General features: G+C 41.3%; 1 protein-coding gene, 1 non-coding gene and 1 pseudogene across 4 annotated transcripts; 2 read left to right on the forward strand and 1 right to left on the reverse strand.

Annotated features, from left to right (window-relative positions):
- Positions 1 to 2,200: 2,200 nt before the first annotated feature.
- LOC116623203 lies at positions 2,201 to 40,119 on the reverse strand (annotated as a pseudogene).
- On the forward strand, positions 24,847 to 24,947 carry LOC116623482. Its single transcript, XR_004297720.1, has one exon. It is a non-coding gene; the product is annotated as a U6 spliceosomal RNA (small nuclear RNA).
- A 12,939-nt stretch (positions 40,120 to 53,058) lies between the features above and the next one.
- On the forward strand, positions 53,059 to 112,204 carry LSM14A (LSM14A mRNA processing body assembly factor). 3 transcript variants are annotated; one of them, XM_032390446.1, is made up of 11 exons: positions 53,059 to 53,367; positions 81,777 to 81,940; positions 85,277 to 85,406; positions 93,791 to 93,913; positions 99,215 to 99,391; positions 99,676 to 99,741; positions 102,809 to 102,991; positions 103,094 to 103,265; positions 104,310 to 104,541; positions 109,274 to 109,332; positions 110,266 to 112,204. In XM_032390446.1, exons 1-10 carry the CDS (start codon positions 53,247 to 53,249, stop codon positions 109,295 to 109,297), a joined length of 1,392 nt encoding a protein of 463 aa, XP_032246337.1. In that variant the 5' UTR covers positions 53,059 to 53,246; the 3' UTR covers positions 109,298 to 109,332; positions 110,266 to 112,204. The 3 variants fall into 3 exon arrangements, with proteins under 3 accessions (XP_032246337.1, XP_032246338.1, XP_032246339.1); XM_032390447.1 differs by lacking the exon at positions 109,274 to 109,332; XM_032390448.1 differs by lacking the exon at positions 99,215 to 99,391.
- Positions 112,205 to 136,148: the final 23,944 nt, after the last annotated feature.

A 136,148-nucleotide genomic window follows, 5' to 3' on the forward strand; every position in this document is an offset into this window, starting at 1 on the left:
CTGGCTGAGTGGGGAGCCCCATGCAGGGCTTGATCTCACAACTCTGAAATCATGACTTGAACCAAAATCAAGAGCCCATGCTCAACTGACCGAGTCACCCAGGCACCCCTACAACAAAAACTCTTTAGCAAGCTGGGAACAGAAAATAAATACGAATATCCTATTGCAAAGGTCTTCAGCAACAAAGATACATGCATCCTCATTTCTATTCAACAATGTACTAGAGATATTAGCAGAGTAAAACATGTAAGATAAATAAGAGGAATAAAGGATGGAAGAGAAAAGTCAAAATTATCGTTAATCATGTGATAAAATTGTCTAGATAGTAAGCCTAAATTATTATAATAAGAATTCAGCAAAGATGTGCTTTATATAAAATAAATACACAAAAAGCAATTTCATCCCTATATGGCTATGCTAGGCAGACATTTTCTCTTAAAAATATCACTTTACAGGGGCACCTGGGTGGCTCAGTCGGTTAAGCGGTTACCTTCGGCTCAGTCATGATCTCAGGATTCTGGGATGGAGCCCTACCTTGGGCTCCTGGCTCAGCAGGGAGCCTACTTCTCCCTCTCCCCTCTGCTAGTGCTCTCTTTATCTCTCTCTCTCTCAATGAATAAAATCTTTAAAAATATATATCACTTTATAATAACAATAAAAATATAGATAAATACATCTCACAAAATACATGCAAGTCTTCCATGGAGAAAAGTATAAGATGTCATTGAGAGACTTAAAGAAAACTGGAAAATGTATGCCATATTCATGAAAGGGAATACTTAATACCATAACCAAAATCAAACTAATCCTCCAATCTACTATGTAAGTGCAATGCAACTATACATTAAAATCCCAAAAGGGATTTTCATGGAACTTGATAAGCTGATCCTAAAATTTTATATGGAACAGTAAAGGCTAAGAATAGCCAAGAAATTACTGAAAAAGAGCAAGAACATCTAGGTATCAAAGACTTATAGTCAAACTATAATAATTAAGACATTGTGTTATTGAAGCAGTAGACCAATGGAATACACAAAAAGAACATACATAAATGCATAAAAAGAACACAAGACTTAGGAGCACCTGGGTGGCTCAGTTGGTTAAGCCTCTGCCTTCAGCTCAAGTCCTGATCTCAGGGTCCTGGGCTCAAGCCCAGCGTCAAGCTCCCTGCTCAGTGGGGAGTCTGCTTCTCCCTCTCCCTCTGCCCCTCCCCCCACTTGTGCACCCTCTCTCTCTCTCTGTCTCTCTCAAATAAATAAATAAATTTTTGAAAAAAAGAACACAAGACTTAAACATATGTGTGAATTTGACAAATGACAGAAAGGGCACTAAAAATATCAGTGGAGAACAGAAGCTCTTTTTTTTCAACTTCAAATCACATTTTATTATTGGAAAAGTCATTTACATTTTTAGGATTGCTGTCAAATAACAATTTATTTTTTAAAAATCTCAAAATATGTTCTAGTATGTTCAGTAGCAAAGATCTACCAGTGTTACACATACTAAGAAAATCATCAGTCATCATCAGGGAAATACAAACCAAAACCATGATGAGATACCACTTCACACCTGTCAGAATGGCTAAAATTAACAAGTCAGGAAACAACAGATGTTGGCGGGGATGCGGAGAAAGGGGAACCCTCCTACACTGTTGGTGGGAATGCAAGCTGGTGCAGCCACTCTGGAAAACAGTATGGAGGTTCCTCAAAAAGTTAAAAAGGATACAAAAATACTGATTTGAAGGGGCACATGCACCCAAGTGTTTATAGCTGCATTATCAACAATAGGCAAATTATGGAAAGACCCCAAATGTCCATCAGTTAATGAATGGATAAAGAAGATGTGGTATATATATATTTATATACATACATACAATGGAATGTTACTCAGCCATCGAAAAGAATGAAATCTTGCCATTTGCAACAGCATGGATGGAGCTAGAGGGTATTATGCTAAGCAAAATAAAGTCAGCCATATGTAAGCTATGAATTACGAAATTCTACTCCTGAAACCAATATTACACTATATGTTAGCTAACGAGAATTTAAATAAAAATTTGAAACAAAAAAGAAAACCTATATTACGTTTCTAGTTGGACTGATTAAAATCTACATGCCTGTAAAGTCAGTGGTTTTGCCTAATGGGGCTCTTATGGATCAAGTACACATATAAAAAACAAGTTTGAAAACTTCAAAGAATTTTAAGACAGAATTAATTTTTCACAATTTTCCGAAGTCAGTCATCGTGTTTCTTTAGCTTATGGTCTTCAGGATGTACCTGCTTCCACTCATTGATGGAAAAAATACGGTTAAGATCATATTTGCCATCCTACAAAGCTCAAGTGGATACCTCCACTACTTTGTGAGATATTCATCTGAGAACTTGACAATGGTTTTTGCTTGAAGATTGTAGAGACCAAAGAGGTTTAAGAAGTTCTGACACATCTCTGCAGTCTGGGGTTCTTGCTACCTCAGCCGAAGGATACTTACTTCTCCAGAAACTCCCAAAGCACAGGCATTGACATTTTGCCTGAGGTCTGATTGAGAATTACAGTAGCAATGAGGAGCTTCCGTGGAGCGTGGAAAAGGGTCTCTTGGACAAAATTAAAAGGTGACCAAGGAGGTGTCCACTTCTTAAAGGCTTTGCGTCATGGTGGGGGGCTAAGAACTTCTCTGTTATATTTGCTGGAAGAACATAGGCTTGTTTTCCTTTTTTCTGTTTCTGTCCGTGGAACGGTATCTTCTTGACATATTCTCAGAGAACTAGTCTTTCTCAGTTTGCGAGCAGTTGTTGTCCATTTCAGAGCCACATTTTCAAATGTCAGTATGCAAATGTTCCTTCCTTCCCCCAGTTTCTACTTTTGTTTATATTTCCCCAGCTTCTAAAAAGGTTTCCTCACACTTCTCGTTGTGCTTCTTCACTTGAACATAATTTGTTTACGATGCCAGAAGTTATTTGTTCAAAACAAAAATTTGATCCTGAACTCAATGATTTTTTTTTTCACAAGTCTCTTTTCTTCATTGGTTACATCGAGGGGCTTGTTGCTTGCTCCAGCATCAGAAATGGAGATAAAACTTTTTTTATCAAGCTGACTTCCTGTACAAGGTTCACTTTCAGCATCTGCCTTATTAAACTCAGATTCTCTTCTCCTATTACTTTGAGCAGAATCTGGAAGACCCTTCCGGCACCCTGTTTTAGTTTTCTTCATTGGAATTCCTTTCAAAATAGCCCCCTTTCCTTTGGACCTTCTAACCTTTCCGGAGTCAACATCATTAACACCTTCATCTTCTTTATTTTTTTTTTTTTAAAGATTTTATTTATTTATTTGACAGAGAGAGACACAGCGAGAGAGGGAACACAAGCAGGGGGAGTGGGAGAGGGAGAAGCAGGCTTCCCGCTGAGCAGGGAGCCTGATGCGGGGCTCGATCCCAGGACCCTGGGATCATGACCTGAGCCGAAGGCAGACGCTTAACGACTGAGCCACCCAGGCGCCCCTACCTTCATCTTCTTTAAAGTTAGCTAATCCCCTGCTCTTTTGCCATTCCAAACTACCACTTGGGAGGGGAGAGGCATCCTTTTCCCACCAGCTTCGTGTCCTGAGGTTCCAGCTTGAATTGTTACTTTGATTTTGCATTTGGGATGTCAGAGGTGCTACGCTGCAGTCTTTATATGTGGACCTGATGCCCCTTTTAGAAGGTTTAGAAACAATAAAATCAAAATCTTCTGGTGTAAGACAAGTCTCTCCATTTTTGTGAAGGTAATTAGCAAGTGCACTTTGGGATCTGAACTTTAGTCCTCGTGGACTAATCAAATATATATCCTATCTTCCTGCTGTTTTCCCCGATCACCTTTGCTTCACAATGCATGGGACAGACTCGTGGCTTTCTGTCGTGGTAGTACCACCAATCTGAGCAGAAGCAATGGATTCTTGCCGCACAGGATTCCACTCGCTGCTGCTTTTTATCCCCATTTGTTTCTCATCCCCTTCCACTCTTTCCAATGCCAGAGCAACATCTTCCTCACAGAGGTCACAAGGTTGGTCTGGGGCTAAGCACCCACTGGAGGTGACCAAGGGGGCAGCCTCACAGTCCCCCAGGCTCAGACCCACCCTTCCAGCCGTGCCCTTCAAATGGGTTCCGGGGGCAGCAATGGGACCGAGAAGGTGCGATGCCTTAGGAGCGGAGCAGAACAAGATGCGAAAACTTCCTCAGCTCAGGGCACTAGGCTGAAACCAAAAGTCAAGGCAGAGAGAGTCTGTCAGACTCCACAGCTGCTTTCCGGCCACCCCCTCAGCCACAGCTGCCATCACATAGCTCAGCCAATCAAATCCCACAGAAGCTCTTTAATAAACAGTGTTAGGATCACTGATCACCTACACAGAAAATCATGAAAAGTTTATCCCTACCTCAGATCACAGAAAATTGATTTTGCAGGTGAATTGAAGTTCTGAATGTGAAAAGCAAGACTTTAAATTTTTAGAAGGAAATATAGGAAAATAGTTTCATGACCTCAAGATAATTTTCTTTAACAAGAGGGGGAAAGCCACAAACCATCAAGAAAAGACGGCTATGTGTGATTACATTAGAATTTAAAGTTCTATATAACAGAAGTACCATCAACAAACTGAAAAGACAGACTCAGAGTGAGGGTTTTCTGCAACACATACAACTAACAAAGAAATAATAGCCTAGCTATATAAAGAATTCCTACAAATCAATAAGAAAAGAGGGGCGCCTGGCTGGCTCAGTTGGTACAGCATGGAACTCCTGGCCTCAGGGTTGTGAATTCGAGCACCACATTGGGTGGAGAGACTACTTAAAAATAAAATATTTAAAAAAAAAAAGAAAAACAATTGCAATAGGCAAAGAACAATAGTGTTCACACTCAATAATTACCTAACAACATTAGAAACGTGGAGGGATGACAACAGAGCAGGCTTATGACAGCACAAATAGGAAGGAGGGGTAAATTCTCATTCACCAAAGAAAAAGATAGTGCCTGAAACTGAAAAATCAAGAGATAGCAATGCAAGTATGGTATTTAAAAATATCAGCTAAAAGAACTGAGAGTGTTTGACTGGGGGAGGGGAAGTATCGAAATGAGATAAAGGGAGAGGTGGCAGATGATGCTGTTTTCTACAATGAACCTCACAGAATTATTAACTTTGAATAAAAATTGTAAAGAATGAAACCCAGGAAAGAAAGGAACCCAGAAAAAAAAAAAGATACCTCATGGGGCAGAAAAAAAAAAAAAAAAAACTTTTAAATTACAACTAATGTTTTCAGAGAGAAAAGATATTTCATCCATGAAACAAGAGTAGGAATTATAGAAAAAGGACACTCAAAAAATATATAAGAAGGGCACATGGGTGGTGCAGTCGGTTAAGCATCTGACTCTTGGTTTCAGCTCAGTTCGTGACCTCAGGGTCATGAGATCGAGCACCATAGGGAGCCCCACGGTGAGTCTGCTAGAGATTCTCTCTCTCCCTCTGCCCCTCTCCCCACACACTCACTCTCTCTCTCAAATAAATAAATCTTTTTTAAAAAAATAGGAAAATCTCCAGGAAATCAACAATTCGAAGACTTCATAGAAAAGAATTTAAAAAGTTAAGTCAAGAAAACTTTCCAGAAGGGAAGAGAGAGAAAGAGAAATAACATGTCTCAAACTGATCTCTTTATCTTAATCTCAGAACTGCTTATCCCATCATCTTCCCCATATCTGTAAATGGCAGGTTCATTCTTCCAGTGGCTCAGGTCAGACATCTTGTAGTCAGGCTTGACTTTTTTATTTCTCCAACACCCTACCTCCAATCCTTCAGAGAAAAATCTGTTGGTGTCACCTCAAAATATATCAAGATTCTGACCACTTACCATCTTCACTGGTCCATCCTGGTTATAAGGATTCATCATCTTGTTGGTTTAGTACAACAGTGTCCAGACCAACCTCTTTGCTTTAGGCTGTGCACTCCCACCGCCTATTTGCAATACAGCACTCAGAATTATTTTAAAATAGAAGTCGGGATGCCTGGCTGGCTCAGTCGGTTAAGCGTCTGACTCTCGATCTCAGCTCAGGTCTCAATCTCAAGGTGGTGAGTTTGAGCCCTGCACTGGGATCCACACTGGGCATGGAGCCTACTTAAAAAAAATTTTTTTAATTAAAAAATAAAATAAAAACCAAATCAGGTCACTCTTGTGTTCAAAACGTACCAGTGATTTCCTATCTTAGAGTCAAAGTCTTTACAGTGGTCTGCAAGACCCTACAGAATCTGGCTCCCTCCTATCTTTCTGACTCATCTGTTACTCTCTTTTTCTTACATCAGAACGGACACTGGGCTTCACAAATAAACAAGGTCGTACTGTGCACTGCCAAAGGGGCTGAAAGATCACTAACCAAATTGCTAAAGGGCTTGCTTCATCCCTGCTCATCCCTATGAGCGCTGACATTGCATGGTGTGCAAAGTTAAAAAAAAAAAAAATGTTTTTTCCCCCCTCAAGCATAATTTCTAGGCAATATCTTGTTGGAACCCTAGGGTCCCACAACCCCCAGTCAACCCCCTGGATTTAGTCCTCCTGTTTTGCTTTCTTTGGACTCATCAATGTCTTAATTATTTTTCTCCTGTATTATCTTTAAAAACATTCTTAGAGTAATCTTTCCATGGGCATTAATGTATGGATGCTTACTTAAAAATAGTTGTTGCAGACTTCTTTAAATTAGTGCTTTTACCACTTTTGAAACAATACAAGAAACTTATCTCTGCCTCTTGCCTTTTTCTGCTTTTTTTTAAAAGATTTTTTATTTATTATTTGAGAGAAAGAGCACAAGCCGAAGGGAGGAACAGAGGGAGAGAGAGAAGCAGACTCCCCACAGAGCACAGAGCCCACCTCAGGGCTCCCTCCTGGGATCATGACCCAAGGGGAAGGCAGGTGCTTAACCAACTGAGTCATCCAGGCACCCCCTACTCTTGCCTTTTTTTCTATACATTGTTGTCATATGTTCTACTTCTATATATAGTACAAATTTTATAAAACATTATCATTATTGTTTTCTAAATAAGAAATATTCCTTTCTATTTCTCACATATTTTTTTCTTTCTGGTGCTTTTCATTCCTTCCTGCAGTGTGTGCTTCTGTCTGAGGCCGTTTTCCTTTAGCCTGAGGAAATCCCCTTTATTTCACTTCTTTGAAGGATATTTTTACTGGATATATAATTATAGGTTGGGTTTTCTCCAGCACTTCAAAGATGTTATCCATTCTCTTGGTCTTCCTCGGTTTCTGTTGAAAACCCAGCAGTCCTCCCAGGGACTTCTGCCTAATGGCTCACTAGCCTGACCCATGTCAAATGGTCACCCCAGGCTTCAAGGCTGAGAATCCTAGTATTTCCTTATTTCCAGCCTCTATTGTAGAGCAAGGTAGGGAGAAGGGAGTTGGACTCGGTGTCATAGGAAGTAAATGGAAATATATGAGTGCTGCATTGGTGGTATCAGAAGAGATGTATTCAAAAGACATTGTCTGGGAATGATCTATAATATAAGGTAGCTGTTGGAATGTGGAGGGAAAATGAAAGGATAACCCTAAGGTGTGTAGACTGAGTAACTGAAAGAATAATGATAAAATTCACGGAAATGTGAACATCCAGAATACCTTGTTTTGGGGAAAAGAGGAGTTTGGGTAAAACCTGATGAGTTTGAGAGATTGACAGGCATAGACGTGCTACTGATTTTTCATGTAGATATTGTATCCAGCCATCTTACTAGCTCTGATGGTTGGATTTTTCAGTTAATGGTCATGGATTTTTTAGGTCAAACAATCGTAGTATCTGCAAATGATGACAGCTTTTGTTTTCATGTCCATATTTTTATACTAAAAAAAAATCTCAGGCATTGCCTCTCCACAGCATGGTGATAAGTCATTCTGATGCTGCATCTTTTTATATGTTATTTTTTTCCTTTCTATAACCTGTTATGATTTTCTCTTTATCCCTGGAAGTCTAAAATTTCATGACTTGGTGTGAGTCTTTTTTTTTTTTTTAATTATCCATTGAGAGAAGTGCTGAGATGGGTCATTTTAACTTAGAGATTTTGGTTTCCTGAATTAGCTAATTATATCTCTCCTCAGCTTTCTCTGATTTCAGTTTCTGGAACTCCTCTCATTTGAATGTTAAACCTCATGAACTGATTTTCACTCTGAGTCTCTGTGTTCCCTCTTTCTCTCTGTCTCTCCTCCCCACCCCCACCCCCCACCCCCCGTCACCCCTGGTTAAGGGTTCCCTTGTTAATGGCAATGTAGGAAGATCTTGAACTCACCTCCTCCGTGGATACACCAAATCTATACCTATTTATAGAGTAATTCCTCCTAAAAAAGAACCAAGGGCTGGCTGAAAGTGACATCCAAATGGAGATTTCCAGGAGGCAGTTGAATAGGTTTAGGGGAGGAATCTGGGCTAAAGATACATATTTAGAGAACAAAGTGTAGATGTTACTTAAAGTCTGGAACAGAGAACAGATCATCTAATAAAGATTTCTACCTGGCAGGGCGCCTGGGTGGCTCAGTGGGTTAAGCGTCTGCCTTGGGCTCAGGTTGTGATCCCTGGGATCGAGCCCCGCATCGGGCTCCCTGCTCAGCAAGGAGCCTGCTTCCCCTTCTCTTTCTGCCTGCCTCTCTGACTGCTTGTGATCTCTGTCAAATAAATAAATAAAATCTTAAAAAAAAAAATTTCTACCTGGCATTTCTCTGCATATAAAAGGGTTACAGGGAGTGCCTGGGTAGCTCAGTTGGTTAAGTATCTGCCTCTTGATTTCAGTTCAGGCCATGATCTCAGGGTCATGGGATCGAGCCCTGCATTGGGTACCATGCTCAGCACGGAGTCTGCTTGAGATTCTCTCTCTTCATCTCCCTCTGCCCTTCTGCCCCTCCCCCACTCACATGCTCTAAATAAATAAATAAATAAATAAATAAATAAAATCTTCAAAAAAAAAAAAGGTTATGGTGAACCAAGATGTGGCAGCCCAGGGCGCCCTTGCTGATCCCAGGGTGACAAAACAAGGGGTTATTTCCTGTGTAGGCCCTGATGTGAGAAAGTTTCAGAAGTGGAAATGTAAGGAATGGGAATACAGAGAAGAGACCCAAAGACTGAGTCCTGGTGTACCCAAAATTTAAAGCTTGGGGCAATGAGGAAAAGCCAGCAAAGGAAAATGCAGAAGAGTGAACAGTGATGAAGGAAGTGAGCCAAGACAGCGTGTTCTCTGAAGCCAAGGGTTTATAGTGTTTGAAGAAGGAAGGAATGACTGTGTCAGATGCTGCGGGCTGGTCAAGCAAGATGAGGTCTGAGAAATGAGCACTGGATTTAACAACACAGGGTCATTGGTGACCTTGGCAAGAGCCACTTCAGCAGAGGGGAGTGGAGGGGCTGAAAGCCTGTGTGCATTCAAGGAAGAACAGGACAACTCTCTCAAGGAGTTTTGCTCTAAAGGGAGGAGAGAAGTAAGTCATCACTAGGGAAGGATACAGGGTAAAGAAGTTTGTTTTGTTTTGTTTTTCATCTTACAATGGGTGATATTATAGCATATGTATATGCTGATGGGAATGATCCAGTAGATAGGGAAAAGTTGAAGATACAGAACAGGGAAAAACTGCTGGAGCCAGATGCTTGAGAAGGTAAAGGAAGATGGCAGCCAAAGTTACAGGAGGGAAGGCAAAGTACACACAGAGGGACGCAGTCCCTGTGTAGACGAGGTGTAGACAGGGTGATGGGAAGTCCACAGGTTCTCTCCCACTGTTGGAAGTGGAATGAGAGAGAAGGGATATGAGGTTTCAGAAAGAGGAGAAGTTGTTAAATTGTCATCTAGGTGAAATCCACTGCCTTCTTCTCTCAACTTTGAATCCAGAGAAACCGAGCTATTTTAAGGACCTGCTGCTCTCGGTACACTATCTGATGAAAAGGGTTCTTATGTGTTTATATTTCATACCTAATCTTTACCATGAGATAACAGAAGTGATGAACATTCCTTACATAAAGTAAGGTCACTGTAGTCCCCACGGTCTCTGCTCTCAACTGCATAGTTTAAGAGCTACTTATACTGAAATCATCCTTATACACGTCAAACCCATTACTTTAAGAAGCTAGCCTCTTCTAAGGAGATGAGCCTAATAATCTGTATGAATGAAACCATGTCCCAGTTTCTCTATAAAGTATGTAAAGAGCAGAACTATGATTTAATGCCATGTGTGTTTTAAATACCATACCTTAAAATGCATCATGTTCACATAAACGACTATATGGCAGCCTGGAAATTCAAGAGCAAATAATACAGCTTTCAGCATCAGTCGAAAATCTTCATTTCCTCCACGCCAGCCCTGTTTCTACAGCCCATTCGTATAGGATGTATGAATAGCTTCCATAAATATGATGCTTCTGAGTGGATTTTCTCCACCCTGGTTGGTGTTGGGGTTAGGGGACCAAGACACTCTAAGAGCCAAGGAAAGGTATGTATCCTGCTCCCCCTCCCCCACCACAGACACACACTAAGATTGTAAGTAAATATACTGCAGACAGAAGCTGCTCTAGACCAACAACCAAGATCCCAGAACTTGGATCCCATCCCTCACTACACCCACACACACACACACACACACACACACACACACACACACACACCCCAAGGAGCAAGGGCTTGATCAGCTACAGTGAGGATCTGGTCTGGACCAGGCTGTGATGTGACCTTCAGTTCTGTTTCTAACCAGCTCACGTGGCTCAGTGTGATGACTGCTTTGGGCCTAACAATATTAATTTCCACTCTGCAGGGGTGCTGAGACACAAAAAACTCGATGAATGTTAATTATTATTATTATTACTTAACTTCTCTAAGCCTGTTTCCTAATCTTTACAAATGCAATGGCTCCTAATACCAGCGCCCCTTTCCCTGAAGGGCTGCAGTAAGGATCCTGTGAAATCACATACACCAAGTATGGGCAAATTACAAGATGTTCATAGGAGCAAGAGAGGCTGCAGGAGACATGAAAGGGTGGGAGTGATAAGATCATTTATTGAGGGCACCTGGGTGGCTCAGTTGGTTAAGCATCTGCCTTCAGCTCAGGTCATGATCTCAGGGTCCTGGGATCAAGCCCCGCTCCTCAGGGAGTCTGCTTCTCCCTCTGCCCCTCCTCCCACTCGTTCTCTCAAGCTCTCTCTCTCTCTCTCAAATAACTAAATAAAATCTTTAAGGGGCACCTGGGTGGCTCAGTCATTAAGCGTCTGCCTTCGGCTCAGGTCATGATCCTAGGGTCCTGGGATCCAGCCCTGGGCCGGGCTCCCTGCTCCATGGGAAGCCTGCTTCTCCCTCTCCCACTCCCCTTGCTTGTGTTCCCTCTCTCGCTGTCTCTCTCTCTGTCAAAAAATAAATAAATTTTTTTAAAAAAATAAATAACAATAAATAAATAAAATCTTTTTTTAAAAAAGATCATTTATTGATACAAAGAAAAATGTTTCTATTTTGGAGAAGTATGCTTTCTCAAAAAAGAGTCTGGACCGAAAAAAAAAAAAAAGGACTAACCAAAAAGTAAATAAGAGGAAAGTCAGAGAAAGCCCGCCTTTGCACGTGGTGACAAGGCATAAGTTCCCCTGTCCAGTTTATTTCTCATAGATTATTCCAAAGAATAATCTCCTCAGATGGCTCAAAGCCAAAACTGGTGTTTCTCCAAGTATGGACCCAAGGACCACCTCATTTCCGCACCCTTGATGAAGTTGTTCAAAATACAAATGCCTGGGGGGCGCCTGGGGGGCGCCTGGGGGGCTCAGTTGGTTAAGCGACTGCCTTCGGCTCAGGTCATGATCCCAAGGTCCTGGGATCGAGCCCTGCATCGGACTCTCTGCTCAGTGGGAAGCCTGCTTCTCCCTCTCCCACTCCCCCTGCTTGTGTTCCCTCTCTCGCCGTCTCTCTCTCTCTGTCAATTAAATAAATAAATAAAATCTTTAAAAAAAAAAATAGAAATGCCTGGGACATTCCACCAAGGATTCTGATCTTTAGATCTGGATTTGAATCCAGAAACTTACATTTTAATAAGCTTCCCAGGTGATTCTGACACCACCAAGTACTAAGGACCACCACTGCAGCCAGTCCCAGGGGGCAGCCCACTGATCTTGAGCTTGTGCCTACAGAGAAGACTCCTAGTACTAGCTTCATGCTGAGCTGAGCCGCCCGCTCACCCCCAGCACACCATAGGCTGGTGTCTGCAGTGGTCTGTGTCTCCCCTCGAAGCCACTGGTTGTAAAAACGGAAAGCTGGCTTTGCAGGAATATAATTCTTATTAAATGATTATACCACGAGCAAGAATGCCGAAAATCCTGATATGAAACACTGTTAGGAATAAGATGAATGGGAGAATCTGCCACGCATTTGCATTTTTGGTCAGAAACAGAGAAGTATACAAGGTGTACCAAATGTTTTAAAAGTGTACAAATCTTTTGAGCCAGCAATTCAACTTCCAAGAAAACCATGCTTAGGAAATACAGAGATGTGTGCAAAGCTGTATGTACAAAGATATTCACCACACCCTATATATAATAAAAAATCATTTAAACAACTCATCTGAAAATTGTAAACTGGCTAGAAAAATAATGGAACCATAAAATAAAATGCTATCTAACTACTACTACTAACTACTCTTAGAACCCATATTCTAAAAAAAATATTTATTGGGGCACCTGGGTGGCTCAGTCGGTTAAGCCTTGACTCAGATCGTGATCCCAGGGTCCTGAGATTGAGTCCCACATCGGGCTCCCTGCTCTGCAGGGAGCCTGCTTCTCCCTCTGCCTCTGCCTCTCTCTCACTGTCTCTCATGAATAAATAAATAAAATCTTTAAAAAAATTAAATTAAAAAATAAAAAATATTTATTGACAAGGAAAAATGTTCATGATACATCGTTAAGTAAATAGCTGGTTACAAAATAACATTAGTATTATATGTAACAAATATACCCTATTTGCTTTATGTATGTATTTATATATTTACATATATATTAACGCAAACACTTATTTACCAAACATGGGAGGGAGTTGGAAGGATACTGGTTAAACTATTAAGAATCCTTCCACCCACCCCTGATTACAGATGACAAAATCTACTAATCGATGCTAAAACTAGTGGACAAAGGTTTAAAGACAAATAAGATTTGCATAGTCTCAAAGATATTGATTAACACAAAGGGAAGATAGTAACTTTATGGTGGAGAAACCCAGAAGATACCACAATAACCAAGTGATCACAGTTAACAAAGCCAGTAGAAAGATACGTCAAGATCATGAACCCTTGGATATGATGTGCTAAGAAAAGCACATTTCTCTGGTATTCTTGCCAACGGTACATAATATAATTGCAATCATCTAGGAACACCTAACAAACACAAATCAAGTTATATTCTACAAAATAACCAGACAGTACTCTTCAAAAGCGTCAAGGTCAAGAAAGACTGGGGAACCATCACAGACTGAATGAGATTAAGGAGACACAATGATTAAAAGCACTGTTTCATTCTAGATGGGATCCTGGAACAGAAAAAGGACACTAGTGGAAACATGGGTGAAATTCAAGTAAAGACTGTAGTTTAGCTGGTAGTACTGTGTCAGTGTTAATGTCCTGATTTTGATCATTATCCTATAATAAATAAAATGTTAACATTAGGAGAAACTGGGTGAAGGATAGACGGGGAACTCTCTGTACTCCTGTATTCGTTTTCTATTGCTGCAGAACAAATTGCCACAAAATTAGCAGCTTAAAACACCACCCATTTATTATCTCACAGTTCCACAGGTCAGAAGTCCGGAGCAGCACGGCTAGATTCTCTGCTCAGGGTCTCACCAAGCTAAAATTCAGGTATCCATGGAGATCATCGTTCTCACCTGGGACTCGGGTCCACTCCCAAGCTCACTCAGATTGTCGGCAGGATTCAATTCCTTGCAGTTACAGAAGGATATTCCATTTCCTTGCTGCCTGTCAGCCAGGGGCCATCCTTATCTCCTAGAAGCCTCCCTCTGGTCCTTGCAGGGGGGCCCCCCCCTCCATCTCACAGCTAGCCAAAGTGGGTTGAGTCCCCATGCTTCGAATCTCTCTGACTTCAGTCAGAGAAAGCTCTCTGCTTTTAAGGGCTCTGATTAGATTGGACCCACCTGGATAAATAGGGCTAATCTCTCCTTACCTACATCTGCAAAGCCTCCAGGGCCATCACCATAACATCTTCAGAGGATTCTGAGAGTAGGGCATGGATATTTTGGGAGGGACCGTTTTCCTACAACTATATTTGCAATTTACCTCCAAGGCGAAAAGTAGTTCAAAATTAAAAATCAAAAAGAATGATAATCTTTTGATGTTGATACTTGGGGAAATTTGTTTTTCACTCTAAGTCTTCTGAGTGGAGTTTATATTTCTGTAGTCATAAAGGGGATTTCTCTGTTGTCTTGAGAATATATATAAATACATGCTTCAAAAATAATGTGACAAGTGAGACTGTATAAGAAGATCACGGGGCGCCTGGGTGGCTCAGTCGGTTAAGCATCTGCCTTCGGCTCAGGTCATGATTCCAGGGTCCTAGGATCGAGTCCAGCATCGGGCTCCCTGCTCAGTGGGGATCTGCTTCTCCCTCTCCCTCTTCTGCTCTCCCTGCTCATGCTCTTTCTCTCTCTCTCTTTCAAATAAAATATTAAAAAAAAAAAAAAAGATCTTGCAATTCCTTGGGATGCCTGGGTGACTCAGTCAGTGAAGCATCTGCCTTCAGCTCAGGTCATGATCCCGGGGTCCTGGGATAGAGTCCCGCATGGGGCTCCCTGCTCAACGGGGAGCCTGCTTCTCCCTTTGCCTGCTCTCCCTGCTTGTGGTCTCTCTCTCTCTTTCTGACAGATAAATAAATAAAACCTTAAAAAAAAGTAAGGAGAAGATCCTGCGTACTCCTTCACAACCGGACTGGCCCAAGAACAGCAAACAAAAATGCCGCCTGCGAACAACCTCCCTCCTTCTCAGGCAAACACTGCTTGGAATTCAAAGAGAATTCTAAAACTAGCTTTTCCTGTCAAGTCAGTCACTTTGTGACAACGTCTTACCTGTCACAGAGATTCCCCTCCATATGTTTTCTCAAGATACCTTGTCACTGGAGATGTCGAAGGCCCTTGAATTGTTTTCGTAATAAGTCAAAATGTTTGAGTAGGTTGTTATAAACAAGCCTAGAAATGTCGTTTTCAGGGAGCCTTGCATCAATTTAGACATTGTTATTCGTTGAATAATGACAGCATCATGCTGTCTTCCTAAAATTCCAACATAGAGTAATGAGACCAATTACTGGGTAAACTCAGCCCTGAGGAGGCCAAGAGAGTGGATCTTCGCAGTTGTCCCAAGGTGGAGGATTTGGAGAAATGGTAGATGTTGTACAAAGGCTGCTGACAATGCAGGGCTCAATCAGGAGCCTCAAAGTATGAAGGGTGTCCTGAGAAAATGATAGGGTTCATTTTTTCCCCAAAAAAGTGGGGGAAGCATGGATTTAAAGTATTTTTCAGGGACGCCTGGCTGGCTCAGGCTGTAGAGCATGTGACTCTCAATCTCAGGGTCATGAGTTCAAGCCCCACATTGGGTGCAGAGATCACTTAAAAAATAAAAATAAAATATAAAGTATTTTCCAAATACAAAGCAATTGCCCGCCCTTCAATAATTCTTCAAGGCATTAACTCTTATTCATTTAATAAATATTTCTTGGTCATTGTTTCAGCACGGGAGATACAATGGTATAGAGCTCGCAGCCTAGTGGGAGAGACAGACATTAAACTAATAACTGCTCAAATAATTACAAAACCATGACAAATGCTCCAAAGGAAAAGTTCAGGGTTCAACAAGAATGTGAGTCTGAAGGATCAGAAGAAAAGGATGCTCTGAAGATGTAAAGTTCTTTTTAATTAAACTTCTTATTTTAAGATAATTATAGATTTACACGCAGTTGTAAAAAAATAATAGAACTTTTTTTTAACATTCAGTTTTGAGCGTTCTTTATATATTCTAAATACCAGTGCTTTGTTGGATGTGTGGGTTGCAGAGATTTTTTTTTCCCCAGTCTGTAGCTTGTCTTGTCATCCTCTTCACATGAGCTTTAGCAGAGCAAATGTTTTTAACTTTGTGAAGTCCAATTTATCAATTTTTCCTTCTATGGATCGTGCTTCTGGTATCGAGTCTAAGAACTTTCTGCCTAGTTCCAGACCCTAAAGATTTTCTCCCATGGCTTTTTCCTAAAAGCTTTTTAGTTTTGCGTTTCCCATTTTGATTATGGGTCAAGAATCATTTTTTGCCAATGGACATCTAATTGCTCCAACACTCTTTGTTGAAAAGCTATATTTCCTGTATTGAATTTCTTTTGCACTTTTGTCAAAAATAAGTTGAGTATATGGGCGCCTGGGTGGCTCAGCTGGTTAAGCGACTGCCTTCGGCTCAGGTCATGATCCTGGAGTCCCGGGATCGGGTCCCGCATCGGGCTCCCTGCTCAGCAGGGAGTCTGCTTCTCCCTCTGACCCTCCCCCCTCTCATGCTCTCTCTATCTCATTCTCTCTCTCAAATAAATAAATAAAATCTTTAAAAAAAAAAAAGACCTCTGTAAAAAAATAAATAAATAAGTTGAGTATATTTGTTTGGGTCTATTTCTGGGTTGTCCATTCTTACCCATTGACCTATGTGTCCATCCCTCATCCAATGCCACATTGTCTTGATTACTTTGGCTATATAGTAGGCCTTCATATTTGGGTTAGAGTGATTCCTTCATTATTCTTCTTTTTAAAAATCGTTTTAGCTATGCTAGAGCTTGTGACTTCCCATGTAAATTTTAGAATAAGCTTACCTACATCTATAAAAAAAACTTTGCTGGGATTTTAATAGGAATAGAATTAACCCTACAGATCATTCTGGGGAGAAATGACATTTCTACTATGTTTACAGGTCAAGCCCTCACCTGAGCAATCCCCCCACTCAAACTCCACACCATCTTCATCCACCACTCCTGCAGAGCACAGAAGAAAATGGACCGCACAGGAAATATCCAGCTCTCATGTTCTGGCTCCTGAGGAAAACAAACTGCCCAGATACTGTACAAAGACTGTCAAGGGGTCGCCTCACTGAGTCACCTCAAGAGCACAGAGGCAGGCCTACACATGCACAGAGCTGCCCAAGCATGAGCAGGCTGAATGAAAACAACATGCAATATGCAAACACACTCCCAGGAACTTCGCCTACAAAACTAACTCTGAAGAAAACTAACTCAAGGAACAGAGGGACCCCTGCCCACACTGCTTCTCATGATAGCAAGTCAAAAAGAACATGCATTCAATAAAGCCCAAGGACACGATGAAAATAACAGAATGGTGTGAAAAGAAAGATTGTAGGGGTGCCTGGGTGGCTCCAGCGGTTAAGCATCTGACTCTTGATTTCAGCTCAGGTCAGGATCTCAGGGGGGTGAGATTGAGCCCCGAGTGGGGCTCTACAATGAGTGTAGAGCCTGCTTAAGATTCTCTCTCTCCCTCTCTGAGCCCCTCCCCCGCCACTGCTTGTGCACACACGCTCGGAGGAAGGAAGGAAGGAAGGAAGGAAGGAAGGAAGGAAGGAAGGAAGGAAGAAACGAAGAAACAAAGAAACAAAGAAAAGACTGAAACATTACAGAACAAGTCAATGCAACAGACATGGCAACAAACCAGACCACAGCCCATGATCAAATTTATGACAGACATGGAAAAAAGGGTTTACAGGAATGGCAGTGAACAAAGACTCAACAGTAAAAGAAATTAAAGCAATGAGAGTGAAATTTATGACTATGGAGGTCAGGGGACAGGATGATTGGTGTCCCCGCTGTGAAAACCCAGCAAATGGAAAGGCAGTTTTCAAAGAAAACACACAAGATAATTTCCCTGAATTTGGGAGGGAAAGTCTGCATATTGAAAGGGCATACCACATAACAAGAAATTTGACATAAGAAGCTTAATATCCTACTAAAGCCATTGAACTTCAACCCTAAGGACTTCTTCGGGTACCAAGAAGAAGATTCAAGATGGCCTCAGACTTTCCCACAACAGCACACAGAGCCAAAAGATAACACAGAAATGCCCTCCAAGCGCTGAAGGAAAGAATGTGTGCACATGTGTGTATGTATGTCTGATATGGTGCCTATTTAATGTTAATGGTGGGATTTGGAAAGGGTTATATATTTTTAAAATTTTATCATTGCAGTTCTGTGCATTATTTGAACTCTCTAGAATGAATAAATATTGTCATCAAACTAAAAAGTTCTGGGGTGCCTAGGTGGCTCAGTCAGTTAAGCGACCGACTCTTGGTTTCAACTCAGGTCATGATCTCAGGGTTATGAAATTGAGCCCCCTGTCGGACTCCATGCTGTGCGTGGAGCCTGCTTAAGATTCTCTCTCTCTTTGGGGCGCCTGGGTGGCTCAGTCATTAAGCGTCTGCCTTCGGTTCAGGTCATGATTCCAGCGTCCTGGGATAGAGCCCCACATCAGGCTCCCTGCTTGGTGGGAAGTCTGCTTCTCCCTCTGCCCGCAGCTCCCCCTGTTTGTACTCTCTCTCTTTCTCTCTGTCAAATAAATAAAATCTTTAAAAAAAAAATTCTCTCTCCCTTTGCCCCTCCCCCCGACGCCTTCATGTGCTCGCATGCTCTCTCTCTCCCTCTCTCTCTAAAAAAACAAAAACACGGCCTCCCTGCTCAGTGGAGAGCCTGCTTCTCCCTCTCCCTCTGTTGTTCCCCCTGCTTGTGCTCCCTTGCTCTCTCTCTCTCTCACTCTCTCTCTGTCAAATAAATAAAAATCTTAAAAAAAAAAAAAAAGATAAAACAACAACAACAAAAACCCACCACTTTTCCAAACTAAAAAGGTTCTGGGGCCCAATTTCCATGTAAGTGGGAGTGGGGTTCCTTCACAGCACCAATTTTCGGGACACGAGCAGGGTGTCCCACAATTCAACTCAATTCTGACACTCTCTACCTGGAGTTGGCACCAGATTACATAGGTTAAGGGCTCAGTCCTACAAGACTGCCCCCCCAAATACCCCACCCCCAATTTCAGACAGCAGTTGCAAGCCCAGTTTGTCTCCTGGGCTTCTGACCAAGAGGTTATAGATTAGAGGCTCCAATGACCCCTGCCTGGTCATTGGAGCCTCTCATGGATTAATATGTTAGGGCAGCTCACAAAACTCAGAGAAACATTTTACTTACTAGATTACCGGTTTATTATAAAAGTATATAACTCAGAAACAGCCAGATGGAAGAGATGCATAGGGCAAGGTACGGGGAAAGGGCACAGAGCTTCCAGGACCTCTCCAGGCATGTCACCTTCCCCAAATCTCCACGTGCTCATCAACACTGAAGCTCTCTGAACTCCATTCCTCAGAGAAACATAGTTTTTATGGAGGCTTCATTATATAAGCATGATTGATTAAATCAGTGGTCATTGGCGACTGATTCAACCTTCAGCCCCTCTCCCTTCCCCCAAAGGTCTGGGTGTGGAACTGAAAGTTCCAACCCTTTAATTACATGATGGGTTCTCCTGGCAACCAGCCCTCATCCTTAGGTGCTTTCTAAAAGTCATTTTATTAACATAATATAAGAAAAACCCTTAAGCTCCTACCACTTAGGAAATTCCGAGGGTTGAGGGAACTGTAAGCCAGGACCCACAGAGAAAAACCAGATATATGAGTAATATACATCTGATTATCTGAATGACAAAATATATATTTCTTTTTTTTTCCAAAATATCTATTTCTTATAAATCACAATATCACAGGGTGCCTAGGTGGCTCAGTCAGTTAAGCATCTGCCTTCGGCTCAGGTCATGATCCCAGGGTTCTGGGATTGAGCCCCACACCGGGCTCCCTGCTCAGCGGGGAGCCTGCTTCTCCCTCTCCCTCTGCCGCTCCCCCTGCTTGTGCTCTCACTCTCTCTCTCAAATAAATAAATAAATCTTTAAAAATAAATAAATAAGTAAATAAATCACAATATCACATAAACTGACGGTGATTTTTCTTAAAAATCTATTTAAAGCAGATATGAAAAGATGTTAGCAGTGCCTAGTCCTGAGTGGTAGGAATGTGGATGATCGTTGTTTTCTTCTTTGACTTTGCTGTGCATTTTCAATTTCCAAAAATTAACAAGTAGATACATAAGAGTAGAGGAAAGAATGTTCCTAGCAAAAGAAATGGCATGAATGCAGAACCTAGGGGCAGAAGGAGATGGGCATTGCTCCTGATGGTGTGGAACAGGAAGTCCTACAACGTGAGGTGGAGGGGTAGAGAACCACCACCAGAGCTTGCTGACCACTCTGGACACCTGCAGTGTCATGTATAAGCTTGCCCTGGATTGAAATTTAATCCACTCCAAACACTTCACTTTCCATCCTCAGCCACAACTAAAAATATTTTTTGAATACTTAAAAATGGACAATGTTCAGAGTTGTCTGCATACCACCATGGCCAAAGCAGTGCACCTTGCGGACAACTCTATATTCAGTCCCCTACAGCACCTTCTGTCCTAGAATAGACTTGCCAGTATTCTAGAATAGTTGAGTGAGAGGGTTAAACCAAAGATATTAAATATGCCACATAGTTAAAATAATGATCAGTCAACTCCAACAAGTTACAAATGAAAAATTAGCTGTGCCCTAGATGTTAACCCCTGTTGAGTGTTTCAGAAAGTTTCTCCAGAAACGTCATTCCCAATGTCAGCAAAGACAGGAGTCAAACATATAAAACTGGGGGGCAGCACTTACCTGCCACAAAGGGAAGTCACACTGCTGTCATCTTTCAAACATCAAAAATAATCGGGATCCAAAAGTGAAAATTCTAGGAGTTCATACAAACAATTTCGTTTATAAATTTCAAACAGTGTTAAAATTAATTCATCCTTTTCTTTTTACTATTCAGTGTGCCTAAACTAAGTATGAGTTCGTGAGCTCTTAACAGTAATGCTTGCTTAGGGGCGCCTGGGTGACTCAGTCCATTAAGGGGCTGCCTTCAGCTCAGGTCATAATCCCAGGGTCCTGGGATCGAGTCCCGCGTCCGGCTCCCTGCTCAGCGGGGAGTCTGCTTCTCCCTCTCCCTCTGCCCTTCCCCTGCTTGTACTCACTCTCTCGCTCTGAACAAATAAATAAATAAAATCTTTAAAAAAAAAAAAAAAGGCTCACAACAGAATGAGGTCAATCACTAAGGACCATTAATGCCAGGATGAGAAGTCTGAAACCTATCTTACAGGCAATGAGAGCCACCTCAAGTTTCAATGGAGGGCTTTCCCATGATCAGTGTGGTATTTTAGGAAGATTATTCTGGCATGGTAGGAGACTGAAAGAAGAGAGGAAGCTGCCACAATTCCACTCAGCCTCCCTGTCAGGGAGCTTTCCAGTTTTTACATCTGCTTTGAGAATAGTTACCCGTCTACAACAGTTTCTGGATGAGTATCTCCAGGATGTTCACTGCAGCACGTACTTTGTTCATTTGGAAGAGATCACAGATAACCGAATAGCAGGCTGACATATTCAAGCTCTGTGTCTCAATGAGCTTAAAGAAGACAAGTCTTTACTCAGCCCACACCCCCTGCATAAGCAGGAGATGCCCCCCACTCTGCTCACTCCTCCCTTACCTCCAGACAAAACACCTGCATCACCAGCTCACCTCATTTTGTTCCCATCAAGTCCGTTTATTAATATTCTTATGAGATCTGTGAGTACAACGTAAAGATCCTGATGCTGGTCCTTACGCTCTCTTGTACCTGACATCAGTGCTCACTCTAAGACCTGGAGCCTTCAGATCCTGGTGCTTTGCCTTTCTTTGGCTGTAAAGGCAATGGCCACATCTTTACAGCTGAGACAAAGACCAATTTTTTGCATCCTGGGTCTCTACTCTTTACCTGTAGGGCTTCATCCTCTGTGACAGATGTTGTTGCCATGTGAGCACAGTGAGTTGCTTCTACTCTTCAAAGCACTGCAAATATGGGGGCAAGTCTGTGTATTCTGCAAAATGGCATCTTGAGAAAGAAGCCTAAAATGCACCCACTCCCTTTCTGTGCTTGGCAAAAACATAACCACCAGCATAAAACTAGGATATTGAGCCTCTAACAGTTCAGTCTCAGACTTACCTTTATTTTATTAAACACTTTAAAGGATATACAGTTAATGATATAACTTCCCACTCAAATATTATCACTCTCCTAATACCTCCAAATCAAATCCTTCAAAAGGAAAGAAATGAATACTTTGTGGGTGTCTTGGGTACCAGGCCCTCCTCTGAGCAGTTTCCCTACATGATTCATTTCATCTTCAAAACAACCCTTTTAGGTGTGTACTACCCCCATTTTACAGATGAGGAAACTAAGGTTGAAGAAGGTTAAGTCACTCGGCCAAGGTAAGAGAGAATGTAAGCAGTGGACCCAAGATTCAACTTCGCCCCATCTTCATTGTACTAGCCGGCCCGCCTCACCTTCACATGCCTTCCAGGCTCTGAACAGTGTAGCCCCACACTGCCTCCCCAACCAAGGACACATTTTCACAGCTCTTATTTTGTTACCGACACATCAAAGTTGTTTCTCCGACCTAATTTTATTATTTCAAAAAAAATAACGTCCTAGAAAACCAACTGACAATAGTTGCTAAGGCTGAATACACACATATTTTACAACCCAGCCATTCTACTCATGGGTAAATACCAACAGAAACATGCAGGTATCTTTAAATTTTTTTTATTTGAGTAGAGTTGACACAGTACGTTGCATTCGTTTCGGGCATACAACAGAGTGAGTCACCTTCTCTAAACATGATTGCTGTGCTCATCACAAATGTAACGACCATCTGTCACGGAAGGGATAAATATTTACACAAGGAAAATATAAATAGCAATAAGAATGGGCAATCTGCAACACCACACACATATGAATCTCACCAATGTAATGCTGAGCGAGAGGAGATGGACACAAAAAAGGACATACTCTGTGGTTTCATTTACATGAAGTTCAAAAGCAGGCAAAATTTTACCTAGCATAGAAGGAGTTAGGATAGCAGTCCCCCAGGTGCAGGGGAACAGATGTGACGGGGGGGGGGGGGGGGGGCACATGTCGGGCCTGATATGCGAGCACAAGTCAAGGTCCTGGCACCAAAGGGTCAGAATCACTTGAGTTCTTCAAAGCCACGCCCTCACCGTGGAGGGTGGGGGGGAAAGCCAGTTTTACTCATCAAGAATGTTCTTGATAGGAAAAAAAAAAGAAGAAGAATGTTCTTTATTTTATGTTCTTTTTTTTTTACTTTATTTATTTATTTGAGAGAGAGAACAAGTGGGGGGAGGGGCAGACAGAGAGGGAAAAGCAGACGCCCTGCTGAGCAGGGACCAGGCCCAAGACTGAATGGTCACAATAGCCAAACTCCACAGAAGGATAAATTCCCGATGAAGGCAAGTCTCCTGCGCCGAGGTCAGAGCCCAGTGGGGAAAAAATGGAATGAATTATCTGGACTGATGGTCCTGAAAATCTTGAATACCCAGATTCCCCTGAGCCCTCTGGCCTACAGAAGTAGCCCAGTCCTTCCCATTAAGAGCTAACCTCTCATTCCCCCTTGCTTGGAGATGATGCAGAGGCCGCTCCCCCACGAGACAATGTTCACCCACCCACCCCCATCTCTGCAGGGGGTGTGCATCCTCAGGACCTGTCCTTCCCAGCCACCAGGATTTTAATCTCCAAATGGTGATCTAATCTTAAAATTAGTATTGAGTCACAATATAACCCATTGAGCCTGATAAGGAAGGAAAGGGACTATAGCCCAAAGAAGCTAGCATGTGCCAGCAAAAGCCAGGAGAGCACTGGTAAGATTGGGTTCTAGAGTGTTTGATCAAGAGGACTGGAACATAAGTTGAAGAAGGGAGAGTCCATCCACCTGCAAGCACCTTCCCAAGATACAGGATTTAAAACTGCATTAAGAATATTAGTTGGCAGGGTGCCTGGGTGGCTCAGTCGGTTAAGCGTCTGCCTTTGGCTCAGGGCATGATCCCAGGGTCCTGGGATCCAGTCCTGCATCGGGCTCCGTGCTCAGCAGGGCGTCTGCTTCTCCTTCTGCCCCTCTCCCACCGCCCATGCGCACCCACTCACTCGCTCGCTCTCACGTGCGCGCGCTCTCTCTCTCTCTCGCAAAAATAAATAAATAAAATCTTTTTAAAAAGAATATTAATTGGCAGGGCACCTAGGTGGCTCAGTCAGTTAAGTATCCAACTCTCAATTTTGGCTCAAGTCATGATCTCAGGGTCGTGAGATTGAGCCCCATGTCAGGCTCCACACTCAGCAGGGGGTCTGCTTGAGATTCTCTCTCCCTCTTTCTCTGCCCTTCCCCACCCACGCTCTAAAAAATATTAATAAAAATCTTTAAAAAAAAAGAGGTGGGGGGAAGGGATAATTGGGTGATGGGCTTTAAGGAGGGCACTTGATGTAATGAGCACTGGGTGTTATATGCAACTGATGAATCACCAAATTCTATCTCTGAAACTAATAAAAAAAATAGTCATTCTTAAAAAAAGGAATATTAATTGGCAAGCTATAGTTTGGGATTAATATTCTCAGTACATACATGATCGGACAAAAGATTTGTATCTAGAATACATAAAGAGCTTCTACAACTTCATAATAAGCGGACAACCCAATTTTTTTAAAGGGCCTGAGTGGACAATTAACAAAAGACAACTGAATGACCAGCGAGCACATGAAAATGGTCTCAGCATCATACATCATCAGCAGAATGCAAATTAACCACAAGGAGATACCTCTACCCCCCTTTAGGATAGTTCATATGAAAAAGACTGACATGTTCACTTCAGCAGCACATATACTAAAACTGGAACAATACAAAGATTAACATGGCCCCTGTGCAGGGATGACATGCAAAAAGACTGACATCACCAAGTGTTGGTGAAGATAAGAAGCAACTGGAACTCTGATATTTTGCTGGTAGAGTGTACAACCGCACAAACACTTTGAAGAACTCTTAAGCAGGTTGTTGATTTAAATTCAGCAATCCTACTCCTAGGTATTTATCCAATGGAAATAAAAATGTACATCCACAAAAAGCCTTGTACAAGAATGTTCATAGGAGTTTTATTTATATTAGTGACAACATTGAAAATAGCCCAGGTGTCCATTGGCACAGAGATCAACTGTGGCAGAATCATGTAAAAGAACTGTACACTTGGTGCGCCTGGGTGGCTCAGTCGTTAAGTGTTTGCCTTTGGCTCAGATCATGATCCCAGGGTCCTGGGATCAAGCCCTGCATCGGGCTCCCTGCTCCGCGGGAAGCCTGCTTCTCCCTCTCCCACTCCCCCTGCTTGTGTTCCCTCTCTCGCTGTCTCTCTCTCTGTCAAATAAATAAATAAAATCTTAAAAAAAATAAAGAACTGTACACTTGAGATCTATGCATTTCACTATATATAAATTATACCCTGATTAGTGTAAATAATCAAACCCCATTCTTCTTTCCAAACCTTTTCCTCCTATTTTTTAAAAGATTTTATTTATTTATTTGTCAGAGAGTGAGAGGGAGCACAAGCAGGCGGAGGGGCAGAGGCAGAGGGAGAAGCAGACTCCCCACTGAGCAAGGAGTCCAATGCGGGACTCTATCTCAGGACGCTGGGATCATGACCTGGGCCGAAGGCAGACGCTTAACCAACTGAGACACCCAGGCGCCCCTCCTCCTATTTTTTATCTTAGTTAGCACATCACCATTTATTTCATAGTCTTCAAGCTCAACTCGTTCTAGACTTCTCTCTTCCTCTTCCTGCCACCTTCATCTACTCTATTACCAAACCCTTTAGAGTTAACTCTGACTCTCAGATATGTCCCCTTATTTCATTACTAATGACCCAGGCTTAGTTCACACCCCTGGATTAATGAAATAGACTATAATAACTGGACTTAGACTTTCCTAATTAATTCTCTACAATGCTGGGGTGCCTGAGTGGCTCAGTTGGTTAAGTGTCTGCCTTCAGCTTAGGTCATGATTCTGGAGTTCCATGATTGAGCTCCGCGTCAGGCTCCCTGCTCAGCCAGGATTCTGCTTCTCCCTCTCCCTCCGGCCTTCCCACCACTCTCTCTCTCTCTCAAATAAATAAAAAGATCTTTAAAAAAAAAATTTCTCTACAATGCCCTCTGGCCTCCCACCATTCTCTCTCTCTCAAATAAATAAAATCTTTAAAAAATTTTCTCTACAATGCCAACAGAGTGATCTTCCTAAAATTCATAATTTATTATATCACTCCCTCATTAAACATTCTTCAGCAGATTTACGCTACCTGTAAAAGAACATCTAAACTCCTAGCAGAACAACAAACCAAGTGCTACCTGGTCTCCAGTCTACACGCCCAAGTAATGTAATGTCCCAAGTCACCTAGCCCCCAAGTAGAGGCCTGGCAATTCTCGTTTTCTATCTGGTGAACTATGCGTTCATGTTTCCAGTTCATGTGGGATATCTTGGATTTCATAATCATCTCCATCCTGTAACAAAAGCTCATCCTCCCGACTCCCTGCCTCAGGGAGAGGAGTCTCCATCTCCAGCCAAGACTCAAAGTGTGGAGGGACCAGCTGGTCCCTTCCCTCCTTTCCCACATCAGGTGCAAAAGTCCTGCCCATTCAGCCTCAACAGCACCCATTGCTGCTAACTAGCTGCCTTTTTTTTTTTAGAGAGAGAGAATGAGAGCATGCGAGCATGCAAAGTGGGGAGCAGCCCAAATCAAGAGTCAGATGCTCAGCTGACTGAGCCACCCAGGCACCCTATAGCTGCCTTTTCTTTCTTCTTATTCATTCATTCATTCATTCATTCATTCATTCATTCATTCATTTATTTATTTATTTGACAGAGAGCAGGAGAGTTTTATGTATTTATTTATTTGACAGAGAGAGTACAGGAGAGCACAAGCAGTGGGAGTGGCAGAGGGAGAGGGAGAAGCAGGCCTCCGCACCGAGCAGGGAGCCTGATGTGGGGCTTGATCCCAGGACTCTGGGATCATGACTTGAGCTGAAGGCAGTCACTTAACCAACTGAGCCACCCAGGAGCCCCTAGCTGCCTTTTTCTAATGTCAAGGCCATATCTCCTCTCTTTAAGATTACAGCTGTTCTCTCTCTCTTTCTCTCTCTCTCTTTTTACAGCTGTTGTCTCTTACTTAGCCAGTTTACTCTACTTCAAATGCAACTTGGAGGATTTATATCCAACGCATTGACATCACACATGGCTCAGATTTTCAGTATCCCAGAAATTTCCACTTTCCCTGGGGATCACCATAGCTATTGCTTTAACTGGAGTTTTGTATCACAAACTTCAAAAAGATTAGCTATAACATGAGGACTCTTGGTGATCAAATCAATTGTCGATTTTCATGATTCACTTGATCTCAAAGTTAAGATTAGAGGCCGGCCTAACATCAAAACAAAGGCTTTTTTTCACCTCATTGAGTATGTTTGAGCAAAAATGGAGCTGCTTTTGTTGGGATGCTATCTATAAAAGAAATGTCCAGAGTGTGGCAGGTTATGAGATGCCTTATAACAAAGATATTTTTCTAATAGCCAATGCGCTGGATTAAAGGTGGCCATAAACTGACAGTGCTCCCATTAGCGGTGTCACTGCCTCTCAGATTTGGGCAGGTTCTATAACTGCGTTGACCAGCAGAATCCTGCAAGAGTGACGTCATGCCAGTTTCAGGCCCAGACCTTAAGAAACAAGCAGCTTCCTTTTCTTGTGTCTTGAAACAGTCTGTCTCGGAGTCCTCAGCCACCATGTGAGAATTCCAACTACCCTAAGGCCACCGTACTGGAGACACATATAGGGACGTCCTGAAGCTGCATGAATAGAGAGACATGCCTAGCCAGCCCCCAGTTGGGGTCTCAGACATCGAGAAGCATAAATGATTCCTCTGCACTGTGTTCTGTCTGAATTCCTGTCCCACAAAACTACGAGGAAATAACAAACTGATTGCTGTTTTAACTCATTTAGCTGTGGGGTAATTTGTTACCCAGAAATTGATAACTAATACAATACGAACCTGATAAAATTAGAAGCTTTAAACAGAATTCTCCATTCTACAGAAATATATTGCTAATGAAAATAATCTGATTATTATTTTCAGATAGCTTTATGACATTATAAAGCAAATCTATTAGATATGAAACAAAGATAAGAGTGGAAAGTTTGTATGTGGTTTTTAAAAAGAGACAATTAGAGGTGAATATTGGAATACTAACATATTTTGCTCTTCAGAAAGCATATCCAGAAGAACATGTCAAATTCCACTTCCAGATGATTCTTAAGTTTACACTTGGACAGACTCTTTTTCAAAACAAAGCATTCTGTTCATTTATTTATCCAATGAATATTTATTGGATACCTACCATGTGTCAGGTTCCATTCTGAATGCTAAAGATAGTGATGCATAAAACTGACAGTTCCTGTCCTCTGAGAGCTTACAATGAGTGGTAAAATATAAAAAGAGAAAACCAGTAAGCCACAGTTAGGCTCAAGAATAGGAAAATCATCTCAGTGGACAAGGTACAGAGATATACACAGCGGTGGCAAGAGGGCAGCCCCAGGCTTACTGGGGCCGAGGGATGGGTCCCAGCCCTGGCAAACAGGACCTCAATTACTATGGGATAAAGGACTCTTGCTTTCTGTAAGACTATAGTCCCAAGCCAAACTCAGAGTCTTGAGGCTCTTCCTCTTAAAAAGAAGCTGAAAAATCCCTAAAACTACATATAGTGTATATATATATATATATATATATATATATATATATATATATAATACATTGTATGTTAACTGATTTGAATTCAAATATAATTAATTAATTAATTAAAATAAAAGAAGCTGAAAAAGACAGCCACCAAGTGGGGCTAACTGCCCTGACTTCACAGAAGGCTATGGGTCTGCGGAGGTGAAGAACAGAGGATTCGAGCCTAGTTGGATTCAAGATTCCCAAATGTGATCACAGAACAAAGGCAACCAAGTATAGTAAGAAGATCTGGTTCTGGGCTGGGGGCAGACAGAGAAAATGTGATGTCAACTATTAAAACCAGAAAACGACCAGACAAGAAGGAAAGAGAAAACTCATCTGCAAAACTGTACATCTATTTATGAGAAACAGATACCACTGAAATTAAACATAACCAGAACCTCTAAAGTCTACTTAACATGATTTGTCTACATAGAAGAAAGCCATACCACTATTTTGTAAGGGAAATCTGTGCTTTCATTTGTCATCTATTGAGAGTTTTTATTATTGTTCCCAAGTGTTTAACGATTGCTATAGTGGGAAAACAAAAATTAGCAGCCTGCCAAGCACTTATGAGTCATGGCTGCTTATGAGTCTATTCCCCCTGACTAGCAGCCACTGTGCAGCATGGGAAAAGGACTGTGGGGCCCGCCCCAAATGAGGATGGCTCTCCTCTCTAAGGGGAGCCACTGGAACTCTAAAGAATGGACCAAAATTACCATAAAACTGCAGCTGTTCTCACACACAGATTCAACTACTTGAAAACAAAAATGAAACGAGTTTTTTGAGTCATAAATAAGTTTTTCATAACTTGATTGTGAGTAAAATAATTTCCTAACTGATGCCTTTTAAGTTCGGGGATGAATGGAGCACATCAGATTACCCTGGGTAACTTCTGCCTCCTTTATTAGTGAGGCAAATTAGTATCCAGGATCCAGCCATTTTATTCTTTAAAAAAAAAAAAAAAAGCAATTGAAGTAAGTATCTACCCACAGTTTGACAAGAATGTGGCCAGGAGGCAATATCAAATAGTCAAGAACACCACAAACTCTGAAGCCAGAATAATGAGATTCGGATCTTGACTCTTCCAGATAATAGGTGTGAAATCTCTGGGAGGCAACTTTGCTTCTCTGTGCCTCACTTTCTTCAAGCACTCACATACTATATTGGCACGCACCTACTACAGTTAAGGGGGTCTTCACAAATGAAACTGAGTAGCAGAACAATATTTTGATAAGAATATATTGTATTTTGATTTGCATCACGAAAAACTACAAACACATACCTTTCTGGTGCCTATCTAATAGAGCTGCCCCTAAGAACACTTTCATTTCTAGATGGGGCTGGGGACTTTGCTGTTTTTATTTTTAAATAGGTTATCTTTCATACACTCGGGAAGGAAGAACTGTATTTTCACCGAAAACTCCCCACCCAGGAAGAAGCAAACCACTCAGATGCAGCATCTTTTTTGCAGTAATGTTCCTGAGCATCTCCTGGGTGGTTGTCCCACTCCCGACAGGACTCGGGGACTCTGTCCTAAGTGAGCAGAGGGACGGGGGAAGATCATCCCACTCGGCACCCGCAACTTCCCTCCTTCCCTTCAGGCAGACCAGTGGGCGCAAATATAACGCCGGGCGCGCAATCGCAGCAACTCACTCACCTGCCGGCGGGAAGCAGCTCGGAGGTGGTCAGCAGCACCTCCCCAGGGCGTCCTGAGCCAGAAGGCGGGGCGAGGGGTGTGGCCGCGGCCGGGGCGGGGCTAGGGGGCCGAGTCACACCCACCGGACCTCGGGGCCGGCCCTCCCCCGCCCGCCTCACTGCGCCTGCGCCCGAAGACGCGGGGCAGGCTGGGAGGTAGCGCTGGACTGGTGCCCGGTGCGCCGGCCCGGTGCCTGGCGCACGGGCGAGCTACTTGTTGCGCTGCTTCAGCGTTAGCTTCGGCTTCGGCTCCTGCGCCCGCCTTCTCAGCCTCCCAGCCTTCCCAGTCCCCAACCCCCAGTCAAGAGAATGAACATAACCGTCACCCCCAAAAGTTTCCTTCTGCCCATTTGTAATCCCTCCTCCCAGGCACAGTCTACCATGACCACTCCTTACAAAACCATAGATCTGCTTTCAGTCACCATAGATTAGTTTGCGCTTTATGGAATTGTATGTAAGTGGAGTCATATACTATGGGCTTTGGAGAGCGTTCGAAATCAGGCTTAATTATTTTTAGATTCACCCATGTTGCTGAGTGTATCAATAGTCCATTCCTTTATAAGGATATAGCGCCATTTGTTTATCTAGTCACACATTGTTGGACTTTTGGGTTGTTTCCAGTTTCTGGCTACAATAAACAAAACTATCAACATCGATGTGCAAGTCTTTGTACGGATATATGCTTTTATTTAGATTAATCCCTACAGGTGAAATGACTGTCATTATGATGGGGTACGTCTAACATTTTAAGAAAACTGCCAAATTGTTTTTCAAAGTGGTTGTTCCATTTTACATTCCCACCAACAGTGAATGAGAGTTCTAGATTCTCCATATTCTCACCAAAACTTGTGAGACATTCCAAAAGATGTGTAGTGATATCTCCTTGTAGGTTTAATTTGCATTTATCTAAATGACTAATGAAATTCAACATCCTTTCATAAGCTTATTTGCCATCCAAGAGGCAATTCAAGTCTTTTGCCCATTTTTAAAAATTGGGTTCCTCATTCTATTACTAATCAGTGTTGCAAGTTCTTTACATAATGTAGGTATGTCTTTTCAAACATGTGATTTGTGAATATTTTCTTCCAGTCTATGGCTGGTACTTTCATTCTCTTGAAAGCATGTTTCAAAACAGACATTCTTAATTTTGATAAAGTTTAACACATTTTTATTTGTGTTTTTGTGTCAAATCTAAGAGATCTTTGCTAACCCAAGGTCCCAAAGATTTTGTCTGTTTTTTCTCTACAAGTTTCATAGTTCTAAATTTTAAACTTATGATCATGATCTATGCTACATTAATTTTTATATATAGTGCAAGAGATGGGTTGAAGTTAATTTTTTTGCATATAGCTATCCAATTTTTTCAACCACTTGCTGAAAAAATTATCCTTTCTCCACTGAATTGCCTTTGCCAATTAGCTAAAAATCAATTGATTATATAAAGGTGGGTTTATTTATGGAATCTATTCTGTTCATTGATTTATCTATCATGACATTGATACCACATGGTCTTAATTACCATAGCTTTATAATAGGTCTTGAAATCAGATAATTTAAATCTTCCCACTTTGTTCTTTTTTCTCAAAGTGGTCTTAGTTATATCCTTTACATTTCTAAATGAATTTTAGAGTCAGTTTGTCGATTTCAACAACAACAACAACAACAACAAAAGCCGGCTGGGATTTTGATTGGAATTGCAAAGGATCTGTAGATCAATCTACATCAGACCTTAAAAATATTCAGTCTTCCAATCTATGAATATGGTATACATCTCTATTTACACAGGTATTCTGTAATTTCTCTCAGAAATGTTTGTAGTTTTCAGTGCACAGGCCTTGCACATCTTTTGTCAGATTTATCTCTAAGTTTTCATACTTTCAATGGAATTATAAATGGTATTATTTTTACATTTTTAATAGTTTATTGCTAATATATAGACATACAAATGATTCTTGTATGCTGATCTTGTATCCTGAAAACTTACAAAAACTTACTCGCTTATTAGTTTGAGTAGCTTTTTATACATGCCAGAACATTTTCTATACAGACAATCATACAATCAATGAATAAAGACCATTTCCTTCTTCCTTTCTAATCGAGATGACTTTTACTTCTTTTTCTCACCTTATTGCACTAGCTAGACTCTCCAGTACCATTTAATGGGGAATGGATTGTCTTTTCAATAAATATGGCTGGGTCAGTTGAATATTTATATGAGAAAGCACGAACCTTGACCCCTACCTCACACCAGACACAAAAATTAATTTGAGAAGCATGTGAAAGGTAAGACAATAATAGTATTAAAGAAAACATAAGAGATCATGTTAATGGGTAAGGGCAGCCAAAGATTTCCTTAATGGGACACAAATAGCAGTAACCATAGAAGATTACTACATTAATTCAATTTAATGTATAAATTAAATAAGCTTAACTTATATATTAATTAAGTTAATGAAACTTCTACTCATCAAAAGACACCATTAAGAAAGTGAAAAAGGGGCACTTGTGTGGCTGAGTTGGTTAAATGTCCAACTCTTGGTTTCAACTCAGGTCATGATCTCGTGGTCATGGGATCGACCCCCATGTCAGGCTCTGGGCTCAGCATGGAGTCTGCTTCAAGATTTCTCTCCCTCTCCCTCTCCCTCTCTCTCTCTCTCTCTCTAATAAATAAATAAGTAAATAAAATCTTAAAAAAAAAGAAGTGAAAAAGTAAGTGACAGACCAGCAGGATATGTTTGCAAAACATATATCTGACAAGGACTCCTATAAATTAATAAGAAAATATCTGGATTAATTTTAAGGAAGGGGAGGGACAGAAGACTTGCACTGACCTTCACAAAAGAGAATGTCCCAATGGCCAATAAGCAGATGAAAAGGCATTCAACATCATTAGTCATCAAGGAAATGCAAATTAAAACCACAATTGATTTTCCACTATAAACCAGCACTCTCGACCCCCACCATGGTGCAACCAGTTTGGAAAATTGGCAGCATTTACTAAAGCTAAACATACATGGGGCACCTGGGTGGCTCAGTTGGTTAAGTGTCTGACTCTTGATCTCAGCTCAGATCTCAGGGTCGTGAGTTCAAGCCCTGCATTGGGCTCCCCTCTGGGCATGGAGCCTACTTAAAAAAAAAAAAAAGTAAACATACATATTTATCCTATGACCTAGCAGTTCCATTTCTGAGCATATGCCTGATACAAATGAGTGCTTATGTCTACGGAAATACATGTAGATGAGTGTTCATAGAAGCTTTATTTGTAATGACCAAAAACTAGAAGCAACCCCAATTCCATCAACAATAGAATGAGTGACTGTATTTTGTTATATTCATGTAATGAAATACTCTTGTATGGAATGGAGTACTGCAATAATGAAAAAGAACAAACTATATCTGCACGCAAGCACATGGATGAATATCACAAATGTAATGCTGACCAAAACTAGCCAGCCACGAAAGGTTACACCTGTATGATTCTACTCACATAAAGTTCATAAAGAGGCAAAACTGCCCCATGGTTATTTTTGATGGGGGCGTTGATAACAACTGGGACAGAGGACAAGCAAACCTCTTGGGGTACTAGAAATGATCTATATCTTTATCTGTGCGGTGGCAAAGCAGAAACATACACATGTAAAAATATACTGTGCTCTACACATAAGATTTATGTGTTTTACATAAGTTAAATCAACATAAAAGAAAACTAAAGTATCTGTTTCTGAACGTAATTATTCAATTCTATTGATATGGATGGCTATTTCTGGGCCAAAGTTGTACTCTTAGTCACTATAATTTCTAGTAGGTTTGATGTCTACAAAATAAGTCCAACTCTTTTTCTTTCAAAAATCTCTTGCACATGTATGCTTCCTGGTGAATTTTGGATCAATTTTTCAAATTCCTTAGAAAAATTCTATTGGGATTTTTATTGGACTTATGCCACATTTGTAGTTTAATTGGAGACCATTTATATCTCTACAATATTGACTCTTTTCATCCAATCAACCTGGTTCATTTTTTCAGGAATTTCAGTCAAGTTTTAAGGTATTCTTCATGCAGGGCTTGAATATTTTTTGTATATTATTATGTATATTATGTCTATTAAGTAATTATGGTTTCTGTTGCTATTATGAAAAATATTTATCCTATTACATTATGTAATCATTGCTGGTACATTAAAAGACTTTTTAAAAAATATATCTGGCCACTTTGCTGAACGTCTTTATTCATTTTCATTGAACAAAGTACTATAGTTTTTCATATGACTCTTTTAACTTCTAGGTGTAGGTAAAGTATTAAACCCTTTTCTCCATTGTATGAGAGTCTGACTTTTGGTTAATTTCCTATGTTTTCATAATAAAAAAATAGAAAAAATTTTTTTTCTATGTTTTCCTGGAAACAGATAAAGATGGTATATGTCAACTACGTTACTAGGCAACATGGCTTATGATAAAAATGACCCCTGGTTTGTAACTCTTCTCTGGACTGGGAGTCACCGTAGCCTTGGGTTCCTTTTCTAACCTGCAAGTCCCTTGTGGGGACCCTGGAAGCCATGCCTTTGCAGTTGTTTCCAGAGATCCTTGTTTGCTGGAGAGGGGGGGCGCATGAAATCAGGGCAACTTGTGCACCTGCCCTGTGGAGATCTTGTCTTCTTGCACCTGAGCCATCGGCTGAGTGAACTGCTCCAAAGATTCCTGCTGTGGGGATTAGCTGACAGTGACTTGCTGGCCTGTGTGGCTCCTGTCCTATGTCTTCTGAATAGGCCAGTGTCGTGTGTGGCTTCCAGTAGCCTTATGAGTGTGCATATTAGGTTGAATCTAAGAAGACCTTCCCATGGCATTGCAGAGTGATGGCAGCAGTAGGGCAGAAGGAAATGCTAACATGAGGCATTGAATGTCTGGGTGGAAGAGTACTTTTACCCATTCCCTGATATAGAAAACTTGGAGGCACGGGGACAGATGCAGGTTGGAGAAAAAACAAATTCATCCTGAGAGAAGAAACTGCTTGCTCATGGTCCATGGAAGGGACCTGGCCAGAAGCCCAGCTGGGCTACATGGATGTCTAACCGGGTGGGTGGTGGAGGGGGGCTGCGCAGACAAGAGAATGAACTCGAAGACCCCATACTTGTGGTGGGACTGCCAACCCCATTCAAGCTTTAATCTACGTGGAGGAATGTTTGAGAGCACCCAAGCGAGCCAAGGGCAAAGGCGGACACATGGCCGTGTGGTGGCCAGCAGGTGCAAGCAGGGCTACAGTGACAACAAGGTTTGGGGCCACCAGTAAAAGGTTAAAGAAAGCTCTCTGGATGTGGAAACGGAAACCCCAGGCCAACACCGGAGTCTGACAAAAGCGCTGTGCTTCGGTGGGTTTAGTGCAACACCGGAGCCTGACCAGTGTCCTCTGCTGCCATCTAGTGAAAGTTGATGGGAATGCAAACATTTTCTAAAACGCCAGACGCAAGATTTTTAAAGCAGTAATTGGTTATTTTAAAGGCCAAAGACGTACTTTCAGGATGGATAAAACCCTTGATTTACACAGCATATGGGGGGTGGGGGATTACTTTTCTAAAAAGCTTAAATTTCACTGTAGTATATTCGGTTTGTTAAAAACGATCCTGTATGGGGCTCCTGGGTGGCTCAGTGGGTTAAGCCTCTGCCTTCCGCTTAGGTCATGATCCCAGAGTCCTGGGATCCAGCCCCGCATAGGCTCCCTGCTCAGCGGGGAGCCTGCTTCTCCCTCTTCCCCTCCTCCTGCTCCTGCTTGCTCTCTCTCTCTGACAAAAAAAAAAAAAATCATGCAATATCATTTGATGTAAAATTCCTAGGATTCCCAGAACAAAAAGGGTATTGTAGGAACTATAAAGACAGATGGCCAAAGACCATTCCAGTTGCATAGGGTATGGAGGGGACCTCCTTATTCTACTGGTAATATAAATTCTGGTGATCGAAAGACGTGCTAACTTGTCCTTTTCTTTGTTAAAAGTTTTCAACAGGGGCGCCTGGGTGACTCAGTGAGTTGAGCGTCTGACTCTTAGCTCAGCTCAGGTCTTGCTCTCAGGGTTGTGAGTTCAAGCCCCATGTTGGGCTCCACGCCGAGCATGAAGCCTACTTTATTTTTTTTATTTTTTTTTTTTTTTGAAGCCTACTTTAAAAAAAAAAAAAAAATTTGCTCAACAAGTCATGGGGGGTAGACTACTGGCAAAGGTTTAACAAAACGCTTCTGCATGAGAATCTAATCCTAGGTTTATTTCCCTGAGAGTATATGTCAACTACGTTGCTAGGCAACATTGCTAACAGTAAAAAGATCATTGGTAAATGATCTGGACTGAAAGATAATTACCTAATGGGAAAACCACTGTTTGGGGTTTCCTGAGTGTAGAACTCTTGTAATTGGGCACGTCTCTTGCAGAGACCCTGGAAGCTATGCCTCTAGAATTGTGAGTTTACCTCCCGTGAGGCATGGGCATTTAAATCAGAGCAGCTCTCGTAAAGGCCAGATGTGGATCTTGCCTCCTTGCACCCACAGAGTATCCTGTGGCAAAGCACACTCGCTGCAAGAGCCCCCGGAGCTGCCCTGCTGACTGCTGTGGTTCTTGCCCTCTATCCTTCTACTGGCTGAGTGTGGCCCGCGGTCATCTTGCGAGCCTGAACAAGCCTAAGAACGCCCCTGATGGGCCTTGCATGGGTAATTACATCCGCCGCCAAAAGGAGTTTTTTTCTTCTCCTTTCCATAACTACACTCATTTCCTTTTCATTTGTAATTTGTTATAATTTGTTGAATTATAGTGAATATAATGGTGGGGGAAAGGGGTTCAGTGAGTGAAGATGAGAGAGGGAAGGCCTTTTCCCCTCATTTTATTTTTTCACTTTTTATTATGAAATAATTTTGAACTTACAGAAAAGTTGCAAAAAGAACATAAAGAACTCCTAAAGGGGTGCCTGGCTGTCCCCGTCAGAAGAGCATACAACTCTAAATCTCTAGGTCATGAGTTTGAGCCCATCAGAAGTAGAGATTACTTAAATAAATAAGACTTTAATGGGGGCGCCTGGGTGGCTCAGTCGGTCAAGCGTCTGTCTTTAGCTTGGATCGTGATCCCAGGGTCCTGGGATCGAGCCCCACGTTGGGCTCCCTGCTTGGTAGGGGGCCTGCTTCTCCCTCTCCCTCTGCCACTCCCCCTTGCTTGTGCTTGCGCACTCTCTCTCTCTCTCTCTCTGTCAAATAAATAAAATCTTTTTTAAAAAAAGACCTAGAAAGATTTCACAGATTCACTGTTAATATTTTGCCATATTTGCTGTATTTTATTTTTATTTTCTCTCTACATTTAGTGTTATTATTATTATTATTTGAGAATAAGTTAGAGCTGTCTTATCCCTTTACTCTTAAATATTTTATTGTGAATTTCCTAAAAACAAGACACCTACTTGCATAATCTCAGTATAATTCTCAGAGTGGGAATTAACATTAATATAACACTATTACCTAATTGACAGACCTATGAAAATTTCACCAATTATCCCAATATTGTACTTTATAGCGTATTTTTTCCTGGTCTTAGATCCAATCTTTTAGTTGTCACATTGCTTTTGGTTGTCTTGTCTCTTTATTCTTCTTTAGTTGGGAAGAGCTCCTTAGCCCTTTTTTGTCTCCCATAGCATGGGAAGTTTGAAGAGTACAGGGCTTGTTTTGGCAGAATGCCTATCCGTTTGGATTTGTCTGATGTTCCCTTATGGTCAGATTCAGGTTTGGGGCCCCACACTTTAGGGAGCTCCACTCTGACCCTCCTCGAGTTCTATCTCCCAAGTCTAGAGCCGAAGAGGCAAGCCCATGAGAGCCTGCCTACTCCCTCTTCTAGACTGAATGTCAGCAAACCTTTTCTTTAAAGGAACAGAGAATAAATAAATACTTTAGGCTTTGCAGGCCCTAAGATCTCTACTGTAACTACTCAACTGTACCATTGTAGCAAAAAAGCAGCCATAGGGGCGCCTGGGTGGCTCAGTCGTTAAGCGTCTGCCTTCGGCTCAGGTCATGACCCCAGGGTCCTGGGATCGAGCCCCGCATCGGGCTCCCTGCTCAGCGGGAAGCCTGCTTCTCCCTCACCCACTCCTCTGCTTGTGTTCCCTCTGTCGCTTCTCTCTGTCAAATAAATAAAATCTTAAAAAAAAAAAAAAGAAAGCAGCCATAGATAATATGCAAATGAATGAGTGTGGGTGGGACTCAAATAACATTTTATTTACAAAAACAGGCTGAGGGGGGCACCTGGGTGGCTCAGCTGTTTAAGGGTCCAACTATTGGTTTCAGCTCAGGTCATGATCTCAGAGTTATGAGACTGAGCCCCCGCTAAGGGCTCTGCGCTTAACAGAGTCTGCTTGAGATTCTTTCCCTTTCCCTCTGTCCCGCCCCCTGCTTTAGTGTGCTCACTCTCTCTCTCTCTTCTCTCTCTCTCTAAAATAAATAAATAAATCTAAAAAAAACAAACAGGCAGTGGGGGCACCTGGGTGGCTCAGTTGGTTAAGCAACCAACTATTGATCTCAGCTCAGGTCTTGATCTCAGGGTTGTGAGTTCAAGCTGCGCATTGGGCTCCATGCTGGGTGTGGAGACTACTTAAAAAAAAAAAAAAAAGCAGGCAGAGAGCCTAGATTTGGCCCAGGAGTATGGTTTACTGAGCCCTAATCTAATCCATGCCCTGGCCACCCAGAGCTCCAACATGCCATACCCAAACAGACTCATGCCCACTACCAGGCTTAGTCTGTGTGGGCCTCTCTTCCCCAAGTCCGCCGTCCTAAGGGTGTGCGCTTCCCTAGCCTCGAGTGTGACCAAAAGGTGGCAGTTTTGAGGAATACGAACAGATTAGAACACACAGTTGCATGTGAAGGGGAGGCCTTCCCTGTGTGGGAAAGGACTGAGAGCGGGAAGAGATGCGGGAATGGACTACGGTGGGGGGTGGCTGTCCCCACTTCACCATGTTCCAGTGTGGGACTCCAAGGAATCTGAGAATTTTACTTTTGAAACTGGCCTTGGTTTTGAACCAGCTTGGTTTGAAGGTATAGTTTATTCAGAGAAAAAGAACATATTTTACTTAACCATTTATTACTTGAACTGTAACTTTTAAACATTTAGATATATGGGACATGGTCTCCATTTATATTTTGCCTTTGCCCCATAATGCAAGGGGCAGCCTGTGCAAAAGTAAGAACAATTCTCAGAACGACCTCAGCCAGGCCGAACGGGTCCCCACGGATGCTCACCTGCAAAGGGAATCTGCAGGTGGCACCAATCTCCTTGCCCCTGGGAAAGCCTGCAATGATCTGTAGGCAATGCTGCTCAGCCTCCTTTGCCTTCAGCCACAGGCTCCAGGCTCAGTGCTCATATTCTCAACAACAGAACGGTGAGGACTCCACACTGGCCAGTCCCTCACTGTTCCTGTCATATACTTCTGGAGTTTCTTTTCTTTCCAGTTAATTTCTTTGAACCTCTTGGTATTTGATAGTACGTCTTGTGGCAGATGTAAGACCTCTGAGAGTTTTTTTGTCTCCCTCTCTCGTTCATTTAACATACGGCCACCACCACCGTGACCACCACTGCCGCCACCATGACCACCACCACCATGATGACCATGACTGCCACCACCATGACCACCACCACCACTACGATGACCATGACCACCACCACCACCACCACCACCACCACGACCACCACCACCATGATGACCATGACTGCCACCACCATGACCACCACCACCACTACAATGACCATGACCACCACCACCACCACCACAACCACCATGACCACCACCATGACCACCACCACCTTAACTACCACCACTGTCTCTGCTCAGCACAGAGCCTTTAAAGCACATTTCCCTCACCTAGAACACTCCAAAGCCAGAAGATATTGTAGGGAATTGCCTTCTTCCTGACACTAGAGCATACTCACGTCCAAGACACTTTGGGATTCCAACTAACTACATAAATAAACACCAATATGTGCCCAGATCTTGTAAGTGGTGAAGTGTATCTGGAAAGATGACTGGTTCTTTAAAACATTACCCCATGAAATACCTCTAATTTTTAATATTTTTGTAGAGGTGGGGCGCCTGGGTGGCTCAGTTGGTTAAGCGACTGCCTTCGGCTCAGGTCATGATCCTGGAGTCCCGGGATCGAGTCCCGCATCAGGCTCCCTGCTCAGCAGGGAGTCTGCTTCTCCCTCTGACCCTCCTCCCTCTCATGCTCTCTGTCTCTCATTGTCTCTCTCACAAATAAATAAAATCTTAAAAAAAAAAAAAAAATTTTGTAGAGGTAAGTGATGTGCATTGGTCTAAATATCATCATTTTCAATAAAGTAATACTTTCGGCAAGGCATCCAATAACATGTAAATTTAAGAATTACTGCTATGTAATTTACATAATGACTAGAATATAGTAACATATAATTTGCTGTTATATAATTTACTGTTCTTTTCATTATTTTGCTCAATTTTTTTACTTTTGTTCTAAAATTGTTTTCTATAAACTCTGAAAGTTGTTCTATTGTAATTTGTTTCTTTTTATGATGCTTTGAATCTCCAGGAGAAGGCCATTTTATGAAAGTGTTTTGCAGTACTATATTGATGAGTTACTCTATCATTTTTATTTGCCAATAGTTACACCTATACTTATCATAATTTACTTATTTATATCTTCAATAACTCAGGTCACTGTCAGAACACATAAGATATGAGGTAGAGCAAAAATGAATTTTGCATACAAAGATACAGAGCTGTATCAGTTACCAAGTGAATGACTTTCTCTTCTAGCTGCGGTAGACAGAACTGAGGTTTGGAATGAGAAGCTGTGAGTGCTGGTCTTGGCTCAGCCATTAACCGCCTGAGGTCAAAACCACCACCCTGCCTGGCGCTCAGTTTTCTTCCCACTGTAAAGAGAGGAGCATGATCACACTGGCTTTCCGCTCTGCAATGCAGGTCATAGGAAGATCAAATGATAAAATGCTTTACTACTGGTACGTTCGTGGGCTGGTTGTTATCATTTCGTGGCATGCCAAAGCTGTCCGTGGGATCGTGATCCCTAATGCTGTGGTCGCATTGCTTTTCTTTGACAGATGTTATCAGAACAAATAGCAGTCCTCTCTCTCTTTATTGGAATCCTACCTTGGGAATGAGTGCCTTCTTAAATTGTGTGTGTTGGGTGCCTGCCTTGCTCCACCTTAGCCGTGGCCCTAGTGCCCTGGGAGAGATGCTTACAAAGCTTGCAGATACAGAATAAACCATTGGAGTTGTTTCCTGGCCTATGGTGCTCTGGTTACTGAAGCTCCATCACAGAGGGGTTGGCCTTCTGCATTCCTCTGTATTGAGCTAACCATGGACCTAGAAGTCATTAGATTTTAACTTGTGGCTGCCCACAGATTAAATCTCCCCTCTCTGCAAACTTTACATCTATGCATACACTTTAGGGAAAAAAATCACAAGAGCAGCTATGAAGCTGTATTGTAGATTCTCTTTTGTTTTTTGGTGGGTTTTTTTTTTGGCAGGGGAGAGCATGCAAGCAGGCAGGAGTGGGAGGGAGGGGCAGAGGGAAAGGGAGAGAGAGAATCTTAAGCAGGCTCCATGCCCAGAGTGGGACCCGTCACAGGGCTCGATCTCATGACCCTGAGATCATGACTTGAGCCGAAATCCAGAGTCAGAGCCTTAACTGACTGAGCCACCCAGGTGCCCCTGTAGATTCTCTTTTGAATCTTGGACCTGGGGTTGATGTATCTCACCAAGTTGGGGAATCTTGAACACTGGTATTTGTTCTTTTTTTCTTTTAATAATTTTTTTAAAGATTTTTTATTTATTTATTTGACAGAGAGAGACACAGCGAGAGAGGGAACACAAGCAGGGGGAGTGGGAGAGGGAGAAGCAGGCTTCCTGCGGAGCAGGGAGCCCGATGCAGGGCTCGATTCCAGGACCCTGGGATCATGACCTGAGCTGAAGGCAGACGCTTAACGACTGAGCCACCCAGGCGCTCCTTGAACACTGGTATTTGGAATATATTTTCTCCCCCGTTCTTTTTTTCGTCTCCTTTTGGGACTCCAAAGGCACATATAATAGACCCTTTGATATTGTCCCAAAGGTCACTGAGATTCTATTCATCTTCTTCAATCATTTTTTCCCTATATTTCATTTGAGTAATTTCTACTGACATGTCTTCCAGTTGACTCTCTGGCATTCAGCAGTTCCAAGTCTGCTCAATTAGGCCATCCAAGGGATGTTTTTGATTTCTGATCACTCTCAACCCTGGGCTTACTTGTAAGTCACGATCCTTTTGGTTTTCAATAGAAAGATGTAGGACTTCACTGAGCCCCTCCTACCTGTCAGGACTTGAACTTCAAACTAGTATAGACATTTCTGCCTAAAATTCTAGCCAAAACTTTCAGCTGGGTTCCCTGAGGTCTTGCCATGTGCATGTTCCCCCTAGGAGTCAGCCAGAGATTACAGGGAATTTATATGCACATTTTGTAGTTTCTCCTTATGACTCTCTTTTTCTGGGCAGCCCCCCTTCAATTCCCAGCTGTTTTGGCAGCCCTAAAATCTAAGCTCCCTCTCTTCAGCTAATAAGACCTCCACTTGATATTTTAACTCTACTGGACCACGTCACATGTGTTCCTGAGAACTGGAAGTGCCCTCCGAGGAAAAGCCTAATAAATTGGAGCTAACCCTGTTTCCTTCCCTTCTTACAAGACTCATGTTCCCTTCAATTCCTGCCCACTTTAGGTTATTTTTCAGTGCCTTCAAGCAATAGCATTAAAAAATGTGGGGTTTTTTTTGGGGGGGGGCGCCCGGGTGGCTCAGTTGATTAAGCATCTGCCTTCAGCTCAGGTCATGATCTCGGGGTCCTGGGATCGAGCCCCATAGCAGGCTCCTTGCTCAGCGGGGAGTCTGCTTCTCCCTCTGCCTCTGCTCCACCCCCTTCATGCTCGCTCTCTTTCCCTCTCTCCTCTCAAATAAATAAACAAAATCTTTAAAAAAATGTTTTTTGTCCAGGGCTAGTAATTGTTATCAACAGGTAAGTGGGTCCAATACAAGATACTGTCATTTCCACAATTAAAACCCCACCTTCCATAGCATTTTATTTATTTTTTATTTTTTTAAAGGATTTATTTATTTATTTGAGAGAAAGAGAGAGAGAGAACCCAAGCGGGGAGAGGAGCAGAGGGAGAGAGAGTCCTCAAGCAGACTCCCCGCTGAGTGCAGAGCCCGACGCAGGACTCAATCCCAGGACCCTCAAAACATGACCTGAGCCGAAACCAAGAGTCAGACGCTTAACCAACTGAGCCACCCAGGCGCCCCTCCATAGCATTTTAAAGGAGCTACTTTTTCTCTGACACTTAATTGTAATAAACTCATACGCAGTGAAGATAGAAATCTTAACTATTTCCTTTCTTTAAAAAAAGTTTTTATTGTGGTACGATATCCATAACATAAAATTGATCAATTTCACCATTTTAAGTGTGCAATTTAGCAGCATTAAGGGTATTGACACTGTTGTACAACCATCACCACCACCTCCAGAACTTTTTCCATCTTCCCAAACTGAAAACTCTGTACCCATTAAATAAATACTCCCCACTATCCCCTGCTCCAGCCCCTGGTAACAACCATGCTACTTTCTGTCTCTATGAATTTGACTACTTTAGGTACCTCATACAAGTGGAATCATACGTTATTTGTCCTTTTGTTGGAATATCCCCTTTTCAAAATGAGTGAACTCCTGGTTAAAGATGACTGGATTTTTGTTTTGTTTTGTTTTGTTTTGTTTTTAATTTTTTATTGTTATGTTAATCCCCATACATTACATCATTAGTTTTAGATGTAGTGTTCCATGATTCATTGTTTGTGCATAACACCCAGTGCTCCATGCAGAACGTGCCCTGCTCAATACCCATCACCAGGCTAACCCATCCTCCCACCCCTTGTTTTGTTTTTTGTTTTTTAAGATGGCTGTTTAGGGACGCCTGGGTAGCTCAGTCGGTTGAGCGTCTGACTTCAGCTCAGGTCATGATATCAGGGTCCTGGGATCAAGTCCAGCATCGGGCTCCTTGCTCAGCGAGGAACCTGCTTCTCCCTCTGCCTACCGCTCCCCCTGCTTGTGCTCACTCTTTCTCTCTCTCTCTCTCTCTCTGGCAAATAAGTAAATAAAATCTTTTTTTAAAAAAAGATGGCTATTTAATCCCACCTTTTTATCTCCATGCCCTCCCAATACCCTACTAAAATAATAGTAAAGGAGGTAAAAGGTGCAAATCCACAACAAGAGATGGGAATTTCAATAGAAATCAAGAAATAAGACATTTCAGCAGAGTTATTAAAGATGTAAAATAGAGGATGGACACAAAGAACAAATATTGTATGATTCCCCTTATATGAGGTACCTGGAGTAGTCAAATCATAGTCACAGAAGATAGAATGGTGGTTGCCAGGGGCTGTGGGGAGGGGTGAACAGGGAGGCATTGTTTAACAGGTACAGAGTTTCAGTTTGAGTAGATGGAAAAGGTCTGGAGGTGGATGGTGGTGAGGGTTGCACAACACGGTGAATGTAGTTAATGCCACTGAGCCATATTCTTAAAGATGGTGAAAACGGTAAATTGTATTTATGTTTATTTTACCCTATGTATACACAAAAATAGAGAATGGAGGTAACCACTAAAGCCAAGTACAGAAGGCCAAAGACTGGAATGCACATGGTGGGGGGGAGGGAAACGGCAGTCAAGCAGGGAGCGAATCATCCCCGGGACCCCCAAGTGGCTTGTGTCATATAAATACCCAGTACTACAAAGGGTAGGCATAAGACAAGGGCTGAGCCTTACCCTCTCCCCACCACTCTGAACAAACAGCCATGTGATGGCTTGACATGGCACCCCACGCCCAGGAAAATGGCAGAGGTTCTTCTCTAAAAAAGAATTGAACATCCCCGAACTCCCACAGTCTTGTTTTCAGAGGTCTGCCAGTTAAATGTCTAAGAGAGCGGCTTCCCACCTGATGACCCTAAGTGAAGTCCTTCAGTCTGAGTCCACTGCAAGCACAGAGGCCCCATCACAGAGAGGATTTACGATCGGGTTCTCCTACGTGCTCCAGTAGTCACAAGAGCTGGATGAAAGCCTCCAAAATGAAGACTCACTCGAAGACAGCACACAAAACGTACACCCAAGAGGTGAGGGGCATCCTCATACAATGGAACTGTCAATAAAGCAAAGGCTGCACATAGAACAAGACACCACCCGGACATTAGGGGCTCACCTAACAATGCATGCAGCCTCGGTCCCGCACGACAGAAATAAAGACAACTCGGGAATGGAAAAGAAGTTTAAAATACCTCTAAGTACTACCCCCATGAGAGAAACCTTCATTTAACATAACTAGAAATTAAGATAATGTCTAAAATGGATGAATGAAGACCTGGTGATGTAAGCATATTATTTAGAGAAACCACCAAGAGAAACAGCCGAATGAGTTAAAAGGGGTTGGCCTCCATAGGACCACGGTGGGGGAGAGGTAGGCTGGGAATAATTGCTATCCAATATAAGCCCTTCTGCATGATTTGATGGTTTAACCTTATGCATGTATTAGCAGCACTTTGATTTTTTTTTTAATTTTTTTTTTTAAAGAAAATGCCTGGAAGGTTTTGGTTTTATTTTTTTGTTGTTTTTGTTTTTTTTTTTCTCGTGTAGCGTTGTTTCATTCTGGAATTTTCCAATTAAGCTTTTGGCTAAACACATACATATGATAATGATAATTATTCAGGAATCGGGAGGTTTGTAAAAACGTTGTGTGCCATTAGAGTAATCAAGCTCAGTTCTAACACATCTTGGCTTTTCAGGATAATTAGACCACACTGGAGGCCCAGATGGGGTGAATGAGAAAGCCATGGGTGTCTGCCACATAGTAACAAGAAAACATCACCCAGAACTACTCAACTGGCAATTGAAATTTGCATGTTAACTTAGTACACAACAAGAAATGAATAAAAAATGCCTGGATTTGAGGCAAAACATTTCACTTTAAAAACCAAACATAGAACATAGGTGTGATAACGAAGCTCCTACACAACTCATTTTAAGCCTTGAAGCATTAAAATAGAATCTGTAGGGCTCCTGGGTGGCTCAGTTGGTTAAGCGACTGCCTTCGGCTCAGGTCATGATCCTGGAATCCCGGGATCGAGTCCCGCATCGGGCTCCCTGCTCAGCAGGGAGTCTGCTTCTCTCTTTGGCCGTCCTCCCTCTCGTGATCTCTGTCTCTCATTCTCTCTCTCTCAAATAAATAAATAAATAAAATATTTTTTAAAAATTAAAAAAATAGCATCTGTAAAGCTAGAAGTGGTTCCTCCATATCTCCTATTTTTTAAAAAGGTCACCTTCTACTGTGAGCATCTTTCTTGAAAATTCACAAAACACCAAAAAATCGTGTGTCTATTAATTCACCCGACAGAGATGTTCTGCATGTCTGCACAAGTTCCTGAGTTGGTACTAAGAATGCAGAGGCGACAAGGCATATACAGTCCCTGCTGTCAGCACAACTTACCGACCCGGGTAGAAAATGGATACAGAACTAGGCAATTCACCTCAACGTGATTAGCTCAACGGCAGAATTAGCACAGGTTGGATAGGATCGTATGGACCGAGCAACTGTCTCAGACAGCCGCTCTCGGGACAGCAGTGAGAAGGCCCTGGGACTGGATATCTAGACGAGGAGCCTCAGGGAAAAGACTTCAGAGGGAGAAGAATCCCAGAGAAGTCTAATGTGGCTTCCCGAACCGAGGGACGAAGGCTGGAGGGTAGAGACAATGAAAGAGGACTTTAACTGCCTCCAATTTTGACCTCAAACTTTCTAGTTGGGTTCTTCTTTCCAGCCTGAACCCTTGGCTCAGGTGGAAGACCCTGTGGGCAAAGCATCCCGTGCTGGGAACCAAAACTACCCCCTCAAGCAATAATGACTGTCCTGAGCCAGTAGACCCTGCCCAGGACTGTCTTTAAGATAGTGATCCATTTGAGTTTCACTGCCTACCTGCTCACACCCACCCACCTTCGTCCCACATTTTCCTAATAAACCTGGAAGTATTTTCTGCACTTTGGAGATAATCTTTGAGACCCTAGTCTACTGTCTTCCCCGAGGTTGGCCTCACTGAAGTAAAGTCCTTTCTCGTTTCCCCACCACCCATTTCGTGCCTTTGGATTTCGTCAGTGGTGAGTGGCCAAACCTGGTCTGTTTGAGACACCACCACCCCCCCACCCGCCCACCAGGGATTGTGCACCACCCCAACTGACTACAAGAGCAGACAGTCGAGGGGTTAGAGGTAAGACAGGAGAATTAAGCAGGAGCCAGTTCACACAACAGACCCTAGGTTATTCTAAGGTCATAGAGCTGCAAGGAGTCATTGAAGGTTTTTTGGGATAGGACTTGAGGACCAGGTCTGGCATCATAAGATTTACATTTTAAATTTTTTTTTTTTTTTTTAAAGATTTTCTTTATTTATTTACAGAGAGAGACACAGCGAGAGAGGGAACACAAGCAGGGGGAGTGGGAGAGGGAGAAGCAGGCTTCCCGCTGAGCAGGGAGCCCGATGCGGGGCTCGATCCCAGGACCCTGGGATCCTGACCTGAGCCGAAGGCAAACGCTTAACAACTGAGCCACCCAGGCGCCCCATAAGATTTACATTTTAGAAAGATTTTCCTTGGATAAATTCATTAGAAACTAGTTTCTATTATTTTGCTTACTTTCCAGTCACACACACTTCTTACCCATTTCTGTTGTTTGTTGTTAAGGTCATTGGACAGATATTTGAGTAGTGGTAAGATTAATAATATAACTAAGGGAGCCTCAGTGGCTCAGTCGGGTAAGAGTCTGACTCTTGATCTTGGTTCAGGTCATGATCTCAGGGTCGTGAGGTCGAGCCCTGCCTCAGGCTCCTCGTTGGGCATGGAGTCCACTGGAGATTCTCTCTCTCAAAATAAATAAATAAAAATATTTTTTAAAAAAGATTAATGTAACTAATTACAGAGTGCTATTAAGTTTACAAAGCACTTTACTGTATGCACTCTCATGGTAGGTACTTAGGAGGCAAATGGTATAGACTGAGATTTCCAGGTATCACCACTCTTCCACCTTGTGTCCACGGAAGATACTGATAACCAATCATGGCACAAAGTCCTGATGGTTTCAGACACATCCTCAGAATTGTCAACACGAATCTCCTGGCAGGCAGTGCCATCTACTTGAGTTGTCCTCTGATGAAAAATTCGATCTGCCATCCTAGAATGAGGTAAAGCACATCCATTATAGAAGCATACGGATGAGGTTGAAATTCATGATTTCCCATCTTAGTGTTGGATCTAAGTTACTTGATATCCCTGAGCCTCAGTTTCCTCATTTAAAAATAAGAAGGGCACCTGGGTGGCTCAGTTGGTTGAGCGGCCAACTCTTGATTTCAGCTCAGGTCATGATCTCAGGGTAGTGAGCTGGAGCCCTGACTCAAGCTCAGGGCTCAGCAGGGAGTCTGCTTGAGGATTCTCTCTCTCCCTCTCCTTCTGCCCCTCCCCCCTCTCAATCTCAATAAATAAATCTTTTTTAAAAATTAGAAATAAAAACATGTTATTCAGAGCTACTATTAATTAAAAGGCAGCAAATAGGGGCACCTGGGTAGCTCAGTCAGTCAAGCGCCTGACTTTGGCTCCGGTCATGATCTCAGGATTGATCCCTGAGTTGGGGGGGGGGGGTCCCTGCTCAGCGGGGAGTCTGCTTGTTCCTCTGCCTCTCCCCCTGCTCGTGCTCTCTCATGATCTCTCGCTCTCTCTCAAATGAATAAAATCTTTTTAAAAGATTTTATCTTTTAAAAGATAAAAATAAAAGGCAGCAAACAATGAAATTGTATCATCTGTGCATTTACTTATGGAAATTCAATGATGATGCTCTGAAAAGAGAGAGGGAGAGGGACAGAAATCAGTCACAATTCCACATAATGTACTGGCACCGCAGACCAAACATGGGACCATCAATTAGTCTCAGTTTTAATGTGTATCTCATAGAATGAGCATCTCACTGCACAGAGAGTGGTTCTTTGAAGGGACATATTTTCCAAAAACATAAGCCTTAAATGCAAGCCAACAATGTCATGTTACTTAACTGAAAGGCTAGCAGTCTATCCCAACTCTAGAAGAAAAACTGACTGGGAGGGCCTCTCTAAGGATAAAATGGACATATGCCTAATGGATATATATAACCAAAAAAAATCTCCCAAATTCCACTTCCAATTAGATTGAAAAGGTCACAGCAGACAATCACTTCCCCTGTAATAATGGGGGGGAGGGAATGGGTAAAGTACAATATGTTTCTTTTTACAGATATCACAAAGTAGTCTAAAGGAACTAAATTCTGGAGAAGGGGGACAAGACTTCATAGATGAGAAGAGATTAGTGGCTACCGGGGGCATTTACCACATCTGGGCATGGGCAGGCAAATAACGGGGCCTGCCACAGTCAGAGGGCTCTGCTTGGCGAAGAAGAAACTACTAATACTTTAAACATCTCTATGGGGTAAAGCAACAGATAAGAATAGATGAAAATTCAAAACACAGACCTAGTCTTCCTCTTTGGTTAAATGGGTGGCAGTGCAGAAGGCTGGGGCCTGAACTGAAAGACATCATCATTTCCTGATGCTTGGGTCCAGGTCCTACTAGAAGGGGAGGCCTGTAGGACACACAAATCATATCTTGCCCTAAAGGCATTTGAAGCCCAGGTGAACTTGTTATACTGTGATTTATAATACATATTTGGTCTTCATCCTGTTTCTGGAACAGAGCTCCTAAAACACTTGGAATTTCCTAAGTAATGATAGTGATAAAGGTGTCTTCTTGTATGTAAATGAGGTAACTTCTAGAAAGCGCCTAAGAATGGAGGCTGGTTGCCAGTGCAGTGGACCTGGTAATTACAGGGTTAGACCTCTCAGTGCCACCCTCCCATTCTCTACCCCCCACTCCGTTGCCTCCAGGGAGGCAAGAGAGTCTGGAGATTGAATCAATGGCCAATGGCCAATGAGTTAACCAACCATGTCTGCGTAATGAAGCTTCCATAATAACCCAAAAGGATGGGGTTTTGAGAGTTTCCAGGTTGGTGAAGATGCAGAGACGCAGGGAGGGCGGCATGCCTAGAGAGGGCATGAAAGCTCCAGGCCCCTTTTCATATACCTTGCCCTGTGCATCTCTTCTGTCTGGCTATTCCTGGGTTATATCCTTTTATGATAAACCAGTGATCTAGTAAGTAAAATGTTTCTCTAGTTCTGTGAGTCACTCCAGCAAATGAATTGAACCCAAGAAAGGGGGTTGTGGGAACCTCTGATTAATAGCCAGTTGGTCAGAAGTATGGTAACAACCTGGACTTGTGACTGAGTCTGAAGTCCAAGGGGGCTGGGGGGTCGTTGGAACCCCCAATCTGTAGCTGGTTGGTTGGAAGCACAGGTGATAACCTGGACTTGTGATTGGCATCTGAAAGGGGGGCAGTCTTGTAGGACTGAGACCTCAACCTGTGGGATCTGATGCTATCTCTATGTAGATAGTGTTAGAATTGAGTTGAATTGTAGGACACCCCAGCTGGTGTCCAAGAATCGCTTGTTGTTATGGAACTCCCTATATGCACATTGGAATTGGGATCTTGTGGCTCTTAAGCAGGGGAGCAACATGGGATTTGGGTTTTTGGAAGCCATGGTAAATGAAACATGTCACAGTTCTCAACTGTTTCCTAGCACACAAGGTGGAGATTCATATACATAATATACTATGGGCTATCACACTGATCAGCTACAATTATGCATGGTTCCTGGTGCCATAGGGTGCGGGAAACCATGAGTTGCAAGACATTAACTAGAAGCAACAAGATTGGTGATCCATGGGGTGTAGCTAGAGGAGTACTCTTGGTTTCAGTATTGGATACCTGGTTCAGTCCTGGGGCCAGTGATGCGAATGAGGAGCATGGATAAAGGGCAGGTTTATTTGGGGAAAGGAAGGGTACAGATGCAGATAATTTTGAACATGTTGGGTTGGAAGTGCCTGTGAGACACACCCCAAACAACTGCATCTAGAAAGTACATAGTTTGTGTGACATGGGAGTCAGGAGATCCGGAAGGAAGATGTAAATCTGGGAATCATCAGCTTTGAGATGGAAAAGGATGAGCTCAGGAAGCATGAGAAGCTAAGCTAAGTTCCAGGCCTGGAAGGGAAAGGAATGAACATGAGTAAGAGCTCAATTCCCTGTCAGGAAGCCGGTACTGAAGCAGGTTATCTCATAGCCTTCCTTTGAAGCCATTGTGCACCAGGCTCAACACAACCTCTAGTCTTCTTTCCTGCTTCCTGCTCTCCGCGTTGCCGCGCTTCTGGGTGAAGAAAGGGCGGCTAAAACAGAATGGTGAAATGAGGCAACAAGGGGCTAAATCATACATGTTTTTATAAGCCTAAGTAGAGAGTCTGGCTTTCACTCTGTGTGACAAAGGATCACTGGGGAGAGGAGTATTGAGTAGAGGAAGGATGTGATTTGACTTAGATTTTGGCAAGATCCCTCTGGCTGCTGTGTGGAGAATTAACTACTTGGGGCAAGAACAGAGGTAGAGGGACCTTTTAGGAGGCAATTGCAGTAACCCTGGGCAGGGTAAGTGGGGTTTGTTGTAGAGGGGTAGCGATGGAGATGGTGAGAAGTGATCAGATTCAGTTTACATTTTATAGATGGAAAGGACAGGATTTGCAATCAGAACAGATTTCGGGGTGAGAGAGAAGTCAAGGATGACTCCAAGGATGAGCAGTTGAATAAATGGTACCAGTTACCTCAGTGGTGAATAGTGGGCAAAGGTTAATTTTAGAGGGAAAATAGGGAGCATTGCTTTGAAGACACTAAGTTATTTAGATGCCGATTAGACATCCAACTAGAGAGGCTGAGGAGACTATGGCTTATATGAATCCAGAGTTCACAGAATTGATCAAAGCAGCAGACAAATGCTTGGGAGTGGTCTGTGTAGAGTGGCACTGAAAGCCACGGGTCTAGATGAGACCATCTCAAAAGTGTTGGACAGAGTCCCAGCTCCAGCAGCTGCGAAGGGGAGTAGAGGAGGGGGTTGGTTGGGTTATGGGATGCTGTAATGGGGTCTTGAGAGCTTCAAGAGGGGCACAGTAGCCTCAAAGGGGAAAGGACCGGGTCTTAAAAGGCCTCACCAGGAGCTCACAGGCGGATGGGCCACTTTCGAGGCTGAGAGATCCGCATTAGCAGACACGGGACGCAAGACAAAATACGACGGGTCTGGAAATGGCGGAGGCCGCAGGTGAGGTCAAGAGGGCCGCGCGCGCTTCCACTCCAGCCCACCGTGTCCTGGCGACACAAGGTACTTCGCCTCTCCCTGAATCGCCTCTCAAGCGGCGCGACCACCGCCGCCCTGAACTAGGCCAAGCAGCACCGACGAGACTACTGTGACCGCCGGGGAAAGCTGAGCCGCCCGCAGCCGGCCGAGTCTCGCGAGAGCGCGGCCTCGCCAGCCCAGCATGCCCCGCGCCGCCGCCGCTGCTGCCGCCGCCGCCGCCGCGCCGCGGCTTGAGGGCGGGAGGCTGGGGGAGGGTAGCGGAGCCGGCGCCGCCGCCATGTTGGGTCTGAGGCGGCTGCTGTAGGCGCCGACGGAGCGAGCGGGCTTGCGGAGCGGCGACAGCGGCGTGGGATCTGCCTCTCTGCGAGCGGCCCGGAGCGGCGGCGGCGGCGGCGCCATGAGCGGGGGCACCCCTTACATCGGCAGCAAGATCAGCCTTATCTCCAAGGCGGAGATCCGCTACGAGGGCATCCTCTACACCATCGACACCGAGAACTCCACCGTAGCCCTCGCCAAAGGTACGCCGGGGCGGGCCTCGGGGTGGGGTGCTGCGCCCGGCTCTCGGCCCGCGGCCTCCTCGCTCCCTCCTTGCCCCCGCCGTGGTCCTCCCGGAGGCCGCTCCCTTCCCTCCCTCCGGGCCCGGGCGTCGCGGGCCGGGCCGCGGCCTCCCCTGGGCTTCCTGGCTTCTACCCCGAAGGTCCGCGCCTTCAATCCGGGAACTACAGGACCGAGAGCGGGGCGGGCGGGGCGGCCCTGAAGTCCGAGAACGGGCCGGAGAACACGGAGAGACGTGTCTTCCAACTCCGAAATTCGGGGGTTCTGTCGTCTTGCCACAAAACAAAGCCTGAGTATTCAAAGAATTTTTCCGCCTAGCTCGAGTTTAGTGATTTGTTGATTCTAAGGCACCTATTTTCTCACGTTCTTAATTTCGATTCGTTACGGTATTCATCAGGTGAACTGTTAAGTAATGTGCCAAAACTTTGGGTTTGCTCAGCGACGCAGACGGTCTCCAAATGCCACCGGGTACCATCGAGCAGATCGCATCCCACTTGTCTCCTACGTGGTATTTACCTGTTAAACCGGAATCCTTCTCAAAGGCTGTTGTGCAACCATCTCTTTAAAAACGCTTGCGCTTCTCGCATCGACCCTGTTTCTGGAAAGCCGGTGGGGAGGAGGGGTCAAGCTTGATCCAGGACCCTTGTTCCGAAGGCAGATCTGAGGAGTCGGTGGGCGCTGACCGGTCCCTGTGGAGGCTCCCTGGGATGGCGAGTTCTGGGCGTTGAGGAGGAAAGTGTCGTACGCGTAGTATTTCATTAAGCGTCGCACAGTCTGAGTGGGTTTTGTTTCCGTTCACACGTGCTGTGCCTTCGCTCCGCCAGAAAACCAGGAAGAAGATAAACTTTAGCTCCTGCTCTTAAAACAAATCTCACAAGTTTGAAATACTTAGGAGAGGGTGGCGAGATAACGAAGGTAGCTTCCAGTACATCTAGTAGAGTTATGGGATGAATACCGGCGTAGAGACAGAGGTTCAGGGCTAGGAAGAAATTTTCTAAATCTAAAAAGAAGAAAAATTTAATCTATAACTAGTAGGAGAGTCGTTTCACAGTATCACACAAGTATTTAGTGACATTTTTGGGGTCCTTTTTATTTTTTTTTAAGATTTTATTTATTTTTATTTATTTGACAAAGAGATAGCACAAGCGGGGGGGAGCGGCAGGCAGGCAGAGGGAGGGGGGTAGACTCTGCTGAGCTAGGAGCCCCATGCGGGGCTCGATCCCAGCATCCTGGGATCATAACCTGAGCCGAAGGCAGACGCTTAACCGACTGAGCCACCCAGGCGCCCCTTGGGGTCCTTTTTAATGACACTCGTGTTGGGACAAATTTTATACCCGAGTAAGGAGTCTTAATTTTATTATTATTTTTTTAAAATCTTCGCTTCTTTTCCACTCCCACCCCATGGATATTTAGCTGTATAGTGTCTTAGTTTTTAAGGCTTTATGAAATTATTAAAAATCTTTGAATATATCATTTTATACAAGAAAACAAAAAGTCTATATTGTTAATGAGCCACATTTAAAAAAAATCCTTTTCAGCTTTTAGAGTCAATAAACTGCAATTTTATTAGTCTGTAATAGTTCAGTTCATATGCCAATTTGTTCCTTGTATCATGACTTGATAAATACAGCAATGAAAATATTTTTTTAAATCATTGAATGTATATCCGTACTTATGGCTTTGATAATTAATCCCACATACATAATATATGCTTTCCTTAAGCAGTAGGAGCTATTTAATATGTAACAGAGGTTTGGGAATCCAATTGTATTTGCAAAAACTGAAGTTACAAATTTTGGTAGCTTATTCTACTTAGCAATATCTAATCTAAAACCCCTACATGGCTATCCAGTCAACACTGGGCACTTCAAATTTCAGAATTAGAAGTGGGGTGTTTGGTCTTAAAATTTTAGAATTTATATGACTTGTGAAGTAATTTGATATCTGATATTCCACCTTTTTCAAAATTTGGAGGAAGAATGGCACTCTAACAGATTAAAGCCAAAGTTTGTTTATGGAGTTTAGAATACAATATGTATTTGCATTTAGAGATCCCTGTTATCTTTGTGAACTATCAATTGAGTTAATCTCTTCAAATGACATTCTTAGAATTCTCTTTTGGAAGTTAATTTTTTTCCCCTCTGGGAAGAGTTTTTTTCCCCCCTTTTATTGTGAAATACCCCACATGTTGAAAAGATACATAGATAAGAATGAAATATTTTTAAACAGAGATCCTTGTAACTACCACCCTGGGCAAGACAGACATTGCCAGCATCCCAGAATCCTCCCACTCCCTGCATCTTCCCATCACCACTACTACCCACTTAAGCTGGATATAAACATTATTTAACATTTATAGTCTTATCACTTAAGTTTACATCCCTAAATAATAGAGTTTACATTTGTCCTTTTTTGAACTCTATATAAATGGAATCATCTTGTATATATTTGATTTTGTTTTGTTGTGGCATAGTATTTCATCAGGAATATAACAAGTTTATTCTGCATTTGTTTTTAATATTCTACAGTTAATGTTTAAGTTGTTTACAGTTTTTGCTATCGTGAACAGTGCCTTTATGAACATTTGTGTTTAAGTGCACTGATGCCTGTTTGTGTACTTTTCTTGAGGGTGTATATTTGAATTGAAGGATCGTGGGGAAGGTGTGTATTAGGTAATGCCAAGCAGTTTCGTTGTTGTTTACTAGTTTTTATTTCAGTTATTAGTATATGAGAGTTCTAGTTCCACATCCCTTACCAACAATAATACTTAGTACCAGATATTTTAATTCCAGTCTGGTGAGTGTGATTGTACCTGGCTTTAAACTTCCTGATTACTAATGAGCTGAACACTTTTTCATATCCTAGTCATTTGGATTTCACCTTTCATGAAATGCCTTTGAAATCTTTTGCCCATTTTACTACTGAAATATGGGTCTTTTTCTAGAGTTCAATATTCTGAGTACGAATCCTTTGCTGGGTATATCTGTTGCAAACATCTTTTCCCATTTAATGGTTTCTTTTGGTGAACAGAAGTTCATTTTAATGTAGGCATGTTTATTACTCTTTTATTTATGGCTAGTGTTTCTTTTTTTTTTTTAAAGGAATTTTCCCGTACCCCAAGGTCATGAAGATACTTTGATTACTTTTTCAGAACTTTTTTGTTTCCCTTTTCACTTAAATTTAGTAAGGGATTCACTTGGTTTACATGATCCAGATTAAAACTTAGGTCTTTGCTTGGATGTTACTTAAAATTTAAATTCATGTGGAACTATAAAATGCTCTTAAAATTTTGGATTAGTTATATTTGATATGGCATATAGTTATGGTGACCATATGGCCTGGTTTACCCTGGTGGAAGGTCCTTGTTTGTGCCTGTTGTTGTGGCACAATTATTAAAACATCCCTTTTCGGGTGCTTGGGTGGCTCAGTCGTTAAGCGTCTGCCTTCAGCTCAGGTCATGATCCCGGGGTCCTGGGATCGAGTCCTGCGTCAGGGAACCCGCTTCTCCCTCTCCTTCCTGCTTGTGCTCTCTCTTGCTATCTCTGTCTCTCTCTCTCTCAAATAAATAAAACCTTTTTTTTAAAATAAAAAAAACCTTAAAAAAACAAAAATAAAGCATCCCTTTTCTCTCTTGAAAATGTTCCAGTTTGGGTAATAAATTGTATGATCACACTAAATATAATCAAAAGCCCAGTCCCGGAGGTAGTAACTAACTGGGTGATGTCCTTTATTTTCTGCTAGAGATTTCACAGACTAGCTCTAGCTCTGTAAAGGTAACATTGAAGTAAGTTTGATGGACTTTGATACACAGAATCTTCTATATGAATGTGAAGGAGTCTTAAAGGCAACCTAGTAAGAGACTGATGTCAGTCTATTAAGTATGTTAATAGATCATTTGGTCTGTAGTTTGTCTCTTGGAGTCTTTGTCACAGCTCTGAGTTTATTTTCTTCCTAACACTGATTATGACCTGCATGTAATCTTCTTTGCTTATTTGCAGGTGTTTATTGTCACCTTCCCTCCCCCCGTAGAGTCTGAGCTCCTGGGAGAACGAATGTTTATTTAATGAATAAATGGAAATGATTTAACATTTTAGTTTTAGTTTATTAATCTTGTAGAAATCTCTTGGGGGAATCTCCAAATAGTACTTTCCATGTTCACAATTGTATATCTCTTTAAAATTGAAATGCTTAAGATATGTTGCCCCCCACCCTGCCCCCAATAGTGAGAGATTTTGGAGAACAGAAATGCAGGAGGATAAAATCTTACAACAAAACTGACATTGTTAGGGAGATGGAGTTTTTACCTTATGACTCAAGCTCAGTTATAATTTTCATTTAAAATTTAAGGGAAGAATTAGTTCAGGATATTTGAGGGAATTGGAAGTGGTGGCATGCATGAATAGTTTGTAGAATATTTCCGATTACTGTATATTCAAACCTATGTCTGTGAATATGATGCCCAAGCACATACTAGAGCCTGGATACCAAGAGATTGCCCATAGAATGGAAGTTTCACGAATGCAGAGTTTTTGTCTCATTCACTGCTCTATCCTTGGTGCCTAGAACAGTGCCTTGACATAGCAAGCCCCTGGTAAATATTTGAATAAATGAAAGGATAGTTGTAGTTATCGAAGATTTCTAATTATGGGAATTTCAAAGTTGGAGAAAGTACATATTTCCCATAAGTGTTATGTTTGTAGATTTCTACAATATTTAAATAAAATGGGCTAAAATGAGTGAAATTCTTATGTAATATATATTAAGTTAGCTATACCGGGATAATTCACCACTCAAATGAAAACCAGGTTGCCACTGCATTAGGAAAAGAGACTTTGTGAAGAAGAATGATTAATGAGCCAGCTGCTTTTAAAATGATTTGTCCTTAAAATCAAGGCATTCGTAGAGGACTATCAAAGCTGGTCATGGATTATTTACTTAAGTCAGCTGCTAAGTCCTGCCCATTGGTATATCTTAGCCACTTCTTGATTGTTAATTAGCCACATACTCATAAACTCCATTGAGTGAGTAGGAGAGCTTTGTAGGATGAATGAAATTCCTGTGAAGTGCTTTATTGGTTTTTTGTGTTCTCACATGAGTTGGGGACCTAATCTAGCAATTCACAAAATCACTACCTAGAATGTCAAAGATCTGGTAACACTTCAAGCTGTAGTTTCTTTTGGTTGCCCTGTTTAGTGAGGTTGCCAGAACTTGGAGCCTTGGAAACAGTTTATTGTTGCTATACAGTCCACAGAAATATTTAGTAATTTGGGGAGTCTGAAGTCAGTGCCAGAAACTAACTACATTTTCCAGTGGAGTAAGATAAGCTGTGGCTTTCTGAATCAGAAGTAGAGAAAACAGCATAAAGCCTGAAGAAAATAATAATAGAAGGAAGGAAATAGGAAGAGTAAAGAAATTTTATCTGTGCTTGACACACAGCAAGAGTTTTATAGTGTTTATAACTCAGTGTCAAAGTAATAATACCAGTAACTGCAGATGGTTTAAGTTGAGTTTACTACTCCATGGTAGAAGATGCCCTCTACAGGAACAATTTACCTTTTTATTTCTCTATGCTTTACATTAAGAGAGAGGCACATGTGTGCACGTGGGGGAGGGACAGAGGGAGGGGGGAGAGAGAATCTTAAGCTGGCTCTAAGCTCCTGGAGCCCGACCACAGGGCTTGATCTCACAACCCTGCGATCATGACCTGAGTGGAAATCAAGAGTCCAACAATTAACTGACTGAGCCACCCAGGCACCCCTGAAGTAGTACTTTAATTAGCCATATTAAAATCTAGATATCATTGAAGTTAAGTTTTTTAATGTTTAAAGTGTGAGTTAGTTTGTAAAATATTTCATTCACGGGGATGTTATTCTAGTTTTGTTTTTTTGGTTTTTTTTAAGATTTATTTATTTATTTGGGGTGGGGGGCAGAGGGAGAGGGAGAATGAGAGAGAATAGAATCTCACACAGACTCCCTGCGGGGCTCGATCTCAACCCTGAGATCATGACTTGAGCAGAAATCAAGAGTCCAGCGCTTAACCGACTGAGCCACCCAGGTACCCCTCTTATTCTAGTTTTGTGGGGTGTTTATTTCTCAAAGAAAATGTGGCCCAAAAGGCCAGTTGGAATGCTTAGTAGCTCTTTGGCCTTGGACACGTTATTTAACCCCTAGTTTTAAGTTGTTTTTTTTTAAGTTTTTTTTTTTTTTTAATTTATTTATTTGACAGAGAGAGACACAGCAAGAGAGGGAACACAAGCAGGGGGAGCGGGAGAGGAAGAAGCAGGCTTCCCGCCAAGCAGGGAGCCCAATGCGGGGCTCAGTCCCAGGACCGTGGGATCATGACCTGAGCCGAAGGCAGACACTTAACGACTGAGCCACCCAGGCATCCCTTAACTTGTTCTTTTAACTACAGATAATAGTGCCCATCATTCAGTCATTCTGAGAATTAAATGAGGTAGTATCAGAAGTGACTAGTTTATTGTAGGTGCTTAATAGAGAGTAACTCAGGGCGCCTGGGTGGCTCAGTTGGTTAAGCGACTGCCTTCAGCTCAGGTCATGATCCTGGAGTCCCAGGATCGAGTCCCGCATCAGGCTCTCTGCTCAGCAGGGAGTCTGCTTCTCCCTCTGACCCTCCCCCCTCTCGTGCTCTCTCTCTCTCAAATAAATAAAATCTTAAAAAAAAAAAAAAATAGAGAGTAACTCATTGTTTTTTCCAGCCGCCATCTCCATCTCTGTCTCTCTAGACCTGAACTCTGTAAGTCATTCAGACCTACTGTAATCTACAGTCTGTTGAACTTACTACCTTTCACTGTTCCACATCCCCCTCCTGGCTTTACTCCCCTCTTTATCCTGTTTAAATTCCATGAGCAGTTACAATCAGTACTTACCATAACCCCTCTGCACTTCTGCTTTCTTGTACAAGCTTAGAGAAACCACAGTCCTGATTATATCAACACAGACATGCTGACCAGTTTTACTCTAAATTTACCTTCACTAACCTCATCAGTCATGGTTACTTTCCTGCAGTCATACTGTATTTCCATAGTCTACTCATTCCATTTTTTTGCATGAATCTTTCATTCCTTCTGTTTTCCTCCTCCAGTACCTCCTACCCATCTTCACTTTCAACCTGTGGACCTTGCTTCCTATTTAATTGAGGAAAGAATAGCAAGCAGAAGAGAATTTTGATTAACTCATCCCACAACCCCACATATACCCACTTACTCAGATCTGTGCTCCACACCTCTACTTTTTCACTGGTCAGTGTAGACAAAGTGTTCTTTCTTCTCTATCAGACCACCCTTCCCCTTATGCAGTAGACTTCATCCCCTCTTGATTCGAGGTCGTTGCTTTAGCAATTCTCTGCTCTGTCCTGTAAATTCAATTTTTCCTTCTCTACGAGATCTTTCCTGTCTATGTGGAAATATGATGCTAACTCACCCATCTTAAGAACAAGCAACAAGAAAACACTACTATTTTTTTTTAAACACTACTACTCTTAACTGTTTCTTCTATCACCCCATTTCTATCCTTCCCTTTACACCCAAACTCCTTGAAGGAACTGTCCACACCACTTACTTATATTATTTTTTGAACCCAGTTTATTTAGGTTTTTATTTGCACAGATGACAGACTTCTTACCAAGATCACCAAAGACTTCCGTGTTGCTAAATCCAGTGGTTGGTTCTTATCCTCAGTCTGCTTGACCAGTCACCAATATATGGCACAGTTGGGCTGTTCTCCTTGAAATACTTCATTCATCTGACATTATCCTGGTTTTCTCTCATACCTCATTGGTTGTGTCTCAGTCTCTTTTGTTGATTCTTCAACTCTTAAACCTCCAAATGTTGGCAAGCTCAAGGTCTCATTCTCTGTTTCTGTGTGTGTGTGTCTTTCACTTTAAAAATTTATTTTACCGGGGCGCCTGCGTGGCTCAGTCGTTAAGCGTCTGCCTTCGGCTCAGGTCATGATCCCAGGGTCCTGGGATCGAGTCCCACATCGGGCTCCCTGCTCAGCGGGAAGCCTGCTTCTCCCTCTCCCACTCCCCCTGCTTGTGTTCCCTCTCTCACTGTGTCTCTCTCTGTCAAATAAATAAATAAAATCTTTAAAAAAAAATAAAAATAAAAATAAAAATTTATTTTACCATCTGCACTTTTCTCTTGATAATCTCGTGCAGTTCCTGGCTTTGAATACTCTCTGGACATTATTGACTCCTATCTCCAGCCTGGACTTGTATACCCAACTGCCTCCTTAACACCACCACCTGGAGAAATGTCCAGTAGGTATCCACATACCTGTTTCTCCATCTAATTGAATGACAGTTCATCCTTTTAGTTGGTACGTCCAAAAACCTTTGAATCATCCTTAATTCTTCTGTTCTTCTCACACTTCATATGCATTTCTAGTACTATCACCTCTATTTTGAAAATACATCCAAAATTTGACCTCTTACTGCCTCTACTGCTCTACTTTGGTTTATTATCTCTCACCAGACTTCAGAGACACTCAAGCACTCGTATTTCAATGTTGGCCTCTTATTTGATTCTCTTCTCACCCCCAGTTGTGTTTTGAGTGCATCTTTACCATTTAAAAAAAAAAAAACTACATGGAATGTGTGGGTGGCAAGTTTTTTTAGTGAGCCTGTGTTTTTCTTAATTACTTGGCTGATTATATCATTCTAAATTCAGAATTTTTTTTTTTTTTAAGATTTATTTATTTGAGAGAGCGCCTGCGAGGGGTGGGGGCGAGAGGGAGAGTATCCTCAAGCAGATTCCCTGCTGGGCAGGGAGCCTGGCGCAGGGCTTGATCCCAGGACCCATGAGATCATGACCTGAGCTGAAACCGAGTTGGAAGCTTAACCAGCTGAGCCACTCAGGCACCCCAAGAATCTTTTTCTATAAAACTTTGAAGGTGTTGGTTTGTTGTATTCTAACATTCTGGCGTTGCTGATGCCAATCTGATTCTTAGTCACTTTTCTCTCCAGAAGCTTTATTCTTGGAGTTCAGAAATGTTACCACACTGATTGCTGAGTGGTTCTCTGTGGACCTTATAAATCCAAAGATTCCAAGTATCTTTAACCTAATAAATTCTCTGTCTGCCTTAGATTAGTTTCTGTTCCTCCGTTCTTCACCCATGTTTGTTTTGAATTCCTCTTGAAAGCAATATTGTGTGTGTGTGTATATATATATATATTTTTTTTTTTTTTCTGTTATTTTCATCTATGTCTCTTGGTTTTATAGTCTGGGAGACTAAAATATAAAACCAACTACAAGGGGCGCCTGGGTGGCTCAGTCGTTAAGCTTCTGCCTTCGGCTCAGGTCATGATCCCAGGGTTCTGGGATCGAGCCCCGCATCGGGCTCCCTGCTCGGTGGGAAGCCTGCTTCTCCCTCTCCCACTCCCCCTGCTTGTGTTCCCTCTCTTGCTGTGTCTTTCTGTCAAATAAATAAAATCTTTAAAAAATAAAAAACCAACTACAAGAAAGAAATCACAACTGAAAGCAGCTTAAAGAGTAAAGATTAAATTTAGACTGCAGGTTGGACAAGCTTTTACTTGCTGTTGATAAATCCTACTAAAACTATATGCAAGGGACTTTTTTGTTGTTTTAGGCATAAAACCATAAAGGACAAGGTAGATTTGGAAAGGAATTTGAAAAGCAAATGGATGAATTTAAATGACTTAGAAGAGTTGAGAAAGCTACAACCTAAGTAGATAGTGGGTTAAGCCAAGAACTAACCTGATTTACACCCAGACTCCTAAAAGGCTCAGCAATTGGCATCACCAGTTGCAATGGAAACTAGAAGACTATGAAGTAATGAGGACTGAAGATGGGAGTTCAAAACTGGAAGATTAACTCAAAATTTGTTTTAATGGTGGTCAGATTTCCAATCCCCTTTTGCATTTCACACAACTGGATAGCTATTCTTCTCCAAAACTGGGACTCTCTGGAGAGGGTAAAATAGAGTTTCTGGGAAAACGTGGGCACTGTTAAGAACAGAGGTACTTCCACACTAAAAACAGCTTGGAGCAAATGGGGCATAGAAGCAGCTTGCATCTGCCTGGTGCTTATTATTTAATAAGCTATTCATTCAGGAGAATTACTGAGCACCTACTGTGGCTACATGCTAGACAGTATGCTAGGTGCTAGGAAACAAAAGAGCATTAGAGACAAGATTCTTGAGAACATAGCATTTAAGATGCAGCCTGACAGATAATTACAGTTAGCCACATGAAGAGGATATCTAGGAGTAAGTGTCTGGTCCCAGGCCACAGAGAGTTTGCAGTCTTATCAGGGAACAGCTAGAGCCCAAACTTTTATCCTGACCCATAACACCTTGCAGCTCACACTTAACTCTCATTCAGGTCCTCAGGTCAGTCAAGTTCCTTCAGATTTGAGGCCTTTACACAAGGTGCCTTTGAATTGGAGTTCTCTTCCCCTACTCCTTATATGGCTGTGGTTGAAGAAATGAACAGTGCAACAGATTAAGAAGTCACAGTGGAAAGAAAAAAACTAAGAGCTCTGGAAGGCTTAAGTGACAGTGAAAATGTGTCAAATAACAAGCTCAGGCACTCTCCCCTCCCCTTTTATTTTGCTTCCACTGCTAAATTTATCTTAATATATTCAGTTTGTCATTTGAATGACAAATGACAAGTCTCAATTTTCTTGGTGGATTTAGGGAGCCATTGAAAGTTTTTTAGCCAATAAGGTAACATGTCAGAGTCTAGCTTTAGGAAGTTTATGCTATAGCATTGTGAAAAAACTGATTGGGGGTGAGGGGAGAGGCTGACAATAGTGATGTCAGTTGGGAGTATTTTAAGAGTTTAGGAAAGAGGAAATACAGGCCTAAACTAGTTAGGAGAGGGAAGAACAGATATATGAGAAATTAGGAAAGTGGGTTGGCCTTAAAAACGTTGACTGGGCAAGGAACAGGGAAGAAATGAGTGATGGTACATATAGTGGTTCCTATCAACTGAAATTGAGAATGGATCAGGAGGGAATTAGGTTTATTTTTCCGTCTGCTTGAGCATCATCACCCCTGCAAAGCCTTCTCTGATTCCCGTAAGTCAAGAAATGCTAGATGTACCTTCTGTGTTCTCTTTTTGTCTTCTATTTTCTTCTTGTGCTTCATGCCTGTCTTACTATGTTTCACAACTAGACATCAGCATCTTTCCCCCTTGTGTTCATTGTACATAGCAAATTAACTATTTGTTGAACACATAAAGCATTATTGTTTCTGAAAATTTACCTGGTCTGAAAATGTGTAGTTGAACAGCTTGATATTTAATAGAAAAAGACAGTGTGATAAATGAAGACAGTATTAAAGATATTTTATTCTCTCAGATTAATAATGATGAGTGTAATTCAATTTTCTTTTGCCATCCTGTGCTTTATAGAAATGTTTCAGGATCTTTCTTATCTACAGTTTCAAAAGGGTCCTTGTAAATATGTTTAGCATTATTACTGCTGTTTTGTTGTTACTGTCTCACCATCTTAATTTTTGAATTGCTTTTTGGTTGTACAATTCTCTCTTCATGCCACTCTTCCTAAATTCTTATTCTCACAAGTCATTATTCCCTTATGCTTAGCCTGACATTCTCATGGTTGAGAAAAATACGTCAGGTAAATCTGCAAATATTAGTAATTCAAGGGGAAGAATCTTGCATGGGGAAAGCAAGTGAAGTTGCAAATGAAAGGAGCTAATGAACTGAGCAAGGTCTCAAATCTGTAATTGTGGGAGATGACTTTAGGTTAAAAGAAATATAAGGGTCCTTCCTCCTCTGAGTGCAAGCAAGAGGGAAGAAAATGAGTGAAGATGATGAAATCTATTAATGAAAAGGACAAGGTGGTTTGGGATCTTTTTAGACAAACCAGAGGTTACTTTAACCTTTAGAGTCAAAGTAATAAGGAGTTGGTTTTAAGAATGTTTGGAAGGTGAGGGGCACCTGGGTGGCTCAGTCAGTTAAACATCAGACTCTTGATTTTAGCTCAGGTCATGATCTCAGTTATGAAATCAAGCCCTGCATTGAGCTCCACACTAGGTGTGGAACCTGCTTAAGATTCTCTCCCTCCCTCTGCCTCTACCCCCTCTCTAAAAAAATAAAATAAAAATATTTAAGAATGTTTGAACAAGGGCGCCTGGGTGGCTCAGTCAGTTAAGTGTCTGCCTTCGGCTTAGGTCATGATCCGGGAGTCCCAGGATCAAGTCCCACACTGGGCTCCCGGCTCAGCAGAGAGCCTGCTTCTCCCTCTGCCCCTTACCCTGCTCATGCTCTCTCTCAAATAAATAAATCTTCAGGAAAAAAAAAGAATGTTTGAATGGTGAGAGGAAAGTCACCTGCATTGTGAACTCGAGGTGGAGGTGGTTTTTTGTCTTCGGATTGCCAGTGGTTGGTGTGTGATAAGTGCTGAGGAGATTGAGAATATTGCAGAGAGAAGGTTGCTAGAGATGTCTGTTGGGGTGACAGGTCTGTAATTGGGTAAAGGAAAAGGTGATAGAGGCCAGAGACAGATGTTTTCACTCAGTGCAGTAATGTTCCCTAACAGAAAGTAGTGTGGGTGAGGGTGAAGAAGGGGCCAAAGAGGAGAGTGCAGGTGTATAGAAAGTGAAGCTTGTGGAAGACTGATGAATCACAGACCTGTACCTCTGAAACAATACATTATATGTTTAAAAAAAAAAAAAAAAAGATAGTAGGAAGGGAAAAATGGAAGGGGAAATCGGAGAGGGAGACGAACCATGAGAGACTGTGGACTCTGAGAAACAAACTGAGGGTTCTAGAGGGGAGGGGGTGGGGGATGGGTTAGCCTGGTGATGGGTATTAAAGAGGGCACGGATTGAATGGAACACTGGGTGTTATATACAAACAATGAATCATGGAACACTGCATCAAAAACTAATGATGGGGGCGCCTGGGTGGCTCAGTTGATTAGGCAACTGCCTTCAGCTCAGGTCATGATCCTGGAGTCCCGGGATCGAGTCCCGCATCGGGCTCCCTGCTCGGCAGGGAGTCTGCTTCTCCCTCTGACCCTCCCCCCTCTCATGTGCTCTCTCTCAAATAAATAAATAAAATCTTTAAAAAAAAAAAAAAAACTAATGATGATTAACATAACATACAATATGGTGATTAACATAACATAATAAAATAAAATTTTAAAAAAAGAATTCCATTTTGATATATCTATTCTGTTTTTGAGCATCTCTTTGTATAACTTTATGAATGATTGTGGTATTAAATAGATATAACTTATCACAAAAAAAAGAAAGAAAGAAAGTGAAGCTTTGTGGAGGCAGTTTTTGATGTGATACACAAGCAGTCCTGTGTCCCTCCCAAGTAAAAAATCAGGAGGGTGCTTACTACCATCCTCCCATCAGGGTCTGTGCAAGGGTACTACATTGTAGAAGAGAGAGCTTTATAAAGCTACACTTTGTATTTAAATAATTAAACCATATGTAACAGCATATTCCAAATATGCAGTATCTCAGATTTTTTCAACGATAGTGTATGATACTAGTTGTGCAACAAGAACTGTACTTATGGATAAATATAAGAAAGAGAAGAAAAATGCCAAGTGCAACTTTTCACTTTTTTTCCCCCTGGTTCGATGCTTTTGCATATATTCTGTTTTTTAAGTAATGCTGTTTTTCTATTTTCCCATCCTATTGATATCCAGTTGTTCTTTCTTTTTGATGTAGTCATTCTCCCATTTTATTCTAAGTAGGAGTATTGTATAATTTAATTCAGTTCCCTTGATATTAAACAATGTTCAGTAATTTTGGAAATTGCTTACTTAATAGCTTTTTCCACTGTGGAATTTGTTCAAGAAATATGCAAATGTGAGCAATATGTAAGATACAGTGTTAGATGTGAGGGAGTTGCAAAGATTATTTAGATACAGATTTTTCTCCTGAAAAAAAATTTTTTTTTAAGATTTATTCATTTGAGAGAAAGCAAGTGGCAGGAGGGGCAGAGGGACAGGGAGAGAATCCTCAAGCAGACTCCCAGCCGAGCTCGGAGCCCGACACGGGGCTTGATCCCACAACGCATGAGATCATGACCTGAACTGAAACCAAAAGTCAGATGCTCAACCAGCTGAGCCACCCAGGCGCCCCTCTCCTGAAGATCTTTAAATTCTAGGATGGGGCAGGTATAGACACTGTGACAGAATGCTGTGTCATTTTTAGAGGAAGAATGTCTTCTACCTGGAAGTATTACTGATAGAGTTGTGTGATGGTTGATTTTGTGTCATCTTGGCTGGGCCAAGTGCCCAGATATTTGGTCAAATATTCTGGATGTTTCTGTGAAGATGGTTTTTGAATGAGATGAATTTTTAAATCAGTAGACTTTAAGTAGATTACTCTCCATGATGTGAGTGGGTCTCATCCAATCATGTGAAGGCCTTAATAGAGCAAAGAATGACTTCCTCTGAGCAAGAAGGAATTTTGCCAGCAGACCACCTCTGGACTCAGGCTTCAGCTCTTCCCTGGGTCTCCATCCTGCCAGCCTACTCTGCAGATTTTGGATTTTCACATTAGCCAGTTCCTTAAAGTAAATCTGTGGGGGGGGGGTGTGTTTCCCTGGAGAAAGTTGATGAATACAAGTAGCATATAAGCTGAAATTTAGGGTGTGTTGAATGTGGGGAGAAGCTATGGTAGAGGACAGAGAACCTGCTCTGGCTATAGAGAATAATGAACTTTGTTAGAACTTAAGTTTGTATAAGTGGGATGGGACTAGGTCTTACAAGTGATGCTTGACCAAAGTTTTAACTTTAAGGCTACATCAAAAATCTTATTCTAGGGGTGCCTGGGTGGCGCAGTCGCTTCAGTGTCCAACTCTTAGTTTCAGCTCAGGTTGTGGTCTTGGGGTCGTGAGATTGAGCCCAGCATCGGGCTCTGTGCTTGGTGCGGAGTCTGCTTGGGATTCTCTGCCCCTCCCACTCTGCTCACTCGCTCTCTCTCTCTCACTCTCTCAAATAAATAAATCTTTTTTAAAAAAACTCTTATTCTAGATTTACATTTGAATTTAGGCTTAGATTTCTAACTTACTTTGGGCATTTCTTGAATAATTCAGCCTTTCATTTATTGCTCTCTCATTTTGGTATTCAACAGACTTGTTTTTCTTCCTTACCAATCAGTATTAGAGCCTAATTTACAATTTTTAGTTTGTGTCCAAAAGTGAAGTCTTTTGGAAAATACTAATGATGTCATTTTGGGCATACTGACTGTATTTAACTATGTATATGTTTGTCATGTTGAAACTTATAAAGGTTTGGTATTTTATAATGGAGATACTGTATTAGGAAGTTGGTCATTACAGCTCTTCCCTCCATCCATGTAGTATGACTGTATGTTCAGGTATTAATATACTGGTAACTAGGTTTGATATTAGTGTGATGTTTGAACTTGATCTATTAGAAAGAGTTTTTTTTTAGATAAATGATTTTGCCAGAACCTTGACCCTTTTTATGTATTTTTTTAAAAGACAATCATGGGATGCATATCTCAGTAAATTGCAGTCAGAAATAAGGAATTGATTATATTCTTTCAGACTAATAGAGAAAAGTTTTTCCCTATTTCCCACTCCCTTTTTTTAAACATGGGCCTAAAACTTGGGCTTTTCTAGTTGGAGAATAAAAAAAACTAGGATACTTAACTAAAACATAGCACCATGATGAAGTTTAGAATAGAGAGGACAACCACTCCTAGTTCCAACATCTAACCCTGCTATTATTATTATTTTGTGTATTCTCTTTGAGGCTATATTTGTGTGTGGGAAGGGGAGGATTATTGAGATGAAATTCATATAACACAACATTATAAAGTAATATGATTCAGTGGCTTTTAGTGTAGTCACAGTGTTGTGCAACCACCACCTCACTTCAGTTTTCAAAATTTTTTCATCACCTTAGAAGAATACCCCTACCCATTAAGTAATTGTTCCCCATTTCCCTTTTCCCCCAGTAACCATTTATCTACTTTCTGTCTCTATGGCTTTTCCCCTTCTGGATGTATGTAAAACAGACCATACAATATGTGATCTGACTTTCACTTAGCATAATGCTTTGGAGTTTCTTTCTAGTTATAACGTGTCTCACCATTTCATTCCTTTTTTATGGCTGGATAATATTCTACATATGTGTGTCTAAATATAAAAAACACAATTTGTTTATCCATCCATCTGTTGATGGGCATTGGGCATTTGGCTCTTTTTTTTTTTTTTTTAAGATTTTTTATTTATTTGACAGAGACACAGCGAGAGAGAGAACACAAGCAGAGGGAGTGGGAGAGGGAGAAACAGGCTTCCCGCCAAGCAGGGAGCCCGACATGGGGCTCCATCCCAGGACCCTGGGATCATGACCTGAGCCAAAGGCAGACGCTCAACGACTCAACCACCCAGGCACCCCTGGGCATTTGGCTTTTATGAATAATACTGCTTTAAACATTCATGTGCAAGTTTCTGTGTGGACATAGGTTTTTACACATATGAGTGAAATTGCTGAGTAATATATATGGTAATTCTACGTTTAATTTTTTGAGGAACCACCAAGCTATGTTTTCCACAGCAACCGTACCATTTTACATTTCCCTTTGCAATGTCAGGGATGCCTATTTCTCTATATCCTTGCCAATATGTGTTATTTTGTTTTATTATTTTTTATACATTTGTGTTTTTTTATTAAAATTCAATTAATATATAATGTATTACTGGTTTCAGAAGTAGAGGTCTATTTTGTTTTATTATTAAAGCCCTTCTAGTAGTTTGTTTTTGTTGGTTTTTTTATGTTATGTTAGTCACCATACATAACATCATTAGTTTTTGATGTAGTGTTCCATGATTCATTGTTTGCGTATCACACCCAGTGCTCCATTCAATGCCGTCCTTAATACCTATCACCGGCTAACCCATCCCCCCACCCCCCTCCCCTCTAGAACCCTCAGTTTGTTTTTCAGAGTCCATAGTCTCTCGTGGTTCGTCTCGCTCTCCAATTCCCCCCCCCGCTTCATTTTTCCCTTCCTACTATCTTCTTTTTTTTTTCTTTTTTTTTTCTTTTTTTTTAACATATAATGTATTATTTGTTTCAGAGGTACAGGTCTGTGATTTGTCAGTCTTACACAATTCACAGCGCTCACCATAGCACATACCCTCCCCAATGTCCATCACCCAGCCACACTATCCCTCCCACCCCCACTACTCCAGCAACCCTCAGTTTGTTTCCTGAGATTAAGAATTCCTCATATCAGTGAGATCATATGATACTTGTCTTTCTCTGATTGACTTATTTCGCTTAGCATGATACCCTCTAGTTCCATCCACATTGTTGCAAATGGCAAGATTTCATGGGGTTTTTTTGATGCCTGCATAATATTCCATTGTATATATACACTGCATCTTCTTTATCCATTCATCTGTTGATGGACATCTTGGCTCTTTCCATAGTTTGGCTATTGTGGACATTGCTGCTCTGCCCCTCTAGTAGTTTCGAAGTGGCATTTCATGATAGTTTTGATTTGTATTAACATAATGACCAAGGAGGGGCGCCTGGGTGGCTCAGTCGTTAAGCATCTGTCTTCGGCTCAGGTCATGATCCCAGGGTCCTGGGATCGAGCCCCGCATTGGGCTCCCTCCTCCGTGGGGAGCCTGCTTCTCCCTCTCCCACTACCTATGTTCCCTCTTGCTGTGTCTCTCTCTGTCAAATAAATAAATCTTTAAAAAAAACAACAACAACATAATGATCAAGGATATTAAGCCTCTTTTCACAAGCTTGTGGACTGCTTGTCTATCTTTTTTTTGAGAAATATCTTTTCAAGTTTTTGCCCATTTTTAATTAGGTGCTTTGTCTTTTTGTTGTTGAGTTGTTGGGGGTTTTTTGTTTATTTTTTTTTTTTAAGATTTTATTTATTTATTTGTCAGAGAGAGAGAGCAAGCAGCAGGCAGAGGGAGAAGCAGGCTCCCTGCTTAGCAAGGAGCCTGATGCAGGACTCGATCCCAGGACCCTGGGGTCATGATGTGAGTCAAAGCCAGACACTTAGCCAACTGAGCTACCCAGGCATCCCTGTTGTTTAGTTGTTAGGAGTTCTTTATATATTCTAGATATTAAGCCCTTTTATATGACTGGCAAATATTTCTCACATTTCATAGCTTGTCTTTTACCATTCTCAATATTGTTCTTTGATGCACAAAATGTTTTGATTTTTGTGAACTCCAGTTTATTTTTTCTTTTGTTGCTCTGCTTTCAGTGTCAAATCTAAGAATCCATTGTCAAATCTGAGCTCATAAAGATTTACTCCTATGTTCTCTTAATAGTTTTATAGTTTTGGCTTATATGTAGGTTGTTGACCCACTAAAAGAAAAACTGTGTGGGATGCCTGGGTGGCTTAGTTGGTTGAGTGTCAGATTCTTGGTTTCTGCTCGGATCATGATCTCGGGATCGTGGATGGAATTGAGCCCCATATTGGGCTCTGCACATAGTGCAGAGTCTGCTTGGGATTCTTTCCCTCTTCCTCTCCCCCTGGTGCACGTGTGTGTGTGCTCTCGCTCGCTCTCTCCCTGTCAAATAAATAAATAAATATTTTAAAAAGAAAAAAAAAAACCTGTGCTTTTTCCTCTACTCGCAAGTTTACTCAATAGTCTGGCCACCACATGTTCAGTCATCACATCAACCAATTCTCCCAGCTCCCTAGACACCAACTGGGTATCCTACAATTTAATTCAGTTCTGACACTATCTACGTGAAGTTAGTGTCAGATCTCACAGGTTAAGGGCTCGGTCCCATGAGACAACCCACACCAGCCTACTTCACACACCAGTCTCAAGTTGCAAATTATCAACTGTACTTCTGCGCAAGTGGCTAAAAATTGAGGCTTCCCACGACCCCCTCCTTGGTTTGATCATTTGCCAGAAAGGCTCACAGAACTCAGGAAAACAGCTTACTTACTGAATTACCAGTTTATTATAAGAGGGTACAACTCAGGAACACCCAAATGGAAGAGATACATAGGGCAAGATATGTGGGAAGGAGTGCAGTGATCCTGTCTTCTCTGGGCAAGTCATCCTCCCAGCACCTCCACATGTTCAACAACCCAGCAGCTCTCTAAACCCCATAGTTTAGGGGTTTTTACAGAGGCTTCGTCACATGGGTGGCATGATCAACTCCATCTCCAGCCCCTCTCCCCTCCCCAGAGGATGGTCTTTCTGGTGACCAGCCCCTTTTCTGAAGCTATCCAGGAGCCCACCAAGAGTCTTCTCATTAGAACAAAATATGCTCTTATCGCCCAGGAAATTCCAAGAGATTTAGGAGCTCTGCATTAGGAACCAGGGTCAAAGACCAAATATTAGAACAAAAGATGCTCTTAGTACCTTTATTTCTTAGGAAGTTATAAAGGTTTTAAAAGCTCTGGCCAGGAGCTGGAGACAAAGACCAAATATATATTATTATATCACAACATCACATCTGCTTTGAGTTAGTTTTTGTTTTGGAATAGGTAGAGTTCCAATTGCATTCTTCTGTATATTGTCATCCAGTTGTCCCAAAACCATGTTTTGAAGACCCTTCTTTCCCCTGTTGAATATTCTTTGACCCTTATCTAAAATCATTGGCCAGGGGCGCCTGGGTGGCTCAGTCAGTTAAATGTCTGCCTTCGGCTCAGGCCATGGTCCCAGGGTCCTGGGATCGAGCCCCACATCGGGCTCCCTGCTCAGCGGGAAGCCTGCTTCTCCCTCTCCCACTCCCCCTGCTTGTGTTCCCTCTCTTGCTGTCTCTCTCTCTGTCAAATAAATAAATAAAATCTTTTAAAAAGACATTAAAAATAAAATCAATTGGCCATAGATGTTCGGCTTTATTTCTAGACCATTCCATTCCATAAATCCTTATGCTAGTACACACTGACTACTGTAACTTTGTAGTAAGTTTTGAAATTGGGAAGTACAAGTCTTCCACCTTTTTCATGAATTTGAAGTTCGGTTTTTCCAGTTTGGGGGTGGTGGATTGTAATTTTGATAGGGATTGCACTGAATCGGTAGCTCACTCTGGGAAGCATTGTAATCCTTTTTTTTTTTTTTTTTTTTTTGAGAGAGAGAGAGAATGCACACGCAGAGGCAGAGGGGGAGAAGGGAGAAAGAGATGCACACTCCCCACCAAGTGTGGAGGCTGATGTGGGGCCTGGTCCCAGGACCCTGAGGTCATGACTGAGCCAAAGTCAGCCACTTAACCGACTGAGCCACCCAGGCACCCCGGAGCATTGTAATCTTAATATGAAGTCTTCCAGTTCATCAACATGGGATGACTTTCCATTTATTTAGCTGCTCTTTAATTTGTTTCAGTAGTCTTTTATAATTGTCAGCATACAAGTCTTTCACCTCCTTGGTTAAATTTTTCTTAGATGTTTTATTCATTTGGATGGTACTGTAAGTGAAATTGTTTTCTTCTTTTTGATTGATCATTGTTGTATATACAAACAGCTGATTTTTGTGTGTTGATACTGCAGCTGTAACTTTGCTGAATTCATTTATTAACTCTAGTTTTGTTTAGTTTTTTTTATGGATTCGGTATAGGTAGAATTCCCATATATGGAATCATGTCATCTGCCAAAAGAGAGTTTTACTTCTTCTCTCCAATTTGGATGCCTTTTATTTATCTTTCTTGGTAATTATATTGGCTAGGACTTCTAGTACATTGAATAGCAGTGGTGAAAGTGGACATCCTTATTTTGTTTCTGATCTAAGGGGAAAGTTTTCAATCTTTTACCATTAAATATGATGTTAGCTATTGGTTTTTTATATATGCCATTTATCCTGTTGAGGTAATTTCCTCCTATTCCTTATTTACTAAGTGTTTTTATCATGAAAGGGTGTTAAATTTTGTCAAATGCTTTTTCTGCATCTATTGAAATGATCATGTCAGGTATTTTGCCCCCTTAGTCTATTAATGTGGTATGTATTACATTGGATTTTTTTTTATGTTGAATCACCTTGCTTTCTTAGGATGAAATCCCCATTGGTCATGATATGTAATCCTTTTAAGATACTCTTGGATTCTGTTTGCTATTATTTTGTTGAGGACTTACGTATTTGTGTTCATAAGAGATACTGGTCTATAGTTTTCTTATGGTATCTTTGTCTGACTTTGGTGTCAGAGTAATGTTGGCCTCAAAGAATATATTAGGACGTATTCCCTTTTCTTCTCTTTTTTGGAGGCGTTTGAGTAGGGTTGGTGTTTTTTTTTTTAATGTTTGCTAAAATTTACCAATGAAACCATCTGGTCCTAGTTCTTTGTTTGGAGGCTTTTGATTACTGGTCAGTCTCTTTACTTGTAGATCTGTTGAGATTTTCTGTTTCTTCTTGAGTCATTTTGGTAATTTGATGTTTCTAGGGATTTTTCTATTTTTTTTTTTTTTTTAAAGATTTTATTTATTTATTTGACAGAGAGAGAGAGAGCGAGAGCAGGAACACAAGCAGGGGGAGTGGGAGAGGGAGAAGCAGGCTTCCCGCGGAGCAGGGAGCCCGATACGGGGCTCGATCCCAGGACCCTGGGATCATGACCTGAGCCGAAGGCAGACGCTTAACGACTGAGCCACCCAGGCGCCCCTAGGGATTTTTCTATTTTATCTAGATTTTCTAATTTGTTGGTATTTGTTTGTAGTTTCTTTCTTACGAGCCTTTTAAATTCAGTGAGGTTGGTAGTAATGACCTTGCTTTCATTTCTGATTTTAGTGATTTGCATTTTCTCACCTTTTTCCCTTAGTCATTCTAGCTAAAGGTTTATCAGTTTTGTTTGTCTTTTCAAAGAACCTACTTTTGGTTTTGTGGATTCTGTTTTTCTGTTCTCTATGTTGTTAATCTCTGCTCCAGACTCTTCTTTCCTTCTGCTGGATTTGGGTTTAGTTTGCTCTTATTCTATGTTTAAGGTGCAAAGTTGATTTGAAATTTTTTGTAAGACTTATTTATTTGAGAGAGAGCACAAGCGGAGGGAGAGAATCTTCAAGTAGACTCCCTGCTGAGCGTGGAGCCTGACATGGGGCTCAATTCCACAACCCGTGAGATCATGACCTAAGTTGAAACCAGGAGTCCCAATTCTCAACCGACTGGGCCATCCAGGCACCCTGAGATTTTTTTTTTAATGTGATTATAGCTATAAATTTCTCTCTTGAGTATGGCATTCTTTACATCCCATAGTTTTGGCACGTTGTGTTTTCTTTTTTATTTGTCTCAATTTTTCTTAATTTCCCTAGTGATTTCTTCTTGGACTCATTGGTTGTTTAAGAGTGTGTTAATTTCCAGGTCCAGTTTCCTTTTATTATTCATTTCCAGTTTTATTCCATTGTGGTCAGAGAAGATACTTTGTAAAATTTCAGGTTTTTTTTCAATTTATTGAGAATTGAATTTAGCCTAACATGTGGTCTGTCCTGAAGAATGTTCCATGTGCAATTGAGAATAATGTATATTCTGCTGTTGTTGAGGGGGGGAAGGATAATCTGTTGCTTTTAAAAACTTTCAGGACACTGCTGGGGAGGTGCTTTGGCTCTTGAGGATTGAAACAACAGTCCCTCTGTGAATTACCAGGTAGTTCAAATCATACAACCCTGATTTTTGTGGGATATGCTTCCTGTTGCCCACCTAGGACTAGCAAAGCTGCACCAGGATTATGAGCCACCACCCCCATATCTGCCTTTGTGGAGATGGGAGTTAATGAATAGTAACAGCTAGCCACTATGCAAAATGCCAGAATTTACCACAAGTTAACAGCCTTACTTCATCAAGTACTCCCATGGATGCTACAAGTGTGTGATTAGACTCCATAGTTCCAAAGTGGTTTATTCAGACTTCACGTGCCAGGTCAGTAGTTGTTTCGGTGTTGGGACTGATTCCTGGATCTTCCTACTTTGCCATCTTTCATGTCAGTCATCTCTGTGTTTTTATTTTAGGTAGTTGTAATCTTTTGAAAATTACAGCTTTAGGGACACCTGGGTGGCTCAGTCGTTGGGTGTCTGCCTTCGGCTCAGGTCATGATCCCAGGGTCCTGGGATCGAGCCCCACATTGGGCTCCCTGCTCGGCAGGAAGCCTGCTCCTCCCTCTCCCACTCCCCCTGCTTGTGTTCCCTCTCTTCACTGTGTCTGTCAAATAAATAAAATCTTTAAAAAAAAAGAAAATTACAGTTTTGTAATCTGCCCCATATAACATGTTTAATGTTACTATATATATTCACCTGATTTTTAAATTTTTTTAAAGATTTTATTGATTTATTTGAGAGAGAGAGCGAGCAAGCATGAGAGGGAGGAGAAGCGAGGGAGAGAGAAAAGCAGACTCCCCACTGAATGCAGAGCTGGAAGCGGGGCTCAATCCCAGGACCCCGAGATCATGACCTGAGCCAAAGGCAGACACTTAACTGACTGAGCCAGCCAGGTGCTCCTTAATTCTCTTTTTTAAGTAGGGGCTTAAAAGCCCCCAACATGGGGCTTGAACTCACAACCCTGAGATTGGGAGTTGCATGCTCCTCCAACTAAGCCAGCCAGGCGCCCCTATATCTACTTAATTTTTTGATATCACAAATAGTATACCTATTCTGAAAAATAAAAAAAGACCAGTTGTAGAATTCTAAGTAAGAAATTGCATCCAATAAATCATATTCTTTTGGTGAGTTTGAGTCTCAAGACTGTTGCCTTTCTTTTAAGTTCCTTTTCACCGTTACTTGTCTGGTAACTTCCAAACTGGTCTTCTTCCATTTTCATTTTGTTTCCCACCATCACAGAAGGACAGATACTGTAGAATGGTGGTTGCCAGGGCCTGGGGGGGTGGAAATGAAGAATCATGGTTCTGTGGGTATAAAGTTTCAATTAAACAAGATAATAAAGTTCTATATCTCTACAACATTTTGCTATATAAATACTGTACTGTATTGCTTTAAAAATTTTTAAGACGTGTTCTTACCATGATTTTTTAAAAATTAAAATGATAGCATTAACAAAAGTGCTGGTAGTGAATTATATCTAATAAAGTTGTTTGTCAGCTTCAAAGAAAAAATTGAAAGCCTGATGGAAGAAGATACAAGAATTGAGGCTTGTTGCTGGAGACAGGGAAAGAGTGCATCAAGATCAGGGAGAACCGTGCAATAAGTACTTTTAAGACTAATTATGTAGCCGAATTGAGCCAAGAGGAAACTTGGGGTGAGTGGATATCATATACTAGTTTTCCATGGTTTGCTGTGTTTAGCTTTTGTTACCTCCAAGTGCAAAAATTAAATAACAAGAAAAATTGGGGATGAACCAATGTGATTTCTCACTGTACTGACAGTTCCTTTACTTAATTTGCACATAAGCTAATTAATGTGTTGAAATGTGTTGTAGCTGAACAGTAGTGGTGATTTTCTACCTTTTCTGTGCTCACCATGCCTTTCTTTCCACTCTCAGTGCCCAGGTTGTTTGTATTATCTTCCAGTCATGTGTGTCCTTCCGATCTCTGTTAATTTGTTCTTTATAATGGTACAAGAATTGTCTATTGGAAATATTATATCTGATCAAACCAGTCTCCATCATTAGAGCATGTTTTTCATACTCTTCGTGTGTGTAATTCATTCTCCATGGTCTCTGTTTTCATACTTTTTCATTTTCCTCTTTTGCTGTATGATACAGGTTTTCTTCACAGCACATTTTGGAAAATATGCCCTTAGTTTTAAAGTCTAATGTTGGTTACCTTTAGGACCTCAAATAACCTTTTTTTTGAGAGAGAGAGAGCCAGAGAGAGCACAAGCAGGGGGAGCGGCAGACAGAGAGAGAAGCAGGCTCCCTGTGTGGGACTCGATCCCGGGACCCTGGGATCATGACCTGAGCCAAAGGCAGACGCTTAACTGACTGAGCCACCCAAGCGCCCCTCAAATAACCAAATGTTAAGCCTACATATATTTATCAACTTCCCAAAAAATTTTATCAAGTGACTCTCTGCTATAACAGATGAGAGTATCAATTTATGTATTTCCTTTTGTGTTTTCCTCTATTTCCACTCATCTTTGTCTTCCAATATTTGTTAGACTACTATGTGATAAACCATCCTGACTTCTGTCAGTATGTAAGTTAGTAGCTTTTTTCAGAACTATTAAACTTACATTCTGTTCTAAGACCATAGTAAGTTGTCATACACATTTATGTGCTTAAATGAATTTATTCTTCATCTCTTATTTAAATTCAATTAATTAACATATAGTTTATTATTAGTTTCAGAGATAAAGTTTAGTGATTCATCAGTTGCATATAACACCCAGTGCTCATTACATCAAGTGCCCTCCTTAATGCTCATCACCCAGTTACACCATCCCTCCACCCATCTCCCTCCAGCAACCCTCAGTTTGTTCTGTAGAATTAAGAGTCTCTTGTGGTTTGTCTCCCTCTCTGATGTCATCTTATTTTATTTTTTCTTCCCTTTCCCTATGATCCTCTGTTTTGTTTATTAAATTCCACATATGAGTGAAATCATATAATTGTCTTTCTCTGACCTATTTCACTTAGCATAATACCCTCTAGTTCCATCCACATTGTTGCAAATGTATTCATCATCTTTTATATTTTGTTTGATACCACTGTTTCTATGAGTTCTTTAATTTGATATAGCAAAGGATAATTCTCTATAGCTTATAGTGAACTAAATCTTTTTCTGGAAATACAGCAAAACCTTTTGATCAAATTTAGGTCTTCATGTCAGGAAATTTCTGTTACATCTTTATATTTTCTCTTATTCTCTTGTCTGGATCTGCATAACAATCATCTTCAACCATTTTATTTCTGTACTTTTTCTTTACATCTTACTTCCTTTTTCTCAGAATTGTTCTCTATTAATGACTTGGTTTTACTGCTTTGACTGTTGTGTTGTTGATATAGTTATTCTGCTGTTACATTTGTCTTGTCTGTTCTTCTCTTTCCTTAACTCTGTATGCTACCTTTTATTTTCAGTGTCATTTTGATCATAAGAATTTTATTTTTCTCAAGAAGGTAAAGCAATTCTTTTTGAAATTTTCTTCTATTTCCTGTGACAAATATTAATCCTGAATGGATTTTTCATCTGTCTAGTGAACACATGGGTATACTTTGAATGGTTTCGTTAGGCCTTGGAAAACCTAATGGAGCTTGTCGGTGGTTTTTGTACAAGGAGGACTTTGAGAGGGCGCCTGGATGGCTCAGTCAGTTAAGCGTCTGCCTTTGGTTCAGGTCATGATCCCAGGGTCCTGGGATCGAGTCCCACATCGGGCTCCCTGCTCAGTGGGGAGCCTGCTTCTCCCTCTCCCTCTGCCCCTCCCCCCTCCCACTTATGCTCTCTCTCGCGCTCTGTTCTCTCTCTCTTTCTCTCTCAAATAAATAAATAATCTTTTAAGGAAAAAAAAAGGAGGACTTTGACTTTTCCTCCCTCTGCTTCAAGATGAACTAGTGTATTACTAATGAGGCCTGAGGCTGTATACATGGTGTACTGGTGATGATGCTGCTGCCGCTGAGTAGGGGTGATACTGATTTGTATGTAATTCTCTTAATCCTGATTTTTCTAGCTCTTTATTCTTCCTTTAAGATAAAGGACAAAATATAGAACCTTGTCACTTACTCCTGCTGTTATAAAGTACTCTTTGGCCACTAGGGGAGGAGGAACTTCAACTAGGGTATTCCACATCTTTTCCCTTACCACATCCATGCTCCTGTCCCCATCTACTAATGTGGAGGTACCAGTGAGCATTTCTCAGGTCATGCTGCATATGGATTCTCGGATTGGTCTTCCAGTTTGGACTAACTCATTCAGTATTGGAGTGATACGTTTTAATAAAATTTCATGCTATAAATGTGAGATCTCCTAGTTTAGGGATATTTTAACTCTTTTTGGCTATTTAGTTTTAGGGAAGGATATCCTCCTGCAAGCCTACATCTATGCAACCATCTTTTCTGGAAGTATCATAAGTAATAGAAAGACTTTTTAGGAGGGAGGCATTATTTAAAATGAAATGATATTCATATTTAATCTAACCCTGGATCAGTTCTACAGAAAAATGCATACATTCAAAACGTTGCACAGTCTTAAGGGGTTTACTCCCTCTAGGACATTGTTAAATAGATAATACATGATCTCTCAAACTTCTTATTTGAAACTTCTGTATGGATGCAGACATTTTCACAAGTCTAAGATAGTGAACCTGAAACTTTAGTATTCATAAGAAACTTGAGGAATTGGTTTAAAATGCAGATTTATAGACCCACTCCTCAGAACGTCTTGATTCAGTGTATTTGAATAGGATCCCAGAAATCTTTTTAGCCAGGGGCGCCTGAGTGGCTCAGTCGGTTAAGCGTCTGCCTTCGGCTCAGGTCATGATCCTGGAGTCTCGGGATTGAGCCCCGCATCGGGCTCCCTGCTCAGTGGGAAGCCTGCTTCTCCGTCTCCCACTCCCCCTGCTTGTGTTCCCTCTCGCTATCTCTCTCTCTGTCGAATAAATAAATAAAACCTTTAAAAAAAAAAAAATCTTTTTAGCCAGCTTACCCTGGTATAGGTGGTCCACAGTTTAACTTTGAGTAATGCTATCTTAAGTGTTGAAATAATCCGATTTAATTATGAGATAGGTATTTTAGGTAACTAGGGCCTTTCAGGCTGTCCCCTGGGACTGAATACCTGACAGCTGCTTGGCTTGGCTTCTAGAGGACCTACCACTCACTGAGATAGATGTTCCCTTCATTGTCTTCTCTTAATCCAAAAGCTTAATTTCCCAAACTTTGGGATTTTGTGGACGGAGAAATCTTCACTTGCCATTCCACCCCCCAACAAGAAATCTCACATAGGTTTGCCAATTTTTTATTTTGCTGAATGATATTAAAAATAAATCAACAATGAAAGAGGACATTTTTAACACCTTCTCTCACCACAACCACCAAAGATATAAATAAATAAAAATGTAGGAAGAACATGACCTCATAATACAGATTGTCTTTTAAATTGAGTACATTTAGGGGCGCCTGGGTGGCTCAGTCGTTAAGCGTCTGCCTTCGGCTCAGGTCATGATCCCAGGGTCCTGGGATCGAGCCCCACATCGGGCTCCCTGCTCAGCGGGAAGCCTGCTTCTCCCTCTCCCACTCCCCCTACTTGTGTTCCCTCTCTGGCTGTCTCTCTCTCTGTCAAATAAATAAAACCTTTAAAAAAAAAAATCTTTAAATTGAGTACATTTAGCTCTTTTAGCTCTAGGCAGAACCCACTCTATTTTCCTCTTTTTTTAAACAAAATTTCTTGAGCTACAGATTAATGAATATTTTCTCACAGATGACATTTAAGAACTGCTGTTTATTGGTATTTGGAAGAGTGCATTTCTAAGAGGCACTACGTGAATATGATGAGTAACATATCTCTCATATCCTCTGTTTTCTCACCAGTTCGGTCCTTTGGTACAGAAGACAGACCAACAGATCGTCCAATACCACCTCGAGATGAAGTCTTTGAATACATCATATTCCGTGGGAGTGATATTAAAGACCTCACTGTTTGTGAGCCACCAAAACCACAATGTTCTTTGCCTCAGGACCCAGCTATCGTTCAGGTATCTGATAGTAAATTTGTCTTGGAGTGCAAGAAAACTTCAAGTACATGGCTAGTCTTGGCTTTTACCTCTCTTCTATTTTGGTTTTGGGGTGTTTTTGTTTGTTTTTCCTCAATTGAATGTTCGTGTGCTTATCATTTCCTAGTTACCTAGACCTAAAATACCTGGATAATGTTTTCATCTAGGTTTTTTTTCTTTAGATCATAAGTTGGGACTAAATAAAGTAAGAAATTTGGGGTGCCTGGGTGGCTCAGTCGTTAAGCATCTGCCTTTGGCTCAGGTCATGATCCCAGGGTCCTGAGATGGAGCCCTGCATCAGGCTCCCTGCTCAGCGGGGAGCCTGCTTCTCCCTCTCCCACTCCCCCTGCTTGTGTTCCTGCTCTCGCTCTTTCTCTCTCTCTATCAAATAAATAAACAAAATAATTTTAAAAATAAAGTAAGAAATAGCAGAGGGATTTATTTTTATCATAAAATATTTTCTAATTTTAGCAAGTTAAAATAGCTTACATTTATTGAGGTCTAACTGTATGAGAAGCACTATTCAAACTACTGCACATACAGTAAGTCAATCCTCACAATACTCTCTGAACTTGGTACTATAATTATAGTATAACTATATAATTCTCCTTTTTTTACAAGTGAGTAAATTAAGATAGAGCCACAATTTGGACAGAACCAGATAGTCTGGTTCTGGAATCCAGGATCCATGTCACTTGCTATGTTATTCACATTTGGTTCATATTACAAACCAGGGTGGTAATGGCTACTCTTAGGTGAGATTATTAGGTTCAATGAAAAAAAGTAATAAATCATATTGGTATCATACATATATATAACATAATACGCATGCAGTATTGTATAATACAGCACAAACATAAAGGGATTTTAACACACATAGGTATATTACTCGATTCTCTAAATAAGGTATAAAACGTGATGGCTGGGTGGCTCAGCCTGTTCAGCATCTGCCTTTGGCTCAGGTCATGATCCCAGGGTCCTGGGATCTAATCCCACATCGGGCTCCCTGCTCAGCGGGGAGCCTGCTTCTCTCTGCCTGCTCTGCCTGCCGCTCCCCCTGCTTGTGCTCTCTCTCTGACAGATAAATAAAATCTTAAAATAAAGAAATAAAATAAGGTATGAAAAAAGAAGACCCTAAGGATTCTCAGTAAAAGAAATAAAAAATTTATATTTTATTAAAAACAGAAATACATGATTTCTAAAAGATTATAAGTTATGAATTAAGGAGGATATTTATTACAGTGCTTGTTTACATGATAATTGGAAGTATATAGAAACTGCCTGAATTTTAGTTATAACAGCAGAGGAAGCAGATTGATGTAGGAGTGTTTTCATTTTAGGGCATAGCTGATTAAAAGCTTATGGCCCCCATGATTTTCCTCTTGGATCCATTTTCTTCTCAACCCTTTTTCTTGTCAGTCTTTGGTCATTTGCACTAAAATATGCTTGTTGATTTTTTTTTTTAAAGTACTGTAATACTTTTAGATTTTTTTAAATTAATTTTGTTTTATGCTGTGATGAAATCTTAGTTTTCCACAAAACAGATTCTTAGAATATATATTATCTTGCATAAGATTTGTCTTACTTCCAATATTAAAATACCTAATGAACTCTTCTAAAGAAAATAAGTGGTATATAAAATTATATTAAAAAAAAGATTTTTTTAAAATCTTTTTTAAATAGAAAAAAAAAGAAGGGTGCCTGGCTGGTTCATTTGGTGGGGTGTGTAACTCTTGAGCTCAGGGTTATGGGTTTGAGCCCCATGTTGGGCATAGAAATTACTTAAAATCTTTTTTTTTTTTCTCAAGATTTTATTTATTTAAGAAAGCACGAGCACAGGTGGGGAGGAGGGGCAGAGGGAGAGGAAGAAGCAGACTCCCTGCTGAGCAGGGAGCCTGATGTCGGGACTCATTCCCAGGATCCTGGGATCATGACCTGAACCGAAGACCGACACTTAACTGACTGAGCCACCCAGGCGCCCTAAAAATAAAATCTTGTAAAAAATGGAAAAAAAAGAGAAAGTACCTTTTAATATTTATTTAATATATTTATCTTTCCTGAATATGTTTTTTAATAAGAAATAATTAAATTTATTCTTATAAATTGGAGAAATTCTCTCCTCTTCCCCCCCCCTTGTTAAGTCTAACTTTTAAGGAAATACGTCTGAAGGAATCCTGAGAAAATGTGAATTTTCTTAAATGGAGGGAGAAGAGACACGTTTTAATAGAGATGGCCTACACCAAAGAGTGGTATTATCTGACTCTCTCTTGTATAGATTTTCTGATAATTCTCCAGGGAAATAGTTATTTAAGTTATCAGCTTTATGGAGTCCGAAGAACCAAGAAAACAGAAGTCAAACTGGTGTTGAATAACTTCTTCCAGTCACCATAAATTTTGACTTTTGACCTTTTGATTCATACATCCAAAAGTATTTATTGAACACCTGCCATGTGCCTGATACTAGCAGTGAACACACAGACAAGGTCCTACCATCAATGAGCTTATATCCTTTTGGTAATTAGTACACTTCATATTTGTATTATGAGATATTTTATATGAAGATAAATGAATATATAATATGCATATATACGTTCTATAATATATATTAGGTTTAGTAAGTTGAAATTTTTGTAAAATGTTGTTTAACTTAATGAAAAATATATTTTAAAAATGTAAATGGTCATGGGGCACCTGGGTGGCTCAGTTGGTTAAGCATCTGACTCTTGATCTCAGCTCAGGTCTTGATCTCAGAGTTGTGAGTTCGAGCCTCACATTGGATTCCATGCTGGACATGGAGCCTACTTTAAAAGATAAATAAAAAATAAAAATGTAAATGGTCTCGTGTGGGATAGTTTGTTTCTGCATCTCTGTCCTGTAAATTTAATAGTGTACTTCAGATGATTGAAATATGAGCAAAATCACAAGTGAGATACCTTATTTTTGTCAGCACCAGACTAAAACTCAGTATAACCAAATGTAATTTTTCCCATATTCTTTCTTAAAACAAAGTTACTTTACTTATTCAAGTAACTTTTCTTTCAGTCTTTCCTAAACTTGCTATAAAACTCTTAACTCTACTTAACTATAGAAAAATATATTTATAAGTCACATCAAGTATAATTGGCACATATACAAATATTGAAATCAGGAGGTTGTTAAACTGTTCTGATATTAAGTGCATGTTGTAAGTTATTATAATTGCTTTTGTATCTAATAGTTATAATTTAAAACCTTCTTTAAAAATGTAAATATTCGAATTTTTTTCGTTATATACATGTTGTATAGAGCCTGGAAAAATAACCCATGATCTTTCTTCAGTCTTCACTAGGCTCATCTACTTCTTCATTCCAGTCAGTGGGTTCCTATGGACCTTTTGGCAGGATGTCGACATACAGTCAGTTCAGTCCAAGTTCATTAGTCGGGCAGCAGTTTGGTGCTGTCGGTGTTGGTATGTTGTGCTTTTTTCTTTTTCTTTTTTTTTTTTCTTAAATTTACCTGTCTTTACCATAAATTTACAGACATGTTGTTTGGTGTTCCTTTTGTAACCTATTAATTTAAAGGTTTTATTTAACGTCCTTAATAACTAGTGGTTCTATAAAGGTCATCTCTCAGAATAGTCACTTTTTTTTTTAAATCTAGATCTGTTCAATTGCCAAATATCATTGAATGTTATTTTAAATTTACATAAGATATCTCCATTTAAAATAAGCATTTTTTTCCGGAGTACCTGGCTGGCTCAGTTGGAAGAGCATGTAACTCTTAATCTCGGGGTCATGAGTTCGAGCCCCACATTGGGTGTAGAGATTACGAGAAAAATAATCTAAAAAAACCATAAAATAAGCATTTTTTTCCAACAGGATGGGTTTTCAAAAAGGGGGTTGGAGATAATGCTATTATTAGGGAATAATAATGCCATTAAGGAGTATTTATATTAGGTAGAATGTGAAAAGATAATCAATCACACATAGCATGTTTGAGGGCATGATGCTTTGTTTATTGTAACAATGTTTTAGAAACATTAACACTGTAAAGAGAAAGCTAGATATAATCAGATCAGCTCTGTTTTTTTTGTTTTTATAGCTGTGCATTTTAGCTCTTTAGTAGAAATTTTCATAGTAAAGAATAACTATTTATTTATTTATTTTAAAGATTTTATTTATTTATTTTGACAGAGAGAGAGAGACAGTGAGAGAGGGAACACAAGCAGGGGGAGTGGGAGAGGGAGAAGCAGGCTTCCCATGGAGCAGGGAGCCCGATGCGGGGCTCGATCCCAGGACCCTGGGATCATGACCTGAGCCGAAGGCAGATGCTTAACGACTGAGCCACCCAGGCGCCCCAAGAATAACTTTTTAAATCTCAAATTCTAGCCCTTAATCTTTTTTAATTCAATTGAAATAACCATTTATCAGTTTACCTTGTTTCTCTGCATCACAAATCCAGTTTCAGGTGTATCTTGAAACCCATTAGCATGTTAACAAGTTTTGTTAAAATTAATTCCTTTTTATAAATATACTTTTTTTATGTAGTTGTGACTTTTCAAGTATGTAAATGTTTTGCTTATTCACAAAATCAAAAAGGATGGGAAAAAATAAATCCTAAAATTGAATGGCTATAAACAGAAATAACTGGTGCTAAGTTTATATCAAATTGATAGTATAAGCACACAGAAAAAAAGAATTTAAGTAACTTTTACACTCTTAGTAGGGGTATATTGTAAGAACAAATGAAACTGTAAAAATCCCTTGACTTAGGGTTTGTAATTGGTAGTGGTATTGGTATTAATTTTGAAACTGTTTTGTATGTATTATAGGATAGGGCAAATGACTAATATAGTGATGTTGTTGGGAAATGCTGTTCTTTCCTTGGAGAAGGGAGAAAGAAACATAGGAGTAAGGAAGAACCCTGTGGTGTTGAATGTGAATTGGAAGCATGAATGTGAACTTTTTTAAAACTGGTTATTTCCTAACTCTGTTCATAGAAAGGACTTAGAAGCAGTGATACCCTGTAGCAAAGAATATGTGTAGACCCAGTTCTTGGTTTCTAAATACCATTCCCCACTAGAAGGAACACGGGCCCCTTGAGAAAAGAAGGGAAAACAGTGCTGTTTTTTTTTTTTTAAGTTTATTTATTTAAGTAATCTCTACACCCAACGTGAGGCTCAAGATCAAGGGTCACATGTTCTTCCGACCGAGCCAGCCAGGTGCCCCAACAATGCTCTTTTTTAACAGAAAAGTCCCAGCTAACAAATAGAAGGAATGGTAGATACAAAAAATCACCATTTTTGTAATATCCAGTGTATTAATTAGCAAGGATTATCAGTGGATGCTAAAATCATTGGGTGAACAGTGTTGGACAGAGTATTAAAATGGCCTTAAAATATCATCCCACAGTTAATTAATTACAGAGGGGACGACATTGTGCCTTTATAATGGAGACCTCTCATAGTCACCATTTTAATCAAGTCTTAAAGTTTGGCATTGCCATAGTTAACTAATTAAATGTCTCCTAACGTGATGATGTAGGAATTTGGTAAATCCCGATTTACCCTGTTAGCTATAACTGTTAGAATCCTATTCTGAGGACTTAAATAAGGGGCAGTTGCAAATTATCCTTTTGAGACTCCTTTCACTAAATTGAGTAGTTGGCTAACATTGAGATTATTACTGCACTTAACCTCGTACATTACCGTGAAGTTTGTATGACTTAATATGTGTAAAGCATTTGAATAGGGTCTAGCATATAGTGTTACATAGTAAATACTGCTTCTACCATTCTTCAGAGCCTGCTTTTCTAATCAGAGTATCTATTTCTTATAAATGCTTTTATCTAATTTTGATATTATTGGGAGTTGCTAGTTTACTGTTCTTTGGGTGTCACAAAGGTAGAGGGTTTTATTTGTATTTTCCATGTCAGTTGAGTAATTTTTGCAGTAGATGATTATTTTTCATTTGTTGATTTCCATATTGGTAGGATAATTTGTGGAGTGACTAGAGAGCTATATATAATATTCAGAAGTTGTTAAATGAGGAGGAGGAAGAAAATTACTGATTAAGGTGGTAGGTGATTTTTAGAAAAGGAGTTAACTCAGGTATGGTTTGTGTTAGCATGAATTAAGCCAGATTTTAATCCAAGCCTCTTGTTTTTGATCCCTAATGCAGTTGACCCTTGAGCAAATGTATTTGAACTGCACAGGTCCACTTACACGTGGGTTTTTTCCAATAAATACATTAGTAAATGTATTTTTTTCTACCGTGTTGATTTTTTTTTTTTTTAAGATATTTATTTGAGAGAGAGAGAGCATGTGTGAGCAGGGGGAGGGAGAGGAAGGGAGAATCTTGAGCAGATACAGGCCTCAGTCTCACGGCCCTGAGATCATCACCTGAGCTGAAACTAAGAGTAGGACGCTTAAATGACTCAGCCATGCAGGTGCCCCCGAATGATTTCCTTAATAACATTTCCTTTTCTTTAGCTTACTTTATTGTAAGAATACAGTACAGTATTCTGACTTAAAAAGGAAGCTTAAATCAGGGAAACTCTTGCTATTTGGGAAAATTTTTTTCCATTTTAATTTTTATATGTTATAGTCTTTTTACAGGTTTTTTTTGCAGTTTATATCATGAAGATTAATATCTGTAACATCTATAGGGCTTCCAAAACTAAGGACCTACAACCCAACAGAAAAAGAGGCACGTGTTAGGAACTAACTTTGCCTTTTTCAGAAAGAAAGTAATACAAATGTCCTTCAAATGTGGAAAAATGCTTAAGTTTTGCTTATGATAAGAGATACACAAATTAAATCTGTACTGAGGCACCATTTCTCACTATCAATTTGGCAAAAGCCCAGAAGTTTGAATGTGTATATATGGTATTTTTGCAAGATAGTGAGGAAACAGATACTCTCATACATTGAAAAGAATGATACACCAGACAGAATTAAAACATTATTTTTTTAAAGCTGATGCTAAAATAATTCTTAAGTGCAAAGATTAGGTCTTTATTGACTTTAATTTATGGATCCTTAGGAAAAATTAATGACCCCACAATAAAGGAAACAGCAAAACTGCCATGGCATGCTAAGTCTCATAATACCCTGTGGACAAGACTGAGAGCTGTTAGCTGAATAGACAGACAAATGGGTACATTTTAGCTGGTTAAACATAGTCAAGCCATATTAGACAATGATTCTCTTAGGTCTCTAGTATTTCATAGAGATTAATTTTTAATGAAAATTTAGATCATTTTGATGAACATTTAGAAGGCAGGCTTATGAACTTTATAGTTAGCATAAAGCCAGTTGAGTATTTCATACATTGGGGCTGACAGACTAAGGATTGTTCAAGATCCACTTTGATAAAGTGTAAGGGAATTAAACATTCCAGTTAAAAGGCAGAGATAATCAAACTGAACTCAGAAAAATAACAAGACCTAACTATGTAATGTTTATAAGAAATACACTGAAAGAGGAGAAAATAAAAAACAGCATGGCATATCATACAAATACTAATAACAAGAAAACTATGTTAGACAAATTAACAGCAGACAAAGAAACTTAAAAGATGAGGGGTACTACCAGAGATAAGAAGGATTCTTCCTAATGGTACAGAGGACAGTTCATCAGGAAGCTTTAATAATCCTAGATGTAACTTTTATAAAATAGTGCACCCCAAAATTGTAGAATATAGATTCTTTTCATGTAAATATGGACCACTTAATGGGATAGATCAAATCCTGAGCCATAAAACAAGTTACATTAAATTTAGGACTGACGGACGCCTGGGTGGCTCAGTCGTTAAGCGTCTGCCTTTGGCTCAGGTCATGATCCCAGGGTCCTGGGATCAAATCCCACATCGGGCTCCTTGCTCAGTGAGGAGCCTGCTTCTCCCTCTCCCTCTGCTGCTCCCCCTGCTTGTGCTCTCTCTCTCTCTCTGACAAATAAAAATCTTAAAAATAAATAAATAAAATTCTATAAAAAAAATAAAATAAAAAATAAATTTAGGACTGAAATCATACATGGTATGTTCTCATAACCATAAGTTAAATAAATATAACTTGAGGGGCGCCTGAGTGGCTCAGTCGTTAAGCGTCTGCCTTCGGCTCAGGTCACGATCCCGGGGTCCTGGGATCGAGCCCCGCATCGGGCTCCCTGCTCCGCGGGAAGCCTGCTTCTCCCTCTCCCACTCCCCCTGCTTGTGTTCGCTATCTCTGTCTCTCTGTCAAATAAATAAAATCTTAATAAATAAATAAATATAACTTGAAAAATTCCAATTAACTGGAAATTGAGCAAACTTATAAATCACTAATGAATCGAAGAAAGCATAAGAGAAATTAGAAAATACTTTTTAGTGATCATAAAATGCAGCATATCAAAATTTGTGAGTGGAGCTTAGAGGAAATTTTACACCTTTAAAAAATTTTATATTTTCAAATGCATGTATTAGAAAATAAGAATGTTTTAGAATTAGTGCTCTAGACTGCCAGCTTAAGAAGCTAAGAAAAAAGGAAAGAAAATTAGCCCAAATGTAGTAGAAGGAGAAAAAATTAAAAGCATAAATCAGTGAAAAGAAACAAGCCAAAATAACTTGATGTAATGAGCACTGGGTGTTATATGCAACTGACGAATCACTGAATTCTACCCCAGTAACTAGTAATATAGCATATGTTAACTAAATTGAATTTAAATAAAGAATTTTAAATAAACAAATAAAAGAAAAGCCAAAATATACATAACATCAACAAAGCCTGATCAAGGAAAAAAAGAAGACCCAAATTACCAATATGAGGAATGAAAGAGTAGATATCATTATAGATCCTTAAAGAACAGATCTTATGGATGAGTTTATGTCAACAAATTTGACATCTTAGGTAAAATAGATTCCTTGAAAAATACAACTTTCCTAAACCCAAACAGGAGGTGATAAAAACATGATATCCTGGCTAACTAAGATACCAAAATCTAATGAGGTCATTACAAGAAAAGAAAATTACAGCCCACCATCTCTGTGGACATATATTTAAAAATCCTTAACAGAATATTAGCAGTGAAAGTCAGCAATTCATAAAAAGAATAGTACATAATGACAAAGTAAAGTAATCTCAGAAATGCAAAGTTGTTTTAACATTTGAAAATTATTAGTAATTTACCACATTAACAGAATAAAGGAGAAAAACTATAATCCCAAGAGATACAGAACAGGCATTTGATAAAATTCAGCACCTACTTATCAACAACTGAGGAATGGGAGGGAATTTCCTAAATTTAATCAGTGAAATGAAAAGTTTACATACATAAAGGCAAGAAAGAAAGATACAAAGATTGAAAAGGAAGAACTAAAAATGTCTCTATTTGAAGGAGGTATGATTGTGTACGTAGAAAATGCAAAAGAATATTCAAACCATTAGAATGAATAAGTGAATTTAGCATGGTAAGGGAATACATGGTAAATATACAAAATGAACTATATTTTTTATTCTAGAACAGATGGGTTGGCAAACTGTGATCTGTGGACTGAATCCAACCAGCCTCCTGTTTTGATAAAGTTTTATTGGAATACAGGCACACCCATTTATTATATGTTGTTTATGGCTGCTTTTACACTACATAGGCAGAGTTAAGTAGTTACAACGGAGACCATATGGCCTGAAAAGCCTAAATATTTATCATCTGGTCACTTGTAGTTGAAGTTTATTGACATGTGATCTAGAACAGATTGTTGAGAAGTGAAATGTAAAGTGCACCACAGCTTGCAGTTAGCACCAGTAACATCAGATACCCAGGAAATAATATAACAGAAGATATTTGAAAACATCTACAACAGTGGTTCTCAGTGGAGGAGGGTTAATTTTATCTTCCTCCTGCAGGGGACATTTGGTAACGTATGGAGACCTTTTTGGTTCTCACAACTGGGGGATACTAGTATGTAGAGGGTAGAGGCCAAGGATGCTACCTAACATCCTACAGTGCATAGGACAACTCCTCACAAAATGTCAGTAGTGCTGAAGCTGAGAAAACTGCTCTATAATGAAAACCACAAAATATTGCTGAGAGAAATTAAAGTTCTAAATAAATGGAGAGTTGATCCAGGCTTGTGGGTTGGAAAATTCAGTATTATTTTTAAGGTGATATTTTTCCCAAAATTGATTTACAGAGTAAATAGAATCCCAGTAGACATTTTAAAATAGAAATTGACAGGGGGCTCCTGGGTGACTCAGTCGGTTGGGCATCTGACTCTTGATTTTGGCTCAGGTCATGATCTCAGGGCCATGAGATCGAGCCCCATGTTGGGCTCTGCGCTGGACACAGAGCATGCTTGGGATTCTCTCTCCCTCTGCCCCCCACCCCCACTCCTGCTCTCTCTCAGAAAGAAAGAGAGAGAGAAATTGACATGCTGATTCTAATATTTGGTGGAAATACAAAACCTAGAATAGCCAAAATAGTCTTGAAGAAAGGGGGCATCTGGGTGGCTCAGAGAGTTAAGCGTCCGATTCTTGATCTCAGCTCAGGTCTTAATCTCAGGGCCATGAGTTCAAGCCCTGTGTTGGGGCTTATGTCTTGGTCATTGCCCAAAAATACTAGGGATAATGGGATGGATTTAACTTCCCACAATCATTGAGAGCATTAGTCCCCACATTTCTGGAGATGTAGAAAGTTATGTTAGGCCTCTCCTGAACTGGCCAGGATTGTAGCCTGACTGGATTCCACCTTCAGGGGAGTCCCATGAATCTATTTATGAGATTCTGTGCTAGGTTCTGATGCCCTGTTTTAAAACGGATATGAATAACTAGGATTTATTAAATTGGAGGGGACAGTATTAAAGACTGGGAAGTGGGAAGGTAACTAGTGGTTGAAGGAACTGGAGTTGCTTAGCTGGGAAATCAGAAGATTCCTAGAAGCGTGATCATGATGTTCAAATATTTAAGAGCAGACTGGTGAAAAGAGGGAAAGTGGTGAGAAAAGAAGTAGACAGATAAGGGGAGGGCCTGATAAACTGAGGTAAGTAATCTGAACTTTTTATCTTAAGGGCAGTGGAAAGCCATCACAGGGTCCTAAGCACTGTGGTAATGTGGTTATATCTGTATTTCACAGGAGATCGTTCTGACTACCATCTTCAGATTGGATTTAGAGGTGGGGGAGGAAGGGCTACTGAAATAGTTCCTGCTGGAGAAAACCTACATAAATTAAATATTAAGTCAGAAGGGAACACAGCATAAGAAAAGTAAATGATCCGTAAGGACTATAGAAATTTAGAGGAGATTGACATAAGCTCATATAGCAAAGAATTTGGGCCCTTTCTAGGGATTTGTTATTCATGTTACCAGAACTTTTTGTGGTTGCTTTAGGCAAAATGCAGCCCCATGGTACCATCCTGGAGGGAAGCATTAAAATGAACTGGAGTCCATTGGCTCCTTGGAAATGCTGGACAAGCTCTTCATAGACCCGTCTGCTAATTTGGCTATTTGTGCAGATACTCGGTATTAAAATAATTACACCTTAATACTGGTGTAGAACGTACCGTTTCTGCTACTTCTCTATCTGACATCAGTCCTTGCTGTCCTATCTATGTAACTGCCTAGGACAGTATTGCTGTTAAATTGTTTGCATCCAAGGATGCTGGAGTATATATCGGTTTGTTTTTTCCATACAGTGTAAAAGATTTCTCAAACTATTTTTGATGCACTTTGGTTAATTTCCAGGATTATTAATTTGCACACATGTTGCAGGGGGGAGGGGTGGCAAGTTATTATCATCGTTAAAATGGTATATTACTTTATATAATTGAAAGGTTTAAATTTAAAAATATATATTTTTGTCATTTAAAAAAAAATCTCTTAAAGCTGGAAGTTCTTTGACATCCTTTGGAACAGAAACATCAAACAGTGGTACCCTATCCCAAAGTACTGCAGTTGGTTCTGCCTTTACACAGGATACAAGATCGCTAAAAACACAGTTATCTCAAGGTAAGCTGTTTTTTCTTTCATATATTTCCATTCCTAACATCTTTAGTGGTTTTTGTCTTTCTCTTTGAATGTAAGGAGCTTTTGCAGCTTGCAAATCACATGTATACTTTCTATTTGGTCCTTCTAAGATTTTTCTCCTAGTTGCTGTTATAATAAGTATATTATTGAATGACATCCACTATTTAGACTCTTTGCAATTCTGAGATCATAAAACTGGGAACCAGTGAACATTCTCTAAGTTTGAAACTTTCTTGCAAGGCAATTGTATGACTTGTATATAATACTTAAATATACCAAATTAGTCCCAGACTCACCACTGAAAATAACTATTCTTGATGAACTTGAAATAGCAGCTTAAAGAACCAAACTATTCTTTACACTGTTGGATCTTTCCTAGCATCCTCACAGGATCTAGAACAGTGGTTCTTAGTGTGGACCACCCACAACCAAATCATGTGGAGTGCTTCTTAAAAATGTAGATCCTGACAATTGCTATATCAGAATCCTTGGAGTTTGGCAATGTGCATTGTAATTAGCTTCTTAAAGGATCCTGTTTAGGGCGCCTGGGTGGCTCAGTTGTTAAGCGTCTGCCTTCGGCTCAGGTCATGATCCCAGGGTCCTGGGATCGAGCCCCGCATTGGGCTCCCTGCTCGGCGGGAAGCCTGCTTCTCCCTCCCCCAGTCCCCCTGCTTGTGTTCCTGCTCTCACTGTGTCTTTCTCCGTCAAACAAATAAATAAAATCTTTAAAAAAAAAAAAAAAAAGGATCCTGTTTAATTTTTTTAAATCTATTTTTCTACCAGCCAGTTTTACAATCTTCGGTGGTCCCAAGAGTCTGTATCTTTTTTATCTGCAGCTGAAGTGGTTGTGTGTTTTTGTTTGTTTTTAATTCATTTGAGACACAGAGATACAGAGAGAGAGAGCAGAGAGCATGAGCAGGGGAAGAGGCAGAGGGAGAGGGAAAAGCAGGCTCCCCGCTGAGCCAGGAGCACGACGTGGGGCTCAATCCCAGGACCCTGGGATCATGACCGGAGCCGAAGTCAGACGCTCAACCAACTGAGCCACCCAGGCGCTCCTGAAGTGGTTGTTATTGGCTCGTTGCTTTATATGGATGTTCACTTTTAAATAAAACAATGTAAAGTCATTTCAGAAGGATGCTATAATCACAGGATAATATTGTTTAAAGATGTTGAGGGTAAAATCAAGCTAATACTAAACATAATCCTATATATCTCACTTTAGATATTTTGAAATAGTTACTGTCATTCATATTGATTTAAAATAACTTAATTTTTAATTTTTTAACATTCTAAAGATTTGTTGTAGATGAATTAGAAAATATAGTAAGTATAAGGAAGAAAATAAAAATAAAAACACCCCATAGTCCCACTATCCAGAAATAACAAATAATTACTTTTTGTTGTATACACGTCAGACTTTTTTCTAGGTTAATAGAAGTGTGTATTTCTCTATAGGTCTTTGGGTCTTTTTTCTTTTAAGAATTCTTTGTTACCCTGCAGGGAACCTGCTTCTCCCTCTGCCTGCCACTCCCCCTGCTTGTGCTCTCTCTCTCTGTCAAATAAATAAATTCTTAAAAAAAAAAAAAAAAAAGAATTCTTTCTTAAATAAAATTCTTCACCTTTTTAAGCATTAGTTTTCTAAACTATAAAGTGGGACTTTAGGGGCACCTGGCTGGCTCATTTGGTGGAGCACATGACTTGATTTTGGGGTTGTGGATTTGAGCCCCGTGTTGGGTTATAGAGATTACTTAAAAATAAAATCTTTATAAGGGCGCCTGGATGGCTCAGTCATTAAGCGTTTGCCTTCAGCTCACGTCACGATCCCAGGGTTCTGGGATTGAGCCCCACATCAGGCTCCCGGCTCAGCAAGAAGCCTGCTTCTCCCTCTCCCCCTTCCCCTGCCTGTGTTCCCTTTCTTGCTGTGTCTCTGTCAAATAAATAAAATCTTAAAATAAAATAAAATAAAATCTTTATAAGAAATAAAATAAAGGGGCACCTGGGTGGCTCAGTTGGTTGAGTGGCCAACTCGGTTTTGGCTCAGGTCCTGATCTCATGGTCCTGGGATCAAGCCCCACAGTGGGCTCCGTGCTGAGTGTGGAATCTGCTTCACATCCTCTCACCCTCTCCCTCCCCCCGCCCCACTCACGTTCACACTCTCTAAAGTAAATAAAATCTTAAAAAATAAATAAGAATAAAATAAAATGGGGCTCTATGGGTAAGTAACTTATTGTCAGAATTACATTTTTTAAAATGTATGCAGTGCCCTTAGCATAGTGTGTGGATGTTAATTATTTTAATCAATAGTGAACATTAACCTTAATATTGAAGCACTTATTAAAATCATAAGGATGCCTGTTATCATTACTACTCAGCATCATTCTGGAATTTTTAGCTAAATCAGGAACACATGAAAAGAAATATGAAGCATAAATATTGGAATTGGTATTATTTGCCAGTGCAATTGAGAATTGACAGTTGAGAATTCACTGAAAAACCTAGAACTAAAGGACTGAAATTAGAGGTATTTAAATTCACACATATAAAAAGCAATAGTTCTAAAACCTAACCCACTGATTATGTAATGGAGATAAAAGATGTCATAATAAGAAATAGAAATTAAATATAAAATACATAACAAATATGGCAGACTTCTGTAGAAAATACAAAATGTAGTAGAGGGACATAAAAGAAGTCAGAGGTCATCAGAGAAACCGATCTTATTCCTAGATACAAAGATTTAGTATTAGGAAGACCTTGTGTCTCATATTAATTAAATTTACTATACTTTTAATAAATCCACATGGAATAGTAGCAGAACTTAATTAAAAAGATACAGTCCTAAAAATAAACATGGAAGTATAGTTAGACATATTTTTCAAATAAAAGTAATGACATAGGGCTTACCTACTTGATAATAAAGTACACATAAAGTAAAGCAGTGCAGGAATAAAAGTCAAATCGTTCCAAATATAAGTAAGTGATTAATACATGATAAAGATATTCTTAAATTAGTAGAGGAAGGCTGGCTATCCAATAAGTGATATCGGGACAGACAACTGCCTGATCATTTGGGAAAAATAGATCTAGATTCCTTCCCTCATACTTCGGACTAAAATAAATTTTAAATAGATTAAAACATTTTTAAATTCTTCAAGTACATATTATAAGAAAGGTATATTTATATAAAGCAGTAATGGAGAAAGTCTGGGACTCTGCATTTAAGTTTCATCAGTGAAAACTGAACTTAACAAAATACCTAGAGTTTTCTTCCAACTGGTAAGAATGTGCAGATAAGTCAGGGGGTTGTGTTTTTATTATGCCGAAACCAGCTTCTGGGTTTATTCCTAATGGTATATCTAGCATTACCTGTATTTCCCTGTGGATGACACAGCTGCCAATAAGACTAGGAGACTTCAGTCACAAAGGTTTTGAAAGTACACAGCAGGGGACACCTGGGTGGCTCAGTTGGTTAAATGTCTGCCTTCAGCTCAGGTCATGACCCCAGGGTCCTGGGATCGAGTCCCACATCGGGCTCCTTGCTCAGTAGGGAGCCTGCTTCTCCCTCTGCCTGCCGCTACCCCTGCTTGTGCACGCACTTTCTCTCTCCTCTGATAAATAAAATCTTAAAAAAAAGAAAGTACACATCAGATGAGTCCTTGCTTGCTGTGATCGCCCCATCACTTGTGGTTCTGCAACACTTGTGGGTCACAGGATTCTTTTCTCAAAAGCCTCAATGAGACAAATTTTAGAAATTTATAAGATCGGAACGCCTGGGTGGCTCAGTCGTTTAAGTGTCTGCCTTCGGCTCAGGTCATGACCCCAGGGTCCTGGGATCGAGCCCCCTTTTGGGCTCCCTGCTCAGCGGGGAGTCTGCTTGTCCCTCTCCCTCTGCCCCTCCCTGCTGCTCGTGTTCTCTCTCCCTGATAAATCTTTTTTTTTAAAAAAGAAAGAAAAAGAAATTTATAAGATCATTTAATGTCATATTATAAAATTGAACAATAGGCTTTTCAAAAAACTTAGCACTTGTTTTATAAGTAAATCCCTGTACAAGGTGATAAATGATCACAAAATGTTTTCTCATAGGCCAGAACTTCTACAAACCACCATGATTCCCGTTATAATCAATGGGAACATTGCACTGTTTCTCTTAATGGTAGAGTAAACTTTGGCATTAATGGCTGGAAATGGTGATACACATTTGTAATTACATACTTTAGAGAACTATAAACGTGAGAAAATTACTAATAAACGGTCCCTGAAGCATCTGGTGCATAATAACCAACGCATTGTCAGCACTCACCAGTTCACCAGTGGTCGGAGCCTGTGCAGCTATGCACTGGTGGGGAGTAACATTTGCAGCGTACTTGGAATTTTTTTTTTACATGAAATCAGCATAATTTTCTTAAGCAAAACATATCCCGTGCAATATCATGAGATATGAGAGCACCTTGAGAAGAGATTTACAGCATACATAGAGACAAAACATGATGGGAGCATCCGATATTATATTCTTCTGTTCGCACTGTGACCAGGCTCTGAACTCATAAAAGGAAAAATGGAATTTGTAAGTGCACAACTCATATTAAGCAAAAGCTTCCAAAAGATCTTTCAAATGGCCAGAAATGAATATGGGGCTACTCTGTTATTATCTGAAGGGTGTATTTGTTGCTGGCCTTTGAGTATTGACATACAATTTCCCAAGCCCCTAGGGTATTGAAGGACTTCACCTGTCTAACTTTCTAGTTCTTTACTTCCTTTATAATGGAAATGTAATGGAGATAATACCTATAAATATAAAAAGTACCACTTTGGACATATCTTCAGAAAGTACTAAAAATTTTAGGTTACAGCCTCTGGAAATAATGGCTAAAGTGTCAATATAATCTTGTGGTTGTCATTATTGGGGAAAGCCTGCATCCTACCTGCATACAACATGATCTTTGATAATATTCCTGGGAAGTCTTGCCCAGGCAGCAATTTTTTAAAAACTTACTTAGATCTTATTCCACCAGGTAGAAATACAGAAAAAGTTCCCTTGGTTGGTTGGTTGGTTGGTTGGTGGGGGTTTTGGGGGTTTTTTTCAATGTTTCTTTCCTAGCCTAGTGACCCAGCCCACTAAAGATAACCAGTTTTAAACTCTGGTCTAGTAAGTAGATGATTTCAGATTTGTGCTAAGGATTTAAATTGGTAGAAATAAAACTGTAGACCTTTTTTTTGAGGGTCTAGATTATTTTGAAATCCCCAGAGGATAGGGTAGTTTCTTATCTTTTGGTTACGTTTTAGGTCGTTCAAGCCCTCAGTTAGACCCTTTGAGAAAAAGCCCAACCATGGAACAAGCAGTACAGACCGCCTCGGCCCACTTACCTGCTCCAGCACCTGTTGGGAGAAGGAGCCCTGTATCAACCAGGCCTTTACCATCTACCAGCCAAAAAGCAATAGAGAATCAAGAGCACAGGCGAGGTAGAACTTTAGCTATTTACTATTCATTAATTGACTGATCAACATTTTCCATTCACCTTATTTTTTATTGAAAAGATTTACTGTATATGAATGATCCTAGAAGGTTTAAACTGAACTTGATAGAATGTTCAGTCTTTCAAACTTGACTCAAAAGTAGTGATGGTGGTGGGGGTATAGATTTTTTGCTTTTGTTTTGGGTTCCTTTGTTTTTCCCATTTTGAACTTTACGGAAGTTTTTGATTTTGTGTCCTGAGCTCATTCCTGATTTTGTATATCTTTTATAGCTGAAGTACACAAAGTTTCAAGACCAGAAAATGAGCAACTCAGAAATGATAGCAAGAGACAAATAGGTAAGTTACTTGAATCTGAAAGCCATATTCTGGGCTTCTCAATTAAAAAGAACATTTGATGCATAATTACTATTAAAAAATGAAAGCCTGCAGGGCACCTGGGTGACTTAGTGGGTTGAGCGTTCAGCTCTTGATTTAGGCTCAGGTCATGATCTCGTGGGTTGTGGGATCAAGCCCCATGTCAGGCTCTGTGCTCAGCAGGGAGTCTGCTTAAGATTCTCTCTCTCTCAGGGCGCCTGGGTGGCTCAGTCATTAAGCGTCTGCCTTCGGCTCAGGTCATGATCTTGGGGTCCTGGGATCGAGCCCCACATCGGGCTCCCTGCTTGGTGGGAAGCCTGCTTCTCCCTCTCCCACTCCCCCTGCTTGTGTTCCCTCTCTCGCTGTGTCTCTGTCAAATAAATAAATAAAATCTTAAAAAAAAAAAGATTCTCTCTCAAATAAATAAATCTTTAAAAAAAAAAAATGAAAGCCTGGGTTTGGTGACTATAAAGGACTAGCACTGGGGAGTTTCACTGTGGTAACAGAACATTTCTTTATCTTGATTATGGTAGTAGTTGTACAGATGTATACATATAGCAAAATGTTATAGAACTATATATAAAGATACACTAGAAAATGAGTACCTGCAAAAACTGTTGAAATCTGAGTGAGGTTTATAGTGTAATTATATTGTGCCAGTGTCAGTTTCCTGGTTTTGGTAATGTACAATAGTTAAAATAAGATACTACCCTTAGAGGGGAAGCTAGATAATGGGCATATAGGACCACTCTGTACTACTATTTTTTTTTTTTTTTCAATTTTTTTTGTGTCTAAATGTTTTTTAAAAAAATTTTTTTTAAAAATCACTATTACAGGGGCGCCTGGGTGGCTCAGTCGTTAAGCGTCTGCCTTCGGCTCAGGTCATGATCCCAGGGTCCTGGGATTGAGTCCGGCATCGGGCTCCCTGCTCAGCAGGGAGTCTGCTTCTCCCTCTCCCACTCCCCCTGCTTGTGTTCCCTCTCTCACTGTGTCTCTCTCTGTCAAATAAATAAAATCTTTTAAAAAAAAAATCACTGTTACATTTCTGGAATAAACTCTACTCGATGGGAGGCAGTTGTCTTTCAGTATATTGAATTTATCTGCCATTAAGATTTATACACTTATATTTACATTGTTGTGTGGTTTCCTCTTTAGTACTGTCTTTTGTATTTTTTTACGTTTTTATGTCAGTTTCTGGTTAACATTATAAAATTGTTATTGTTTTCTGAGCTTTTAAGAGTGGATTTATCTGTACCTCAAAGGTTTGAGGTTTTCTCATTATAATTATTTAAGCCCTGAGTTTTTTTTCCTTTAAGTAATTGTTCAAGAACTTTAATTTTCTTTCATGGTTATTGAATTAATAAGACTGTACACTTTGTGTTTTGTAATCTATAATGTTTATCTCCAGATTCATTTATTTTATCAATACTTTCAAATATATTACCAGAGAATAAATTTATTATTTTAAACGTCCAAATTAAAAAATAAAGGCAAGGTGTAATCACCTTATTTAGATAATAGAAAATGATCTGAATTGTATACTGAAAATTCAGAATTTCAGAAAATGTATACTGAATTTCTCCTGTACATTGCTGTATGTGCTATGTCCTGTGGAATTCAGGGGTTTTGGTTTGATTTGCTATATTTCACTTTTTTTTATTTTGGAAAAGAGAACTTCTCTCTCAAAATAAGATAATTGCCATACTACCATCATTTAAAAATCATGTAAAGTAATAAATAAAAGTACCTTACAGTGCGCTTCAAAATTCATCCCCCAAAGGTTCATTAACAGAACAATGACTATTCTTTCAGACTTTTTTTCTTAACGATTTTACAAACATTGACTATACTTAAATTTTTTTTTTTTTTAAGACGGAAAGATTGTGCTATATTTACTTCCTGGCTTGTGGCCAAGGTGTTTTTAATAGTGAAGTTGAATGTTTTAAACATCCTCCTTATATAGATTTAAGTGTCTGGATATGCTGCTGTAGGTTTTTGTGGTTTGTTTTTTCAGACGTGTGCAATTTGCAAAACTTCAGCAAACACTGAACATAATCTGTCTGTTACTGTGTAGTCACTTTCTGATCTTTGTCACTATATATTAAACATTTCACATAATTATAATCATTGAATTCATACTCCTTTGTGCTCTGTTTCTGTTAATTCACATGAACTACTATTCCATATTCCTCTTTTATTTTTTTCTTAACTCTTCCTCTTGTGTTGGATATTTGGGTTCTCAACTTTTTACTGTAATTTATGCTATTTTGCTATTGCTTTATCATACTTCATAAATCCTTTTAGCACAGTAGAGAAAGTAGATACAGGAAGATTTGAATAATATGAAGCCATTTAGAGGGAGACAAGAAAGGTGAAAGAGGAAGTGGTTGGAGTAGTTGAGACGTTGGTGGTGCTTTTTGTTTTCTGTGATATTTGTGCTTATTAGTGTTCATTTATTTTCTTATTATAAATCTTGGTTCCTGTGATACTTTCATAGAAGACTTCCTAAATTTTGAGAACCCACTACATGTTTGGCACTTTGTAGGAATTAGAACTATAAGCAGAGCAGAGCCCCTCCCTCAAGGAGTATGACAGTAATTACTAGAGAAGTCTTCAAAACAGTTTGGTTGTGTACTCTGTGAGAAACATGTATGAGTTTGGACCCCATAAGTATAAATTTCATGTGTGCTGTTCTCAGTTCACTATGTCTTAGGTTAGTGAAATTTCATTTGTTTTTTAATTTTTTTTTTTTAAGGATTTGTTTATTTTAGAGAGAGAGAAAGAATGTGTGTGTGAGTGGGGGGAGGGGCAGGGAGAAGATCTGAAAGCAGACTCTCACAACCCATGAGATCATGACCTGAGCCAAAACCAAGAGTCAAGCACTTAATCGACTGAGCCTCCCAGGCATCCCAATTTATTTTTATAAAAACTACAAATATAGTAATGTGTATAGAGACTTTTAAGAAGCATTTTTGTTGTTGCCCATTTAATAAAGACCACTGTAATAGCTTCTGTCTTAAACCAGCTTATTCTTCCTTTATTGACATAGTTCCAGGTGCTCCTTCAGCTCCAAGGAGAGGGCGTGGGGGTCATCGAGGTGGCAGGGGACGATTTGGTATTCGACGAGATGGTCCAATGAAATTTGAGAAAGACTTTGACTTTGAAAGTGCAAATGCACAATTTAACAAGGAGGAAATAGACAGAGAATTTCATAATAAACTTAAATTGAAAGGTGAGTTTATTTTTCTATTCAGAAAATGTTCTTATTTGGCTTGTGAATTGTGGATGTTTAATAAAAATCTTGACTTTCTGGTATGTGCTTGTTTTTCATTAGAAGATAAACTTGAGAAGCAGGAGAAGCCTGTAAATGGTGAAGATAAAGGAGACTCAGGAGTTGATACCCAAAACAGTGAAGGAAATGCAGATGAAGAAGATCCACTTGGCCCTAATTGCTATTATGACAAAACCAAATCCTTCTTTGATAATATTTCTTGTGATGATAATAGGTACAGTCTTTTAAGCTTCTCTTATGCTATTGGGAGGTTGAAGTATGAAATGATTTCCTATAAATTCACAAAGTTTAATGAATACTTAAAAATATCTAAGGACTACAATTTTTTAATGTTTTATTTTGCTAAAAGAAAATAATCCGTATTAAAATTTTCAGTAACATTACTCCTTATGAAGAAGAAATAACCATATACTTTTGTTTAGGGATGCATTGACATTTGAAAATTAGTAATTAAAACAAAAGCATTCATCTAACATCTAAGTAAGACCTTTTACTTTACTCCTCTACAGTGTAGTTCAAATTAGGTCACGGCCAAATATGCTAATGTTACTTTGAAGTTTGCTGATATAGTAAAACTTCGCCATATCGCAGCAAATGTGGATCCAGAAAATTGTCAGGTTAATTAAAAGATCCAGCATAACATGAGTTCTAGAGTTTCTGCTACCCGTTCCAAATTTTCCTTCTCCTCTCTGTAGTTTGGTGCCACCTGGTGGCAGTTGTCTACTTCAGCGTAAACATGGAGGGGGATGATCTGCTCTGAGTCCTGCTGTAGGACTGGGCTGTACGACAACAGCAGTAGCAAAATAAACACTTGCTTCTGACATCAGGTCCAGGGATTGGGCTAGGAGCATACTAGGACCTTACTTTCCTAGCATACTTGGACTTACTTTCCTTCTCCCAGCTTCCTGAGACAGAGTTCCCTTTCCTGACTTTGCGCTCTCTCACATTGGGGCTGAGGGGAGAGTAGAGTCAATTGCCAATCCTACTATATTTGAATTCCCATTATATTGGGCTGTTACGATGTTTGTTTCATCAGCTGTATTTGAAAGAAACTAACACCAGTCATATTTTCACATGAAGTTTAATAGAATATTATGGGAACATACTGCCATGGACAGTTTGTGATGACTTAGATAAGGTGCTTATTTTTATTTGATCTAGGATTTATTTATCCTTAATTTGGGAATTCGTGCCACATTGTTTTGCTGGAAAATGTTCTTAAACCCGATACACTAGAGATGATTTGTTCTTATAACAGAGAACGGAGACCAACCTGGGCTGAAGAAAGAAGATTAAATGCCGAAACATTTGGAATCCCACTTCGTCCAAACCGTGGCCGTGGCGGGTACAGAGGCAGAGGAGGTCTTGGTTTCCGTGGTGGCCGAGGGCGTGGTGGTGGCAGAGGTGGTACCTTCACCACCCCTCGAGGATTTCGTGGTGGATTCAGAGGAGGTCGTGGGGGCAGGGAGTTTGCAGATTTTGAGTACAGGGTAAGTATTACATGCTTTGGGGTTGGCATGCAGTTTTATGAAATTCAAAATGGTTTTATTTTGAGTGAATATTTTTAAGACATTTGTATAACTTCCAATTTGACTGTTCAGTGGGGGATTAGGTTGTTTATATAATTTTAAGGAGCAGTAACTTCTTGGCTGATGAGTCCAAAGTTTTTAACTGTTTTCTTTTCAATTGGAGGAAGTAAGAGATAGAAATGAGATTGGGGTGGGAGGGGTCTTTTTTATTGTAAAACCATAGTTTTAGATTTCATGGACTAGTAAAATTTCCCCCAAAAATGTATTAGAAATTGATTTAGGGTGTTTTTTTGTTCTTTCTTCCTTCCTTTTCTTTTTTTTGGAGGCATGGGGGATTACTAAAGTATTTATACCAAAAAAGACTATATCATATCACCTTTATTTTATATTACAAAGTGTGTTTTCACACCAAAAGAGTCTAGGAAGGACATACTCCAGAATGGAAAGCATCCATAGCAGCCACCATTTATATAGTACTTTGCATGTATTAGGCATTGTTCTAAATGTTTTTCACGTACTAACTCACTTAAATGTACCGTAACTGTATAAGATACTTCTGTTCTTATCACCATTTTACAGAAGAAGAAATAGGTATAGAGATATTAAATAACCTTGTCCAAGGTCAGCTAGTAAGTGATGCTGCAGGTTCGTGAGCCTAGTAAGTTTGTTCCTGAATCAGTGCTCTTAATTTACTTTTATGGAAAATTCAACTGCATTTTCCCTGGTTTTATTTTACCTTGGTCTTGAAAATATTGTGATATATTGACATTTGAGAACTGCTGCTAGAAAACTGTGTAGCTCTGTATAGTTTGTTTATATGTGTAGTTAATTTATTGAAAGGAGTCGGTAGATGAAGTCAGTGTCACTCTCCTAGTTTATGGATTTTTAGGTTCAGTAGAGAGGAAGATTATATAATCACAGAAAGGATCAAAATCCCCTTGTAAAGAGATCTACTAGAACAAAGGGCAGCTGGAAACAAGAAGACCTGCTGGCAGGAATTTTATTGTCTGTTATTTGAAACTGGCCATTGTTGAGATCCCTCTTGAAGGATCGATGTTAGTGGCTTTGGGGTCTGGTCTGTTAATTCTGACACCTCTGATATTGTATCATCCAGCCAGGACTGCTGAAAATGAGCCTCAAGTCATTAGCTCAGGCTATTCAGCCGTCGTGGCCTGGTGCAGCAGCTGCAGGACTTGTAACTTGCAAAATTGCCATTCTAGCTGGGAGAGCCCATTGCTTGTCACTATTATTGTTCTTATTACTGCCCTTGCCAGTGGGGCCTTTTCCTTATAGAATTCAAATATTTGCCCTTAACCCCTCTGAAGTATTTGACACTGATAACTGCCCACCCAACTTGGAATCTTTCTTTCTAGTTTTTTAAAAATACTGTTATTTGGGGTGTTTTTGTTTTGTTTTTCTTTTTAAAAATGACACATGTTCCAGGGCACCTGGCTGGCTCAGTTGGTAGAGTATGTAACTCTTGATCTTGGGGTTGTGACTTTGAGCCCCATGTTGGGTGTAGAGATTACTTAAAATCTTTTTTTATATATAAAATCTTTAAAAATAATAATAATACATGTTCCTCAACACAGCCTGTAAACACTTCATGATCTGCTTCTCCAGTTCAGAAGTCTTGTACTGGCTCTTGTCCTTTTTGCCATTGGGACTCCCCTTTTCTATATTCAGTCTGCTGCAGAAATGTGGACCACCTTCCTGCTCTTGTTCAGTGCCAAGCTTATTCTTAGGACCTTTTCACCCATTCCTTCTGCCTAGAATGTTCGGTTTGCTCCTTAAAAGCTTTCATGCTCAGGGTGCCTGGGTGGCTCAGTCGGTTAAGCATCTGCCTTAGGCTCTGGTCATGATCCCAGAGTCCACGGGATCAAGTCCTGCTTTGGGCTCCTCACTCTGTGGGGAGTCTTCTTCTCCCTCTGACCCTCCCCCCCCATAAATAAATAAATAATAAATAAATAAATAAATAAAAAATAAAGTTTTCATGCTGATGTTTGTGCTTGCTCTTCTTCCCCCTTCTTTCTTGTCCCTCCCTCTCTCCCCTCCCCTTTCTTTCCTCCTCCCTTTTGTGAGCTTGTTGATAGGTAGCTTTTAATCAGTTTTCAGCTTGGACCTTGTGTGCTTCCACCTGCATTTCTCCATCTTTATCTGCTTTATGTCCTTTGACTAACTTAAACTTGCCCTTCTTCAAAATGACCTTACCATCTTTTTGCCTTCCCACCACCCCAGCATCCACACTGGCTGACAGTGTGGCGTAGCCCCTTTCCACATTACCACATTTGTTCCTATTCGATGTCCCTGCCCACTACCATAATAACCCACTGATTGGTCTGCAGACATTCAGTCTCTTTACCTCACTTCAGGCATATCAGCTACCTGTTGAAGAACCTATGACAGCTCCTTGTTGAAGACCACATTGACTCAACTTGGCTTGAGAAAAAGTACATTTAAATTAAACTTGGATCCTGATGAGAATTCTAGTGATTGTTGCTAGTGTGACTTCAGTTGAGTCGTTATTAAACCTTTCAGGCCCTCAGTTTTTACATTTTTGGAAACAGAGTTACACTTTTATCAAATACACATTTTAAAGATCATTAAAGTCTCAGAGTTGGGAAGCATCTGAGAGGTCTGAGCTCCTGGCCAAGCCGTGAGTCCTGACGTATCCCTTATAGGGGCTGGCAGCTTACTTTTACTAAGAGCATCCATCCCACCCCAGGGATGGTCTAATTAGTAGGATTTCACAGTGTGGGTGAAGATCTTTTCCCCTATATCTTCAGTCTTAGTTTAACTCTACCCTTGTAAACAAACAGAATATACATACTCCTCTTCATGATAATTCCGCAGATATTTGACAAAACCGCGGTCATATTGTCTGCAAGATTGGACTATTATTTCCCGTTACCTGACAGTCATTAGTAAGCCTTTGAATAACTGCCGAGTGCATGGTACATGCATTTATTTATTAATTCAGACTTTCTGAAGCTCTGTCTCACTGTTCAGTCATTTTGAGCCTCCAGTGAAAACCCCTATCCCACACATTGCAGAATTACAGTGCATTGTAGAGGTTGTCTGCATGAGTCTTTACCCACATTAGTGTATCCTTGACAGATAGTCCAGCCTCTGCTTGGGTGTTTCAAGGCGTCATAGATTGACTGGGCCCTAGATATTGCCCTGGTGGTAAGAAGGTTCTAATGTGACATTGTACTGCCTGCTCTTCTTACTCTGTGCGGATTCCACTGCTATTTCCAGCCCCATTTCTCATTGCCCTTTAAGCTGTCTGGTTCAAGCAAGTTGACTCATGGTCAATGCTTATATGCACTGTCCTTGATTCTGATTTTGACCTCATTTGTTGACCAGACATACTGCATTCTTCATATATGGCATACACTGTGCTGGATATTAGTGGTAAGCAAAACGGATGCAGTCCCAGCCTTCTTGGTGTTTTAGTCCAGTGGAGAGATAGACACAGCTAAAAGTCAAGGGGTTCCCTTTCACACCCTTCACAGTCTTGTCCAAGGTTTGCTCTGTCCTTGGAAACTTCTCTTCTTTCCTACACTGATTTCTTCTTTTTCTGACTCCTATGGTATCTGCTTTCATCAGCACACATTTTAAATACACTCATGTTCCGTATTTCATGTGTTTTGTTCTGCATTTCCAGCTAGATATGAGCCTCTTGGCGTTAGTGAACGTGTATTTTACTTTCATTTCCTCCAGTGGACATGGAACCATAGTGGGCTTGAAGTAAGTGCTCAGCATTTTGATTAGGAATACACTACTTCAGCCTTCAGTAAGGCAGAAGGTCCATCAGTGTGGCTAGTCCTTCCTTGTCCATTCCAAAGTTAATTGACCCTGAAGACTGGCACTAGAGCCCTGACCTTCTCCGCATTCTATGCCTTCTAAATCATATCACCTGGCACCTTTAAAGGCGGAAAGAGTGAGTGATCACTATTACATGAAGGAAATTTACCTTCAAGGATTAAACTCCCTTCTAAAACTACATCTAATACTTCTTAGAGAAATGGAGGTCATTGGCATTTACATCAGCCTTCATGTAATGGGTTGGCTTTTCTTCTTTGTGTTCTGTTGGCATGAATCATTAGTTTTGAGGTGAGCATAAGCAAGTCTGGTTGTTTAATGAAAACACGGGCAAAGTGGGATTATAGATTTTTAGAACTCCTCAAAAATACCAGCTGAACTATAAGCTCTCTCTCATCCTACCCCCAATAGATCGGAAAGCAAGGACCCAGAGAAGTTAACTCTCTTGATCTGGGTACAAGCTAGTAAAGCCAAAACTTAGTCTCTTTGACTTCTAGCCTAGTTTTCCTTAAGGATAATGTTAGAAAGATAAACTTGTGTTAAGCTTGGTCCTGTGGCGCTTTGTGGGGTTGGGGGATGAGGAGATCAGGTTGGGTTTGTAATAAGAGTATAGTCAGCTCCTATTTTATATGCTGCTGCTAAGGAGGTTAAATAAAACACCATGGTAGGTGAGACAGATTACCTTCCGTTTGAGTCTGTTTTTTCAGATAGGGTCCAGAAACAAAGAGGTAACCAAAATGACTCAGCATGGTACTCTCTCTCCCTTTCCCCCTTTATTTTCTCCTCTCTTTCCCTCTACTTCTCTGTATCCCTCTCCCTCTCCCTTCTCTCTCCCTTTCTTTCTTGCTTTCTTTTTTTTACCTTTCAGAAAACCACAGCTTTTGGACCCTAAAGTAGGTCTGGATTGATCGTACAACTTTCTGAAAGGTAAAAAAAAAAATCGGGGCATGTGAAGGTTGGCTTCGGTGGGGGACTGTGGGGTGGGATTATCTTCAGTTTATTTCTTTCTGCACCAGTTCACACCATGCCACATGTATCCAGTTTAATGGCATTGTACAAATGGTTTGGTGCTGTATACAGATAAAGTTAAGTCTTTAACATAGGAAATAATGTATTTCTAACAGTCAGGATGAGAATCAGCAATAAAAATCAGGTATGTGATAACAACTAGTCCTGAGGAAAACAGTAGCCCCTGGCTCTGGTGTTATGTACAGGACTTTTGATTAGGTTTAATCTCACTGGAAAGCTAGAGGCTCCTTGAGATTTTTGTTTTTTCCCTGGTTACTTTTTAAAAATTACTACCCAGTCAACTCTGATTTTCAGAACTTATTTTGAATTTAAAAGTTATCCTTTTAAAATGAATTTCTAAATCATTGCTTTCTCCTGGCATGAAACTTTGGAGAGAAATGTTATTTTACTGTCTGGATATTTTATTGCTTAGTAAAGACATCAAAGACTTCAGGATTTTATTAATCCTTTTCCAGGGTATGTTGTCAATTGTATTTGATGAACTTGACTGTTAAGTTGAAGGTTTAAATCATTGTGTTTAAAAATTATTAAGACGCAATCAAAGATAGTGAGGTATGCCTGTATCTTAGGGGCCTTCTTGCTGGAACCAGCCCACACCACACCACCACTGCTGTGACCTCTAGTAACTGGAAAATGCAGTTAACAAATAATGAGCTACTGCTGGGTGTGGAAGTCATAAAATGTTTCCTGGAAATTAGTGAAATGGATTTATACATGAAAGGAAAAGGAGGGTATATTTGAAAGTAATGGGAAATATACTTAAGTAAATTAGAAGTACTTATTAATAAACCGATAATTTGAAACATGAGCTAATTTTTTTTTCCTTTTTAGAAAGACAACAAAGTTGCTGCATAGTCTACAAACAAGTCTTTGAAAATAGGTGAATTTCTAGCTCTTCATGGTCCTGAGAATTGGTTTCAGTCTTTGAGAAGAATGAAGAAGTGAATTTGCTGTATATTTGTCACCAGCACTGGGTTTTTGTTTGTTTGTTTGTTTGTTTTTCTGCTTAATTTCAAAGATACAATGCAGTTACTTTTGGGGGGGAAGGCTCATCTTAAAAAATGAGCATTAAATATATTTGGAATAGCAGAAGGTTAAGTAATTTCTTATGTATAGTTAAACTACAGCAGTACTTCAATGGGACTTATAAGTATTTTTTCATCACTGAAAGGATTTTTCTTATCACTAAATTGTATTTGGCAATTATTGTAAGTTGCCTGCAGATAGGGCCGTGATACTGTGTTTTGAGCCACAGAAGGTTGTGTGTGTATGTGTGTGTGTGTGTGTGCGTGCGCGCGTGTGTGTCTGTATCTTTCTCTCTTTCTTTCTTTTTGGAAATCCTGTAATATCCCCTTTGAGGTAGCTTATTTGGTCAATTAATTAGGGTGCTGGATGGTAGAGAATTTTGTCAGTCAACTATGTACACACAGTAAATACTGTTTCTTAGGCAAAGGTAACTTTTTTATATAGTTGTAAAATTCCATTATATTCCATTGCCAAAGAAACATTAAGAACTTTGTATAGCTGTATAAAAAGCAACTAATTTTTTAAAGAATAAACATTTTAAAGTCAGCAAACATACTGTGTCCTTGCAGAAGTTGATGTGCTGAGGAGCAGAGCTGTGGGTGGTGGGTCTTTTTTCATAGCTTTCCAGGCTTGAGATTTTTGATTTTGATTTTTTTTTTTTTTAATGTTTGGAACATAAATGAAGATTTGATACATTCTTCCATTATCTGAAAAGGATAAATTACTCATACTCATTGTAAGAGCTTCATTTTGTAACAAATGGCATATCACAGGATTTGTCCAAATAATAAATATTTTCAGTATATGAATGTAAATAATCATAGATAAGAATATACTTAGCTGTATTTTCAAATAAGCACCCTCCCCTTTTTTAAGATAATAAAACTGGGCATCGATTAACCTGTTCTTCCTGATATGCCTGGAATTTTGTCGTGATACCTTGATTCATTCCATTATATTTCAAGAGGATTCAGAGTGCTAGAAATTATTTTGGCAACCTATAAGATATCCTAACACTGGTCCTTGGGCCCATGGCCCACAAATGACTCGGTAATAGAGTTCATTGCTAATTATAAATCACTAGTAAATCTTTTTGATATTTTAAGCTAGGGCGGAAAAAAAAAATCTGGCCACTTTTGTGTTTTTATGAAGGCCATGGAATAAAGGGATCCAAAGATTTAAATATTTTTATCTATTTTGATTTTTGTTAACTTTCTCCTTAAAGTATTCAATAGTGATAAAGATGTGGAAAACTGCACTGTAGGAGAATTGGAATATTTAAAGATGGTTGATATTTTTAATTTTAATTTTATATCTTTTGTATAGCTCTACAAGGAAATGTTTTGTAATTTGGTTTCGTTTAAGGTCCAGTACTTGGCAGCCGTAGTTTAGATAATGTTGCTTAATACTGTTTGCTTGCATGTTAACAACAGAACCTTTTGGAGGACCCACAAATCATGATATTGAACACATTTCCGAAGCATTCTGAACATCAAAGCAAGTGCTATGATAATACCTATGTAGACTGTTTGAGATGTCCCGGGCCAGTTTCAAGAAAAGCTGTAAATACCAGTTCTACGTGCTCTGAAAGTATGAATTCACGTGTTTTCCAAGCCCTCTGGGTCACTGACTAAGGCATTTGGTGCCCCAATAATAACTGGCAGCATGGCATACCTGCAGTGCACCTTACAATATTAAAGCAAGGTTTTTATTCTAAGACAGAATAAAACTGTTAAATAAAAAATGTTCGTCAAAGTTCTTTCTCTTTAAATAGTAGTATCATTTTACCATAGAAAGAAACATAATGAAAGACCTTTTAAGTATAGGAATGGAATTATGGATATGTTTATATTCCCTAAAATAACTAATTTCTAACATTTTTCCTAAGATTTATTTATTGTTGTAGGTGCTTAGGAAGCTGGGAGCCCCTTTGTCCCCCACTAGGGTGCTTTGCAGTTGGCATCTTGAGGAGACTGAGCCAGCCACGCACAGGCCAAGCTGGAAGCCTCAGGCTAAAATGCTCCCTCTGTGGGCAGGCAGGTGTGAAAGAGAAGAGAGGGAAGGGCTGACTCCTAACTTCATTTGTTGGATTAGACCATGTCTCCCCCTGAAAAAGCAGGACTTAGCAGGGGATAGGGAGAGGGGTCAGGAATGTTAATCCAGCTCAATGGCTCTTAATCAGGGTTTGAACTGACATCCCAAGAGCATTTAGGAGTATAAGGGGATGTGTGTTGGTTGTCACAGTGACTAGGGACCACCACTGGCATTTAAGAGTAAGGGCCAGGGTGGCAAAATTGTACACTATGCTTGATGGTGCCACATCATCGGTTATCCAGCCCAAAGTACAATGGTGACCCTTCCAATTTGAGAAATACTAGCTGAGGTTCCTCTACAAGAAAAGACGATGAGTGGGGAATTAATTTAAAAACATTTACTGAAGAAATTGTCTACATGGAATATGAAAGGACAAGGTGTAAAGGGACCTTACTTCCAGTGGCAAAGTCAGTGTTTTGGAAAGCCATTATCACAGGAATTACCACTTCATCCCAGTCTCTCTCAAGAAATGGTTCACAAATCTCTTCTCCAGATCTGCTCAGGAGCATTTGTAAAATACAAATTCCCATACCCCACACCTCGAGTCCGAGTCTGAAGTTCTGTAGAGGAGCCCGTAGGTAGTTCTTATAAGCAGGTTTAGAAAAACAGCACAGCCAGCTCACCTCATCTAGGCCCCTCCTTAAAGGGCCTTGGTAAAGTTTTCACTGGATTATTTTTCCATTTCCCCATCCTTCCAAATCCAGTACATCCAGGCTGTGACGGCTGCAGGAAAAGGGAGAGAGGACTAAGAGGAGGGAGGGGGCATTTCTGCAGGACAGAATCCAGGGGAAAACAGGGAGACAGAGATTCAAATTTCCTATGGGTTTGGCTGATTTGAGTACTAAGACTTAGTTTTTTATTCCTAGCATACAGGAAAAGGGTGTGTGTTGTTTCTGTGTCTCAGTTTTACATGGCCATTGTCCCTGTCTCTGTGGGTTATCTGTCTGAAAGAGAAGCTGTGCCTTGTGCACGGCTGTGTGCTAATCACTTGGGTCTAATCATGCCCAGATGCAGTGTGATGGGATGCCCCGGCCCTATTAGTTCAGAGCTGGTTTAAACTGTGACTGTTGGGAGAGATTGTGGGATAAAGTAATCAAAGTGAGTGAGCTCTCTTAGGAGCCCACATGTGCATGTCACTTTACCCGTTTCGACTGTATTTTTATTTTTTATTTTTTAAAGATTTTATTTATTTGACAGCGAGAGCAGGAACACGAGCAGGGGGAGTGGGAGAGAGAGAAGCAGGCTTCTGGCCGTGCAGGGAGCCCGATGCGGGACTCGATCCCAGGACCCTGGGATCATGACCTGAGCCGAAGGCAGACACCCAACGACTGAGCCACCCAGGCGCCCCTCGACTGTGTTTTTAAAAGATAAGTATTAATACAGTTGGCAGTCAATTTAGGGAAGTAAAGTAGCACTGTTAATCTCAGAATCTGAGGATGCTAAATTGGGGTTTGCTCAGAGCAGGCTGCCCTAGCTCCTCCCAAGAAGGAGACACAAGGACAACTTCTTGGAAGAGGTATTCCCTGACTAGGAGTTGGTCAAGTGAGGGAAGCCAGGGAGTGTAGCTCTGAGCAACAGTGGCTTGGAGGCCAGTGGCAGCCAGGCAGCCAGCTAGTGTGTGCACTGGGAAGCTAGAGGTACAGGTCCCAGGCACTGGTCTTGGGATAATCCCAAACTTCTGAGGAGGAGTGATGCAAAGGTTCTTCTGTTTTTCAGAGCCAGTGTTAGTAAAAGCAAACTTGTGGTTTTGAGACATTTATAAATCTGGCTCCAAGAGCACGTGGGGAGACTATGAATCTAATGTGGTTTCTGTTCTCAGTGATGGTGCAGAGCTGTGAGCCAGTGGTGTGGGTGTCCTTTAAATTCCAGCTTGGTTCATATTTAACGAACTTGGCTGACTGGTAAAAATGTTTTCAGGTTTAGCTCAGAAACATGTCAAAATAAACCTGATTCTGACTCCAGTTCATAATGAATGTTGATTTTAAGGAAATGCTTTAAAATGCACTGATGTCCATGTTGTGGTTCATAAAGAAACAAAGTAGCACTGCGAGGCCAAAGCATATTTCAGCTCAATAATAAGGCTTTCTTAGAGTGACTCCATTTAGTAAGCCTTGCCTTTGCCTCCAGACTTGAAGAGTAGTCTGAAAGTGGAAGGAGAGAGGAAAGAATGCCAGTCTTGAGGGGGTGTGAGAAGTCGGGGCCCCAGGTAACACTGTAATGAATTCCAGTGGATGGTTGACAGTCATCCCAGTACCGAGGACGGGAACATGTTTACTAGATGTCTGGAGTGTGCCTCTATAATCCTGGTGCTCACCTAATCCTGGTAATCCTCCAGTGCTAGACTCACACAGGATTGTTGATGAGAATGCAAATCCCAACATTGCAATTCAGGATTTTGCTTGTGCTGAAATGGTTTTGTAAATTTTTTTCTTTATGGGTTGCTCCATTCCTCAGTGTTTAATAGCATTGCTCTGTCCCAAAGTGGGTATGTGGAACCTTGCAGGTTGCAGTTTATAAAATGGAAATAGGTATTGCTGTTTTGTTTTTGTAAAAGTCATACATTTAGAAAGAATATGGGCGGTATGGGTTCTTGGCTGGCTCAGTCAGCAGAGCACGCAACTCTGGATCTCAGGGTTGTGAGTTCAAGCCCCACATTGGGCATAGAGCTTACTTTAAAAAAAAAAAAAAGAATATGGGCAGTATGGAAATGGTTTTTAAAAACAGGTAAGAAGAAAAGGAAATTTACAGTCCCATTACCCAGAGCTAACCATCATCAACACTATGGGGTATATTCTGCCTGGCATTGTTTGTACAGCCATGTGCTTTTCAGCAAAGATGGATTCACAGTATATGTACTACAGTGAAACTTGCTCTTGTCACTTAATACATTGAACAGCACTGTTTTAGTTTTGAAGTACAATATATACAGCGAAGTACATGCATCATAATTGTAAACAGCACCCAGTTCGGGATTCAGCTTATTAACAGTACCCCAGAAACCCCTCTATAACTCCCTTCCAGTATCCCCTTGCCCCTTAGGGGTAACTACTATCCTGACTTAAAACGGCGTAGATGGCTTTTGCTTTTTGTTGTTCTTTATATAAATTGAATTATACACTATATATTCTTTTTGTGCTTAGCTTTGCTCAACATTGTTTGTGGGATTAGTTCATATTGTTGCATTTGGCTGTGAACTGTTTTCATTGCAACGTAATATTCCATTGTGTTAATAGCCCACAGTTTAGCCATTCTACCATTGGTGCCATATTCAGGTAATTTCTACCTTTTGGCTGGCAATCATGCTAGCACTGTTTTTTCCTCTGCAAGAGAAGCCAGAGCTCCAGTAGGTGAGAGGAACACTGATTTACACCTCTTGAGGACTTAGAGTATGGTAAAAGATGGTAGTGCCCAGCTATGGTGCCACCCCACACCAGCGTGCTACTGCAAGTAATTTGTTACTGACCATGAAATACTAGAAAACCCTGATGTACTATAGATGTAGACAGAGAGAGATGTATAGATTAGAGCAGACAGAGGGTTAATCCTCCCCTGAGCCTGCTCCCCCCACCACCTTCCCAGTAGGGACACTAGAGTAGTTCCTGCCCTGCAAACCAGTGTTCAGGATGTGGGCTTGGTGTCCTTGTTCCTTCCCCTCGTGGTGAAACCCCTATGTACTTTGTTGAGGCTCATGTGATCCTCTCACCCTCCTGGTTATGATCATCTAATCATCTTATTACTACCCATTCTCTTAAAAAGTCTGATGCCTGCCTTTCTCTTCCTCCACACTTCCATTCTTCCGAGTGTCCAGCTTCTGTGTTGTTTACCCATCTGCATTGAGAGACCCCAGGATAATCCTAATAAAGGCTATGATTTCTTACAGCTAAAGGATACAAAGCAAAGTTACCAAAGGGAAAAGATAGAGGGGCAACATCTGGAGGAAACCAGGCTCAAACTTTCTGAGGGGACTTTGAAGTGGAACCACACAGGATGTACTCATTCCCCCAGCAACAAGTTGTTACAACATGTGTGGAATGTTGTCTACCAGGGAAGCTCATTCAAGACTTAGTGCCCAGGGTTTTGGTTGGGGGCTGGCTATGTAGGCACCGTCTGCTTGGCACATCCCCAAATCCCAGAGTTCCAGAAGTAAAGCACAATTAAACCATATTGATTGTACAAACAATTCAGGCACAGTGAGCCACTCTTACAGGTCTGGGAGTGGTAGAAACCCTCCTGAAATCCCAAGTTTCCAGATAGCAGCCAAGGACCAAACTTGTAAGCAGGAATTATAAAGGATAGCGGTCAGGCCTAGTATGTTAACTCTTCTGGGCCCATCCCACATCCTGGTTCCTGTTCCTTGTCCTGTGACCTTTTCCTCTCACCCTCCCTCTCCTACCCAGAGGTGTGGACACACCTGGACCCTGCACATCAAGATCAATCGCATCACTTCTGAATCATGGATTTAGACACCCCACACTGATCTTCCAACTGGCTTACACAAGAAATAACTCTAGGGGCACCTGACTGACTCAGTTGGTGGAGCATGTGACTCTTGATCTCCGGGTTGTGACTTCGAGCCCCACGTTGGGTGTAGAGATTACTTAAAAAAATAAAATCTTGTAAAAATAAAAGAGGAGGGGCGCCTGGGTGGCTCAGCCGGAGAAGCGTCTGCCTTCAGCTCAGGTCGTGATCTCGGGGTCCTGGGATTGAGTCCCGCATTGAGGGAGCCTGCTTCTCCCTCTCCTGTTCCCCCTGCTTGTTCTCTCTCTCTCTCTCTCTCTGTCAAATAAAATCTTCAAAAATAAATTTAAAATGATAAATAAGGGGCACCTGGGGGCCTCAGTGGGTTAAGCGTCCAACTCTTGATTTCAGCTCAGGTCATGATCTCAGGGTCATGGGATCGAGCCCCACGTCAGGCTCCAGGCACAGCACAGAGTCTGCTTGTCCCTCTGCTCTTCCCACTGCTCACTCCCATGCTCGCTCGCTCACTCGCTCCCTCAAATAGATAAAATCTTTAATAATAATAAGATAAAATCTTCTAATAAAAAATTTAAAAATCATAGTGACCTAACCACTCCCTTGCTCAGTAACTGTTCTTAGCCTGGTGCAAATCTCCAGGTCACGGATCTTTCTACTTTGAACTCATTTAGCTCCCTCCTTTCTTTTGCTTTCCCCACCACCATCTCCCACCAGCCTAGACTCCATGATCCATCCTTTATCTTGCAGTTACCCTGAACCCCCTTACACCTCTTGAGCTGCTTCTGCTCCTGCCTAGAGGAACTTCAACTCTGAAAGCATCCATCCTTGCACATTGTCAGTATTCACCCAGAGGGTTGAATCCTGCAGAAGAGAATCACAATGGAGTAAATTGGTACCACTTGCAAATCTCATTACTGCTCTCTACTGGGCCCTCAACATTGCCAGCAAAACTGAGTACTTTCCTTGAATCACCTCTTTGCAGTCAACAATAGGCCTTGCCATCTATTTCAAAGAATACTAGAGGACATTGGATGGAAACTACTCCCAATACTTAAAACCACACCCTAAGCCAACCCCATCTGCATCCAGCCTTTTCCTGGTGGCCCTATAAAGAAAGAAACACCTATCAAAAAACAGCTTGTCTCAGGCTCCCTAACTCCCACCATTCCCAGACATAAAATACTGATTCACCTCTCTCTTCCTGTATCTTCAACATCTTTCTTGATAAGGGATCCTTTCACTTGCATTTAATAATATGCTGGCATACTATATCCCATTGTGTTAATATATATTAATATATAATTGAAAGTATGTAGCATATTTATTATGTTACAAACTCCTTTTTTAAGAAAATGATGCTTGGGGCGCCTGGGTGGCTCAGTCATTAAACGTTTGCCTTCGGCTCAGGTCATGGTCCCAGGGTCCTAGGATCAAGCCCCACATCGGGCTCCCTGCTCCGCGGGAAGCCTGCTTCTCCCTCTCCCGCTCCCCCTGCTTGTGTTCCCTCTCTCGCTGTGTCTCTCTGTCAAATAAATAAAATCTTTAAAAAAAAGTGTCTGCCTTCAGCTCAGGTCATGATCTTTTTTAAAGCTGCATACTCTCTGGCCTCAACTTCTATGGCCTTAACTATATGGAGTTATTCTCAGATTCACATACCTAGCACAGATCTCTTTTCTGAGTCTAGATCTGACTTCTTGTTACATGTACTTGAATGTCTTAACAGTAGCCTCTCACATTCAGTGTCCCCAAACTGAAGTGATCTCCCCTCTACTTTTCTTCCAGCATTATTTTTTTTTTTTTTAAGATTTTATTTATTTGAGAGAGAGAGACAGAGATAGCAAGAGAAAGCATGAACGGGGAGGAGAAGGAGAAGCAGGCTCCCCACTGAGCAGGGAGCCTGACCCAGGACTCGATCCCAAGACCATGGGATCATGACCCGAGCTGAAGGCAGGCGCCTAACCTACTGAGCCACCCGGGTGCCTCTCTTCCAGTATTTTTTGTAAAGATTTTATTTATTTATTTATTTGACAGAGACACAGCGAGAGAGGGAACACAAGCGGGGAGTGGGCAGAGGGAGAAGCAGACTCCCTGATGAGCAGGGAGCCCGATGCGGGGCTCGATCCCAGGACCCTGGGATCATGACCTGAGCCGAAGGCAGACACCTAAAGACTGAGCCACCCAGGCGCCCTCTTCAGCATTCTTGATCCCAGTATGGAGCAGTACCAGCTACTAAGCAGAGTATACCAGAAATCTGGCAGTCCTATCTTTGACACTCCGTTTCCCTTCCATTCTGTACCAGCATCACACCTGTTACCAAGTTCTGTCTACTCTACTTCCTAAGTGTTTATGATAACCTCTTTTTCTTAAAAAAAATTTGTTTAGATAGGAGATATATGTGTGTACATATATTTTTTTTTTTAAGATTTTATTTATTTGAGAGAGAATGAGAGCATGAGAGGGAGGAGGGTCAGAGGGAGAAGCAGACTCCCTGCTGAGCAGGGAGCCCGTGCGGGGCTCGATCCCGGGACTCCGGGATCCTGACCTGAGCCGAAGGCAGTCGCTTAACCAACTGAGCCACCCAGGCGTCCCTTGTGTTTTTATTTAAATCAGAAAGGATTTTTTTTTTAAGATTTTATTTTATTTTATTTTATTTATTTATTTGAGAGAGCACGAGCAGGAGGGAAGGACAAAGGCAAAGCGAGAAACAGACTCCCCGCTGAGCAGAGAGCCGCATGCGGGACTCAATCTCAGGACCCTGGGATCACGACCCGAGCTGAAGGCAGATGCTTAGCCAACTGAGCCAGCCCAGGCGCCCCTAAATCAGGATTTTAATGAAAGGCAATAATCATGCTCACAATCTTAACCCTTTCTACACCTAGTCTTCTGTTTTTAGTTTTGCTGATTCTCATGGAAAAAGGGAAAGAGTTTGTTTATTCAACAAATATTTATTGAGCCCTTACTGTGGAAGAGGTATAGTTGCAATTGCAGGGTAAGCAGCAGTGAACAAAATAAACCCGGCCCTTATTGGGGCTTGTTTCTACTGAGAGGAGACAAAATAAATGAGTAAAATATGTAATATATTAAGAAAATCATTAAGTGCTATGAAGGAAAAGGGGGACAAGAAAGGGCATATGGACTGGAGGAGGGATTTCTGCTTCCGATTTAAAATAGATTAGAAGGGGGCGCCTGGGTGGCTCAGTTGGTTAAGTGACTGCCTTTGGCTCAGGTCATGGTCCCGGAGTCCTGGGATCGAGTCCCACGTCAGGCTCCCGGCTTGGTGGGGAGCCTGCTTCTTCCTCTGACCCTCTCCCCTCTCATGCCGTTTCTCACTCTTTCTCTCTCTCTCAAATAAATAAATAAAATCTTTTTAAAAATAAAATAAAATAGGTTAGAAGGGAGGCGCCTGAGTGTTTCAGTCAGTTAAGCATCTGCCTTCGGCTCAGGTCATGATCTCAGGGTCCTGGGATCAGGCTCCTTGCTCAGCGGAAAGTCTGCTTTTTCCTCTACCTCTACCTGCCACTCTCCCTGCTTGTGCTCTCACACTCTCTCTGTCAAATAAATAAAATCTTTAAAAAAAAATAAAATAGTTTAGAGGGGTGCCTGGCTGGCTCAGTCAGTACGGGGTTGTAAGTTTGAGCCCCACGTTTGATGTAGCGATTATAAATAAAGTTAAAAGATAATAAATTAGGTTAGGGAAGCTGACATTTGAGAAATGACTCAAGAAAGTGACTGAATATTCAAGCAGAAGAAATTGTAGCTGCGAAGACCCTGAAACAGGAGTGAACCTGATATGGCTGGAGTGGCGCAAAGGAGGAGAGTAGTAAAATATGAGGTTAGAGGGACACCTGGGTGCCTCAGTCGGTTAAGCGTCTGCCTTCTGCTCAGGTCATGATCCCAGAGTCCTGGGATCGATCCCCCCATCGGGCTCCCTGCTTGGCGGGAAGCCTGCTTCTCCCTCTCCCACTCCCCTTGCTTGTGTTCCCTCTCTTGGTGTGTATCTCCCTGTCAAACAAATAAATAAAATCTTAAAAATCATCCACATTTTAATTTGCTTCATGATTGGACTTTGCCTTTCTTCTCCAATTTTTAAATTGTGTTTCCTTTATCTTTTTCCCTTTTCACATTTAATGTACACAAAAGAATATGTAATTGTACTATGATGAGGAACTGTAAGTCTTTTAACCCAAAAACTAGTGTTACAACAACCTGCATCTATGTATAGCTCCCCTGTTCATTTGTGCTTCACACAAAAGGAAACCGCTATTCTGAATTTTATGTGTATTATTATCTGGGTTTGGGTTATGTTTACAATGTTTATCCCTAGAATTTCTGGTTGGTTTTGCAAATATTCTCTCTCTCTCTTTCTCTCTCTCTCTCTCTCTCGTCTCATTTTCCCTCTGACTGCCTCTCATATTCTCTGTTACTTGGAATCTCTTTCATTCTTCTTGAGCTCAACAATTTTCTAATATACTTTAGACAGTTTTTTCCTTGGACCATTACTTTCTCTACAGCTTTTTCTTTTTCCTGGAATTGCTGAATGTTCTTCTTTGCTTGTATTTGTTGCTTTTATCATATAATAAAGTTTTTCTAAACCCTCAGCCATACTATCTTTCCAATTTGGTCTGTGAAGTCGTCTTTTTTCCTAGAGGCTGTTCTGTAACTTTCTGCCATCCTACTAAAATCCAAACATTGCTTTCGAGATCTTCAGCAAAGTGATGATTCTGGGATTTCTCTTCATTGCTCTCATGGATGAGAGAGCTTCATGGATGCCATGTTTTCCATTCCCTTGTTTGCTAGAATTCTTCCTTAGGGAGCTTTCTAAGAAAGTATATATAAAGGGCCAGATAGTATGGTCTCTGTTACATCATCTTTTTTAAATTTAATAACCTTTAAGAATATAAAGACCATTCTTAGCTCAATTGCTGACCCTTGATGCAATAGTGCTAAGTCCAATGCCAATCTGATTCTTTTTCATTAGAGAGGACAGGTTTTTTCCTCTCTGGAAATTGAGCATTTTCCTTTTTGTTAAGAAACTTTATAATGACTTCTCTGGGTATGGGTCTTTTCTGTTTTATCCCAGTATTATCCTGAACAGTTCGTAGACTCTTTGGATTTAAAGATTTGTCTTTCCTTTAACTCTTTCTTAACTACTTCTTGGGTAGTTTCTTTAATGCCACCCACACTGCTCTTTCACTAAATCTCCCTCTTAGATACGAGAGCTTCAGATGCATCCTCTGTGTCTTTGTTGTTGTTGTTGTTGTTTTTTCCTCGTATTCTCTTTCCTTATCCTCATTTTCTATCTCGGTTTCCCTCCTGTAACATACTTTATTCAAATAACTGAAGATTCTTGGTTGTATCTCATTAGAAAGAGGCAGAATTGTTGCCAGAAGCCCTTTTTGTGGCCAGAATTGTCATCTGGCAGGGTTTGCTTTAAGGTAGTGAGTGCTCTTTATCCTTGAGATCTCTGAATTCCAGAAGGTTTTGTCCAGAGGTGCCAATATTCACAGATCCCACAGATATCTGCAGAGAAGAATCTTCCTTGTGTTTGTTTTCCCCAGCAATTTGTTCCTTAATTATAGGTCATTCTAATTGCAGCAGTGAGAGGATTATTCACTGCTTATTGTGCAGACAGACCTAAAATTAGTTTTTCTGTCTTCAAGCCTCCTCCTCACTCTTGCCCTCTTGTCATACCTGCTGCCTCAGAGTCTGAAGCATTTCAGAGTTCAGCCAAGTGGCTCCTCGTGCACAGCGGCAGCCTCAGGCGTGGTCCAGGTGGCTGCACCCTCTGCTCTGCCCTGGGTCGCCAAGCTGACTCCATATGCTCTAATCAGTCTAGAAATTTGTCGAAAAATACCTCACAGATTCCTTTCTGCCCAATTCTATTTATATTACAAATAGTAGTTTACTCATTTAATGACCTTTTAATGTCCTTTTTTTTTTAAGATTTTATTTATTTGAAAGCAAGAGAGCACGAGCAGGGGGAGCGGCAGGCAGAGGGAGAAATCAATACAATCTTTTTTTTTTAAGATTTTATTCATTTGTTTAACAGAGAGACACAGCGAGAGAGGGATCACAAGCAGGGGGAGTGGGAGAGGGAGAAGCAGGCTTCCCGCTGAGCAGGGAGCCCGACACGGGGCTCGATCCCAGGACCCCAGGATCATGACCTGAGCTGAAGGCGGATGCTTAACAACTGAGCCACCCAGGCGCCCCAATAAATACAATCTTTAAAAAAAAAGAAGAAAACATTTATAGTTGGTTTACCATCTTGAACCAGAGATCTGTTGACCTCTAGTGTGAAGCACCTTCACCTCTTGCGTGTATTACTGCAGTAAGTTCTTCATTGGTCCCCTTCCATCCGTACTGCACTCCCACCAATTCATTTACTATGCAGCAGCCAGAATGAATTTTTGGGAACTCAAATCTGATCGTCAAATGATATCCCATGTCTTAGAGAAGGGCCGCTGATGGGAAGGCCTCAAGAGATTGTGTCCTACTGGAAATTCTATCACTGGACCTATGTGTGGTCTGATATGGACAGGGTCATGGTGTCAAGCAGCCAGTCTCGTGCTACTCCCAAGAGCCAGCCCCTGAGCGGGGCCTCTTCTCTCCCCAAGGCCTTGGTCCTGGTTTAGGCCTCTGAGTCACAGATCTAAAAATAAGGCACAAGTCTGCACACCTCTGGTTCTCTGGGGAGCTGGTGTTCCGCGGCAGCGAGTCCCCGCGTCCAGCACTGCTACTGCTCCAGACAGCCTGGAGATTCGGCTCGGCCCCCACAGGGACGAGGCCTCGGAGCTGCCCCTAACCATGTGCTGGACTTATCTTAAAGTTGTGAGTGACCAGAACCTCAGACCTGTTCTCTGCAAGTGTCTAAAGGGCTTCTTGACAAAATAAGAAAGGCCAGGCCAGCTCATACTTTACCATCTCCCTGGTTGGGTCCATGAGTCAGAGGCCTCTCTGTGCTTCCGTTTCCAGACTCAGTGGTTTTGCTCTGCAGCTTTCATCAACCCAGATGATGACTTATGCTCAAAACATACCCCAGTGTCTGGGCCAGCTTACTTTTCTCTTGCAGCTCTACTTGGTTTAAATCTGGAGATCCTGCAGATGTCAGCCTTCCATGGAACAGAGATGGGCCACTGTCCTGGTGTCTATCCCTAGTGGTCAGAAGATGGCTGCTTTTTTCTTTTCCCAGGAATGGAACGGAGCTGTCAGACATGCTCATTTTTGCATTATCCCAACTTGAACTTACCTCATTCTCACTTAAGGAGGCAGGGAAGTATAGAACCAAATATTAGCCCAAGTAATGTCAGTCACAGCCAACTACCAGAAAAGGACAGCCGGCTACAGATGACCTAGCAAGCAGGAGCCCGCACAGACTGTTGGCGGAGAGGCCAGAAATACCCCCAGCAACCGCCTACGTGAGCCCCAGGGTGCCTTCTGGAGCAGGCTGACATCTTTTCACATTTGATTCCCCACCCCCTTCCACCATGAACAAACTGGGTGTGCACACAGTCTTCAGCCTTTCAAAAAAGAAAGAGACTTTTTCTTTAATTCGGCAAATTAGGAATAGATGGAAACTTAATCTAATAAAGGATATTTAGCAAAAATGTTAGGCAATAGTACATGTAATGGTGAAATATTGAACTCTCATCTTGAGACTGGTGTCAGCTCTCAGCACTCTCATTTCGCACTGTATTGGCCACCCTGGCTAGTGCAATAAGGTGTGAAAAAGAAAGAAGGTACAAAGATTGGGAAAAAGAGAAAACTGTCATTTGTAACATGACATGAGGGGATATGTATAAAATCCAAACCTAGGGACGCCTGGGTGGCTCAGATTGTTAAGCGTCTGCCTTCGGCTCAGGTCATGATCCCGGGGTCCTGGGATCGAGTCCCGCATCGGGCTCCCTGCTCAGCGGGGAGCCTGCTTCTCCCTCAGCCTCTCTCTCTCTCTCTGTCTCTCTCTGTCTCTTACAAATAAATAAATAAATAAAAATCTTAAAAAAAAAATCCAAACCTATATCCAAACGACTATAATTAATAAGTGAATTATCAACATAGACAAAAATGTTTTTATAAACAAGCACCAAGTAATTAGAAAATGGTAAGTTAGAATATTACCATTTATGATAGTACCCTACCCAAAAAAATCAAATACCTAGCAATCTAAGAAAAGATGTGCAAGACCTTTACACTGCAATCTACAGAACATTTCCAAGAGGAAAATAGAGTTATAACTTTAAGACCTTCAACTGGGCGAAGATCTACCAAGCAAAAAATGATAACCATAAAAGAGAAAAAATGTTGACAAATGACTGCATTAAGAGTAAAAATTATCAAAAGAAAGTGAAAATGGGAGCCACAGCTTGGGAGAAGATATTTACATCATATAATATTAGCCATCAAAGGGCTCATAACCCAGAATATATAAAGAACTACAAGTCTGGGGGCGCCTGGGTGGCTCAGTTGGTTAAGCGACTGCCTTCGGCTCAGGTCATGATCCTGGAGTCCCTGGATCGAGTCCCGCATCGGGCTCCCTGCTCGGCGGGGAGCCTGCTTCTCCCTCTGACCCTCCCCCCTCTCATGTGCTCTCTCTCTCTCTCTCTCATTCTCTCTGTCTCAAAAAAATAAATAAAATCTTTAAAAAAAAAAAAAAAAAAAAAAGAACTACAAGTCTGTTTTGTTTATTTTTTTAGTCCATTTTATTTTTTTTTAAAAAGACCAACAATTCAATTTTTAACATCTTGAACAGACAATAAGAATATTCAGATATCTAATAAACATGTGAAAACATTCTTGACATTTTGTCATCAAGGAAATGCATTCTACCCCCACAAAAATGACAGACTTTTTCGAAGACCAGAATGTCAAGTGTTGGTGAGGAAGTGGGAGAGCTGGGATGGACACACTTTGATGGTGGCAATGTAAATTGGTACAACCACTTTGGAAAGCTAATGGGTAGTGTCTACTAAAGCTAAGTATATACGTAGTTATGGTCCAGCAGTTTCACTGTTGGGTATGTACCCAGTAGCAGTGATCGGCTTATGCCCACCGAAAGACCGACAGGAATGTTCATTGCAATCATAATAGCCAAAACCTGGAAATAACTCAAATGTTCAACAACAATAGAATGAGTAGTGGTATGTTCCACAATGGAATACAGCAAAAAAAAATTAAAACTTGTTCTACGCAACATAAATGAATCTCCCAGGCATTGTGATGAGTGAAAGAAGCCAGGCACAAAGAGTACATACTACCTGATTTCACCGACGGGAAACTCAAAAAACAGGCAAAACTAATCTATAATAGTAGAGATGAAGTAGCAGTTATCTTTGGGGGAGGCAGGGCCTGCTCAAGTTTTATATCTTGATTGGGATGGGGGGTACCATATGTATATGTGAGTAGGAATTTAAACTTGCCCTTAAGATTTTTGTACTTGAGGGGCGCCTGGGTGGCTCAGTTGTTAAGCGTCTACTTTCGGCTGGGGTCATGACCCCAGGGTCCTGAGATCAAGCCCTGCATCGGACTCCCTGCTCTGCAGGAAGCTTGCTTCTCCCTCTCCTACTCCCCCTGCTTGTGTTCCCTCTCTCGCGGTGTCTCTCTCTGTCAAATAAATAAATAAAAATCTTTAAAAAAAAAAAAAAGAGATTTGTGTACTTGATGTAAAATGAACATCAGTATTGAAGATCCATGGAAGGGGACCTTGGATTTTCTCCATTGCTCTGGCCTTCTGATACCACACACAGGCCCCTGAGAACCTTGCTAACTGCCTTCACCTCTGCGTCTCCACCCCCCACCCCACCCCCACCCCGCACAGTGCTATGGAAACAAATTTTTGCATCAAACTCTCCAGTGACTTCCTGTTTCTCTTAAGAAAGAGCCATGCTGCCCAGCCTGTCTTGTATGATCTAGTCCCTGGGGAATTCCCTTAGCCTTCCCTCAGTTCCTAAAATAAGCCACATTCCTTGCTCCGGGGCCCTTGTACAGGCAGGTCCTTTCACCTGGAGGTCTTCCCCAACTACAGTTGACCTTGAACATTGCGGAGGTTTGGAGTGCTGGCCACCCACACACAATAAAAAATCCACATACAGCTTCTGACTACCCCGCCCCAAAACTGAATAGTCTACTGTTGACCAAAAGCCTGGCCGATTACATAAACAATTGATTAACACGTAGTTTGTATGTTATATGTATTATATACTATATTCTTTTTTTTTTTTTTAAGATTTTATTTATTTATTTGACAGAGAGAGACACAGCGAAAGAGGGAACACAAGCAGAGGGAGTGGGAGAGGGAGAAGCAGGCTTCCCGCAGAGTGGGGACCCCGATGCAGGCCTCGATCCCAGGACCCTGGGATCATGACCTGAGCTGAAGGCAGACACTTAACCATCTGAGCCACCCAGGCGCCCCAATATACTATATATACTATATATACTATATATACTATATTCTTACAATACAGCTAGAGAAAAGAATGTCATTAAGAAAATCATAAGAGAGGGGGCGCCTGGGTGGCTCAGTTGTTAAGCGTCTGCCTTTGGCTCAGGTCATGGTCCCGGGGTCCTGGGATCGAGCCCCGCATCGGGCTCCCTGCTCTGCAGGAAGCCTGCTTCTCCCTCTCCCACTCCCCCTGCTTGTGATCCCTCTCTCGCTGTGTCTCTGTCAAATAAATAAATAAAATCTTAAAAAAAAATCATAAGAGAAAATCCAGAACTGTGTTGTGAAAAAATGCACCTGTAGGTGGGCCCACACAGTTCAAACCTGTGCCGTTCAAGGGTCCACTGTAATTGCTTCTCATTCTTCAAATGCCAGTTTAAACATTACATGTTCAGGGATGCCTTCTAGGACCTTCCAGAAAGTGTTAAGCTCTCCTTGCAATAGTCTTCTGGTATTTTTTTTTTCTTCACTGCAATATGTTCTCATTGTGCTTGCATGTTTGTATTATGTTTCTCTTTGTGGGTTTTGTTTGTTCAACTCTGTCTTCCCCCTCAACTGAGTGGAAGGATCACTTTTGTGGTATTCACCACTCCATCCCCAGTACCTGGCACAGTGCCTGGCCCGTAGTAGGTGCTCAGAAATGTGTTGACTCAATGAAGCCGCTTCGTGAATGCCTGCTGTTTGCTATATGCAAGCACCAGTGCTGGAGAGAGAGCTGAGTATGAGATGGACATTGTCTAAGCTCACAGTCCCGAAAGGGCAAAACTTACAGTTTTGTGGGATAAATACTATAACGGGACAGTAAACAGCTGGGGATTTCAGAGCAGGCTTCCTGGAGGAGGAGGCCCATGAGGTCATGCTTTAAAGAGCCCCACCACCAGAGGCTTGTTCTGGGAGGGGGCCAAACTTGTGACAGCTTTGGGACTCATGGTCCCCTTGGATTTGCCTGTGACTGCACCTGGGCAGATGTGGAATCAGCTTGAATTGCCAATTTTATGGGATCACAGGTAATCTCCTTTCTTTTTACTGATCTGATAGGCTTTGTGCGGGGTGATGTTTTGCTTCCAGGGTTTCTCCATATATGCTGAGGGCATCAGCCCAATCTCCTTGGTGATTCTGGTGGGAGCTATGGCAAGGGAAAGGTGGCTTTAATTTTTGTCGGCTCCCTCTTCTGTCCTCACTGTTGGCTCAGAACTGGATGCTACCGCACCCTCATTTGGGGCCGTGTAGAGTGACCGTGCTTCATTGTTTTGCACTTTACCAGCAATGTTTCGTGGTCGTGAAATCATTGTGGGTTAAGAACCAAATTGTAGGGGCGCCTGGGTGGCTCAGTCATTAAGCATCTGCCTTCGGCTCAGGTCATGATCCCGGGGTCCTGGGATCGAGCCCCGCATCGGGCTCCCTGCTTGGCGGGAAGCCTGCTTCTCCCTCTCCCTCTCCCCCTGCTTGTGTTCCCTCTCTCGCTGTGTCTCTCTCTGTCAAATAAATAAATAAAATCAAAAAAAAAAAAAGAAAAAGAACCAAATTGTAGTGTATCCACTCAGCCTTTCCCCAAATGTTTCTAATAACTTGGCTTAAAACTGTGATTTGATTCTGCCCAGCTTTGCCCCTAAATGGAAGACACGAGTACTTGGCAGCTGTGCGGGTTAGCGTTAGGGTCAGGTACAACATTGCCCGGCAGTGAGAAGCCCGGGGGTCTGGACCCTAAGCCCATCTCTCCCCGTGGAGTGAGTGGGGGTTGGAGGGGAGAAGCCCCTTCTCGCCTCTCATCACTCAAACCCCCACTGCTCTCTGACCTGGCTGGAACACCTGCTTGTCCAAATTGCACATGGGGAGCAGCCAGCTGTTTGATGCTTAGGCGCTCCTGCCCTCCGGCACCTCCATCATCCCACATATCCTTGGAAGGAAGGGAGTCCGGGTTCTGCGGCCAGTTGCTAAGGTCTCATAAATCACCGTCACCACTAGAAATTCAGCCGGTGGCAGCTCCCTGCCCCTGCTTGCTAGCGAGTGGAGACCCACTTGAAGTGCCCTAACTGGCCTGTAACTAGGGGCAACCACATGGAGAGATCTCTAAGTGGAGCCATACAGGAACGTCAGAGTTGTCGGGTTGGAGGACTCTGGCACCGTGTGTTGCAGAAACGAAGACCCAGCTCCCGAGGCCCTCCTCCCCACTGTGTCCGGGGGGAGCACGCAAGCTGCAGGGTAGCAGTCTGTGAGTTATTCCCGGGCATCAGGACGGCTGCCAAGGACAGCCATTCTAGTGGCCACAGTGCCCTTTTTGTTAGGGCTAATAAATCCCCTCTTGTTTCCATGACAAGGAGTTGGGGTTATTACGTTTTGATAACCAAAAGAAAGTCGCCCGCACTCAGGAAAGGGGACAGAGTTCTGCCTTCTTCAACCAGATGGACCCGAGAAGGTTTCTCAGGCCCCTCCATCTTGGCGCCTGGTGGGTGTACACATCTGAGGGGGATTTTCATAAATGTAACTGTTCAGAACTCCCACAAGTGTTCAAGGCCGAACTTTCCACAAGGCCATGGAATCGACTCTGCAACTCTTCTCTCGCAGTTCTCGGGAGACACGTCTTGCTGGACCAGAACCACAGCAGAGACCTTCTGAGCGAGGGCAGTGCCCGTGGTCGGGTTCACATACGGGAACCTGAGGAGAGTAGGGCCTTGGCTCTGTCAGCTATGAAATGGACTGGAGCTGCCCACGGCTTTCAGGGTAACTTGACCTGGAGGCAGTAACACCTATGGCTTCACCAGTACCAGAACCGTGCCTGGTTCCCTCCCCAGCACACTATCCTTTCCTGCCCATGAGCCCTGGGAACCCCTGGAAGTCTGTGGGGCCTGGACTATATCCCTCTCCACTGTGAGACTTTCACAGCTGATCACTGTGGTGGGCATAGCCTTCAGGGTGGTCCCTAGTCCATCCAGCACCTTCCCCATAACCCAGATACCTCTGTTTCACCCAGCCCCAAAGAGCCCCTAAGGAGCCCCCAGCAGCTCATCCTGCTTGTATCTTGCATGTTGCCTAAGATGGGACCAGACCTCCTGTCCTGGCTTTAGGGGAAAGGGCCTGGAATCCTGGGGTTCAGCTCCCCTCCCCATCAGGGATCTCCCAGGACCCTGGCCAGCCCCAGCCCCTCAGAACAATGAAAAGCAACCTGGGATCTTAGAGTATGGATGGACAGAAGCAGATGGCTCTGCCTGGCAAGGGCCTCTTGGCCACAGGACAACCAGTGAAGAAAGGACAGCAGGATGCTCAGATGCTTACACACAGAAAAGGGAGGAGTGAGGAGTGACTTCCTCAGGGAGGTAATCTGGAGACTAGGGGAGAAGTTTCCCCTTCAGCACATGACTCACACCACCTTCACCCCCTTTCCTGCTTGGGCCATGCCACTCAAGCTAGACTAGACTGGCCTCGCCCCAGCCTCTCTCCATGCCCAGCAGACAGCGGTTGCTCTGTGTCCAGAACGTCTGGCCAGCCCTCTCCAGACTTGCTCCCCAATCCTGTGGATTCTGGAATGCAGCTACCCTTCCTAGGGCTCCCAGTCCATATTGCAGCTTTCACACTGTGCCCAGGGGAAACCAGTAAAGTAGAGGAGAAAAGGTACTCTCTCCAAACCAACTCCATTGCCCCTTACCCCACCCCCAAAACTTGGCTGGGATAACCCCTTCCCTGAAGGCTCTTCTTTCAGACATGCCTACTAAAACTAACATGGAAAAGCCCAGCCTGGGAGCCCTGGCTTCTACTGCCATGAAGAATGCACAAGCCAACAGTAATAACCTTGGCTGCTTAAGAAAATTAGTTCTCTCATTCCTCATGGGCCCCTCGGTGTGGATATCTGTATTCTGCAGCCTTTCACGTTAGGAATGTGAATCTGCTTTTTTTTTCCCTCAGCTAAGAGAGGCATCTCATGCTAAGGTCAAGGTGCATCTCTGGCCCATCTCCCTAATGCAGGGCTCTTTTGTCACTGAGGAACTCGTGAAATTTCATTCTCACTTCCCACGGTGATGACCTCTGAGGTCTCCTCCCTTCCGCGGGATCTGGATCCCACCAACTGTGCCTCTAACCAGATACACAGGGGGTCAGGTAGATTCAGAGAGAGACCCTGTTCCCGGCCTGTGCCTTCTTGGCCTCTTGCGTGGCAAATTGAGGTGCTGGTCTGGTGGTCTCTGGGCTGCCATCCTATCCCTATGTGCGTGTTAAGGCTCCAATCACAGACCTCTCTGCAAAGCTGGAGGATCACAGCTTCTGTCCCTGAAGACATGGGGGCTCCAGGAGGGCCTGGCCTCCATCTCTAGACCCTGTGGGCTCCATTCTCTTTTCTTGGCACTCCTGTGCAAGGGAGCTTGGAATGATGAGGTGACCTGACATGACAAATGTCTCAGATCTGTGTGGTGGGTACGTGGATGTTTTTTCCCTCCTTTTCCATATGTATGTGTATTTGATGAAGGAAAACAAATTGTTCAAACCTTTAGGAGGTAGGTATGAGAACTGTAGATGTACTCGCAAAGCAGACTTGAAATGTGCATGATACAAAACGTCCTCAGGGAAGCTTGAGAAGTCCAAGACGGCCTGGTGCTCAGAGTACCACAGAAGTCACCAGAAGGGCCCCAAGGTTGACAAGGTTCACACCAATCCCAAATAAGAACTGCACATATGACCCAAAACTAATATAACACTGTACGTTAATTATACTTCAATGAAAAGAAAAAAGAAGAACCACATGCATGGCAGAATGGGTCTCTAGAACCTCCTGGTCCTGGCTTGAAGTCTATAGAAGGGGCCCAGATGGAGCCAGGCACAAGGAGTTTCCAGCATATCACTCTGGGACCATGAGGTTGGGAGTGAAGTGAACAGCAGTAGTTAAGCACATGGATCAGAGCCTGCCACGTGCAGAGGGAGCCTCTTTAAAGTCCCATCCAGTGTTTATCACGTGCCTCTTACATAGCCACTGGAGGTCTCTGGGGCCTGTCCTAGGAGCTAGGAGGACCGCCGCATGGTGGACGGGCTTGTCCTGAGACTGCAGGAACCACAGTTGGTCCACATAGAAGCCAGCCATCATCCCTTGTCCCTTCTCTGAAGCCTCCACAGGTAAGATGACCCCAGCACCCAGAGACACTTCCTCCAACCCAGTGTCTTCTCCCGCTTCACATCCCTCCTCTTGTAGCTTGGGTTTCAAGCCCATCAAGTCGATAACACTCTTGCCCCACTCTTTGTATTCAACTGCCGGGTGAATCCTCACTCCACCTTCCTCACTTTGACCTGAAGGCTGCGGGGGGAAGTCGCTTTCTAGGAAGGAGGGCTCTACTCTGAATTAATGACTATCAACCTGAAATAGATCCTCAGTGCAAGTTGTAAATTTTACCACATTTCTCCTTCTACTCACCTTTCTGCCTTCAGACCTTTCTCACTCTCCTCACACCTCTGTCCCCAAGCTCCCCTCTCTCTTTGCTGCAAAGCAATTTTTTTTTGAGAGAGAGAGAGAAAGCGCAGGAGGGGCAGAGGGAGAGAGAGAATCTCAAGCAGGCTCCATGCCCAGCAGCACAGAGCCTGATGGGGGCGTGAACCCACGACCCCGAGATCACGACCCCAGCCAAAACCAAGAGTTGGATGCTCAACCGACTGAGCCACCGAGGTGCCCCTGCTGCAAAGCATCTTAGCCCTTGTCAGAACCTTGTCAGAACCTCACAAAATGACCAGATGTCTCTACTGTATACTCAGCCTCTTTCTGTTAACTGGATTCTCCTCTCTAACAATGAAATGTGTTTAAATTTCTTCCACTTTAAAAAACCAATCTCCAGACGGGCACCTGCCTGGCTCAGCCGGTGGAGCATGGGACTCTTGACCTCAGGGTTGTGAGTTCAAGCCCCACATTGTGTGTAGAGCCTACTTAAAACAAAATGAAACAAAACTAAATCACTAAAAAGCCTCCCCTCGATCTAAACCCACCTTCAGCTCCTCCCCACAGCTTGGACGACCACCGAAGCTCCAGTGACATCTCCAGCACTCCCCTAAGCTCCAGACCCTCATCCCAGTTGCCTCCTTGATATCACATTCACAGCGGAACTCATGGCCTTCTTTCTGTCTTCCACCCTTCCAAATGTGGTCTTCAGGAACTTCCCAGCACTATCACCACTACAATGGTTTGTCCCAGAGACTCAGGAGCCACTGTGAGTGGCTTTCCAAGTGAGGTTCACATACCCACTGGTGTAAGAAAGCAATCTATTAGAGTACAGGAGAGAATATTAGAACTTCTTTTTTTTTTTTTTTAAGATTTTATTTATTTATTTGAGAGAGAGAGAGAGAGAGAGAGCACATGAGAGGGGGAGGGCCAGAGGGAGAAGCAGACTCTCTGCCGAGCAGGGAGCCCGATGCGGGACTCGATCCCGGGACTCCAGGATCATGACCTGAGCCGAAGGCAGTCGCTTAACCAACTGAGCCACCCAGGCGCCCCGAATATTAGAACTTCTATATAGACTGTTTTCTTTTTAATCTTTTAAAATTCTTTATTTCTGTTTTATAATGTAAATAGTATATGAGTAGTGTAGTGGATATATGGGCATACCTGGACATATTCCAGATTTGGTTCCAGACCACCGTAATAAAACTAATATTGCAATAAAGTGAGTCAAATGAAATTTTTGTTTGTTCCAGTGCATATAAAAGTTATGTTTATACAAGCCTATAGTCTATTAAGTGTGCAATAGCATTATGTCTAAGAAAGCAATGTATATACTTTAATTAAAAAATACTTTATTGCTGGGGTGCCTAGGTGGCTCAGTCAATTAAACATCAAACTCTTGATTTCTGCTCAGGTCATGATCTCAGGACGTGGGCATGGAGACAACCTAAGATGCTCCCTCGACTTCCTTCTCCCTCTGCCTCTCCCCTCCTACTCTCTCTCTCTCAAAACAAACAAACAAACAAAAAAACCAGCCCAAACTTTATTGCTAAAAAGTGCTAACCATCATCTGAGCTTTCTTTGAGTCATAATCACTGATCATAGATTACCATAACAAATAAAATAATGAAAAAGTTTGCAATATTGGGAGAATGACCAAAATATGCACAGAGACACAAAGTGAGCAAATGCTTTGGGAAAATAGCACCAATAGACTTCCTCGATGCAGGGTTGCCACGAACCTTGAATTTGTAAAAAATGCTGTTTCTGGGGGCGCCTGGGTGGCTCAGTCGGTTAAGCGTCTGCCTTCGGTCAGGTCATGATTCCAGGGTCCTGGGATCGAGTCCCACATCGGGCTCCCTGCTGAGCAGAGAGCCTGCTTCTCCTTCTCCCTCGGCCTGCTACTCCGCCTGCTTGTGCTCTCTCTCTATCTCTCTGTCAGATAAATAAATAAAATCTTAAAAAAAAAAAAAAAGAACAACAATGACAAAATTTGGAAAGCCCTGTTCTAAATCAGAATAATTTTTTTTGCTTGGACAATCAAAATAGCCTCCTGATGTCTGTCTGTTTGTCTGTCTGTCTATCTATCTATCTATCTATCTAAAATATACATATAGGGGCGCCTGGGTGGCTCAGTCGTTAAGCGTCTGCCTTAGGCTCAGGTCATGATCCCAGGGTCCTGGGATCGAGCCCTGCATCGGGCTCCCCGCTCTGCGGGAAGCCTGCTTCTCCCTCTCCCACTCCCCCTGCTTGTCCTGCCTCTCTCGCTGTGTCTCTCTCTGTCAAATAAATAAATAAAATCTTTAAAAATAAATAAATAAATAAAAATAAAATATACATATAATTCACCATTTTAGCCATTTTAAGTGTATGGTTTTGATGTTGCTGTGCATCATCACTGCATTCATCTCCAGAATTTTTCATCTTCGCCCACTGAAACACTATACCCATTAAATACGAACTCCCCATACTCCCCTCTCCCCACTCCCTGGCAACTACCTTCTACTTGCTGTCTCTATGAACTTGCCTACTCTAGGTATCTCATATAAGTGGAATTGTAGAATATTTGTCCTTTTGTGACTGGCTTATTTATTACTTAGCATAATGCTTCATGGTTCATACATTTGTAGCAGGTGTCAGAATTTCCTTCCTTTTTAAGGCTGAATAGTATTCCGTTGCATGGATAGACTACGTTTTGTTTATCTACTCATCCATCAATGGACATCTGGGTTGCTTCCACCGTTTTGACTATTATGAATAATGCTGCTTATGAACGTGGGTAAAGAAATCTACATCCACTCTTGCCTCCCCCTCTCTAGTCCTTCCCTGCAACTGTAGCCCAAGTAATCCCTTTACGCCCACAAGTATGGTAAAATCACCCCTTGCTTAAAACTTACTAGTTCCCCAATGCTCTCAGGCAAGATCTTACTACCCTAGTTTCTTGAACACAAAGCCACTGAAAACACCTGCTGTTTCTTCTGCCCTAACCGTGCTTTCCTCTCTGCTTCTCCAAGTTGTTTTCTTCCTTCTTCCCTTTAGGACCTCAACTCCTGCTCTCTTTCCTGGGCGAAGAATTCCCTGATCACCCTCCTACACTAGGTCAGGGGACTCTCTCCCCCTCCCTCTTCCACTTTCCCCTCCTACCACTTGTCACAATTGGCAGTATCTCATGTGTATTTGTGACAACGTTATTGTATTTCCCTTAGAGAATCAACCTATGAGGGTGAGGGCATGCATTCCCCGGTCCCTACGGTGCCTGTCAGGACCCGGCATCCAGTA

This window comes from Phoca vitulina, unplaced genomic scaffold, assembly GCF_004348235.1.
Source record: "Phoca vitulina isolate PV1807 unplaced genomic scaffold, GSC_HSeal_1.0 scaffold58, whole genome shotgun sequence".
NCBI classification, from domain to species: Eukaryota; Metazoa; Chordata; class Mammalia; order Carnivora; family Phocidae; genus Phoca; species Phoca vitulina.

What these genes read in the sequence shown, in the direction of transcription:
- LSM14A (XM_032390446.1), top strand. Translation starts at nt 53,247, where the DNA reads ATGAGCGGGGGCACCCCTTACATCGGCAGCAAGATCAGCCTTATCTCC. An exon ending in AAAAACACAGTTATCTCAAG is followed by an intron (nt 93,914 to 99,214) that starts GTAAGCTGTTTT and finishes GTTACGTTTTAG; the next exon opens with GTCGTTCAAGCCCTCAGTTA. An exon ending in GAATCAAGAGCACAGGCGAG is followed by an intron (nt 99,392 to 99,675) that starts GTAGAACTTTAG and finishes TATCTTTTATAG; the next exon opens with CTGAAGTACACAAAGTTTCA.